Genomic DNA, 144179 nt, shown 5'->3' with positions numbered 1-144179 from the left:
TGAAAACCTTTATCAAGTTCACATGTTAAGTTCCTTCTGAGTGTGTCTCCTGTAGCATAGCTATTTGAACTCTACATTTTTAATGTAGTTCACTACTCTTTCTTGTTTGTATTGATCTGTGGGACCATTAATATTTAAAGACATTACAGAAAGCATCATTATATAAGAAATCAGTTCCACATTTTGTGTTTAACAGTTTTTTTGTTAAATGTCTAGTACTAACTTTTGTGTTACATGCATACACTGTTTGGCAGGTTGAACTTTTATACAGTTTCTTGTCATATCCATTTGAGCTTGTGTCACATCTTACAAAATGTTTTTGTTTTACTGAAAGACCTCAAACAAAAAAAAAAAACACACCCCCTAATACCCCCTAAAACATATTAACTTAATACTAACACACAAAACCGTGTACATCTTCAACCATTGAAGTTTTACCCTCTTAGTAGGAACAAATGTCCCAAACTGGCAGCCAAGCTCACATATTTGAGTTAACCTAAAAGAAAGGTTCAAAAGGTCTTCCAGTAAAACAAGGGTAAAAACTAATGTCTTTCAGCTTTTCCGGGTTAGGGGTCGCCACAGCGGAACTCTGGTCCACTAATGATTTGCAGTAGATTTTTACAGTTCCGGGCTGATGCCCAACCTTCAAGGAATGCACACCAATTCACGCAAGCACCTACCTGCATGTCTTTAAATGTCACTCGACAGCGGGGAGGACATGCAGACTTCACACAGAAGGCGCTCCAGCCGAGAATCGAACCGGAGAACCTTTTGCTGTGAGGCGACAACGCTAATCAGTGCACCACAGCAGCCTCCAGTAAAACAAGGATAATACAGATCTGTGTTATCCAGTAAAACAAGGGTAATACAGATAAATCCACCAGTGTGTAAAAATGGAGTTTATTCAAAAAAGAAGTAACATATAAAATAAGCGCTTTTGTCCCTGCTTATTCAGGGACTTCCATCAGACAAGCACAAATGCTCAATACAGCCATTAAAAAAACAATTCACAACCTACACCCCCCAACCCAGCTCAACCAGTCACATCAAAGAGACTAATTACATTCATGGAAAAAGATCACCCAGTTAAAAATATCACCTCATGTAAACACATTTGTAAGTAACATACAGCTTATTGTTAAAAAAAAAATATATATATATACATATATATATATATATATATATATATATATATATATATATATGCAATTTAAAATAGATCCATGAAATATATAGAATATATGTCCTCACAATTATTAACTAAAATCCATCCACACATTATGTCTACACCGTGTCTTTTTGGGATTTTTGGTTGCTTTGCTTTGGAACAGCCACGGACGTTGAGGCAGTTTTATCCTTGATTATTTCCACCTGATTTAAATGATCATTTGTGATTTGAATGCTGATAGGTTGGTTCTGGATTTTGTTTTTTAATTTGCCTGTAAATATGGTGATTTACTGCAGTTAATATACATTGATTAAGGCCATTTGGCCAAAACCGGTCTGTTGACTATGGTTTGACTTTATTAAAGTCTCTCTTCCTCTCATATGTAGTTCTGTCTGTTTTTTGAAAGTTTACAGTTTGTATATTGAGCCGCTGCACTTGCCATCCGTGCAGAAGTATTGTCATTTGGCTGGTTCTCCTCATTCCACAGGTGGCATTTGATGTGAGAGGTTTTTGTGTTCATCTCACCAACTGGGAGAGTATTTTGTCAGATCATTTCCAACTTGCAACTGTGTTTCAAGCTTATATTATTTCAACTTTTGTTTTATTTGACTTATTCTCCAGTCAGGGGAATTTCCATCCCTGCATCTTTTGGATTTGGACACTGGCATGTTTTAAATTGAACCATGGTGTTCTGAAATAATACTTGGTCCAGTTTTATGGTAGAAGACGGACTTTACACTTGCCGTTCATGTGGAAGCATTGTCTAGAGTCCCCCCCGCTGGGAGGATATGGTGTCAGAGATATTCTTGTACATTGCTCCACTCGGGAGAATATTTCCTACTTGTAGCCGTGTTTCATCTTTATTCATTCCAGTTCTTTGCTTTTTGTATTTATTCTCCAGTCAAGAGAATTTCTAGCCATATATTCTTTGAATTTGAGCATCGGTACGGACTGGATTTGTGTAAAGGAGCTTTTCATTTGAACTTGGCGGCTTAGTTCTATGGTGGTAAGACAGACTTTGTAGTCTCTAGTCATGAGATTACCTAGCAGTTTGGCCTAACAAATTTGTTTCTACTGACATATGGAGATGTTAACTGGTCAACAGTATTTGGGGCCATTACGACGGCAGGTTCCTGCAGGTTTTGTTCTTACTTTTGAATGAATATATAGGTTCATAGGTAGGTACTAGGTTATCTGCCCGAGGGCATTTATAAGCCTAGCCAGAATGTGTCGGCTTTCGCCGCCCCATTGATTAACTGAGCTTCTGTCAAGCAGAGCCAATGAAGTCATCCCAGGGGTGTATTTTCTGTTACCCATCCACTCGTCAAGGTTTCTCTTGGAGAGTTAGTGAGGGGCTCTGCAATGTAGTTCCAAAGCATGGGGAGTCTCTGTGACAGGAATCCATCCCTCCAGCATGTTCTCTTTATTGTTGTGGCGAGGTTTAGCTCACTAGAGCGCGTGGCTCGCAGTGACTTGGATTTCTTTAGGTGGAGCATGTCCATCAATTCTGAGTTGGACATGGCTTTGTAAGTCAGGCAGAGATCACCTCTGAGTAAGCGATATGCCACTGAGTACAGCTGGAGTTTTTTCAGTCGGTCTGCATAGGACATATATTTGAGGCCAGTAATCCTCTTGGTGAGGTACTTTTGTGGTCTTTCTAGCTGTTGGAAGTGTCTTGTGAGGTACTTTCTAGATGCGAACCCTTTAGTAATTAGATGGGCCACATAGAAGGATTTCCTAACTACTTTGGCAATATGATTGTCAAAGGAGAGATTACGATCTGCCTGTGTCCCCATATCTCTTATTACCTCTTCTGTATTAAGGGGGCTGCCACCTGTGTGGTAATTCGTGGGTGTTTTGTTTTTCCCAAATGGGATGACTATGCATTTTTTGGCATTTAGCTTGAGATCATGACTTTAACACCAGGTGTCCGTCTCAGTAAGGCCTTTTTGGAGGATGTCCGAGTCAGCTGGAGAGCAAATTATGGCTCCCAATTTGCAGTCATCAGCGAACTTGTTTAGCTGTAGTCCTCCTGTGTTTGCCTGTACTTCTGAGAAGGGTGTGCTGAACAGTAGGGGTCCCAGGACCGAGCCTTGTGGGACACCATTTGTGACTGGTTTAGAGTAGGACCTGGACTCAGCTATTCTTACCACGTCAGTTCTGTCTGTAAGCCAGTTGGCAGCCCATCTTGTGACGTAGGGGTTTATGTTCAGGCTGGTGAGTTTTTCTATAATACCTGAGTGAGGAATGGTGTAGAACGCCTTGGCGAGGTGAAGGTAGGCTGTGTGTACCACCTTTCCCTTGTCTCTGGCCTTGGTGACCATGTTTAGTAGGCATGATCTGCTCTTAACAAAGCCGAACTGTGTCGGGTCAAGTGTTTGGAGGTTCCTAATGTCTTTGTTAATAAGTTCCATGATGATGCATGCCATAGCCTTGCAGACCAGGCTAGTCAGGCTTATGCGGCGATAGTTACCAGGATCAGTTGTGGCCCCTCCTTTGTGGAGCGGAATAACCGTTGCTTTGTGCCATTCTATGGGCATGTAGCCTGTGGAGAGGCTGAGGTTGAACAGCATGTTTAGGTGGGGGGTTAGTTTGTTCTGTAGTTCGTGCAAGACGCATCCTGGGACACCATCTGGCCCCATTGACGCTGTGTTTATGGCTTTTGAAAGGGCTGTTTTCACCTGTGCATCTGTGATTTCTGGGCACTACACTTTTCCGGTATTATTGTGGGCCCTTTTGTAGGTGAGGGGGGGGGGTGAAGTTTGCACTGAATCTGTCTACCAGGATGTTGGCAATATCAGTAGGTTCAGTATATTTTGTGCTATTTTGCACTAGTTCAGAGCATATCTGCGAGTTGCCACTTAGATTCTTGACATAGCTAAAGAAAGCTTTGTGGTTATCTTTCGAATCCTTGGCTATTTTTCTTTCGAAGTTAGCCATGGATGATTTTATGAGGGACCTTAGTTTCTTACTGATACTGATCAGGGATGTCTTTCCTTCTTGAGATTTGCTTTTTTTCTGAACTAGTTTCCTCCTCCTATTGTATAGCCTGTTTATGGCAGGGGTCCGCCAGCCTGGTTTCCTTCTCTTAGGGGAGTGAATCTTGGTTTTGCTAGGGATGGCACGATCCATGCATGCTTGTAGGTGCTCATAGAGTGCATTTGTAAAGGATTTTGCATTTTGGGCAGCATTATCCTTTAGCGTGGGGGCTGAGAAACTTGCCACCTCTGTCTTAAGTAAGGTGAAGTTTGCTTTAAAAAAGTTTTTCACTGTGGTTTCCTTGGTTGGGGGTGGTGGTGGGGTGTGGACATCCAGAGTGATTAGTTTATGGTCTGATTTAACCAGTGACAGGTTGACCTCCGGTGCAGAATACCTGTCGCCCATGTTGGTGATGACCAGGTCCAATATGTTTTCACCTCTGGTAGGGGAGTTTACCAGCTGATCCAGGGCGTTTGAGCTGATAAATTCCAGGAAGCGCTGAGCCTGGGAGTTGTTACTCAAGTAGTTTTCCCAGTTAATGGTAGGGTAATTGAAATCACCCAATATCAGGGTGTTCGGTAGGACCTTCATGTTTTCCAGTGTCTCCAGAAAGGCAGCGTGGTGGTCCTGGGTCATGGAGAGTGATCTGTAGCAGGCCACAATTTGCTTTGCAGATTTGCCTGATGTTAGTTGCACATGGATGATCTCAGAGGTATCTTGCTGCGCCATTAACCTGGAGGGTAGGCATCCTTGATGAATATGGATACACCCCCTCCTTTTGTGTTTCGGTCCATGTTCTGTGGCCGAAATGTGTGGTATGAGTTGTAACCCGGTAGTGCTGGAGTGCTCTCTGGAGCCTTGACCCAGGTTTCAGTTACTGCACAGATGTTGACGTTCTCCATACTGAGGAGTGCTTCGAGCGCATGCATTTTAAGATTTAAACTCCTGGCGTTGAGTAGCATAACCCTCATTTTTTATTTGTGCTGTTTATGGAGGTGGGTTTGACTTTTGAGCCTTGCCTAAAAAAGGCACTATGGGGGCAGCAAGAGCCCTGGCCAGTATTCAAAAGCCTAGGGGTGACAGGTGCAAGCCATCTCTTGGGAAGCAACGCGGCATGTCGAGCATGTCGTCCCAGGCTGACAGACACTGGATCCCCTTTGAAAGACACCAGAAGCTTAGCCAATTGTTGAAATTGATCATTTTTTTCTTTATACTGAGGTATCATTCTTGGTGAAATCAGGATGCTACTCAGGGTCAGGGTCATACCCGCCTGGGCTACATGATCAGAGAGCTCTTCCATGTCTCTTTTCATGTAGTCCAGGCAGGTACGTCTCAGGTCATTCACACCAACATGAACAATGACAGAGTCATATTTGTACTTGTTCTGGAGTGACCTGAGTGCTTGTGTTATGTGGTGGATTCTGACTTCCGACAGTTAGCTAACAGTAACCTTCTTGTCCAGCCTAGTGAGTGGGACATCAGTGTGCCTGACTATAGAGTCACCTATTACTAGTGTGTTAGGTATGTTATTTTGCCATAAGGGCTGTGATTGTGCAGCACATTGATTTTGTGTTTTATGTGTTGTCTGATTTGTGACGGGAGGTGCAGGTTTTTTGGGTGCCTGCTTTGGAGGTCTCTGATGCTTTTGCAGGTTTTTATTTTGAGTTTCCGAGTATGATTTAGTGTATTTATGTGTATTTTTTGCCAATGCTGGTTTAGTAGGTCTATGTGAGGCTGGAGGTGTGGTGCAGGTGTTAACCTTCTCCTCATGACTGTCTGTTCCAATCTTGGGTGGATAGGCCTTAACCTCCAGTTTGGCTGTATAATTACATCTCTTGCATATGTTAGTGTTTTGTGGTAGGAGGAGAGGGTTGTCTGTGTACATGAGGCAGTTGTAACATTGCCTCAGGATCCCCAGGTTCACCAGGCTGGACTGGAGAGTACACCTTAAGTTGCCCTTTGGTCATGCCTGAATAGTAGGGTGAGCTGCTTAGTCGCTTGGTTGGTGAGGGGTGGATAAAGAGCCTTGCCCTGCTGGGCAATCAAGTGTCGGGGTATATTAGTGCTTGCTATTAGGTCTGAGAAAGTGCTGGACTGTAGGATGCTTTTTGTGTGCTTAGGTTGAGAGTTAGGCCAGTTTCAAGGGAAAAACTGAAGAGACTTAGTGGAGCCGGGAATAATTTAACTGTAGCTGACCGGTGCTGCCAGGCACAAAAAAATGTGCAAATGCGTTTTTTAAACTACTAACTTCTGGGCTGGAACCACTCCTCCAGGGACAGATGGCTGCTCAAATTTCCCCTCTCTCACAGGTGAACAGAGAAACTTCCCTCTATCTGAGTAAGGTTGGTCAACTCAGAAACTTGTAACACAGCCCTGAATTCAACACTAGCCTGAAAACTGGACTGTACTAGCTTAGAAGTATGGAAAACAAGGAATGTTTTTTTTTTTTTTTTTTTTTTTTTTTTTAAAGATAAGGCAAAAACAATAAAAAGAACACTTATAACAGCTATAAACGACTACAAGCGATCAGAAAAGGCTATCGTACTTTAGTGTGTAGCCTACAACAGTTAAACAAATTATTTAAACAAAGGCAGTCAAATAAGTACAACATGTGAAAAAAACAAGCTTTTAAATCACAATAAACACTGGAAAATCAGCGTTTAGGTGGAAAACAGTTAAGTACAGCAAGAAAATACAGAAAACTGATACTTAATCACTCCAAAGACTCTCTTTTAGGCTAGAAGGCTTGTATCGGTTTAAGGCTTTCTAGTGCTTTCCAGTAGGTTAGTTACAGGAATGATGGGAAACAAGTGCAGATGTGGTCTTTTAAACCAGAAGGTTGAAAGAGATGGACAGCTTCCCAAATGATCAATAAACTACAATTCCTGGACCAAGAACCACTCCTCTTGTGGTAGACAGGCTACCTAGTGCTTACCACTCCCACTGATAAGCTAGAAGGCTTCCCTCCAACACAGAAAGGCTTGGGGGACTCAGATGCTTACCAACAGTCCCAGATACAGCAAGTCTGTAGCTGGACTAGACTAGTTACAGGAAATCCGGGAAACAAGTGTAAATGCGGCTTTTAAACCAGAAAGTTGAAAGAGATGGAAAAAAAACTGCTCAAATGGCCAATAAGGTACAAATTCTGTGCCAGGAGCCACTCCTCTTGTGATAGATAGGCTACCTAGTGCTTACCACTCCCACTGATAAGCTAGAAGGCTTCTCTCCAATGCAGAAAAGCTTGGGGGGCTCAGAAGCTTACCAACAATCCTGGATACAGCAACTCTGTATCTGGACTAGGCTAGTTACAGAAAAGGTGGCAAACAAGCGCAAGTGCGGCTTTCAAACCAAAAAGTTGAAAGATATGGAAGAAAACTGCCCAAAACGGCCAATATCTACAATTTCTGCGCCAAGGACCACTCCTTTTGTGGTAGATAGCCTACCTAATGCTTACCACTCCCACTGATTAGCTGGAAGACTTCCCAACAGAGAAAGGCTTGGGGGCTCAGAAGCTTACAGAGTCCTGGATACAGCAAATCTCTACCTGGACTAGACAGGAAAGGCAGGAAACAAGTGCAAACACAGGCTATAAATAATAAGCAAATGTTTAAATACAGCACAGTGCAAATTAGGTTGCAAAAAGTGTACTTATCAGTTTGGAATAGATTCCAACTCTGCTAACAGCAAATCTATCAGCTTTCCACCAGTTCACAGAAATGCAGTCTGTATTGGAATTACAGCAATGAAAATACACCTCAGGCAATGACTAACAGCTTGGATGTGGGCTGGCTCAACAACCCCTTACTTGAAACTAGCTTCTGAGCTACCCTGAGAAAAAAACACAGTGGAGACAACAAGGGACAGAAACAATACAGCACCACTATAAATAATAAGCAAATGTATAAATACAGCACAGTGCAAATTAAGTTGCAAAAAGTGCACTTATCAGTTTGGAATGCATTCCAACTCTCCTCACAGCAAATTTATCAGCTTTCCACCAGTTCACAGAAATGACTGTTATCTTCAGTTGAGATAACATTATATTACATTTGACGTATTTTGGGGCCATATATTTGGTTAATTGTTGGCTCAGAAGTTTAAAAAGGATTTTTGTATTTAGTCTTTATGTTGATTTGCATATGTGATATAACAGATATCCAATGTCAATATATTCCCTTGTTTCTTGGGCTTAGTGTAATGTATTGCTTAGAATCAAGCATTATATTGTTTGGTAAATCAACCTTTTCTTGGATTTGTTCACATACAAACATTATCAGTGGATATTCAATGCCATATGCATGTTTCTACTATGGGGCCTAGTTATAAGCAATTTTTGCTTGAAATGCATGTCGATTGTTGGTAATTTTACATTTTTTGTATCCTGCCTGCTCTCAGCTGATCAATGGGACAATATTATAACACACATGATTCAGTGAGCTCTGTGCATAGGTTAATTGTTGTTGCCATCTTTTGCTGATTTGATTGTTCTATACTGTTTTCTGCTGTATTTTAACATGTTGTTACTATACATTTATTTATATAGATACATGTAGATGAGCAACAAACTTTAATATCTGGTGAATGTTTGGTTATTAATATTACAAGTATTTGTGATTTTAGTCCGTATTAACTACTGGGTTTCTCATGCCCTGGTTCCAGTACCCTATCCTGGTTTGGCTTCATTTATATCTACATCATCTTTAGATATTATAGTGTAAATTTAGATATTTAATATGGATCTTATGAACATTCTAGAGGGACTATCGGCTGATGAGGATATTCAGGTCTTTGGGTTTGAAGCCCATGGTGATAAGTTGAGCAGTAATGCATCTCGGTCAGATGGTTTATGTGCATCTATTTTTGACAAGCTTTTTAAGAGCATGAAAACTCTTAGATCTTGTGTTTGGCACTTAAAGCTGTTTAAGGCATGTTTGGAAAAGGGAATTTCATCCAGGGGTTTAAGAATTTGTATCAAACCTTTGGTGGGTCACCTGGATAATATGTTATCAGCGTGGGCGGCGATTCAACAAAACACTTCCATGCAATTTATAAGAACATTACATGTGTTCTATGAATGCAATATATATATATATATATATATATATATCTGAAGTAACTGAGATGTGTGAAGAAGCCAAACAGTTTGAAAGTCAATCTATATATAAAAGTTGTTTCCAAAAATTGAGTGTTGATTTATTGGAATTTGAAAAAGAATTGAAACAAAGGAAACTTTGTAAATTTAGTAAGGGATCTAGGGGATTATAATCAAGGGAGACCATTTGAGCATGTAAAAAGTGTTAAGTTTGCCAAAACAGATTTCTTACATTTAGGGGGAAAAAAAGAAAAGGAAGAAATCTGTTCTTAAGAAATTCAATAGTGATACTTCAGGGGAAGATTCGTCTTCCTGCACTGACACAGAAACTGAAACACAACAAACGTCACCAGTCCATAAGAAATGTTGTTCCTTTGAACAAGGGGGTTGTTACTGTGATGCTTACTATGATTGATCTGAAGTCTTCTTAAGACCCTAAGGTCTTACTACCTGGATTCTGCTGAAATCTAAGTCTAGTTATCACAGTCTGTTGCCCACAGAAACTTGCAGAATATACACTAATACAGCACCAAACTCTGAGCAGTAACCAATAAATAATTTTTATAACAAATCCCACGAACTACTGTTACAGCTTTAGTTACTGTTCTACTTTACTTCTCAAACAGCATGGATGATATGAGAGATGCAATACAAAAAATATCTCTAACAATGTTATCTGCTATAGTCTCTTTATACTGTTCTAGTCACACAGTTCATATTGTGTTTTTCTCATGGTATTCTATTTTGGTCTTAGTATGAGAACATCTGTTTGCTGGTGTTTGCAGAAAAATATGTTTTCATCCTGTACTGGTATTGTCTTTTCTTGTGCAAATGCTGACTTGATAAAAGTACCATTCAGACATCCTTGCTTAATGTCATATGATAGAAACATGCACAGATTGTTTTCCTGTTGTCCATTCTTTACAGAAGCAGGTTAACTTTCTTACTGACAATGTACATCCTGTTTTTTTTTTTTTTTTTTTTTTTTTTTTTACATTCTTGCCAAGTCTGTAAGAGGTCAGTCAGCTTTCTTGATGACAGTGCCAAATGCATACTGATTCTGTAGGAGAACATGTTCATTAAGCAAATTCCTTATTTTCCAGGCCACAGTCATTTAGTATGGATGCTGATCACATATTACTAAACTCTATTTCTACATTTAAGCAAGCTTTATTTTATACCTTATTTATGTTGCATATTTGTAACATAATTACTTTCAACCTTTTATTCACTGTTAAATACACTCTAACGATAGATATTTGGAGACATTTTTTGGATGACTGCTGGATGGTTTGGAAATAAGATGCCACATACTTACATGAGTTTGCCAGTACTTAAACGAAAATAAATGCAGCATTCAATTTACAACCAGTTTCCATATGGAAACTATTTCTTTTCTTGATGTAACTTTACATAGACAGTCAGATGGAACATTTGGCTATTTCAGTTTATTGAAAACTTTTTCATTCCAATACATTATTACATGCATCCAGTTGTCATCCAAAACATATCATTAGAAACATTCTCAAATCCCAATTTATGTGGATACGTCTACAAATGAAGATTTTTCTGCATTATGATCAGGACTTAATAACCCATTTTATTGAACGTGGTTTTTCTCCAGCACAATTGTTTCGAATCAGTAAAGAGGTCAAAAAATTATCTAGAAGTGATCTGTTAACATGCCATAGTCACAACAGAAATTTAGATCATAACATTAAATTAACAACTAGTTATGGCAGGAACACTCATTGTTTTATGGATTTGATGCAACAGCACTGGTATGTTTTATTAGTTGACAATCGGCTTAGTGTTTTGTTAAGCATTAGATGCCAGATGTTCTTCGTCTTCCATTGCTGCAGTCCTGACTATTGGGTATAGTCCGCGCCCCAGTCGGCCCGAATACCAGAGTATAAGGCTGACGTCGGTCAGGGCGCATTAGACTGACGTCAGTACGTCAGGGTACTAATGCGCATGACCGACGTCATATCCTCAGTCTTTTTTGCCGCATGGTCCGATGCAGAAGCAGTTTTGCGAGTGCAGGTTGGCGTACTGAAATATTTCCGAAACCGGAGTTTCAGACCGAAACAGAGTTGGCTAAGTACCCGTTGGGGAACATTTTGGTTTTTTCTTGCCTCAGTATTTTACCGGATGTCAGAAAAAGTGAATAACTGTATTTCTTGTGGGAAACAGATACCTCATAGGGATTATCATACCTTGTGTATACCTTGTTTAGGGCCTGAGCACGGCGTTGTTGGTTGCCGCTCTTGTGCTAGGTTTAACAAACGCACTATTAAGAGGAGGTTAGACTGTGCCAGGTTAGTGTTTGGGAAGCGTTGCAATTATAAAATGCCGCCGGATGCTCCGGCCCGCTTCCTCAAGAAGCGCAAGGATAAAACAGTGAAGCCTAGGGTTGAGGAACCGGCAGTCCTGGACGCCGGTTCTTTAGAAGGCTCAGTGGAGCCGGAGGTTTTGCCAGGAGTTTCCATGGAGTCCCAGGCAGAAACTATACTCTTACAGGATGTGCCTTCTCAGGAGGTAGGCCAGGCTGAGGGGCTTCTCAGGTGACTGTTCTTCCCTCTCTTCCCAAGGTAGTTAGGGCCTCTCCTTCTGTTGCCAAAACTTCTTTGAGAGGTAGGCCTACTTCAGCTTCAGTGGGGGCTTCTCCTAGCATTTCGGGTTCTGTACCTAAGAAACATATGCTTAAAATGGCAGAAGATTTGATTACTATGATTAGGGGTTCTATGCCCCGCCTGATAAGAGGCCTAGGGTGGAACCGGAGTTTGATAGTCTTGAACAGTGTTCAGAGGCTTCAGAATCTTCTGTGGAAGATTTGCAGGAGTACCCTGCTTATTCTGATTCTGATGTGGATGATTCCACTCCTACAGCGTCTCCACCTGAGGATTTCTCATTTTCAGAGACTTTGCATTCCATGAGGGAGCACTTTAAATGGGAAGGCCAGGATTACTCTGACTCCAGGAAAAGGCTTCGGGAGTTCTTGTTTTACCCCAGCATAGGCCTTTAGCTATTCCTCCTGTGTTGCATGTGGTGGAAGATGTTTTGCAGAGGCTTCCCTGAACCCTGACTCTTTGCCTCCTGCTCCTGTTAAGCCTGATAGGTATTATAGGGTGCCCAAAGCTCATAAATATTTATTTAAGAGTCCTAGGGCTGACCCAGAAACTATTTCTCAAGGGCCTAAGGGTGTAAAGGCTTCTGTGGTTAAAAATCCTGTTCCCACTGATAAAGAGGCAAGGGCTTTGGATAGGTGGGGAAAGAAAGTGTATACTTCTTCCACTCTAGCCATGAGAGCTTTGAATTGTCAGTTTCACATGCTAAAATATCAGAATTATCTCCTTTCACAATTGAAATCTAAGGTGGATGCTTTGGCGGAAGGTATTGAGTGTAAAGAGTTGCTGGATTTGGTTCATGTCTCTGAACAAGTGGGTAAGCATTCTTTGCAATGTGGTTTTGATGCTGTACAGGCCTCCTCGAGGGTGGCTGCTACCAGTTCTGTTCTTCGCAGGCATGCCTGGTTGAAGGATCAGAATTTAGCTGAGCATGTTAAGACAAGGATTTTGGATGCTCCTTTACAGTCTGATGTGTTGTTTGGTTCGCCTGTGGAAGCAGTTTTAAAGAAAATGGAGGACAAAGCTAAGTCTATGCAAACTGTTAAAGATTTTTTGCAGGTGCAGCCACCGAAGTTTAGTAGAAATTGGCCTGCTAAGGGGTGGACATATCCTGCTTATGATTCTCAGTCAAGGGTAGGTCTAGACGTGGTAGGGGCAGGGCTCAAGGTTCTTTTAGGCCTAGAACAGGGAGTTCACCTGCTCAGACTTCTGGTGAGGGCAGGGGTCAGTCCTTTCGTAAACAGACCCAATGACCTGTTTTTTCAGCTGCCAGCAGATTCTCGTTTGGCAGCTCCTTTGGGAGGAAGACTGTCTCTTTTCAAAGAAAATTGGGATTTAATTACTCAAGACAAATGGGTGTTGGATATCATTCACCACGGTTACAGATTTTATTTCCATACAATGCCCCCTTTCAAAGGCATGCCAGACGTTCCTCCTCTACAAAGAAAAGAGGCTCACAAGCAAGTTTTACAGTTACTTCACATAGGAGCCATTCAGCCTGTCCCTGTATCAGAAAGGGGCCTAGGATTTTATTCTCGCCTGTTCCTTGTACCAAAGAAGGGAAACACGTGGAGACCAATTTTGGATTTATCTCTCCTCAACACGTTTTTGGACATTCCCAAGTTCAAGAGGTTGACGTTACAACAGCTTTTACCTCTGCTGGGCAAAGATCACTGGATGGTAACTTTAGATCTCAAGGAAGCTTACCTTCATGTGCCTATAAGGCTAAGTTGCAGGAGGTATCTGCGGTTTCGAGCTGGAAATTCTCATTATCAGTTCTCTGCATTGCCCTTTGGCTTATCTACTGCGCCCAGAGTATTCACAAAGGTTCTGGCTCCAGTGATAGCTTACTTCAGGCTTCAAGGAATTCAAATCTATCCTTACTTGGACGACTGCCTGATTCTGGCTCAAGAAAAGGAAGACCTTCTACAGCATCTGGAATATGTTATAGCAGTGCTAAGATGCCTAGGGTATTCTGTGAACGAAATAAAGTCCAGTCTAGTACCCTCTCAAGACATGTGCTTTCTGGGTGTAAGACTGAATACAGCAGCCCAGATGGCCTTTTAACCCCGGACAAACAAAAGAGTCTGTCACTTTACTTCCATCAACTATCTCATCAGTCCGTGCTGACTGCAAGGACAGTCCTTCAAGCATTAGGGTTCATGGCATCTTGTATTCTGGTGCTTCCCAATGCCAAACTGCATATGAGGAAGCTACAATGGTATCTCAAAATGTATGGACACAGCACTGCCAGGATTTGGACACTGTCATTCAAATCATACCTTGCCTTCAAAAAGAATTCTTGTGGTGGGCTCAGGAATGTCACCTAAACAAGGGACTCTCTGTGACCCGCCCAGAGGCAAGTCAGATTCTAACGACAGATGCCTCGGACATTGCTTGGGGAGCTCATCTAAATGGAAAGTGGATACAAGACAAGTGGCCTGCCAGACTACAGCATCTACATATCAACATGAAGGAGATGTTAGCAGTCCAGTTTGCATTAATGGCTTTCAAGGAGTTACTTCTTCCAGGGCAGGTGTTGATTCTAACAGACAACACAACTGTCATGTGGTACATCAACAAGCAAGGGGGAACACATTCTTATCCTCTATGCAGGCAAGCAATGATTTTATGGGAGACTGCGCTAAGCTTGCAACTAACTCTTCAGGCAAGGTTTCTGCCAGGAGCACAGAACTCCTTAGCAGATGTGTTAAGCAGACAAATCATGGATCCCCACGAGTGGAAACTGGATCTTCATGTATTTCAGAAACTGACAGTGTCATGGGGAACTCCAGACATAGATCTGTTCGCTTCTCCACTAAACCACCAGCTGCCAAAGTATTGCACAAAGGGGTTTCATCACACAGCTTGGAAAGTGGATGCTCTGTCTTTCAGTTGGAAAAACCTTCATGTGTATGCCTTTCCACCTCTACCGCTTCTTCCAAAGGTACTATTAAAGGTCAGACAAGACAGGCCAAGGATGATTTTGATAGCTCCAGATTGGCCTCGGCAACACTGGTACCCACTACTACGGAGTCTGGTAAAGAAGCCTCCATGGCCTTTACCTCTGATTCCTCATCTGTTATCTCAGAAGGACGGTCATCTGCTCAATGTCAAGCTTCACTCTCTTCATCTAACAGCCTGGCATATTCTGTGTTGAAACACAGCAGGTCTCAACTTCCTCAACAAGTTTTAAATGTGATTATGGAAGCTAGAAGGCCTAGTACTAGGAGAGTGTACGCAGAAAAATGGAAGAGATTTTTATTCTGGAGTACAGCAAAGAATTTGGAGATTTCAGAGCCTAATTTGAGTGTGGCTCTTCAATATCTTACTGAATTATTGGACAAAGGTTTGTCCTTCTCTTCCATAAAGATTCATGCTGCAGCAATTTCAGCTCACTATGATTGTGACCCACCTTTGTTTTCGCATCCTTTGTTCAAGCAGTTTCTTAGAGGGGCAAAGAATATAAGACCCCCACGTAGAGCTCCTACTCCTGCTTGGGATCTCAATTTTGTGTTGGAAAAACTTACTCTACAACCTTTTGAGCCTGCAGCTACTGCTGAATTGAAATATTTGTCATGGAAGACTGCTTTTCTGTTGGCTATTACTTCTGCAAGAAGGGTGTCTGAGTTGCAGGCCCTTATGGCAGTAGAGCCCTTTTGATTTTCCATAAGGACAGGGTATCATTACGTACTAATCCTTCCTTTATGCCTAAGGTGGTTTCTAGTGTGGCTTTAAACCAAACTATTCATTTGCCTACGTTTTTGCAGATCCTCAAAATAAAGGGGAAAAGATTTTGCACACTTTAGATGTACACAGGCAATTGCGTTATTATCTGAGCAGGACTAAGAATTTTAGGCAGTCTCAGCAGTTACTTGTTTCTTTTGCTTTGAGTTCACAGGGCAAGCCTGTGTCAAAACAAACTATTTCTAGGTGGATTGGCTTTTGCATTGCATTTTGTTATTCCCATCATGGCAAGGAGATTCCAGCTGGGATCAGGCCTCATTCCACTAGGGCTACTGCCACTTCAACAGCATTTCTAAGGGGTGGCAACTAAGGATATTCTGGAAGCAGCTACTTGGAGTTCAGTGCATACTTTCTCTAGGCATTATCACCTTCCTATATACTCTAAGACTAGGGCTGGTTTTGCCACAGCTGTTTTACAAGGCATGTTGTCAGCTCCTACTACTTTATAATTTGCCAGCCTCCCTTACCTCTGCTTTGGGATTCTACCCAATAGTCAGGACTGCAGCAATGGAAGACGAAGAACATAGTACAGTTTTGTACCTACCATAAATGTAGATGTTCGAGGATTCCATTGCTGCAGTCCAATTTACCCTCCCTCCTTCCCCTCTGTGTTTAGGGGTGGTTGTGTAGGTGAGTTTACATGCTTATCTTTTTATATGTATATATATTGTTGTATATATTATACATGTTTTTGGTGCAGGTTGTTTTGGGACTTGTCTTTTGGGTCTTCTGACATCTGGGGCAAGAAAAGACTGAGGATATGACGTCGGTCATGCGCATTAGTACCCTGACGTACTGACGTCAGTCTAATGCGCCCTGACCGACGTCAGCCTTATACTCTGGTATTCGGGCCGACTGGGGCGCGGACTATACCCAATAGTCAGGACTGCAGCAATGGAATCCTCGAACATCTACATTTATGGTAGGTACAAAACTGTACTTTTTCTTTTCGTAGGGATAAAACTTTAGGTAGTCATTTCAGTCATTACAAACTTAATTTACCATCAACTAATATGACTCAGTGTACATCGGATGACACTAAATTGGTTGGTTGCTTTCCCTGTAGTCATTGCTCATTTTGCAAACACCTTTGTCAAACTAAGGAATTCACCAGTAAGAACATCCCTCATATTTTTAATACTAATACACTTACCAATTGTAGTGATGATTGGGTAGTCTATCTTGCTGTTTGCACATGTTCAGCATTTTATATAGGTCAAACCTCTAAACCTATGAGGCAACTGTGAACCAAATGCTGCTAATTCAACTTAACCCGTTGCTATCCTGTTTGGGGGAACCAAGAGAAGTCTTTGATAGAAATTGTATGAATTAAAATGCTTTTCCCAAAATTGTACTGTGTACACAGTGAAGGAAATGTGCAAGGCCAAACAGCAGTTTTCAAAATAATATGGCTTGCTTTGCAAGAACAGTTATTCCTTGTACATGTTCAGCTTGGATATTAATAACATATAGCTGTGGGCTTACTGTAAAGGCATCCTGTTATAAAAAAAGGAAGTTGACTTTCTTGGCTTTCAGATGCAGAAATAAATAAAATACAGACGGTTCAAGTGACACAAAGATGACGTGGAGAGACTTTTTGTGAAGTCTTCAGATACAGCAAGGACCAGAAAAGGACATAAAATAATAATTGTCATTTCAACAGAAACTGTCCAGGCTAAAAATAACCATGGAATTTTTCATGACACAGACAGAAACCAGAAGAACAAGTCACAAGGACGTTAAAAATAACATTGGTTGAAAAGAGTATATAAACTGAACAGTATGCTTCACTCTTTAGTGACGTTTTTGGACTGAGTGTGCATCAGTCTTTTCAAATGTGTAGCCATGTTATAATAGAACTGAAATAACTCTGAAAGAATTAACTGATTTGGCAAGAATTTGTTCTAATACAAATAAAGAATAACATACAGTAGTACAGTGTCTGGTCATCTTATAGACATTTCTTTCAGTCTTGACATCTGATCGGGATGAATGCTGTAAGGTGTGTCAAGCATTCTACATAGGGAAAATGCACAAGAAGGTTGAAGGACAGAGTTATTGAACATAAGTCTGAAATACGTAGAGAGGTAGCAACTAATGCTCTGGGTAAGCATATGAGGGAGAAAGGAAGTACACACACGTTTAATTTTAGAGTGATTGACATCAGACAAGAAAAAGGGGGAGGGGATCTTAATAAAGAGTTAGAAGTATGTGAATATTCATGGATCACACTTTTAGAAGCTGATTGTTTTCCATGTTTAAATACAGCAGTAAGCATTAAACCTATTTTAAAAAGTAGACCAGTTAACTCTACTGTGGATGGCTCTTAGTTAAATGTTTTATTCATTTTATAGCTATACTGACTTTCAGTAACATTTTACCTGTATATAGCTTCATAGGTTCATACTAGGCTATCTGCCCTAGGGCATTTATAAGCCTAGCCAGTGTGTGTTTGGCTTTCGCCACCCATATTAAATTAATTTTGCTATGCCCTTTTTCGAGGTTAGTATACTGTGCCTCTGTCTAACAGTGACACAGAAGTGATACCCGGGGTAAACCTACGATCTCCCATCCACTCATCAAGATTCCTCTTGAACAGAGTCAATGAGGGACTCTGCCTAACCTGGACTGGGATTTTATTCCAGAGTGAGGGGAGCCTCTGGGTTATGAATCTGTCCCTCCAGCATGTCCTATTTATTTCAGTGCTGAGGTTCAAGTCTCTCGAGCGCGTAGCTCAATGGGATTTGGATTTTCTGAGGTGCAGCATGTCCATTAATTCCGGGTTGGACATGGCTTTATACATCAGGCACAGATCGCCTCTGAGCAGGCGGTATGCCACTGAGTAGAGCTGGAGTTTCTTTAACCGGGCAGCATATGGCATCTGTTTGAGCCCTTTGATCCTCTTGGTGAGGTACATTTGGGGTCTTTCCAGTTGCTGCAGGTGCCTGGTAAGGTACATCCCAAAAGGGGCATTGTACTCAATTATGGGCCTGATGAGGGATGACTAAAGAGGCACGATGACCTCCCCTGATCTAGATGTGAATCCCTTCATGATTAGGTGGGCTATATAAAATGTTTTTCTAACCACTTTGGACACGTGGTTGTCAAATGAGAGATTGCTATCAACTTGGGTCCCCAGGTCCCTAATTACTTCTTCCGTACTTAATGGATTACCACCTATGTGGTCATTTGTGGGCACTTTGTTTTTGCCAAAGGGGATGACTATACACTTTTTGGCATTTAGCTTGAGACCATGGCTCTGGCACCAGTTGTCTGTTTCTATGAGGCCCTTTTGGAGGATGCTTGTGTTGGCTGGAGAGTCGATTATGGCACCCAGTTTGCAGTCATCTGCGAACTTGGTCAGCCACAGTCCTTCCGTGTTGGCCTGTACCTCCGAGAAATATATACCGAACAAGAGAGGTCCCAGGACTGAGCCTTGTGGGACGCCACTTGTAACTGGTCTGGAGTCTGACATGGCTCCAGCAATTCTAACCATGTGGGTTCTGTCCTTGAGCCAGTTTGCAACCCATCTAGTAACATAGGGGTTTATATTTAAGCTGGTGAGCTTATCTCTAATGCCCGAGTGGGTTATTGTATCGAAGGCTTTTGCGAGGTCCAGGTAGGCTGCGTGGACCACCTTCCCCTCGTCAATGGCCTTGGTGACTGTTTCAAAGAAATCGACCAGGTTTAAGAGGCAGGATCTGCCCTTAACAAAGCCGAACTGGGTAGGATCCATTGTCTGTAGGTCCCCAATATCTTTATTTATGAGGTCCATGACGATCCTTTCCATAGCTTTGTAGACCAAGCCAGTCAGGCTTATGGGGCGATAGTTTCCAGGAATATGTGTCTTTAAACTGAACTGCTTAATACAACTGTGTCATGTGATTAGTTGTATGGTTTCACTTTACTATTTAAATGAAGGCATTTGATCTCTTTTTTTTTTTTTTTTTTTTACACTTTGATGAAGGGTTGATCCCGAAAGCTTTGTGATTTTTTTTCCTGTTTGGAATAAGCACTGCATTTTACCTCAATGTTTCCAGACTTTGGATTTTTTTTTACTACTGTTTTGCATTTTGTATCCTACCTGGTTTACCTACATGCTGTTCTTGTTTGTTTTGGATTTTTAGTATCTCCTTTCATCACAGTGTAAATTCTGCCTGTTCCTACTACTGAAGTCACACCTTTCGTACCACATATTCTCTTATAATTCTTCAGAAATCTACCCCCTGTGGTTATGTCTTCCTTTGTAGGTCCATGTGATTCATCCTTAGTATTGCTAATCAATTTCCAGTGCACCCATGATTTCCACTGGAAGCTGATTATTTCTTGTAAGGTTTTCTTAAGCTCCGTAATAGTTTTTGGTGGAATATAAATACATGACAGCATAATCTTCCTCCCTTGTTGGTAGCCCCTTACTGCAGTGGCGGCTGGTGACTTCAAATCAAAGGCGGGCTGCAGGAGATAGACGAATGGGTGGGGTCAATGGGAAGGGGTGCGGACAACTAGAAAGGGGAGGAGCTATGCTCAAAACCACAAAAACTAAACTTTAATTAAATATGCTGCCCTGGGTGCCAAACCCTCATTATGAGAGTCCAATCAAGACAAATGTGTAAAAGAATAAAAATATTTCAATGCATTGGCTGCTTGACAGCTTACTTAATATCTAGATGGAAACAAAAAGGTTATGAGGCATGAAAAATTAAATTACTTTTTAAATACATTACTGGAATGCCAGTCAAAATCAAGTATAAGAAAAACAAGCAGCACTCAACTCAAACCACTTCTTCTTGCACTGCAGTTCTAATTATAATTTATATTCAGCTGTATTGAAGTACCAAGTAACATGTTGAAAATAGCAATCTCTGTGATGCCCCCACTTGTAAAAATGTTTCTTATCCAAAAAAGACCTGCTGCCTGACAACTATCTACTTGTTTCATGGGGAAAGCATGATCAAAGTAAAAAAATGAAAAGCAAACAAGCTCAAGATACATTGCTTAAAGGATTACTGTACAGGTTATGGACCAGACATGAATGGCATTCTGTTTAGTTCACAGGTAAAGCCCTCAGAGATCACTGGAAGTCTCCAACAAGTGTAATGAGCTTCTTAAAATAATGTAATCCTGTCCTTTATTACAAATACTGTCATATGCATTTCAATACCTAACGCTTATACGTTATCTAGTTAAGTATTCTCTGCATGGCAATAACAGAAAGGCTTCAATGTTGGCAATTCTTTAACAGTATGCTTATTAAAGCTTACTTGCATGTTATGATCTCAGACAAGCTTACCTGATGGTCATTAAAGCATTGCTACTTAAAACACAGAGCAACAGGCACTTTTTGAGTAATAAGCATAAATCAACAGTACAAAAATATGACAGAAACCAGACTATTCTGCAAAATCAAGAACAGATGAAAAGCCACTGTAGTACTTGTGTCTACCTTGGATGGGAGGATACCCTGCACATTTACACTGCATAACTGCTCCTTGCCTTGCTTGGACACATCCAGAGTCACTACATGGGGGAGTGGGGTGCAACAAGTATGTCACAATTTGAAATGTCTCTGGCTGACTGTGATGGCCCTACACATTTGTCATACCTCTCACCCTCAGAGTACAGCCATACATAGAAGTGGGATAAGGGCAATTTTTAAATATTGCTCTTATAAACTTAGAAAGATAATAGAATAGTAGGTGTTGCATTAGTATCAGTTTTCTGAAGTATATGAAATCTGAAACTCAAATGTCTGTCATTATTTTCTAACTTCAGTCTTTAATGATTTACCACTAATTTGCCAAAAAAAAAACATTTTTATGAAAAATGGACCAAAAATGTGATGCAAAAATATAAAATAGCCACACAATACAGCTGGGAACCTGTCAAAGAAGGGACACTTTTTTAATAATAGTACTGCTAACTTGAGCAGCTGACAAAATAAAATAATCTGCTTGCATTTCTGAAATAAAAGTAATCTATAACTGTGATTATTACAGTTATTTCTTAATTGTAAACCCTCCATGTTTTCTTCCAAAATTGCTATTTTGCGGAGGGATTATTAGGGGAAGAGCAACATTTTGAGCCAAATTCGGGGACAGTTGAGAGGTTTGGCTATGCCTAATTCTATAAAGCAATTTATTTGCATGTACCTCTCAACCTGTTAATGCAATAAATCTGGACAAGGCCAAATACATTGGGGGAACATATAAACAGTACTAAAAATGCTCTTGTATAAACTGAGACAGTTGATAGAATAACAGGTCTTACTTTAGCATGCATTTTTCTGAAGGTTATGAAGTCTGAAACTCAGTGTGTCATTATTTTGTGACTTAATTCCTAAATGATTTTCCAGAAAACCACAAATATTATGAGGAACAAACCAAAAATAAGAAGCAAAAATCTATTCATTCTGTGAAAATCTGGACAGTTGGGAGGTATAGTTCAGCTGGGGCTGTCTTTGAGTTTGCCGCCCTTCCCCCTCACAAAATCATGGTCGACTGGAGCCCTCCCCTATTCCAATGATCCATTACTTGGCTATTTCACTCCATTTACCATAAACACTAATGTGCATACTGCTTTACTTCTATGATGATTTGTATTTCATTTGAAAGTTTTATTTTGCATTTTACAGCACAAACACTAAGATATCTGCTAAACAAAGCAACGCAGTCTCACAATGAAAACAGGCTTAGCATTAAAAACTTCTCTGCCCTTGAAACTCACATTCAGTGAAACAGCAGTGAAACCTACATTCAAAGAAAATACATTTTGCCAGTGGCAGATAAAGATTAACTTTGGGCTGTTTTCAAATCATAGGCCCTTGCACATGAAACATACATGTGTATGTGCTCTTTGATACAATTTCCTGATTCTACTAAATTATATTCCTTGTACAATACAGTACAGTTGTTAGACGGCATTTGAAATTTATTGTTTTGAACATTTTTCCAGTAAACAATGAAACAAAATGCATGCACCAATGACAAAACTACCCAATCAGAACATTTCCATCATAAAAGTCTACTCAACCTTCTACAGTCCACCAGTATCAGTAAATATGCACAATCTCTGAAGTAGTAAAAGTCATCTAAATAATTCCACATTAAAAAAATCTGTAACAATGAAGAGGGTGCTGCTAGCAAACAACTTTATATGTCACTGTTTATTCATCTACAAATAAAGTGCCTGTTGCCCTTGAGGAATAAATTGCCTATGTTGCATGCATTAAAAAAAAATGATAAGCTAGTAATATCGCAATAGGGACTGTATGGCAAACTGATAAAAAGTTCATAGTTACTACTCTAGGTATCTTTGCCAAAAAGGACTGCAGCATCTGCCCACTTTACAACACAGTACAGTATCAGCAATGCATCTATCTACTGTGGGAGTAGAACCCACAGCCTTCTGCATCAAAAGCAAGTACGCTACCTGTTGTGCTATTAATGCAAGCAGACTCAGAATAAGCAGTACTAAAGTTTTGTTCCCCTGCAGCTCTTGGCTCCTTGTAATATTTACTCGACACGCAGTTGTATCTCAACTTTGCAGCACAAGAAATCTGGAAAAAGCCGAAATTTATTGGGGGGGAGGGGCAAAAACCAGGGACACATTTTAAACATTGCTTGTATAATGTTGGAAAGTTGCTAGAGTAAAATGCTGTGTTACCACCATACATTTCACTGTCACGTCTTTAACCCAGGGGATCCTGTGCAAAACAGTCAGAGAAACATACCACTATGTCAAATCAGCTGTTTTGTAAAAGAGAGGAAGACCAACTTAAATGGCTACCATTTAGTGAATTCAGTTCTCAGCATAGCTGTCAACCTCTTGGCACAAAACACCTGAACAGTGCCAATAATGGGGAGAATACAGCCCCCAAACATATTCAGTGAATTCAGTTCTCACTATAGCGCTCAACCTCTTAGCAAAAAACATGTGGACAAAGCCAGTAGTGGGGGGGAATACAGCCCCCAGACATTCAATGAATACAGTTCTCACCATAGATCACTCTCAACCTTAGCACAAAATACCTGGACAAAACCAATAATGGGGGAATACAATCCCAAAAATAGGGACAAATTTCAAATATCCATGTTATAAACTTAGACAACTGCTAGAACAATTTTGTGTTACCATGTACTTTCTGAAGAATATGAAGTCTAAAATTCAAATGCCTGTTATTTTTTAAACATTTAACCAGAAAACTAGTCTGACTTGGAACAAAAGACAATTTTCAGCAGAGCAGAGAGAAATGCCAGACACATCTTTGTAAGATGGGAGAACCTGCAGACACCACACAGAAGGCACCCAAGCCAAGAATCAAACCAGAAAACCTGTAGCTGTTAGGCAGCAATACTACCAGTGCACCACTACACTACAGACTTTGCAAGGAAAAATGTAGATACAGAAACCACAGATTTTATGAGGAACAGAACAAATATGAGGCAAAAATCTGCAACTAGTTTTAGAAATGGTGGTGGATAGGGAATTCAGGTCCTTGACACCTGCATCCAAAGTACAGGGTTCAAGCCTGAGTATCTGTATCCACCACCATTTGCTCTCTCTAGCCACCAGTATATAGTAACTGGGGCATTACACACACACACACACACACACACACACACACACACACACACACACACACACACACACACACACCCTTCACTTACTTGCTGTATGTCCCACCCATTCAACAGCCAGACGAACAAAGCAATCCAGCCAGCGACCTGCAGCAGTAATCCATGAACGGAGCAATCCAGCCAGCGACCAAAACCTCCTGAAGCAGCAATCCAGCGACCAAAACCACCCGTGAAATGGAGCAATCCAGCCAGCGACCAAAACACCTACCTTCTGAATGAAGCCAAGCCAGTGCAATGAATGTCCCGCGAGAGCAGCTGACCTCTCTCAGTCCTCATTGGGTCTGCCTGCAGCTGAAGCATTCCGGACCTCCTCTTCTGTGCGGTCGTGGCCGCACTGATTCCTGGGTGCATTTGCAGAAATGATTGCTGGGTACCTATCTCTCTCTATCCGGACTGCTGATAAAGGCAGTCTGAGGTCTTCAAATGCGGAGTCGGGACTCGTGCTTTTTTTTTTTTTTTTTTTTTTTTTTCTCTTATTTTTTAGTTTTAAAGATTTTTCTTTTGTGCTTTCTAGGTGGGAGGGCTGCAGTTCAGCAGTCCGATAGCATGAGCCGCCCCTGCCTTACTGCCACAAATCTACCATTATTGCCTTTTTTCCAACTTGTACCACTACTGGAGCCCACGTAGCAGTCCACATTATGACTGCCCTTTTCTTTTGTCCCTGATAAACTGATGAATGTCCATCCTGAAATCCTTTCTTTGTTAAATCCATATGCTTGTTTCTATCAAAATGTGTCTCCTGTAACTTTGCTGTTTTCACCCTACATTTCTTAATATAATTCAGTCTTCTGTCTTTCGGCTTTTTCCCGGTTAGGGGTCGCCACAGCGGAACTCCGGTCCGCTAATGATTGGCAGTACATTTTTACGTGCTGGCTTGCCGGGCCTAATGCACAACCTTCAATGAAGGAACGCCCATTCATGCATGTCGACACACAGAAGACGCTCTGAGAATCGAACGTGCAACGTCTAACTGTGAGGCGACAATGCTACCGTAGCACCACCACCGCAGTCCTCTTAAAATAATTCAGTACCCTTTGTTATCGTTTTTTGTATTCCTATGAGAATATTTACATTTCATTATAATATTTATACAGAATAAAACACAGTACCATGCACAGGGTCCTAAGGCAGTGTAAATTTGATCAAACAAGGTGTAACATCCAGGCAAAACAAGCCAGCAAAATATCAGCACAGGTCCACAAAAAGTCCACAACCAAGAAATATAAAACGAAGCTGTTTATTTGTACAAAACGTTAGCGCTTTCACCCGAAGGCTTCTTCAGACATATAACCGCCCCCTTAACAATTAATAACTTAAATAGTCATAGAACAAATCCTATTGGTTGAAGCACTGAACTCATCATAATCAATCAATTAAATATTTCATTCTAAATTCTATTAAAACTTTTTAAAAAATACATATGTAGAAACACAAATAAATTGTGTGCAAACATGCTATTAAATATATAGAAAATATACAATAATACATCCATACCACAGGCTCTTATGGGCATAACATATTATAAGTGCAAAAAGCATAAACTGTAAATGCTCAAAATATATAGTGCAGTGCATAAAACATGAAATACAAGTACATATTATTATAATTAAACAAGACATTGAACCTATATATAAGATAAGAATTATAATTCATTTTTTGGGTCTGAAACATCTCTTCTTCCTAAGAATAGGTCTGATGTTAACTCTCTCGTTAAGACCCGGTGGTTTATCAGCCCTACATCTTATAATCCACCTCATCTCACTCTCCAAAGTATGGTTCACCAAATCACCCCCTCTCTTACTCTCCAAGACCTCCTGTATCACACAGAACACAAAAGAATGTTGAGGTCCAAACATCTTATTATGTTTTGCCAGAGCATTAGTGTCAGTACCTAGTCTAACATGGTATAGATGTTCCCTAATTCTCTCTCTTTGGGTCCTATTAGTCTTCCCTATGTAGAAAGATGTTCATGCTAAGCACCTAGCTAAGTAGATCACATTCTTGCTCATACAATCTGTCCCTGTACTAAACTTATATTCAAAGTTATTATTGGGATTTAAGAAAGTAGTCCTAGTGTCCACAGCGGCACACTGGTTGCACTTCCCACAAGGTAGGGTATTGTAATCAAAATCACAGTGCTTAATGCCATCCTGAGAGATCTTCTTGTAACACAGCATACTCCTAAGATTAGGTTTATTCTTATACACAATCAATGGTTCTGGACCTATAAACTTGCTTATACCATGGTCCAGTTTAAGTACCGCCCAGTGTTTAGTCAAAATAACTTTTATAAACACAGCATCTTTGGTATAAAACAATGGGGCTCTGACTAACTGTGATGTATCCGTCATATTAAAACCTCCTCTCTCATGGTTATCCGCAAAATATGGTTTAGCTATGGTGGATCTAAGGCCACAAACCTCTGAAGTCATACAGTCAAAGGCATCCTAGATATGTATTAAATAATGTTATGAAAGGACAACTTATGAGAGCCTCAAGGCTTAATCCGAGTGATGATGGTAACCTAGAGGAGATAGCCAAGCTAAAATGTATGTTCCTTAAGAGAGGCTATAGTGAGGAAGTCTTTGACTGTATGACTTCAGAGGTTTGTGGCCTTAGATCCACCATAGCTAAACCATATTTTGCAGATAACCATGAGAGAGAGGAGGTTTTAATATGACAGATACATCACAGTTAGTCAGAGCCCCATTGTTTTATACCAAAGATGCTGTGTTTATAAAAGCTATTTTGACTAAACATTGGGAGGTACTTAAACTGGACCATGGTATAAGCAAGTTTATAGGTCCAGAACCATTGATTGTGTATAAGAATAAACCTAATCTTAGGAGTATGCTGTGTTACAAGAAGATCTCTCAGGATGGCATTAAGCACTGTGATTTTGATTACAATACCCTACCTTGTGGGAAGTGCAACCAGTGTGCCACTGTGGACACTAGGACTACTTTCGTAAATCCCAATAATAACTTTGACTATAAGTTTAGTACAGGGACAAATTGTATGAGCAAGAATGTGATCTACTTAGCTAGGTGCTTAGCATGTACATCTTTCTACATAGGGAAGACTAATAGGACCCTAAGAGAGAGAATTAGGGAACATCTATACCTTGTTAGACTAGGTACTGACACTAATGCTCTGGCAAAACATAATAAGATGTTTGGACCTCAACATTCCTTTGTGTTCTGTGTGAAACAGGAGGTCTTGGAGAGTAAGAGAGGGGGTGATTTGGTGAACCATACTTTTGGAGTGTGAGATGAGGTGGATTATAAGATGTAGGGCTGATAAACCACCGGGTCTTAACGAGAGGGTTAACATCAGACCTATTCTTAGGAAGAAGAGATGTTTCAGACCCAAAAAATGAATTATAATTCTTATCTTATATATAGGTTCAATGTCTTGTTTAATTATAATAATATGTATTTGTATTTCATGTTTTATGCACTGCACTATATATTTTGAGTATTTACAGTTTACGCTTTTTGCACTTATAATATGTTATGCCCATAAGAGCCTGTGGTATGGATGTATTATTGTATATTTACTATATGCCTATATTTAGTATATTTATATTTTATTAAATGCCTTAGGGCAGATAGCCTAGTATAAACCTATGAACCTATATATTTAATAGCATGTTTGCACACAATTTATTTGTGTTTCTACATATGTATTTTTTAAAAAGTTTTAATAGAATTTAGAATTAAATATTTAATTGATTGATTATGATGAGTTCAGTGCTTCAACCAATAGGATTTGTTCTATGACTATTTAAGTTATTAATTGTTAAGGGGGCGGTTATATGTCTGAAGAAGCCTTTGGGTGAAAGCGCTAACGTTTTGTATAAATAAACAGCTTCGTTTTATATTTCTTGGTTGTGGACTTTTTGTGGACCTGTGCTGATATTTTGTTAGCTTGTTTTGCCTGGATGTTACACCTTGTTTGATCGAATTTACACTGCCTTAGGACCCTGCGCATGGTACTGTGTTTTATTCTGCTTAAGTTTCTCCTTCTTGTAGCAGGGTCCGAGCTCCGTTGGCTTGGTGCTTTGTTGTGTTTGGTTTACGTTTAATAATATTTATACAGTTCTCATTATGCCAAAAAAGCTATTAATTTCATCTTTTATACATGCCAGTTCTATAGAATGTCTATTTCCAACTTTTGGCATACGTGTACACACTGGCAGACTGTTCTTTTATGCAGTTGTTTCTGATCTCCATTTCAGTCAGTGACATTTTCCAGACTTTTTGCTTCAGTGAAAACACACACGATTTTTTTTAGAATCACTCATCCCCCTTCTTACTTGGAAAAACACATAAAGCTAACATACATTTTCAAGAAATTAAGTTTACTCTTCCATATAAGAACAATTACTCCCAAATCAACAGATGCATCCATAAGCATTACCAAATCTGAAATTAAAGGACCACTACAGGCAGATGATGAAAAAAACATAAATTTATCTTGCCATGATTTTACTGCACTTCCCAAAGCTGCCTGCAGCAAATTAAGGACTCGTTCCTAACTTTTTTTTTTTTTTTTTACTCTTGTCTGCTCTCATGGGGGCAGACATTGTGATTCCTTTGGGAAGCTAAGTCTGTCCCATAATGCATAGATTGTGAGTATAAATAGCCCTACCATTTGTTGTCAGACTGGAATTCCATTCACTTAGAATGGAATACCTGAAAAAACTGCCAAGTTTGAGAGTCTGCAGCTCATGTGTCATTGACTGGTCTGCACTGAGTTTTACAAATGTTGTTCCTACTGATGTATTACACATTCTCTGAAAGAAGCTTGCAAAAGTGTCACCAAATTACTCAGATAATGACTTTTCACAAGGAGCAGTTTGCAAGTTTCAATTCCTGGCCAAGTTACTCCTCCCATCCCCCTCCTTTAGTGGGCTACAGTCTCACATTTCCAGCTTGGGTAGATTCAACTATTTAGTCAGTTTTGCATGACAATACACATAAAACAAATCACAGCCTGGTGTGCCACTAAAACTGTTCCCTCATATGTCTCTTCACTTCTGAGTAGCATTTCCCAGGAATAATAAAAAAAAAAAAAACAGCACACACATCAGTCCAGAGTTTAGGCCAGTCCGTCCATTTCTTAAAATGTGCACAGTAAAACATTCAAGTTGTAATGCATTCTGGCTGCTAGGGTTACCACCTGTCCCACTTTGTGAGGGACAGTCCCTCTTTGGGCAGTTGTGCCCTGACAAAAAATTCTAAAAATGGCAAATGTCCTGAGATTTTAGGACAAAATTATTTCCTATATGTTATGTAATAGTTGCATAAAACAGTTAATGTTAAGTTGTCTATCTCGCCTTCATTCTTGCTGGATGGGTTCGGAGCCGACCTCGGCTCCGACTCGGCCACTCTAAAAGCTCGAGAGTTGGTTCCACCGGCTCGAGGCTCCCCTTATATCCCACAATGCTAGGCGAGAGTTACCTCAGATCTCGTTTGCCGCTGCAGCTTCGAGGTTGGTTTTTCTACCGGTTCTTGGTGAGTAACTTTTCTGGTTCAGATTAGTTCTTAAAAACCCCTTTAATTTAATATTTTTTACTTAATTCCCTTAGTTTGAAGTAAATTTTATCCCTTTTCAAAAATTTTCCGTTTTTTCCCTTAAGGACCTTAGGTTCTTCCCTTGGGCCTACAGCCCTTTCCTTCCCTAGTGGAGTGTGTGTTTTTATTTTATTTAAAATACTAGTTACTAGTTTTTTCTTATTTTTAACTTGACAGGGTGTAACTAGTGTGTTTGTGTGTGTGTTTGTGTACACCTGTTCAAGACACAAAAAATGTCTAAAGAAGCAAAGGTCTCCGGATTCAAGAAGTGTGATGCGTGCTGTCAGAAAATGTCTCTGACAGACGCTCACACTTCTTGTGTCTACTGTCTGGGGCCTTTGCACCTGCAGGACTCCTGTGCTGTCTGCCATGCCTTCAGCCCCAGGGTCCTGCAGGAAAGAAAAAATAAATTAATACTAAGAGGCTTACTCAAGCCAGAGGATTCCCTATCTGTATCAACAGGGAAGCCCTCTAAGGCATCTAGGTCCTCGGCTCCGACTTCTGAGCCGAGACCTAAGGTTTCTCAACCTCTGCCTTTATCGGCTCCGGCTGGAGCCGATAAGTCTCAGTCCACAGTTTCTGTGGCTCCCTCGGCTCCGGCCGGAGCCGAGGTAATAGATCTTCCCGTGTCGGCTCCGACCAAACCTTCGGAGCCGACAACTAGAAAGAGGTCAAGGTCACCATCTCTTGGCTCCGTTCATTCGGCTCCAGGATCTCCCCTGCTGTCTGAACGGAGCCATAGATCTCACTCCTCTAGGTCATCGAGGCTGTCGGATCATGACCTTCAGAGGGTAGTGAGTCGACTTCTTAAGTCCGCGGCACTAGCCCAGATGCTTCAGAGCCCGACTCATCAGTCGCTGCCTGCCCGGTCCAGCAATATATTCCTCCTTGACTCCTTTGAGCTCGGGCCGGTCGCGTCGGAACCGAGACTGTGATAGCGTCGGAGCCGATACAATTGTCTTCGGCTCCGTCGTCAGCTCCGTTTTCTTCCTTGGAAGAATCTCGGCGCCGGACTTCCCTCGTCGGCTCCGAGGGGGTGGGTGGCATCGGAGCCTTGTCCGACCCCCCTCTCCCTCGGTGCTTCGGCGCTGGTGAGTTCGGCTCCGACATCGGCCTCGGAGCCATCACTGTCGGTGCCGAGAGAGGTTCTTAGCTTTTCGGAGCGGGGACCTCTGGCTCTGCCTGACAGGGGTGCATTCGAGGTCATGCGGAGTGTGTTAGAGCCTGGCTCTACTCCACAGTCGGCTCCGTCCGCCCCTCCCTCTATGGTGCCTCAGGCTAAGTCGACTCACTCCCTCATCCCGGACTGCAGAGAGCCGGCTCCTCAGGAACCCCCAGTGGGGATTTCATCCTCTTCCGAGGCCTCTCCTGATTTGGCAGAAGAGCCCCCTCGGAAGAGGAAGTGTAAGAGGAAACACATTGACTCACCTGAGTCTATCACGTCAGACACAGATTTGGATGATTCTGAGGGTTCCCCCCGTTCCCCTTCTGAAGATGTCTCATTTGCAGACATTCTGGAGATCCTGAAACAGAGGGGAAATTGGCCAGCCCTCAACCCTTCGGAGGACGAATCTGTGTATCTTGAGGCGTTTGGCTCTCGTCCTTCCACCTCCTGGGTGTCCCCCCCTTCGACCCCCTCATGCAGGTGGTTGCTAAGAAGGCATGGGCGGCTCCTGATTCAGTGGACCCCACTCCCAGGAGACCCTCCAAGTTCATAACAGCTCCAGCAGACAAACAGTTTTTAACAAAAGGAGTTTCTGTGGATGCTATGGTGGTAGCTGCTGCCACTAAGAAGGAGCTAGCTGATCCTTCAGTACCTGTCCATCCACCTAACAAGGAATCTAGGTCCATGGATAGGTACGGGAAGCGGATGTTCTCGTCAGCGTCATTTACCATGCGTTCGCTGAACTACCTGTGCCATTTTACTCGTCTTCAAAGGGACTTGATCAAGGAAGCGAGTGAAATGTTAAAGGACCCTACAGCTGCGGGGTTCCAAGATAAAATGAACACACAGCTGGCTACCCTTAATTCCATAACCAACTCCTCCATGCGCCTTCTTTCTTACGCGGCTGATGGAGCGAGCAGAGCCGCAGGGACAGGTGTGGCCTTACGTAGGCATGCCTGGATGCGGCTATGCAATTTTGCGGACCCCTTCAAGGCGTCTTTCACAAACTCCCGTTTGATGGATCTTCCGTCTTTGGTCCTCAAGTCAAAGAAACCTTGACTAGGTGCGAGACTGATGGCAAGACCCTTTCTGCCGTCGGAGGCCGTTTTCTACTCCTTCCAGGCCTTACCCCAAAGGCCAGAAGGGTGGAAAGATGTGGTTCCGTAAACAATCTCAAGGGACTTCGCCTGGCGACAGAGTCATTTTCCGCCAGAGGCAGAGGCGGGAATAACAATGGTAGGCGATCGCCCTAGGGGCAGGGGGGGTCCGCAGAACCAGGGCAATCGGGAAGCCTTCCCTGACAAGCCCTTTCAGCATCCCTGAGGTGTTGCCCGACTGCCCTTCTTCGGAGGCAGTCGGGGGAAGATTGTCACTGTACCCAGAAGCCTGGCTATCCCTGACTCAAGACAAATGGGTACAGTCCATCATTTCCGAAGGCTATTCTATCCCCTTTCTTCATTTTCCAAATCAGTCAAAAAAATCCCTTCCAGATGTTCCACCCGCTCAAAGGGATATAGCAGCTTTGGAGATTTCAAAACTGCTTGCAAAAAGAGCAATTCAGCCAGTTCCAGCAGACCAACAAGGATCCGGAATCTACTCAAGGTTCTTTTTAGTTCCAAAGAAAACAGGGGACTGGAGACCAATTTTGGATCTCAGTGTCTTGAACAAATCAGTCAAGAAAACAAGATTTCGGATGGTCACGCTGCAATCCATCCTTCCCCTTTTGGGCAAAGGAAACTGGATGTGCTCTATAGACCTTCGGGATGCGTACTATCACATAAAGATGAACAGACGCTCCAGAAGATTCCTCCGCTTCAGGCTGGGAACCAGTCATTTTCAGTTCAGAGCCCTGCCCTTTGGTCTCACCACTGCCCCGGTGTTTACCAAATGCATGGCAGTGGTAGCTTCTCACCTGAGACGACAAGGATTCCAGGTGTTTCCATACTTGGACGACTGGCTCCTCACAGCTCCCACCAAGCATCTCCTTCTGATGGCCAGAGATTACACTTTTCGCGTTTGTCAAAAGCTGGGTATTTCAATAAATTGCGAAAAGTCTGTTTTGTCGCCTTGTCGTACTATTACCTACATAGGCAAATCTAGATACAATAAACATGTCTGCAAGGCTAACACATCAGAGAATATCAGACATTCACAAATTGGTATCACTCCTTCTCAACAACAACAGAATCAAAGCCAGGTTAGTTCTAAAGGTGTTGGGAATTATGGCAGCGCCATACCTCTCCTTCCATTAGCCAGATACCACATGCGGATCCTTCAGTGGATGCTTTTTACTCAATGGTCATACCAGGAACTTCCAATGTCTCACACCATTGTGATCACGCAAGCGTGCAAAAGCATCTCATGTGGTGGATGTCTTCCCCCCCAGCTCCTGTTGGGAAGACCCTTTGTTCCACCTCCTCCGGTTGCTACTCTGACAACGGATGCCTCCCTGATCGGGTGGGGGGGGCATTATCAGGGCAGGACAGTCCAGGGCACATGGCAACCAAACGAATGCCACTTGCACATAAATGTTCTGGAGATGAGAGCAGTGCTTTTAGCGTTGCAAGCCCTTCAAGACTCTCTTCCCTTGGGAACAATTGCAATCCAGACAGACAATATGTCTGTAGTGTGGTACATCAACAAACAAGGCGGAACCAGATCATACCCCTGTGTCGAGAAGCACTCAGACTGTGGCAATGGGCGATTTCTTCTCAGCGGTTTCTGATAGCAACGCACATCCCGGGAAGTCCAATCATATTGCGGACAAGTTGAGCAGAGCTATACTCATGCCTCACGAGTGGTCTCTGAAAGACTCTGTAGTGAGAGAAATTTTTCTCAAGTGGGGTCAGCCTTGCTGCGATCTTTTTGCTACTCCCCAAAACAGCAAGTGCAGAGAATATTTCACTCTATTCCCTTTACCAGGCCAACCCACCAGAGGCGCTCTAGTCCAAGTTTGGCCCGGGGACTTCTGTATGCATTTCCTCCTTTCCCACTGATCTCTCAAGTAATACAGAAAGCTATCGCTCAGAAGGCCTCTTTGATCCTCATTGCTCCTTACTGGCCTCGACAAGTGTGGTTCCCCTTTCTACATCGTTTTCTCTTGGAGCGACCGTGGAATCTGGACCTAGTTCCGGATCTTTTGATCCATCAGTCGGGACAGTTTCAACGCTCCCGCCCTACTCTGAACCTCACTGCTTGGTTCCTCCAGTTCCAACCTTAGCCAGGCTTCCTCAATTATCTCACTCTGTTAGAGATATATTGATAGCTTCCCCTAAATCTTCCACTCGAAAGATTTATTTGAGTAAGTGGAAACGCTTCTCATATTGGGCTCAAGGAAAGGACATAGACCCTTTCACCGCTTCCATCCAACTAGTCCTTGATTTTCTAGCTGAACTCTTCCATGCAGGTTCATCTCCCTCTACACTTAAAGTTCAATTGGCAGCTATTTCTAATTTTCATGTGGGTATTTCTGAATCTGCCCTAATGTCCCACAAACTCTGCAAAGCCTTTTTGAAAGGAGTTTTTCTTCTCAGACCTCCTATAAGAAATCCTCCTTCTCCTTGGGACCTAAATTTAGTTCTTGCTTCTTTGATTCTTCCCCCTTTCGAACCTGCAGCTTCCTGTTCGTTAAAATTATTGTCATGGAAAACTCTTTTTCTGGTAGCTATTACATCAGCTAGAAGAGTTTCAGAGCTTCAAGCACTCAGCTGTCGTCCTCCTTATCTTTTGTTTCATAAGGACAGAGTATCCTTACGAACTAACCCTTCCTTTTTGCCTAAAGTGGTCTCGACATCAAATCTGAATCAATCCATTGATCTACCAGTCTTTTTTCCAGAATACTCTAATAGGTCTGAACAAAAATTACACTGCCTGGATGTTCACCGTCAATTGAGGTACTACTTGGATAGAACTAAACAGTTCAGAAAATCTGATCAGCTGTTTGTCTCCTATGCGGAGAGCAGAAAGGGACTTTCAGTTTCAAAGGTATCATTATCCAGATGGCTAACATCATTGATTTCCCTTGTATATGAGATTAGACATCAAAAGCTGCCTGATAAACCTAAGGCTCATTCCACCAGAGCTTTGGCTACTTCTTTAGCTTTCCAAGACAGACTGCCTATTGACACCATTTGTGCAGCAGCTACTTGGGCTACTCCTCACACTTTCATTTCTCATTATAAGTTGGATTTAGCTTCTAGGCATAGAGCTAACTTTGGTTCCACTGTTCTCAGGAGTCTGTTCCGTTAGGCCACCCGGGACAAGGTGCTAGGGACGCGGTCCCATCCAGCAAGAATGAAGGCGAGATAGACAACTTAACATGTAGAAGTTATGTTCTTACCATAACGTTCCATGTTAGTTGTCTTCTTCTCGCCTTCTTCTTGCGTCCCACCCTCCTTCCCCCTGGCCTGGACAGACCTAGAGGAGTTGTGATTGTGACCTCTCTTTCTACCACCTCTTTCTTAGACATATGCTGTTATGCATATTTTCCTGGCTCAGGATGTAGGTCACCCTTCTTTCTTCCTGTTGTTAGAGGTGGATTCCTTTTACAGTTATTCTGTTACTATTATAAGCTGGGGTTAGCTTACAAACGAGATCTGAGGTAACTCTCGCCTAGCATTGTGGGATATAAGGGGAGCCTCGAGCCGGTGGAACCAACTCTCGAGCTTTTAGAGTGGCCGAGTCGGAGCCGAGGTCGGCTCCGAACCCATCCAGCAAGAAGAAGGCGAGAAGAAGACAACTAACATGGAACGTTATGGTAAGAACATAACTTCTATTTCTGCATCTAAAATACCTAAATGTTATAAGAAACAGAATAAGCAACTAAAATGCTACAAGAATAAGCTTTCATTTAGGCAAAAAAGTTAAGTTCTATCCTTTGAACTGACCGTGGGTATGTGCCGGCCTGTAAAATCTGATGTTTGTACCAAAAATGCCCCACTTTGGCCATTTGAGAAGGTGGTAACCCTACTGGCTGCTGACATGGTTATGTTTACATAGTTATTCTCTTATAGTATAACCTGAACTTATGGTGTTTAACGCTAAGCTTTACAACAGTTCTCAGTTTCTTAACAATGACCTCTCAAGCCTCTGGTGTGACCCAGTACTTTCTGTTATCTATTGCTTTATGTAGTTTGTCTTAGTTGTATACTTGCATGTCTGTCATCCTCTCAGCAACAGACTCCTGAAGAAAACTTACAAATCAGATACTTGTACTGAAAGAGTAGCAGCAGCTGTAGCAGGGATACCATGCTCCAAACAGGGCATTCAAACATAGTACTGACAAGCACATGGGAATGTATATGTCTCAGTCAAGCAATGATGAAATTGCTAGGGTCTACACTGAGCACACCCCCCACCCATAAAATACAAATACTCAGGTGAAAATTGACATCGTGTTTCAATATACTGAAAATACATAGATAAATACAAGTATTAGTGCACATATATGTACAATAATACACATATGCCATCAATAAAACAAGATAAATACAATATCAATCATATATCAATGTACTACGAAAATCAATCCATACACTAAGAACAATCCAAAACCTAAGAAAAAAACACAGAAGGAAGAAACATGTTTCCTTGATGCTGTCATCAAAATCCCACCCACTTATTCAGATATTAGACTAAATACAATATTATGTAGCATTGAAATGTCCTGACGTTATAAGTTCGACAATTCACTATTCACTCATGAAGCAAATGTCAGAGTGGAAAAGTTCAAATAGTGGATAAGGAGGAGTAGAGGAAGAGTGACAAAAAGTGTTTGCTAGAAGAAATAATTAGGGTCGATATGGGAGGCAGAAGAAAAAATGAGTAAAGGCGTCATTACAAGTAAGAGAAACAAAATCAAGGAAAAGAGAAAGCCTAGACAGCAAAATTTGCAGCTGCAGACTGATAAGTGGGTTGGTAGCAGGTGTCAAACTGGGTTTGGTGAAAAGTTTGGTGACATTAAACAAACAGATTTGTCCACATGAACCATGTGTTGTCATTGTGTGTGTGTGTGTGTTGTAAAAGAACTAAAGCCAACTTTGGGGCTCCTAAAAACAAAGGTGGCTAACTTCATGGCACTCATGCAAATGGAAAATAGTGGCATGACCACCGAATCATACACCAATGCACTGTACAAACACGTACACAAGTGCATGGATCTCTCCATACCCAATAGAACCAAGATGCTCTCCTCCAAAAAAAAGGAAGACAGTCTGCTGGTGCCTTGCCATAAATAAACTATACAACAAAAGGAAGAAAAAGGTAAAGTCCCAAGACCGGAAAAGCTCCCTTATCAGCCTCAACAAAAAGTTGAAATCCCTCATCAAATCCTTTAAAGCTAGCTATGAAAACAGAATTGCAGCAGATAGTACAGAGAACCACAAGGCAGACAACAATATGAATCACACTTCTACACTTTACATCAAACTTCAAACACACTACCTATCCATCTTTCTCTTCTATAGCCCATGAGCTGTACTCTTCAAACACTACCCTCCTGCTTAATTTCAGAGCAATTCCCATCCTACCCCATCCTGTTCTCCCTCACCTCCCACACCCATCTAAATACACCATTCATCACCACCTATACTCACCGTCTTTAACAAACTATATTAGACTCATACTAGACAGGCTCTCACTTTCTCTCTTCGGGGACATCCACCACAACCCTGGCCCTACCAACGCCACACCCAACTCTCATCTCCATCTACCACATTCCCCCTCCCCCAATAATTTTTGTTTTATTACAATCAATGCTCAAAGCCTTAGAAATAAAATTCCCATCCTCCACGCTTGGATATCCCATAACCAACCTAACATTGTTGCCATCACAGAGACCTGGCTTAATTCTAATATAAAAAAATACTGAAATATTCCCACCAGGCTACCAAATGCTACGTTCTAACAGACCCAGCAAAAAAGGTGGCGGAGTAGCTATACTCTACTCCTCTTCCTACACTGTTACTCCCTACACCAATCCCATTCCTAAATTTGTCAATTCTGAACTCTGTATTGCACTCCTTAAACTCAACAAACACAAATCCATATGCATTGCCACCCTCTATATTCCTCCAGGCAACAACATCCCTATACTTGAAGACTTACTCTCCTGGTTTTCAACTAACATCAAAAACGAAACAGTTATTTTAGGTGATGTAAACATAAACTGGGCCATGATAAACTCTGAATCCCCCTCCCTAAATATCAACCTCTACAACTACACCCAGTTAATAAACTCTCATGTCAGGCCAAACAAAGGTGAAACCACTGGTACCATCATTGACTGGATCTTAGTTTGCCATCCTAACCTTATCTCAGGTACTGGCACTTTTCCTGACTTTCTCAGTGACCACCTCCTTGCATTTGCTGACGATCACTCCTCTCCCACTGAAAAGCTCACTCCTCTCCCACTGAAAAGCTACACCACTATGTACAATCTCTCCAATTTCAACCCACAAATATTCATAGACTGCCTAAAAGTAACATATTGGTCACCCTTAAAATCCTTGCCTCTCGACAATGCCATTGATTACTTTAATAAAACCTTCCTGAACCTTCTTAATAGTCTTGCTCCACTAAAAACTAAAAGAGTTAAAACTTTATCCTCCCCTTGGTTAACCAAAGAAACTAAACAAATCATGCACTTAAGACAAAAAGACAAAAAGTGGAAACGTTACCATAAAAATAAATTACCCCATGTCCTACCAGAAGTCAAACAACTCTGTAACACTGCAAAAAAGCTAATAATCGGGGATTGAAAATCATACTACAATAAACTTCAATCAGAAAACTTATCCAGCCTAAGAAAATTCTGGGACTCTATCTCCTCCCTTCTCCACCCAGGCAATAAGGATAATCCATCCCCTAACCTAAAACTTACTGATCTAGAAAATGCCTCTAACGTCAATACCTTCTTCATAGAATCCATAGCTAAACTCACTACCAGCTTCTCTCACCACTCTCACCCTCCATCCTCAACCAACCCCTCTACATCTCCACACAATCTGACTACCCCTTCTCTTACTTTTAGCTTTTCTCCTGTCTCTATAAGCAAAATAAAGAAGCCTCTCCTTCATCTCAATTCATCCTCTCCTGCCCCAGATAACCTACCCACAACTTTCCTCAAATTATCTGCAGACAACATTGCCCATACCATCTCTATCTTAATAGACCGATCCATACTAGAATCATATGCCCCCTCACTATGGAGACACGCCTTTATCATTCCACTCCGTAAAGGAGGCAAAAACAGTGACACTTCTAATTTCCATAGCCATCTTATCCTCACTGTCAAAAATCATGGAGAAATGTATTCAATCCCAAATGATGTCCTATATGGCCCACAACAACCTACTTAACCCCTACACAACATGGTTTCTGTCCCGGGCATAGTACCATCACGGCCCTCCTCTCCTTTCTACACTCCATAAACCTTGCTCGTGACTATGGCAAAATAGTTTCTACTCTGTTCCTTGACCTCTCCAAAGCTTTTGATACCATTTCTCACCCCTTACTATTATCCCAACCCCCCCCACCACCACCACCATCATCTGGTTCACCAGCTACCTCTCTAAAAGACAGCAAGCCATCAAATGGAAAAACTCGCTCTCTTCCTTTCTACACACACCTACCAGAGTTCCCCAGGGTAACCCCAGGGTTCCATCCTAGACCCCCTCCTCTTTAACATCTTTATTAATAACTTCCACCAGTCTCTGTCCGATGCCACACTAATTCAATATGCTGACAATTCGACCATTATTTGTATAGACACCGCCTCTGACCGACTTCTCAAAACTCAGTTAGCCCTCTCTAATATCAAATCATAGATGCGTAGTAATCACCTCCCCTTAAATGCCAATAAAACAAAGTTAATGATCTTCTCCCCATCCAAAAATACCAATATAGACAGAAACTCTTACAGTAACTGCTCAGAGTAACAGCTCCACAGAAATAGTATCACATACCAAACTGCTCAGTGTCATAATTGATGAAAAACTAAAATTTGACATCCATATCCAAACTAATTAAAAAAAAAAAAAAAACTCACCAAAAACTAGTTCTCCTATATAGACGCAGTTATTACCTTACCCCCTCCACCAGACACACCGTTACCTTTACTTACCTTCTTCCCTCTCTTATGTACAGTGCCCCCCCCCCCCCCTATTCACTAATCTTTAGCTTGGCTTACAGGCCAAGTTGGAAGCTTGTTACAGTAAAATCTCCAAATTTGCCACCAACTCCAGAAACTCATCGCATCATGGTCCCTCTCTCCATTCCCTGAAATGGCTTGAACCTCCTAACTACCTCAAACTCCTTATACTTACTGCTCACAAGGTCATATACAAACCTTCCAGTTGTCCTCCTCTGTCCACCTCTTTAACCCCACCTACATTCCCTACCACTCTCTAAGATCAGAAATCTACAATCTTCTAAACATATATAAGACTCGTTGACCCCCTGACCACCTACTATTATCCTGCTCCCTAGCTAAACTCTGGAATTCTCTCCCTACCACCCTTCAAAATACTCAGAGCCACTCAAACTTCAAAAATCTTCTCCAATCTCACCTTCTTTCAAAGTGGGAATGTTTCTGTATCTCTACCACATAAACTCTTAACACCATCTCCCATGCACTATATCCCTCAACTTTCTATCACTGTGCTCTCTTACCCTTTGCATCTACTTCCTCTCCTACTCTGTACCTCATAAACTTCCTCCAACCCACTCCCTTTCTCCATTATATACCACCTTTTACCTCTCCCACCTCACCTTCTCTCTGTCCCTCTCCTCATATTTCTAACTTCCAAAATAAATAAATAAATATGACCTTGTTTTTTTTTATCTGTACATAAATGTTTTACTTGCATGTTTTTTTCATCTGAAATGCCTGTACTTTTAATATGTTTAGACTACATGTATCTCACTTTTCTAAATCCATTACCTAAGATTTGAAATGTTATGTCTTTTTTTTAACAAATTGTATATTATTTTTCACTGTTCTACTACTTTATTTACTTTTGTATAACTATTGTAAAATTAACAGGCGTTTTCGTCACAAAATAATCACTTCCATCAGATAAAACCATACATAAAACCGCTGTGTTTTTAAATTGTACTTAAACACAGCGGTTTTATGTATGGTTTTATCTGATGAAGTCTATTATTATTTTGTGATGAAAATGGCTATTAACCATTTTGTTGGCGTTAATTTTCTTGGGATTAAAGCCTTTTTTCCTAGATGCATCTTTTTGGACTGGTGGTTTTTTTTTTTTTTGTTTTTTTGTTTTTTTTTTTACAGCTGGTCATTTATTGTTGATTTATTGTAAAATTGTCTATATCCTGTGGAGCTTTTTCTCCCTGGGCCTTCATTGAAAATGGGCTTAAGAGCCCAGTGGACTATCCCGATCATCAAATGGTAATAAATAAATAAGGCCTTCTATAGTTATGTGAAGAATTTCCATGGCAATACCCATATTTTCTCTAAACTGCTGCACAATGGTACCTCCTATACTGAGCCAACAGATATTGCCAGTATACCGGCTGACAGATTCAGTGCCAACTTTACCTCCACCCCCCCACCCCAAAAGGACCAATCACAATGCAAGTAGATTTGCCAGGCATCACTATTACTGCTGCACAGATTAAAACAGCACTGTCCAAGGCCAAGAATACAGCTTTTATGGGACCTGACAATATCCCTGGCTGTGTTCTACATGAACTACAGGGTAAATTAGCACCACACCTGTGTGCCCTGGTCAGTCACAGCCTCACCTCAGGCTTTGTCCCTACCGAATGGCACACTGCTACACTCTTCACAAGGTAGGAGCGACTACAGACCCTGGGAACTATCACCCAATTAGCCTGACGAGCCTGGTATGCAAAGCTATGGAATGCATCATCATGGTCCTAATAAACAAGGATATAGGGGATCTCCAAACTCTGGATCCCACACAGTTTGGTTTTGTGAAGGGTAGTTTGTGCCTGCTCAACCTGGTCGACTTCTTTGAGTCAGTCACCAGAGCTATGGATGAAGGCAAGATGGTTCATATAGCCTACCTTGATCTGGCCAAGGCCTTTGATACCGTTCCCCACTTGGAAGTCATAGAAATACTCACTAAGCTAGACATCAATCCCTATATCACTAAGTGGGTTGCAAACTGGCTCACAGATAGAACCCACAGTGTGAAAGTAGCTGACTTCGTCAGACTGCCTACCAGTCATGAGTGGAGTCCCACAGGGTTCGGTCCTGGGTCCTCTCATGTTTGGATCTACTTCTCTGAAGTCCAGGCCAACACGAAGGGTCTCTGGCTAACAAAGTTCGCAGATGACTGCAAGTTGGGAGCTATTATTAACTCCCCAAGTGATGCTGACGTTCTGCAGAAAAGCCTCACTGAGACCAGCGTCTGGTGTCAGAACCATGGCCTTAATCTTCATGCCAAAAAATGTCATCCCCTTTCAGAAAAACTTTGTTCTCATGAATTACAACAGTGATGCTAGTCCACTGAACACAGAAGGCATTATAAGAGATCTGGAAACACAGGTTGACAGCAACCTCTCTTTTGACCACCACACTGCCACTGTGGCCAGAAAAGCCTTCTATGTGGCACATCTCATTACACATCGCAGGAAGAAAGAGATCATTGTCTCACTCTGTACTTCCCTTGTTAGGCCAATCATCGAATACAATGCCCCATTTGGCATGTACCTCACAAGACACCTGCAGCAACTGGAGAGGCCGCAAAAGTACCTCACAAAGAGGATCCTAGACCTTAAACACTTGTTGTACATGGACAGACTCAAAAAACTCCAACTATTCTCTGTCTCATATTGCCTACTTAGAGACGGTCTCTGCTTGACTTACAAAGCCATGTCTGACCCAGCTCTGTTAGAAATGCTACATCTAAAGAAATCCCAATCTCTCTGTACCACACGCTCTAGAGTCCTCAACCTCATTACCACAATCAGAACATGTTGGAGGGACAGGTTGATAACCCAGAGACTGCCCATGCTATGGAATAGACTTCCCATACATGTCAAGCAGAGCATCTCACTGACCCTCTTCAAGAGAAGTCTTGATGAGTAGGTGGGAGACAGGAAATACACCCTGGGGATCACTCCAGTGGCTCTACTTGATAGAGGCACTGGGAACTAATGTCGGGTGGCATGATGCTAGGGTAATCCTATGGGCTAGGCTTGCAAAGGCTCCAGGGCCATTAGCCTAGTACACACCTATGAACCTGTAAAGCAAATCTGCAGTGATAACTGTTTGCTGCCATGCTGAGGGGGACACTTGTGTAAGTGCAGTGGACTAGCTCCAGTAGGAAGGGACGGTAGCATACCTCTCAACATCTTAGAACAAGAAATCTGAACAAGGCCATAAATAATGGAGGACATAAGCCCAAAAATAGGGACAATTTTTAAATATTGCTCTTACAAACTTAGAAAGTTGATAAACAGGTTTTGCATTAGCATGAATTTTCTTAATGATATTAAGTCTGAAAATCAAATGCCTGTCATTATTTTCTGTCTTCATTTTCAACGATTTGCCAGTGATTTGACAGAAAACTGGAATTTTATGAAAAACAGACAAAAACTGAGACAAAAAATCTGGACTTTCTATTGAGCGGTATGGCTGGAGTCCTGAACTGACATCCATCAATCGTTTTCATTTGCCAAAGCCATTACAGCAGTGTTTGCAGAGAGGTGGGAAAAGCCTTAAATTTGACTGGTATGTTGTGTGGGTGAGGGTAGATGTGTTTGTGGAAAGTGGAGGTGTGCTTTGTAAGTGTGGTGTGAATGTTATGCATTATGAAATGTAGAGATTGAGTAAAATTGTGCTCAGTATAGTCCCTAGCAATTTCATCATTGCTTGATTCAGACATAATGCATTCCCCTGTGTTTGTCAGTATTATGTTTGAATGCATTGTTTTGGAGTATGGTATCACTTCTACAGCTGCTGGCACTCTTTCAGTACAAGTATCTGCTTTGGAAGTTTTCTCCAGGAGTCTGTTGCTGACAGGATGAGAGACATGCTACAGGTGTACAGCTAAGACAAACTACATAAAGCAATAGTAAGAGAAAGTACCTGGTCACATCAGAGGCTTGGGTGGTCATTGTTAAGAAACTGAGAACTGTTGTAAACTTTATCATTAAATACCACAAGTTCAGGTTATGCTATAAGAGAAAAACTATGTAAAGATAACCATGTCAGTTTTTTTTTTTTTTATTCCTGGGAAATGCTGTTCAGAAGTGAAGAGACGTACAAGGGAACAGTTTTAGTGGCACGCCAGGCTGTGATTTCTTTGCTGTCTATTGTCATGAAAAGCTGACTAAGTAGTTCAATCTACCCAAGCTGGAAATGTGAGACTGTAGCCCACTGAAGGAGGGGAGATGGGAGGAGTAACTTGGCCAGGAACTGAAACTTGCAAAAGTGCTCCTTGTGAAAAGTCTTTATCTCCGTAATTTGGTGACACTTTTGCAAGCTTCTTTCAGAGAATGTGTAGTACATCAGTAGGAACAACATTTGTAAAACTCAGTGCAGACCAGTCAATGACAGATGAGCTGCAGACTCTCAAACATGGCAGTTTTTTTTTCAGGTCTTCCATTCTAAGTGAATGGAAGTCCTAATCTGACAACAAATGGTAGTGCTATTTATTCTCACAATCTATGCATTATGGGACAGATTTAGCTTTCCAAAGGAATCACGATGTCTGCCCCCATGAGGGCAGACGAGTGAAAACAAAATAAAATTAGGAATGAGTGCTTATTTTGCTGCGGGCAGCTTTGGGAGGTGCAGTAAATCATGGCAAGATAAGAAATGCATGTTTTTTTCATCATCTGCCCGTAGTGGTCCTTTAAAGTTACCCGTGCTAAATTGCATGTTACAGCCAGTGCTCCCACTGAGAATGATTTGCTGTCTGTTCTTTTTTATCTCTGTTCTCCTCCCCAAGATGTGAAATACTTTTTTTATGCTTTCACTAAGCGTTGCCTTTTAGCTTTAAGAAAAATAAAATGGAACAGTTACCTTTAAATGTTCTTTTTTGAGCTTTTCCTGACAAGGGGTCGCCACAGCAGAACTCCAGTTTGCTAATGATTGGCAGTAGATTTATTTTTTTTACGGGTGCCCAGCCTTCAAGGAAGGCACGCCCATTCTACGCATGTCTTTCGAACGCCACTTGACCATGGGGAGGACATGCAGACTCCACACAGAAGGTGCTTCAGCCAAGAATCGAATGGGAGAACCTCTTGCTCTGAGGCAACAATGCTACTGCTGCACCACCGCGGCTATGGAACAGTTACCTTTAAATAAATGAACTAAATTGTGCAGCATTCTGTTAAATGCATTAAAGTATTAAGGCAGCTATACACTTCCAGTTGTTTCAAAAAATTTTTTTTTTTTTTTACTGAACTGCTTGCCACTTTATCTTTTAAATGTTTTATTTCTCTATGCAGAGTGCTCAAAACTATCACAATTGCTTGCGGGGGGGGGGGGGGAGCCTAGATGGCAAGCTGAATGCAGCACTATTTTAGAGCTCCTTAAAACTACTTTAAATAACAGGAAAATAATATATATATATATTTTTTTTAGAAAAAATTTTTCAAATTTGTTCTTCAATGTTTTTACTATCATCGTACTGATTTTGGAATATATTCTTCAAAAATTTCCTGTCAGAAATATCTGGAGTTTAAAACTGATCTGGAAAGATGAGTGGCTCAAAGAATTCACATGCAGAATCTACTCTGAGGAAAGAAATTCAGTTGATGTCCTCAACTCAAGAACGATCTCTCAAAATGGACAGTTTCAAAGACAACTTAAAACATCTGAGAGAAAATTGTCATAATCAAACTGAAACCTTTAAAGAACCTCTCCAGCAGCATCAAACTAAAATATTAAACATTGAAGAGCCCTTATCTGATATAGATGGAAGGCTTAAAGAGGAGGAAACCCAGGGTGAATTTCTTCAGCAACAGAATAAATGGCTTATTAAGTTGGATGATCTAGAAAATAGAGAAAGGAGGACAAATGTGAGAATCTTTGGTTTACCAGAGAAGTCTGAAGGTGATTATATCATCTCTTTCCTTAATTCATGGTTACCTGACATCCTAGATCTGAAAGAAGGATTCTCATATGGCATAGAAAGAGCACACAGAGCCATTGGGAAACCTATTCCTTCACCATCAACGTCCACACCCAGGTCAGTTGTGGTTAAATTTCTTTCTTACCTAGACAAAGAGCTTGTTCTTAAATGTGCTTGGAGAAAATCCCCCCTGAAGTACAAGCAAAATCTAATCAGATTTGACAATGACCTTTCCTCCAGAGTTTTAGAAATGAGAAAGCATGGTCACTGGTGAAGTTACTCAAGCAGAAATAAAATAAAAGCACAACTAGCATATCCTACAAAAATAAGGATATTTACTTTAAATGAAATAAGGATATTTAATGACATTGAGGAAGCAGGGCGGCCATGGTGGTGCAGTGGTTAGCATTGCCGCCTCACAGCAAGAGGTTCTCCGGTTCGATCCTCGGCTGGGGTGCCTTCTGTGCGGAGTCTGCATGTCCTCCCTGTGGTCACGTGGGTTTCCTCCGGGTGCTCCGGTTTCCTCCCACATCCCAAAGACATGCTGCAGGTGGATTGGACACTCTAAATTGGCCCTAGGTGTGCATGTGTGTGTGCCTTCTGTGGAAGGTTGGGCGCCGGGCTGGCAACTCGACACTGTAAAACTTCACTGCCAATTAATGTGCGGACATGGTGATCCGCTGTGGCGACCCCTAACCGGGAAAAAGCCGAAAGAAGAAGAATGACATTGAGGAAGCAAGAACTTTCATTAAAAACAACAATATAATGACAGTTCCAGAGGAAATGGACTGGTCTTTAACTACATCACTGAAAAGATCCCCTGAGAAAAATAATTGGATAGATGTAAAGAAAAAAAAGCAAAGAACTAACTCTAAAAGTATTCCTTCTACTGCTTCTCTCAAAGAATCAACCAAAACTAAAAATCCATACTAAAGGTAACAAAATAAGTATTGTCTATTCATTCTTTCAAGCATTTTACAAAGTACCTCCTAATAATATGAATATTCCACTTACATACTTCAGATATAATGATTAACTCATATGCTGCAGCTTAATAACAACAGTTAAATTGTTTCAATTATTTTATCTTAGTTGTGATGGGCGGCCACGGTGGTGCAGTGGTTAGCATTGCTGCCTCACAGCAAGAGGTTCTCCGGTTCGATCCTCAGCTGGGGTACCTTCTGTGCGGAGTCTGCATGTCCTCCCTGTGGTCGCGTGGGTTTCCTCCGGGTGCTCCGGTTTCCTCCCACATCCCAAAGACATGCTGCAGGTGGATTGGACACTCTAAATTGGCCCTAGGTGTGCGTGTGAGTGTGCCTTCTGTGGAAGGTTGGGCGCCGGGCTGGCAACTCGACACTGTAAAACTCCACTGCCATTCAATGTGCGGACAAGGTGATCCGCTGTGGCGACCCCTAACCGGGAAAAAGCCGAAAGAAGAAGAAGATTTTATCTTAGTTGTGATAGAAGGGTATAAAAATTATGTTTGGGGAAGGAAATAGTCAATATACACTGTAATTTGCAGTACAATGCTGACTATACATTAATTTGAATCCAAAAAGCAAAAATCACTAAGTGACATGCAAGTTTTAAATGTGTTTTCGACTCATTTGGGTCATTTGTAATGAAACATGACTTAGTTTTAATTTAGACAATGCATAGACTCTGAAAAGTTATTCTAACAGACATTGTCATGACTTCCAGTTAAATGTCTTTTTTTTTTTTTTTTTTAAAAAGTGAAAGAGAAGTCTTTCTAATACGCGAGACATGCAAGAAAATCTTCACTGCACACTTTGCAAGATTGTTTAGTGTACTATGCGCACTAACATGAAGACAGAATGCCCTTTGATGAAATTAAACGTTAGAACATAAATGCAAATCAGTGTGTCCCACTTAAGCCATTATAGTTTCCTAATCAGTCTAAGTACATAAGAATACAATTTAAGGACATCACAATGTTTTCTTTAAACATTTATCTTCCGTTTTTATAAATACATTGAGAAACCCTTGTAACAACGCACTGTGTTGAATAGATTCTCCCTCTGTCTACTTGCTGAATAACATTACAATCAGCAAAGAAACACTATTAAAGTCCTGATTTATCTTACTGCATGGGTTGATGTAGACACAAGTATATGATGTTAATGTACAAGTATAACACACTTCCTTATGGCCTTAAAGAGACAGTGCTTCCCTTAAATAATTTTACTAATATATGTTATTTATGAAGGAAGGGATAGCAAGGAAATTTTACAAGTTATGAATGTGTTTTAGTCTACTAATGGACATCATATATAATACTGTTCATTATATACAAATATATTAGTTAGGACATTTAGATAAAAAGAAGTAAAATGAGCAAGTTATATGCATCTGGAAACATACATAGTAAAGCTGAAACACTCAACATTAGACCCATTTTTAGAAGTTTCTCATGAATGTACATAACTTAGTTAACAAATAAATAGAAGTAAGCCTTAGGACGCCTGTATGTTATCAAACGTGATAAAGTATCAAGGAAAGATATGTTAACAATTGAAAAATAACTACATGACTGGATAAGAAAATGTGTAAGGTACTAGCTGATGCTGGGTCTTTATAAAAGCAGATATTGTGAGAAACTTCATATTTGTTATAATAAACTGTTTCTTGATATAGTAAGATGTGGAGTGCAAAACAATGAGCAGTCTGTAACATGTTACTTAATTCAGACAAACATGCTATGCTTCAAGACTGCACTTTTAATGGAACATCTCTTGCTGGAAATAGACTAGGTTGTAAAGTCATCATTACCAGGAATCTAACCGAATTAATATCTTATCTACCTTTTAATAATTGTCATAATTTAATTTACATCTATTGTCAGTGCTCGGTTATTGTGATGTAACCTTAGATTGTATTGTTTTTTTTCTAATTGATATTGTATGACTCTGAACTAATAATGTAGGACTTTGTCTATGTTAAACAAGATTTTTTTTCTTTGTCTTAACACATGCAATAGTCTATTTAAGGTTCACATCAATTTAATAACAATCGAGCTCTCTATTGCAGTAAAGTAACAAACATAATATAGAACTCTTTCATATGCAACTTTGTTGTATAGCATGGCTCTGAGCAACATTTGTATATGCATTGAAGTTAATATATATGCAGAATGTTATAGTTCTTGTACTCAGCTAACCCTTCAGAGTGAAGGTAGATTATAGAAATTGGTAATAATTCACTGGGTTTATAATTGTTATTAGTGTGAGCAATTCTCACAACTCTGACCAAAGTATGTTCTGTAGGGCAGTTATGGAATGAATGGTCATTATATAGAAACTTATAAATGATGAAAGGAAACAGGATTATCAAATATATTACAGGATATTTTACTTATATTATTTGAATACTTGGATTAAAATGGAAGCATACCTGATTTATCACACAGTGTAATTTGTGACAAAAATGTAATGCCTGAATCCTATATCAAGTGTATTTATATAGCAAGCATATATCTAAATGTGCCATTGATCAAACTAGCTACATATGCTTGGGTTGATTTAATTGCAAACTCCAGAATAACATACAATGGAGCCTCTAACTTCTCATTAATGTTTGGTTCATTTTTAGTAATGAGGGTTAATCTGACTGAATCTTCTAGTTCACTCAGATTGGGAATCTTCTAGTTCACTCAGATTGGGAATGTTATTCATGCCATGTTTGTTAAAAGGTTATTCTAAGTATCTGTTTATACACATATATAAGATTAACTACTGTACATTTGTTTGTTTTCTCTTTCTAATTCAAAAGGAAGTAATAGTCATTTCATTAGATTTACTAAATGTATAGAAGTTACACAAGTAAATAACAAAATATTTTGTCATTATTTCAGTCAAATCTCTTCAGTAACAAATTAACTAGATGGATATAGTACTACTCTCATTAAATGTAAATGGTTTAAATAACCCAAGGAAAAGATCCAACTTACTTAAATATCTAAAAGTAAATAAAGCACAAGTGGTATTTTTGCAGGAAACTCACTTTAAAGCTAATGATAACCTCACTTGGAACCCAAATGATTTCCTAAAGCTATCTAACTCATCTTATAGTAAAAAAAAAAAAAAAAAAAAACAGAGGAGTATTAATATTGTGGAAGAAAAATGTTACCATTCCTCAAGTTTTATATAACTATAAATATAAGGTTGGTCTTTTATCAATAGTAATAATAAGATATATTAATAGAATTTGGACATTGGAGAGCTTATATTGGTTTCCGGGTATAGGAGTAGGAACTATTAGAAAGCACATAGAACTTAAGAAGACTTCAAAAGGTAACTTAATTTTGGGAGGGGATTTTAATTTTATCTTGGATAGTAAACCTTTCCATATTACATCTACAGGGAGAACTCTTAAAAATGGATAGATAATTTGCAGTTATTAGACTTTTTAGTCTTAAAAATGAAAATTCATTACTAGTTTCCTATAGTGACTATAGATTCAACACCCAAACAAGAATTGATCAAATATATGTATCCCAAGATTTAAAAATAAAAATATCACACTCTTCTACAATCTCCTGCCCCCTATATGACCATAACTCACTCATCCTTAAAATTCAAATGGATTTTAGGAGACTGACATTTACCAAAAGAATTTCAGCATACTTCACTAAATTAAGAGTTTAAGCCATGGCTATATTTGGTAATAAAATACTGTTTGGATACAAACTATACTAGTGACATAAATATAGCTATTTTATGGGATTCTCTAAAGGCATATCTTTATGGTAAAATTGTTTCTTGGTGTAACAATAAAGCAAAGGAATGGGAATCAGAACTAGCTAATATCCAAAAACAACTCATAGAAACTAACCTGAAGGTTGTGGAAGATCCTGCTGTAAAAAAAAGGAAATTGGAGAATTAAATAAAAATACAGTGATATATTAATGCATAAAACCAATTTGGCCTTAGAAAAATTAAAATTAAATTCTTACTCAGTCTCCACTAGGTATATGCATAATCTAGCAATGAGATTAAAAAGACTTTCCAATGGAAACAATATTACAAATATAATTCATGAAGGCGAAAACAAGAAAATTGTTTCAGATGTAAGTGACATATTGGAAGCTTTTAAATTTAATTTTACAAAACACTACAATAATAATTATTCTCTTCATAACAATATAAACATATGCCTAGATTACCCAAATTTAAATAAAATACCAGAGAGCTCAAGCATAAACATTCAAAAATAAATTACACTTAAAAAAATTAATGAAAAAATTAAAGAAGGTAAAAATAACAAAGCCCCGGGCATAGATGTAATTATTATAGAAATTTACAAATTATTTCCAACATCTGTCATAACAATACTACAAAAAGCACTAAATGAAACATATTCACAAGTTACAATTCCACTTTCATGGAGATATTCATTGATTACACCTATTTTAAAGGAAAACAAAAATCCCAACTCATGTAGTTCTTATAGACCTATTTCACTTCTTAATAACGACTATATAATCCTTATGTCTATTCTGGTCAGTAGGATCAAAAAATCTCTATCTCAAGTCATTAGTGATGATCAAACAGGTTTTATTCACAATAGTCACACCCATGATAACATACAAAGAATTCTAACCACTGTAGACATTTTCAACAGAGACAAAACTGAAGCTCTAATAGTCACATTAGATATTGAAAAAGCATTTGTTTCACTAAATTGGAATTACCTTTTCAAAATTCTACAAATTTATAATTTCCCCACACAATTCATCACTTTGATAAAGAATATTTATAGAGACAATTTGGCATATGTAAAATTAGGCCCATTCACATCAGAAGCAATTAAAATTACTAAGGGTACCAAACAAGGATGCCCCATATCCCCAATATTACTTGCACTAGCAATTGAACTTTTTTCCTCTGCAATTCGTTCAAACCCTAAAATTAAGGGCATTGACATTTATAATCACTTTAACTCCAAAATAATGCTTTTTGCCGATGATATTCTACTCACTTTATCAAACTCAGATGAGTCACTATGTGAATTAAATTCAATAGCTGAAAATTGCATCGGATTTCAGGTTTAAAAATTAATGCTTCTAAATCGAACCATTTATTGTTAAATAATAAAAATAACTCTAACACTAACATAAATCAAATAATTGGTAAGCAGGTTTCCTCTCTAAATTGTTTAGGGATTGTTTTATGTGAAAAGTTAGAATTAACTGTATCTACAAATTACAGTAATATCCTTAATACCCTCAAATCACTAATAGGAAAATGGAATAAATTGTATTTAACATTGGAAGATAGATTGCAGCCAGTAAAGATGGTCCTTTTCCCAAATGTAAATTACATTACACTAGCTATCACTATAATTCCTAGTAAAAAAAAATTAAAAGAATTAAATACAATTTTTATAAGTTTACTTTGGTACCCACAAAAAACAGGATAGCCTTTCTAAACCATATTAGGCCCTGGGAAATGGGATGTATCAACTTCCCTGATTTAGAATCTTATATCAAAGCATCCATTTTCAAAACAGTAATAAACTGGATAGAAACAAAATATTCTTCAGCATGGAAAATATTACATACGGCTATTTTTCAAGAAGAAAGTAAATTAGCAATAAATATACAACTCAAAGAACAGAATAATAAACTCTGGCATATTATTTGTATTAGCTTGCAATGCAATTCTACCAAACATGCTAGTCTAAATTACATAAATTACATTTACAACACCTTTTGCAGCTTTGTAAATAATAATATTGACATTAAATTATGGCTTCAGCTATTATTTCCCTTTAAAACTATAAAAACCTTTTTCAATAACATTCCCATAGATGCTCTTAACTCTTGGAAAGGAAACAATTTCACATGTTGGTACCAATGTATGGAAAATCTGATAGTCTTAGATGTAAATCAGTTAATCAACATATTTAATTTGTCAAACATTGACTGGTTAGCTCTTAATAGTCTAATACCTTATGCAAAAGGTCTATGTAGAACAATAGTAATTTAAATCCATACCTAAATTTATACTTTATATGAAGTAATATGTAGGGACTTTAACTGGACACATTTAACTTCAAAGTTATATAAAATCATCATTAATTATAAAACAAAATCTAACCAAAAACTCTGGAATTTTATCACTAAAGATTATTCATTATTGTTATCAAATGAGACCAAAATCAGTGTATTATATTCTATTAAGTTAACCTCAAATATACAAAGTTGGAAAATCGTTGCATGGAAGTTTCTACATAGAGCTTATTATACTCCTAGCAAAATAGCTAGATTTAAAAATTCTAATGAAATACTATGCTGGAGGTGTTCTTTGAAATGTAATGCTGATTGGTGTCATATTATTTATGAATGTTCTCATATAAAGAAATTCTGGGAAGATATTGGTGAATTTTTGCAAGCCATTTTTACTGATTCTTTTACTTTGTCAGTTATTAATTCCTTGAATGTAAATGAAACCACTGTTATGAAAAGGAAGGTCCGTTATCTACTTTGGATTACAAAAATGTATCACAAGGAAATGGAAACAAAATCTAACCAAAAACTCTGGAATTTTATCACTAAAGATTATTCATTATTGTTATCAAATGAGACCAAAATCAGTGTATTATATTCTATTAAGTTAACCTCAAATATACAAAGTTGGAAAATCGTTGCATGGAAGTTTCTACATAGAGCTTATTATACTCCTAGCAAAATAGCTAGATTTAAAAATTCTAATGAAATACTATGCTGGAGGTGTTCTTTGAAATGTAATGCTGATTGGTGTCATATTATTTATGAATGTTCTCATATAAAGAAATTCTGGGAAGATATTGGTGAATTTTTGCAAGCCATTTTTACTGATTCTTTTACTTTGTCAGTTATTAATTCCTTGAATGTAAATGAAACCACTGTTATGAAAAGGAAGGACCGTTATCTACTTTGGATTACAAAAATGTATCACAAGGAAATGGAACTCCCCTATCAGCCCAACAATTGAGGATTTTCTAACTCTATTGAAAGAGGTAGCATTATTGGAAATCAAAGTCAAGGAAATGAGAATCTTTCCTAGAAAATGGATCAACAGTCCTTGGGAGAAAGTTCACTCTCTAATTGAGACACTTAAAACAGTCACAACTTTACCTACATAAGAAGAGTGAAAGCAAAAAGTCAACCTTTTATTTTGTTTTAGTAATTGTTTAAAAATGTGTAATATCTGTCTGTGTAACAATGATTGTACTCCCTTTGTTTTCATTTGACTTGAGGCTATTGTACATTTTATAAATAATTCATTTAACTTATTCTTATTTGATCTGCAAAATTTATTAACTATTGATGTTAAGTTGTCAATCTCGCCTTCATTCTTGCTGGATGGGTTCGGAGCCAATCCTCGGCTCCGACTCGGCCAATACTAAAGCTCGAGACCTAATTCCACCGGCTCGAGGCTCCCCTATATCCCACAGTGCTAGGCAGTAACTACTCAGATCTCGTTTGCCGCTTAGCTGCGAGGTGCTTTCTTCTACCGGCTCTGGCAGGTTAGTGAGTTTTTCTAGTTAGAAAATTAAAATATCTACCCCTATCCTTTTTATTTAGTCAAGTTTATAGTACAGGGTATCCTTTTAGTTTAAATTGGGTCTTCCCTCGTTTTTATTCCCTTTTTAAGTTCTAGGCCTTTGGCCCACTTCCCTTTTTCCCTTTGTCATTCAATGTGATTGGGTTTTTCTTTTTTGGTTAAAGGGTGTGTCTGTGTTTTGTGTCTGTGTCTTTTTTGTATACAGTCACTTTTTCTGGGATGTCGAAAGACTCCAAGGTCTCAGGCTTCAAGAAGTGTGACTCGTGCTGTCAGAAAATGTCTCTGACAGACGGTCACACTTCTTGTGTATATTGCCTGGCACCTTTGCACCTGCAGGACTGCTGTGCTGTTTGCCATGCATTCAGCCCGAGAGTCCTGCAGGAACGCAAATATAAACTTATTCTTCGAGGCTTATTAAAGCCTGAAGGCTCCCTTGACTCAGTCTGCGTCGGGGAAGCCTTCAAAGACTTCCAGGATGTCGGCTCCAGCTTCAGAGCCGTCCGCTGGGAGCATTAAGACTGCTTCGACATCGGCTCCGACTGGAGTCGATGTTTCGAAGACTCAAACCGTTACCTCGGCTCCGGCCGGACCCGAGAGTGCTAAGACTCAGTCGGCTCCGATAGTTTTATCGGAGCCACCTTCTAAGAAGAGGTCGAGGTCCCCTTCCATCGGCTCCATCCACTTGGCCCTGGATCCCCTCTTCTGTCGGAGCGGAGCCATAGGTCCCATTCCTCTGGGTCCTCCAGGCTGTCTGACCATGACTTACAAAGGGTGGTGAGTAGACTTCTCAAGTCCGAGGCACTGGCCCAAATGCTGCATAGCCCTACTCAACAGTCAGCGGCTATTCCCATCCCTGCTTCTGTTCCTCCTCCAACTCCTTTGAGTTTGGAGCCCGGGCTCGTCGGAGCCGATACCCTCCCTTTTGGCTCCGTCGTCTGCTCCGATTTCCTCTGTGGAGGGATCTCTGCGCCGGGCTTCCCTCGGCTCCGAGGGGGCGAGTGGCATCGGACCCTTGTCTGACCCCGTTCTCCCTCTCGGACCATCGGCGCTGGTGAGTTCGGCTCTGACATCGGCCTCGGAGCCGTCCCTGTCGGTGACGGGGGGAGGTCCTTGTCTCCTCAGAGCGAGGACCTTCGGCCCTGGCTGATCGGGGCACCTTCGAGGTCATGTGGAGCGTGCTAGACCCCGTGTCTACCCCATGATCGGCTCCGTCAGCTCCTCCCTCTTCAGTGCCTGCAGTGGTTTCTACCCACCCCCTCGTACCAGACCATAGAGAGCCAGCCCCTCAGGTTTCCCCATTGGGAATATCCTCTTCTTCCGAGGCTTCTCCTGATCTGGCAGGGGAACTCCCTCGGAAGAGACAGTGCAAGAGGAAGCACATTGACTCCCCTGAGTCTGTCACCTCGGACACCGACTTGGAGGAATCTGAAGGTTCCCCTCAGTCCCCCTCTGAGGATGTCTCTTTTGCTGACATCCTTGAACAGAGGGGAAACTGGCCCACCCTTAACCCTTCAGAGGACGAGTCGGTCTACCTTGAGGCGTTTGGCTCTCGCCCTTCCACCTCCTGGGGGTGTCCTCCCTTTGACCCCCTCATGGAAGTGGTGGCAAGGAAGGCTTGGACGGCCCCTGATTCAGTGGAACCTACCCCAAGGAGGCCGTCAAAATTTATTACAGCCCCGAAAGAGAAACAGTTCTTATCTAAAGGTGTCTCTGTTGATGCCATGGTGGTGTCCGCAGCCACTAAGAAGGAATTAGCCGATCCTTCGGTACCTGTCCATCCTCCTAATAAGGAGTCTAGGACCATGGACAGGTACGGTAAGCTGATGTTTTCCTCAGCGACCTTTGCCATGCGGTTGCTGAACTACTTGTGTCACTTCATCCGTCTCCAGAGGGATTTACTCAGGGATATGGGTGATGCTATGCAGGATCCAACGGCTGAGGGGTTCCAAGACAAAATAAACTTCCAGTTGGCAACCCTGAATTCGATTGTCAACTCCTCCATGCGGCTTATCTCATATGCGGCCGATGGGGTGAGTAGGGCCGCAGGCACAGGTGTAGCTTTACGACACCACGCCTGGATGCGGCTTTGCAATTTTGCGGACCCTTTCAAGGCGTCTTTCACCAATTCCCCCTTTGATGGCTCAACGTTGTTTGGACCTCAGATGAAGGATACATTGACTAGGTGCGAGCAGGAAGGTACACTCTCTCTGCCGTGGGTGTCCGTTTTTCTACCCCTTCCAGACCTTATCCCAAAGGTCAGGGTGGGGGGGAATGTGGTTCCGCAAACCACAAGGAGTCTCATCTGATGCACAAAGTCGATTCCCCTCTAGAGGCAGAGGGGGGAACAACATTAGACACCGCCCTAGGGGCAGAGATGGTCCGCAAAACCAGGGTAGCAGAGAGACTTTCTCTGATAAACTCTTTCAGCATCCCTAAGGAGCTGCCCGGCTGTCCACCTTCGGAGGCAGTCGGGGGAAGATTATCACTGTACCCAGAAGCCTGGCTTTCCCTCACTCAAGACAAATGGGTACAGTTGATTATATCCGAGGGTTACAAAATCCCCTTTATTCACATCCCATCCCAACCCAAAGGATCCCTTCCAGACGTTCCACCCAGTCTAAGGGAACAAGCAGCATTAGAAATATCAAAGCTGCTGTCAAAAAGAGCTATCCAGCCAGTCCCAGCAGACCAGCAAGAATCCGGAATCTACTCCAAATTCTTTTTGGTACCAAAAAAGACAAGGGACTGGAGACCAATACTGGATCTCAGCAAGCTAAACAAGTATGTGAAGAAAACAAAATTCCGGATGGTCACGCTACAGTCCATTCTACCCTTCTTGAGGCAGGACAATTGGATGTGCTCAATAGACCTTCAGGATGCATACTACCATATCAAAATGCACAGACGCTCCAGGAGGTTTCTCCGCTACAGGCTGGGAGCCAGTTACTACCAGTTCAGAGCCCTGCCCTTTGGTCTCACTACAGCCCCCCCGAGTGTTCACCAAATGTATGGCAGTGGTCGCGGCTCACTTGAGACGTCAAGGATTCCAGGTGTTTCCATATTTGGATGACTGGCTCCTTACCGCCACCACCAGGCGTCAACTTCTTCTATCCAGAGACTTCACCATTCAAACTTGCCAAGCTCTAGGCATTTCAATAAATTTCGAAAAATCTGCCTTGTCAATCTATTACCTTTATAGGCGCCACCTTAGACACAGTTCATCTTTCTGCCAGACTGACAGAGCAAAGAGTATCAGATATCCACAAACACGTTTACCTTCTGCTTCAGTGCAACAAGATCAAAGCCAGGGTAGTCTTGAAGGTATTAGGACTCATGGCGGCTACCATTACACTTCTTCCCTTAGCTCGTTTTCACATGCGGATCCTCCAGTGGATGCTGTTTTCTCAATGGTCCTTCCAACAGCTCCCAGTGTCTCTCATCATTCTGCTAACCCAAGCATGCAAGAATCACCTGTCTTGGTGGATGACATCACCTCAAGTTCTTCAGGGCAGACCCTTCATCCCCCCCCCCCAATCGCCACGGTGACAACGGACGCCTCCCTGATCAGGTGGGGGGGGCATTATCAGGGCAGGACAGTCCAGGGCACGTGGCAATCTTTCGAATGCCACTTGCACATAAATGTCTTAGAGATGAGAGCAGTGCTTTTAGCGTTGCAAGCCCTTCAGGACTCTCTTCCCACAGGGACTATTGCAATTCAGATGGACAACATGTCCGTAGTGTGGTACATCAACAAACAGGGTGGAACCAAGTCCTATCCCTTATGTCGAGAGGCACTCAGACTTTGGCAGTGGGCGATTTCTTCTCAGCAGTTTCTGATAGCAATGCACATTCCCGGGAAGTCCAACGTGATTGCGGACAAGTTGAGCAGGGCTATTCTCATGCCTCACGAGTGGTCTCTAAAAAAATCAGTGCTGGAAGAAATCTTTCGAAGATGGGGCCGGCCTTGCTGCGATCTTTTTGCTACTCCCCAAAATAGCACGTGTCACGATTTCTTCACCCTCTTCCCTCTACCAGGCCAACCCACCAGAGACGCTCTAGTCCACGAATGGCCCCGGGGACTTCTGTATGCTTTCCCCCCTTTTCCACTGATCTCTCAATTAATTCAGAAAGCTATCGCCTTGAGAGTCACTATGATCCTCATTGCCCCTTACTGGCCTCGACAGATATGGTTTCCGTTCCTGCATCATTACCTCTTGGAGCAGCCTTGGCATCTGGACCCAGTGCCAGATCTTTTGACCCATCAGTCGGGCCAGCTGCAACACTCTCTCCAATCTCTCAACCTCACAGCGTGGTTTCTCTGATTCCTACCCTAGCCAGGCTTCCTTTAATTTCTCATTCGGTCCGTAACATCCTGATAGCCTCTCACAAGTCTTCTACCAGAAGGATTTACAATAGTAAGTGGAAACGTTTTTCCTTCTGGGCAGCATCAAAAAATATAGACCCCTTCACCGCACTTATCCAGTCTATCATAGACTTCCTGGCAGAGCTCTTTCGTTTAGGCTCTTCCTCATCTACCATTAGAGTACAACTAGCTGCTATATCTAACTTTCATGTAGGTGTCTCGGACTCCAGTATCATGTCCCATAAACTTTGCAAAGCCTTTCTAAGAGGTGTCTTTTTGCTCAAGCCCCCAATCAAAGATCCCCTCCTCAGTGGGACTTGAATTTGGTCCTAGCGTCCTTGATTCTCCCCTCCTTCGAACCTGCGGCTTCATGCCCTCTTAAGTTGCCCTCATGGAAAACGCTTTTTCTAGTAGCCATAACATCAGCTAGAAGGGTATCTGAACTTCATGCTCTTTGCAGTCGTCCTCCTTACTTAGTTTTCCATAAAGACAGGGTGTCCCTCCGGACTAATCCATCCTTCTTGCCTAAGGTTTCCTCAGAGGCAAATCTAAACCAGACTATCGATCTCCCTGTCTTCTTCCCTGATTATTCCAACAGGTCGGAACAAAAGTTACATTTTCTAGATGTTCATCGCCAACTTCGATATTATTTAGACAGGACTAAACAGTTCATTCAGGAAATATGACCAGCTCTTCCTGTCTTATGCGGAAGGGAAAATGGGCCTTCCAGTTTCTAAAGTGTCCCTTTCAAGATGGCTTACCTCTATAATTACCTTCATCTATGAAATCAGACATCAAAAACTGCCTTCAAGACCTAGAGCTCATTCAACTAGGGCATTAGCTACATCTCTAGCTTTTCAGGACAGGCTACCAATAGATTCCATTTGTGCAGCAGCCACATGGGCTTCACCTCATACCTTTATCTCGCATTACAAATTGGACATGGCCTCCAGAAACCGTGCCAACTTTGGTTCCACTGTTCTCAAGAGCCCGTTCCGATAAGCCACCTGGGGTAAGGTGCTAGGGACGCGGTCCCATCCAGCAAGAATGAAGGCGAGATTGACAACTTAACATTGAGAAGTTATGTACCTACCATAACGTTCCATGTTAGTTGTCTTCTTCTCGCCTTCTTTCTTGCGTCCCACCCTCCTTCCCCCCAGCCTGGACAGACCGATTTGAATTTTTGGGATCTTCCATTGGGGCTTCCTTCCCACATGTTCTACCACCTTTATTCTCATTTTATGTTTGTGGTAGCTTACATACAGGTTTATATAGAGGTGGGTTCTTTTTCTCTCTTCTCCATACTATGAAGACTAGAACTGCTTGGTTTTAGCTATCAAACGAGATCTGAGTAGTTACCGCCTAGCATTGTGGGATATAGGGGAGCCTCAAGCCAGTGGAATTAGCTCTCGAGCTTTAGTATTGGCCGAGTCGGAGCCAAGGATCAGCTCCGAACCCATCCAGCAAGAAAGAAGGCGAGAAGAAGACAACTAACATGGAACTTTATGGTAGGTACATAACTTCTCATTTTATAAAAAATTGAATAAAATTACTTGAACAATTAATTGCTTGCACCTGCAGACAACTTATTTCCAAGTAAAAGCAGTAAGAAGTAAAACGTAACAACGTTGTAGATGCTTGAAAGAATCTTTGTCAGTTTCATTCAGAACACAGTGTGCAGATTTCCTCTAGTCAACTGCCTGCACCTGTAAACTTGTCTCCCACTGGGAGCATTTACTAATGGAAAAAAAACTAATAACTTTGCAGATGCGATAAATCTACCATTTTCCATATATTTCATCATTTTGTCTTTTTTTTTCAAGCCTTTTTGTGCAAATCTGGACACCCCCTGTAAACTGGGAAAAATATTATTTTAAGTCCATATATAATATGATTAATATACTTTTACACCCCATCCTCACACTAACAGCTGAGGATCTCAACATTATATTAACATGCTTCTGTCCAGCCTTTCCTATTTCAGTGTAAAACCTACATGTCTTACAACTAAGAAAAAGTATATGCAAACTTTAATGTCTTTATGAACAGCAGTCACTGGCAAGACTCTCCTACTTCATATGTAAAATACCCCTGGCTGCACAATATAAAAAACTGTTTTACAATGTAATCTGCAGATTTTATCATGAAATGCGTATGCAGATATTGACAAGAACAAAAACAGTTTTACTTAATTTACTTATTCCCATTGTCCTTCTAAACATTAATGACATAAAGTGGGGTATAAGGTTTACCGTTCAAACCATTCACCCAGAAGTTTTAGTCACTTTTTTTGCAAAGCCATATTTTACATGCCTTTTCCAGTATCTAGTGGGTTTGCTGCTTTACAGTTTTGTATTTATTCATTCACCCCTTCCTTTGTTCTATACCCAAGTATAATCACCTCTTCCTGATATCAGATGCTTCTAAAAAAATAAATAAATTTTTGGTGACATCCTGACTGCTTTTAAGTAACTGCTGTAGATAACTCTAATCTCTGTTGGCTGTTTCCTGTATTTCCTGTTCTTTCCTTCGTCTTCATAACACTTCTTTCTAAATCTATTAAAATTATATATATAAATTTATGATATATTACCATGGTTGTTTTAATTGTTTTATGCATGTTATCTGAAACTGTTTATAACTACTGTGTAATGTATGGTACTAATTAATCTGTCCTATACAATGTTCTGCGAGAGTGTTTTATTTGATATTCTGTCTTTGTATGTTGGAGCTTTTCTGCCTGGGTGTCCGCTGAAAAAGGACCTGTGTCCAGTTGGACTTTCCTAGTAATGAAATGTAAAATAATAGTAATAAAATTTCAGTGTTTACAGGTGTTGTTCTTGATCATCTGCATCTCCCAGTATTAGTCTCAGGTTAAAGTACAAGATGCTTCTGATTCTTATAGTTACCTCTGTGCTTTTTTCCCATTTTTTTTAGCATTTTCCTTTGTATCAAAGGAAATGTTTTCACTGGCACAGTCTGTCTTGGCCTTTTTGTTAGAAGAATGAGAAGCAGTGTCCTCCTCCACTTTGTTGAATAAACTTTATTTCCTTCTTAGTCTGTTCTGCATCAAAAATGTCCTTGATACTCCAGGGAAAATTATTCTGAGGACAGCTGAATACAACAGCTTAAATCTCACACCAGCTTCTCAATCTTCCCTGAATGCTGGACTCGACTTACTTCTCTTCTGCCTGGTATACAGTAAGTAATCGTTTTCCATTAACACTGTATTTTCTCCCGTTTTTATTACTACTTTCTTCCACAATTTTGTCAGAAGCAGCTGTTTCTGTTTATTTATTTGGTATTTATTAACTGGGTTGGTCCAACTGAACTCAAGCCCATTTTCAGTGGAGACCCAAGGAAAAAAGCTCCAAATACAGAAAGAAGAAGACATATACAATATATAAAATAAGAAGAAGAAAATAAACAAACGAGACAAAAAGAGAGCAATAACAAGATATAACAGGTTACAAATTTGAGGAATCGAACAGAAAGAAAATTATAAAAATAACTGTTTTACATTCAGTAAATGAACAAATGAGAAATAACTTTATACATATTTATATTACATAAGATGTTGGGGGTTAGTTGTGTAAGCCTTAATGGGTGGGACGGTATGGTTGCATCTTTTTTTAATATAGGTCTTGGCTGTTTTCTCATAACTAGGTTTGGAATGTACAGACATTGTGCCCTTTCATTTAAAAATCCTACCATGGAAGTACTTTGGAATTGAACCACAGACTAATGTTGGAAGATGGAGATGATCAAAAGTAAGACCAGAAACACTGAGATAAGCAAATAAATGGGAGGTTATGGGAACACTGGGCCAGTTGCTTATTTGTAATTTCATAAAATTAATGTAGTCTGTTCCTTTCAGTTTTTCTGGTACAGTGGAAAATCTCACATTTTCTCCATGCACTGTAATTTCTAGCTCTGTTATTTTTAACCAAGTTTTCATGAGAAGCTTTATACTCACCAGCCTTTCCTTCATTTGAAACTCTGCTTTTTTGCCATTTTATTCATTCAGCTGAATGGCTAGTTCAAGCTTCTTTTCTTTCCCCAATTGTTTTATTTCAGTAGATGTAGTCTGTGTTTTCATTTACTTTAAGTACCTGTATTACTGGAAACCATCTCCTGTACCAAAACTGAAACTTGAACTGCTTTTTGCTGAACAGCTGCAGAATTCTTCTCAGGAATGATTTTCTTGTTTTTCCATTTCTTCTTTTTGTTGGGGTCCAGGCAGTGTAATTACTAGGCCAGTGACTGAATTTTACCCAAGCTGACAGTTTCACTGGCCATTTTTTGGCAGTTTCTCTTTTCACACTGGGAAAGCTGAAATTGGCACTTTGATCAGTGTGCAGCCAACTTTGGAGGTCTGTCTCTGCTGCTTTCTTAAGACAGATAGTGCCCTATCGGTATGTACTGCTGTGGGATACTGGCCCAGTTGCTGATATTGTCCTTCATAAAGCTTATATGGCCTGTTCCTTGCAGTTTCTCAGGGATAGTTGTAATCTGGAGATTTTCCCTCTTCACTCTGTTTGGAGCGGTTCCTCTTGAGATATGTTATTTTCTCTCAGTTTGGCCTTAATTTCCATTTCTAACTTTCACAGCTTGACTGGTATATCAGAGTAATTTTTGTTCAGTCTTCCTGTATTTTTACAGGGTACTCCTCTAGGGTTCCACTAATTTTAAAGACCTCTGTATGTGAAGAAGCAAGAGGGAGGCGGGAGGAGTACATTGACAGAAACGGAGTCCATAGCAGGTACAGGAGTGGGCAGTGAAAGATGATGTAGACAAAAAAAATGCAGTGAAATTCAAAGGTAACACTGTTGTGTGAAGTAGTTTACAAGACAAGAGGAAAAAGTGGCATATATGGAACGGCTGAGTAAGTAGAAAGTCACTTCAAGCTGGACAGAAGTAATGAGAACATTTGATATGATTGTCAAGCCTGGAATATGATACATTTGTATGTAATGAGAGACATTTAAACCACCATAAGGATGATACCACAGTAAGTTTGCGTGGGAGGAAATCTAAATGGTTGAGACAATAAAGCATGCATTACTAATGTTGGAAGCTGCATCTTGGAGATTAGTAAAAAAGTTATTTTTGTTTTTTTAGGTAATTCATGGAACCCATTGCAAAAGGCGGGACTTGTTGTGGCTGTGTGCCCACCTCTCTTATGTTTTCTGATTTCTGATGTCCTTTTCATATGTGGAAGTAAAGGTGAGTATCAAAAATATATGAAGTTGTTTTATCACTGGAATAAATCTTTTTTTAACATTGAAGGCTGTATTGTGCCATTAGAATTGCCTGAGCTGTGACTTTGCATTTTAAAACACAACTGCTGGAACATGCCATTTAGACTGATGCTTTGACGCAAATGGAATCTTTCTTTTGATTTACTAATAATATAATAGTATGTTAATACACATCAAAAGCATGCAGGTAGCTGGGGAGGGAGTAGAAAAAGTTAACGGATTGTTGATAAGCATGAAGTTTGATATGCTGCTCAGTAGAAGTATGCTAGAGCCTAGTGGCAGATTATAATGGGGGCATTTGGATGACCTCCCATGGCTTCAGAGAGGCTCGTGGGGCTGGTCAGCATACACATTGCAGTACAGATATTTTCAGTTTATAACTTTACCCACACTACATTGCTTCATTCCGTGTACAAGCACTTGTTCACTTATTAGAGCACAAGCACTTGTATCTGGTCGCCAGTTTGCTTGCCAGTGCTGTTCTGTGTTCAGTTCCTGTTGTATTTGTGAAAACACAGTACACAAGACTCCTTTAAAAGCTGCTAATGTGGTTGAGCAGCCACACTCAACTTAAGGTTTTAAGCGACAAGAGTGACTCACAAGACAATCTTGATAGACTTGAATTGCATATTTTAGTTTAATTCAAGTCCTGGTGTTAGTAAGCAAACATTCCATTCCCTCTTTTCGAGATTACCAGCCTGCCCAGGCAACCAGAGATAGAACAGAGTTGCAATGGGAAGAACAGGTATTTCTTCAGTGTCTGTGTAGTTTGTTTTCCATTATATTCATTATGCAGATGTAGTGGAAAACACAAATATTGAAAACAATATAGCGAAGAAAAGTAAGAAGTAAATGTTCATTCCACCTGGCCTGGTCTGCCCCTGCCTGTTGATGATATTGGGTGGGAAAGGCTTAGGTCATCTAATATGAAGTGGAATGGATAAACAGAAGAACAGAGTTGGCTGGGCATTTCATGTGTGTGGCAATATATCATATAGGTTGTATAGCTACTGTACTTAGTAGAACCTTACAGATGTCACTGTTTGGTGACTGCAATAATTTTGACACAAATAAATCATTCATCACACTGTGTGCATTAACTTCTCAAGTGTTTTTTTATTTTAATACTGGATTTGAAATCTTATATTTTTGAAATTCTTTACCACCATTCAAATGTATGGAAGTTTCCAGCACTTGTGGAAGACATAGCTGGAGTCTTGTCAGTTAAAAATTCCATTCTTTATGTGGAGGGATAGCCTATTTTACAGTCATATAATTTACATTGTTAAGAATTTGAGATGTCCCCCAACACACACTGCCATAGACTACAGTGTAAGTGGCATATTGAAATAAAGGCAGTATATGGGATGGGTGCTGATTTGCCTAGAAATGCTCAAGGAATTTGCATGTGGAGTGCCTCAAACAAAATATTATGGATTTGTTTCACTGCTATATTCAGGGGTGGTATCACGCACACTTTTTTTTTCAAAGTCCTCTCGACCATTCTGTTGAAGTATTTGCTGAGTTTTAGTATGTATACTTCTAAACTATGTATTGTGATTGTCACTTATTGGATGCCTTGGGTGATCTGTGATACAAGAGGGGTTTAATGTATCACACCTCCATTTTATTACTTGACCTGCATATAGAACAGAGCTGCATACACTGTTATCATTCGTGTGTGTTGTATGAGTGCTCTCCTTTGAGTAATAGGCCAGGTTGAATGCCAAGTATTGCATGCTGAACATCAGGTACAAAGAGATCCTGATACCTTATTTACATAGACAACTAAGGTCTTCAAGAGAAGAGCGTCTGATTATTTGTAGGACTTGGTTGTAATCCTTTGAGATCCTGCACAAGTACTGTGGAATCAGATTGTTGAGTTACTAGTATGATTCAGAACCTTCCTTGAAGACAGCCTAAAACTGTCATAATTTTAGATTAATTTATTTAATCCAAATTATGTGGCAACCTTAGCTTTAATTTTCTACAAAATAGTTGCTCTTTATCAAATCACCATTTTTAGACCATCTGGCCATAAAGGTTATCTTATAGCATTTTAATTGTTCTTTAATTATAGGGAAATGCTCATCACAGATTTACTGATTGATTGAATAACTGAGTTTGCAAGATTAACAGGTGACCGTAATTGATGGGTAAGGACACTGATGGAGTGTAATGATGGCAGCGCAAATGGTCTTAAATCAGGTAGTCAGATTCAAAAGAACATGAGCATTTCTGCTTTGAAAACCAGCAGGGACCAAGGTGCAATTAATCCACAACTGCTTGAGCTGGTATAGTGCAGGACCACTAAAGTTGTTGAAAGACTAAGTCAGATACCAGCCATAAAGGAATTTAATGTAGGAATAATGTGTTTGGGGTTAGAAGTTAGAGTGAGGTATAAGTGACTGGCCAAGTTTAATGATGCTTAGTACCAGAAGGGGTAAATCTTAGCCACAAGATCCATCCAACTAAAGTATTTTTCCTGTTATACAGTTCATAATGTAGCGGGTTTCCTCTTTTTTTTTTTTTTTTTTTTTTTTTTAAATGAGTCATACATTCCCTATGCATGTAAAGTTGTGTGCTGTATATCAGTCCTATGATTGAAATAATCATGTTAGGAATTACAAGAGTTTGGTGTGTAAGAAGATGGTTTAGTTTCAAGCCTTATCTTGAGGCTGCACTTTTCCACATTTTCTTTAGGTAGGTGTTGATTCTCTGCAATGTTTGTTTGTATACTTGTCTGAACTTTTTATATACATGCTCAAGATCTATTTTTCTTTTCTGTCTTAAAAATTACTTAGGGTCATGTCTGCATTTAATTCTGTTTGAGATGCACAAGTAATACATTATGGAAAACTAATGGAATACAACATGTAGTACAATCATGCAAGGTTATAATGTTATGTTAAAAGTGAAAGTGAAGTCATTGACTTTTTTTTTTAATTTTTAAAGTTGTATGTTTCCAGTTTTGATTTAGGAATTAGTGCTGTTTTCTGTGAATTTTTGACGCTGTGTAGAATGTGTTTATTGTGCTTGAAGCGCTCAGCGTTTTAGAGAGGATTTATAGTGAAATATTTCTAATGGAAAGCTGAATTTTCACCTTTGATTAGTTGTCTGATAGGTTTTTTACCCCTGCATTTTATAAGAGATTCATGTCTGCTTCACAGAGGTGAACAGATAGAGCAAGGTTATGACAGTGGAAGGAAAAGTTTAAGATAATTTTATAACCTTGGAAGTTCCAGTATGTAGGTAGTCAGCAGAGCCCTACAGCTTTTGAATCGCTGTCATTGTGCATTATGACATACATGAATCACTGGAGTACACCCTAATGAAATAATTCATTCAGAATTGAGGATATTAATGCCTACCCGAAAAGCGAGTCTCTTGTCCTTTTTCCCTCCATGTCTCTTACCATGCAGGCAGTACATCCCTTTTTCTGCATCATGAGAGCATTTCTTCTGGCCATAATCCCACACTGACTTGGGCGCTTACGTCACCGTAAGAGACTGTTAAATCCTCCCCATGTGTGGGCATCCTTCCACACACATGCTAATGAGGGCTACAGTCACCAGCTTGATAGTACAAAGCCCCTGTCTCCCAGTTTGTGTTTCATGGCCTGTAGTCGTGCACTAGGTGGAGATGTAGCAAACTGAATACACTGCCTTCTATCAGGATGGGTGAGTCAGTGTTGGCCGCTAACTCCTGTTCTCCCATATGCTACTCCTCCAGTGCCTGAGCTGCTTCTCGAACTCTGATTATTTGGGTTATAGTCAAGGCTTTATCTCCCTGTGCTATAGCCCCATGCAATGAATATAGTTAAAATGTCTGGCATTATTAAGTATTGGCAAACTTCCTGGGAGAATACTATAGACAGTCTTCTATGTCATAGCACCAGAAGGAAGAAAGTTAATGAAGGCATGATACCATCTGTAAGGATAACTACTGCCAGCCATGCCAGGGAGAAGTAGGACAGTGGATGTATGACTTGTGCCAACACAGCTAGATGGAATTTTATAAATAATTGTATGTTATTATGTCAAACTGATCTGCACAGATACTTGTGCTGAAAATTGTGAGCGCTGCTTGTGTTAATTGTGTTAAAATGTGTTAAAATGTGTCAACAGTGCACCCTGCTGAAATGAAGACAAATGTACATATATTATGGTATCTGAATTAAATGTATATAGGATACTGGCACAGCAATGGTTAACAAGCTGGCTTATTTCAAGAAAAATAAGGGAAATGTAAATTAGCTGTTAAATCACTGGACGTCACCCCGCATTGCTAAGTAGGACTGGAGACGCTAGGTCTGGGAGCAGCCATTATCTGTTAGCTTTTGTAAAGAAGGTGGGGACGTGTTGTAAATGTCTCTGGCTCCTAGGTGTTGCCATAAAAGTTCTAAATGCATATTGTAGCAGTATGTTAAAGTCCTGTCTCAAACTTCAGACGGAGATATGGTGGGAACCTGGAGTTAGGTGACCAGATGAGGTCCTTCTGCAAGTTGTTGTATCTTTCGGCTTTTCCCGGTTAGGGGTCGCCACAGCGGAACTCCGGTCCGCTAGTGATTGGCAGTAGATTTTTACGTACCGACTTGCCAGGCCTGATGCACAACCTTCAACGAAGGTACGCCCATTCATGCATGTACACACAGAAGACGCATCCTTCTGCAAGTCATCTTGGATATTCTATTTTACAGGGAGTGATCTCAGAATGTAGAGTATTCTGTTCGGTAGCCTGACTAGAAAGACTGCTCACGTATTTCATTTTACCTTGCCCAAGTAAGTTATTACAGAACAGTAAAATTCTCTTAGATTCAGTCAGGAATATGTTGAAGCTTAGTTTAGAGATTGTTTTCTCTTTATTTGTATGAGTCTGTCCATCAGTGTTGTTTTCAGTATTTTCTGTGATTTGAACTCTGTGGCTTACTGTGAATATGTATCCAATATTTTCATGTTCATTTATCGTTTATTATTAAATAATTAAAATTTTCATTGTGGCTGTTCCTTTTTAGAAAGTATTAACCTTTGAGAGTACTTATATTTATTTGGTGACGTGGGCCACTCCAGAAGGCCTAGCCGTCTTGGTGAACCACAGTTGCACAGTATAATTGGATACCCTTTGTTTAAGGGCCTTAGAGTAGCTGATTATAGAATGTCTGGTGGCAGTGAAACAACCTTACAATCTCGGCATAGTTGCTAGAGCAGATAATCTGTGCCAGCCTTTCCCGTGTGTGTGTGTGTGTGTGTGTGTGTGTGTGAAAAACTAATCTTAGTGTGTCTGCGTCATCTATTCAGGGCGTGGGCACAAAGCACTGGGTTTACAGAGTGGATGCTGGAGGACTTGGCTTGGACACTCAACTGAGGACATAACCATACAGCTTTACTAGTGAGGAGACAGATATAGAGAACAGAGACATCCAGACACCAGGCTGTGTGTGTTCCCTGTGTACTCTCAAGGGAAATTGTACTTGATGCAGAGAGGTCTGCATCTGGAAATACTGATTGTATCCATTTGTATTTCAAGTGCACGTCCCTCTCCAGTCTCAGTGATGAGGATTCAGGCTCCTTGACTATTGGCCCAGCATGGGGACGACACAGTGGTGCCCATCACATATTGGCAGCAGTGGTAGGTGTCACACCATCATCTTTAGCTTGAGTACAACCAGATTCATTCATAAATAAGTCAATCTTTAATGCTGTGCCTATGTAAACTATGATGTAGTAATTGATATAGTCATGAAAACGCTTTCTTCATTGACCAAAATAAGTTTGTTCAGGATACTGTCTTTGAGTTTTATGATGTCTGTAATTTCTTATTTAATAAAAAAAGCACACACTGGTATTTTACAAGTGTAAAGATAAATATAAAAAAATGGAATCATAAAATTCATAAGATGTTAGAAAAAAAGAGATGTTTCTTGGCTTTCAGATATTAGCCTAGCTGTAAAAACAAGTGCCGAAGGTACTTATTTACTTACCAGATTTACCGGATTTGTATACTCTGCAAGCATTCTTTTCTTGATTGAGAAAATTGAAATGGAAAATTGCAAATGTAACCTGTCACTGATAAACGCGCAGTAATCACTCAACCACAGAATGTAGAAAATGTGCATGCAGATTTCTTTTTTGTGCAGACTTCGCAGTAAACAAAGAATTATGTCTGAGTAGTATAAAGGCAAAAGGAGACATCCCTTATGTAATAGGTACAGCCATAACTGCTTCTACAGGCAAACAATTTTCTGTGGGGTTAGGCAGTATCCTTGTGGTTTACTGCACAAAATCAAGGAAAACCTGATTAAATGCTAGCATGTGAGCGCATCCCCAAAGCATGGAAAAAGACTGTACATTTTAGATGCATAAGCCTGACCTGTATTCTCAAGGATATCATGCAGTCATAATGGAGCTTCACTGTCGTGGTGCAGCGACCCACTTCTGCGTGGCTTGGAATAGTATGGTTTTAAGGTGAGATCTTGTATTTTAAGCGTTTTGACATTCTCAGAGGTAACATTCTGCTTAGAGTTGTTATTTTGCTTGACTTAACCTTGCTAAGGCATTTGAAAATATCCTATGTAAGGCAGTAATTGATAAATTGATAAATTAATAGCATTAAATGTCAGTTTGTACATAATTCAATGAGTAAAATATAACTTAATCAACAAGATATAAATGAAGGTGTGGGGGTTACCCATCTGTCAGATTTCCTCAGTTTTGTCAGGAGCAGCTAGTGTCCAAGAAAAAAACAAAGCTACATCTCCAGCAGGCAGTCCAAACACAGTGATAACAGTGTCATAAAAATGAACATGATGACTCTTTAGTGTACACACAAGCTCAGTTTTAAGTAAAAAAAGAAACTGATAAAAATAAACTGAAAAAAATATAATATTGTAGCGTGTAGGATATGTTTCAAGTATTTTAAAGCCACACACACACACACACACACACACACATTTTCTGATCATCTGTAAAGTAAGGTGCCCAAAGTAGCAGTTAATGAAGCAGTACAGTCAACCTCCACACTCAACTGTTTTAAAAACATCAAATTTATGACTTTGAAAGCAACATTGTGACAGAGGTATAGAATGAAGAAAATTATTGCTCTTCAAACCATGCCTGAAATAGGTATGTTCTATTCACTCAGGCTGAATTACAATTTAAGCTAAGGAGTTTAATGCAGTGACCTAATTTAAAATATATACACAAACAACCAAATTTGTTCTACAAGGGTGTAGATTATACTATTAGTTTTAAAGAGATAACTTAATTTGTTCCAGGTGAAAAACCTGCCTAGTACTGAACATATGTGTTTCTCTTGAATAACAAAAACAAATTAGTGCCTCAAAGATGTATAACAGTATCACCCTAGTTAGTTGTGAAACTAAGTCCAGAACACTAAATTTAAATCCGTATCACCCACTCTATATATCCAGAAAACACATTTTTTTTAATTTTCAAGTAATCTTGAAGTATGCTCAAGTATACATTCTTTGAGTCTTTGATTTTTTTTACCTATGCAAAAATACAGGACAGCATGTACATTTGGCTAAATAAGATTGTATCAAAGTGGGCATACTTCAGAAAAGTAAAAACATGTTGTGAAGTCAGGTGTGTAAAACTGTTATTAGAACTATATGCTGTACATTTTAAACATTGGTAGAATCTCTTTCTCAGATTACTACAAATACCTGTAGCTGCTGTTTTATACTTTATTTTCACCATGATAAGTAATCAGGTGACATGCCTTAGCTTTTTATAGGTTCATAGGTGTGTACTAGGCTAATGGCCCTGGAATCTTTACAAGCCTAGGATTACCCTGGCATCGTGCCACCCAACCTTAGTTCCCAGTACCTTTGTCGAGTAAAGCCACTGGAGTGATCCCTTGGGTGAATTTTCTATTTCCTACCCACTCATTAAGATTTCTCTTGAAGAAGGTCAGTGAGGTGCTCTGCTTGACATGTATGGGAAGTCTATACCATAGCATGGACAGTCTCTGGGTTATGAACTTGTCCTTCCAGCATGTTCTGTTGATTATGGTAATGAGTTTGAGGTATGTGGAGCGTGTGGTGTGAGGGATTGGGATTTCTTTAGATGATGTAGCATTTCTAACAGAGCTGGGTCACACATGGCTTTGTAAGTCAAGCAGAGATTGCCTCTAAGTAAGCGATATGAGACAGAGAATAGTTGGGAGTTTTTTGAGTCTATCCATCTAGGACAGGTGTTTAAGGCCTAGGATCCTCTTTGTGAGTTACGTTTGTGGCCTCTCCAGGTGTTGCAGGTGTCTAGTGAGGTACATGACAAATGGGGTATTGTACTCGATGATTGGCCTAATGAGGGAAATGTAGAGGGAGGCAATGACCTCTTTCTTCCTAGATGCATAAACCCTTAGTAATGACATGTGCCACATAGAAGAACTTTCTGACCACAGTAGCTATGTGGTGGTCAAAAGAGAGGTTGCTGTCAACCTGTGTTCCCAGATCTCTTATAACGTCTGCTATGTTCAGTGGACTGCCATCGATGTGGTAATTCATGGAAACTCGTTTTTTCCCAAAGGGGATGACGACACATTTTTTGGCATTGAGCTTAAGGCCATGGTTCTAACACCAGTCATTGTTCTTAGTAAGGCCTTTCTGTAGGATGTCAACATCACTTGGGAAGTTAATAATAGCTCCCAACTTGCAATCGTCTGCAAACTTTGTCAGCCAGAGGTCCTTCGTGTTTATTTAAATTAAGCCTGTGTGTGGTCTTTGAATACTTGAGAAAGTGTCTTGCAGATGAAAGTTTTTTTCACTTGATTTTTTTATTTCTTTTTACTGAATGAACTCCTGATGTTAGGTAGTCCGATCTCACCTTCAGATATTCATCGTGTTACCCTGCTGCAGTCATCACACTTGGGTTATCCTGCCGTCAGGCAGTCCCGCAGTCAGCCGGATTTCCAAAGTCTTGGTCCGACATCGGTTGCCATCGCTTCATCCCTGACGTCAGTGTGCCAGGGGTGTATATATTGCAACCGACGCCATTTTCTTCTGTCTTTCTTGCCGCGCGGTGCCCGAAGCAGAAGCAGTTCGCAAGTGCCGGTCGGCCGACTCCTGAGATTTTCGAATTCGAATTTCAGACCGAAGTCTTCTATAAAGCTAAGTACCCCATTGGGGAAACTTTTCTTGCCTCAGACCGATGTCAGAAAAAGTTAACAATTGTATCTCTTGTGGGAAGCAAATACCTCATAAGGATTTTCATTCTTACTGCATACCTTGCCTAGGCCCTGATCACGACGTCACTTGTCGTTTTTGTGCTAGATTTAATAAACGTACTATTAAAAGACATTTGATTTCGCACAACACTTTTTTGGTAGAAAATGTAACTATAACATGCCGTCGGAGCTACCGACTACCGGCGTGCACAAAAAGCGCAGGGACAAGGACCGACAGCCCAGGCCTAAGCCCGATTCTGAGGCCTCGGTTGTTCCAGTCTCCGGTTCTCCGGTTATCAGTGAGGCTCCGATGCAGCCTCTGACTACAGCAGTTCTGGAACCCGAGTCCACTACAGATATTTTGTCAGAATGTACTAGGCCGACGCAGCCTTTTACTTCAGGCCCTACCGACGATTTACCTTCCAAGGACGTCGGTACCTCTGAAATGCCATCGGTTTCTAAAGGCGTTTTCAGACCGACTCTTACAGTCAAAACGTTTCCCAAGTCGAAGACTCCTAAATCGAAAAAGGCTTCACTTCAGTCTCCTGTTCAAGGCCCTATGCCTAAGAAACAGATGCTCAAAATGGCAGAAGATTTGATTTCTCTTATCAGGGGTTCACAGCCTCCTCCTGACAAAAGGCCTAGACAATAGGAAGACTCTGCTTCCTCTGAACAACTGTCTATTTCTTCAAATTCCTCTGAGGACCAAGACTATTCCTTATCTCCTTATGAAGATTCTGATGCTGAGGAATCTATTCCCTCGGCTTCCCCTCCAGAAGATTACTCTTCTGGGGAAACTTTACACACTATGAGGGAACATTTTCACTGGGAAGGTCGGGATTTTTCTGACTCCCAAGAAAAGGCTGAGAGAGTTTCTTTTACTCCCCCAACACAGACCTCTAGCCATCCCTCCTGTTTTGGACATTGTGGATGATGTCTATTTAGAATCCAGTTTCAACCCTGATTCTCTACCTCCTGCCCCTGTCAAGCCTGACAGATACTACAGAGTACCTGATTCCCACAAATTCCTTTACAAAAGCCCAGTAGCCTGATTCCCACAAATTCCTTTACAAAAGCCCAGTAGCTGACCCAGAGACTATCTCCCAGGGTCCCAAGGGGGTTAAGGCTTCCATGGCTAAAAATCCAGTACCTTCTGAAAGGGATTCAAGAGCACTAGACAGATGGGGGGAAAAGGTTTACACCTCAGCCACTTTAGCTGTGAGAGCACTAAACTGTCAGTTTCATATGCTTAAGTATCAGCAATTCCTGATTTCTCAGTTAAAACAAAAGATAACCACCTTACCTCAACAATCTGAAATGAAAGAAGTACAGGATTTGTTGCACGCTACCGAGCAGGTGGGCAAACATACCTTGCAATGTGGGTTTGATTCTTTAGAGGCCTCCTGCAGAGCAGCTGTCACTGGATCAGTTATACGTAGGCATGCCTGGTTAAAAGAACAAAGTCTGCCTGATCATGTTAAAGCAAAACTATTAGATGCTCCCTTACAGCAGGGTGTTCTTTTTGGTGTTAAAGCAGAAGAAGTTTTAAAGAAAATGGAAGATAAGGCTAAGTCAATGCAGACAGTCAAAGATTTTCTACAAGTACAACCCCCTCGCTTCAGCAGAAACTTGCCAACAAAAAATTGGTCCTTTCCAGCCGCTGACAGGCCTCAGAGGGGTAAATACAGGCGCCCAAGGGGCAGAGGACAGCCACAAGCTCAGTATAAACCTCGCCAATGGAGCACTCCAACCCAGAAGGGAGGAGAAGACAGGTCTCAACCCACCAGAAGACAGACTCAATGACTTGCACCTCAGCTGGCCAAACAAAGCTCTTTTGTCAGCCCCCTTGGGGGGGAAACTATCACTATTTTCAGACAACTGGCACATGGTCACAAAGGACAAATGGGTCGTAGACATAATTTTACGAGGATACAGATTCCACTTTCACACCTTGCCAATAAAAAGAGGAATGCCCGGTAGAGGTTCAAAAACAAATTACAGCTCTCATGGCCATGAGAGCCATTCAAAGGGTACCAACTTAAGAGCAAAGCCAAAGATTTTACTCAAGACTCTTCCTAGTACCCAGGAAGGAAAATGCTTGGAGACCAATTCTGGACCTTTCAATTCTAAACACTTACAAGTGCCCAAATTCAAGATGCTAACACTACAGCAGCTACTTCCCATGTTGGGCAAGGAAGCATGGCTGGTAACGTTGGACCTCAAGGAGGCATACCTGCATGTCCCTATCAGACAAAGTTGCAGAAGATACCTCCATTTCATTGCAGGTTCGACCCATTATCAATTCTCTGCACTGCCCTTTGGCTTATCTACTGCGCCCAGAGTATTCACAAAATGCCTGGCACCAATAATTGCATACTGCAGACAAAGAGGAATTTAAATATATCCATATCTGGACGACTGCCTCATCCAAGCAGAAAGAAAAGACATTCTCTTACAACATCTGGTTTTTGTGAAGCATCTACTAAATTGTCTGGGGTACACAGTAAACGAAAAGAAATCAAAACTAGTACCCTCACAAAAAACGGCCCAGAAGGCTTACCTTACACCAGACAAGCAATTACAACTGACTCAATATTTCAAGACAATGGCAACAAAAACCCAATTAACTGCAAGAAAAATTCTGCAGGCTTTGGGCTTCATGGCATCTTGCATTCTGATAATACCATTTGCAAAACTGCATATGAGGAAATTACAATGGTACCTAAAAAGCGTATGGTCTCAACACAGCCACAGCTTGGACACAGTGATATCTCTCCTTCCCTGCCTTCAACAGGAATTTCTATGGTGGGCACAGGCATGTCACCTCAACAAGGGTCAGCCTTTCATTTTGCCCCCACCCAGGCAAACTATCACAACAGATGCTTCAGACTATGCCTGGGGGGCACACATGGCAGGGCAAGGCATTCAAGGCCTATGGACTGCAGAACAGAGAAAACTGCACATAAACCAAAAAGAGATGCTAGCTGTACAGAAAGCTCTGACAGCCTTCAAGGATCTACTACAGCCAGGACAACTTGCAATAAAGACGGACAACACCACAGTAATGTGGTACATAAACAAACAAGGGGGCACACATTCCTACCCTCTTTGCAGGCAAACAATAATCTTATGGAACACAGCTCTGGCCTACCAAATCCAGCTACAGGCTCAATTCCTGCCAGGACAGAAAAACACATTGGCAGACGACTTAAGCAGAAACATCAAAGATCCCCACGAGTGGAAGCTAGACCCACAAATATTTACAATGATAACTCAGAGATGGGGTCTACCAGATATAGACCTGTTTGCCAGTCCTCAAAACTACCAACTGACAAACTTTTGTACAAGGACATTCCACCATCAAGCTTGGAAAGTGGACGCTCTCTCCTTCAGTTGGAAAAACCTGACAGCATATGCCTTTCCTCCATTACCTCTTCTTACAAAGGTTCTTTTGAAGGTCAAAAAGGAGAAACCTCGAGTGGTTCTCATAGCCCCAGACTGGCCACGCCAGCACTGGTACCCGCTATTGAAGAATATGACTCACAGCCCACCATGGATATTGCCTCAAATTCCTCATTTACTCGTGCAGCAAGACAAGCAGATTCTACACAGCCAGATCAAAACCTTAAACCTGGCTGCATGGCAAATCTATTAAGCATCCCATCCGCCCCTCTTCCACTGGCGCCAGCAGTCTTCCCCCGAGAGCACCCACTTCAGTCTCAGTCCCTACTCTCTCTGGAGACAGCAGAGACCTGCAGCCTCAGGAGCCATCGGCTGGTGGCCCCCACTCTTCCCGAGGCTTCCCCGGAATATCCTTCCAAGGAGCCTCTCCGGAAGAGGGTTATGTAAGAGGAAAGATATTGACTCCCAGGATGAGTCTTTGACATCAGACACTGACCTCGAGGAGTTGGAAGGGTCCCCCAAGTCATCCTCTGATGATGTCTCCTTTGTGGCTATTTTAGAGATCCTTAGGCAGAAGTGCGACTGGCCCACTATTAACCCTTCTGATGAAGAGTCGGTGTACTTGAAGGCTTTCGGGTCTCAACCTTCTGTCTCTTGGGTGTCTCCACCTTTTGATGAACCAATGGATCTAGTCAGTCAAAAGGTGTGGGATACTCCTGACACTGTGGAACCAGTCCCCAGGAGACCAAATAAGTTCATGTTTGCTCCACCTGGTAAAGACTTCTTGTCCAAAGGTATTCCTGTAGATGCCATGATGGTGGCGGCAGCCACGAAGAAGTAGTTAGCGGAGACCTTTTCATCTGTTCATCTGCCAAACAAGGAGTCTCGGCAGATGGACAGATTTGGGAAGCATATTTTTAGTTCAGCGGCATTTACCCTTTGATCGTTGAACTATCTCCTGCACTTCACGAGGTTACAGAGGGATCTCCTCAAGGAGTTAGGAGATTCCATACAAGGTGAGTGTACTGAGGGAGTTCCTGACAAAATTTCTACTCAGTTGTCCACCTTAAATTCTGTGGTTAACTCCTCCATGCGACTTATATCTTATGCTGCGGATGGAGCGAGTAGAGCAGCAGGTTCCAGAGTTGCCTTGAGGCGCCAATCCTGGATGCGCTTATGTAATTTTGCGGAACCATTTAAGTCTACTTTCACCAATGCCCCGTTTGATGGTTCCTCATTGTTTGGTTCCATGGTAAAGGATACACTCATTCGGTGTGAGCAAGAAGGAAAGACACTCTCTGCCATGGGAGTGTGTTTTACGGTTCCTTCCAGACTTTACCCCAAGGGTCAAAGGGATGGTAAAATGTGGTTCAAGAAGTCCCAGAGGGTCTTTCCTGACACATATGGTGAATCCCTCCTTCAGAAGCAGAGGAGGAGGAGGAAACTGCAGACGTCGCCCTAGAGGCAGGGGTGGTCCGCAATACCAACAAGGCCGTGATTCCTTTCGAGGACGGCCTTATCAGTGCTCCTGATGTGGAGCCCGACTGCGCTTCTCTGGGGCTGGTCGGGGGTCGCATTTCTTTGTACCAAGAAGCCTGGCTAAATATCACCCAAGACAAGTGGGTACAAAGAGTTGTTACCAGAGGCTATATCATACCCTTTTCCCAATCACCGTTTGTTCCTAAAAGGATCCCAGATGTGTACCACCCAATCTCAGGGGTCAGGCAACTGTGGAGATCAACAAATTGCTCAAAAAAAAAAAAAAAAGAGACATCCAACCTGTCCCAGCAGACCAGATAGGATCCAGAACTTACTCCACGTTCTTTTTAGCTCCAAAACTAACTGGAGATTGGAGGCCAATATTGGACCTCAGCAGATTGAACGAATCAGTGAAGAAGGACAAGTTTCAGATGGTAACACTGCAGTCTATACTCCCGTTAGGGAAAGACTTTTAGATGTACTGTCTGGATCTTCAGGATGCCTATTACCACATAAAAATGGACAAGGTGTCCAGAAGTCATCTACACTTCCGTCTGGGAGCCGGTCACTATCAGTTTTGCGCTCTGGCCTTTGGTCTCACCACAGCCCCCCAGGGTGTTCACCAAATGCATGGCAGTAGTGACAGCTCATCTGAAATGTCAGGGATTCCAGGTGTTTCTTTATTTGGACAACTGGCTCCTGACCGTCCCCACCAGGCATCTACTCATCCAAAACAGGGACGCCACGGTTCAACTTTGTGCTCAGTTAGGGATCTCCATAAATTGGAAAAAATCTGCATTATTGCCCTCTCAATCTGTGATTTTTATAGGTGCAGAAGTTGTCACAGTGAACATGATAGTTTGTCTTCCCGCCGAAAGGGCACAGAACTTAATTTCCCAAGTTCAACATTTTCTTCCATTGCAAAAAGTCAAAGCGAAGTGGGTCCTTTAGCTCCTCGGGACTATGGCTTTCACAATTCTATTGGTACCATTAGCCAGGTTGCACATGAGGATTCTCCAGTAGCTTCTGTTTTCCCAGTGGACCTTCCAATTTTTTCCAGTCAGTCATCCTATCCTGCTGACGGAATCATGCAAGAAGGACCTTCGTTGGTGGATGGATCCCAATCAACTGATCACGGGTGCCCCCTTTGTTCTAGCCCAACCCATTGCCACTGTGATCACGGATGCCTCCCAAATCGGGTGGGGGCATTATCTAGGCAGGACTGTCCAAGGCACATGGCAAGAACACGAGGCTCATCTGCATCAGTGTTCTGGAGATGAGGGCGGTGCTTCTGGCGTTGCACTTCAAGACCTTCTTCCTCTGGGACAATTGCGATACAGTCAGACAACATGTCAGTGGTTTGGTATATCAACAAACAGGGCAGTACCAGATCTTACCCACTCTGTCGAGAGCCCACGCGAGTTTGGGAATGGGCGAGTTCTTCCCAGCGCTTTCTGGTTGCAACGCACATTCCAGAGACAACAAGTGATAGCCGACAAGCTCAGCCGGGCAGTCCTAATGCCTCACGAGTGGTCGATGAAATGGGAAACAGTAAATCAGATTTATTGGAAATGGGGGACAGCCTTGCTGTGACCTTTTTGCCAGCCCAGTCAGTACCAAATGCAGCAGCTATTTTTCCCTCATTCCCACTCCGCGAGAGTCTCCAAGAGACGCTGTGGCTCACGATTGGTCCATGGGACTTCTGTATGCCTTTCGTCCAATCCCTCTCATTTCCAAAGTGATTCAGAAAGCCAGTCTGCTAGGAAGCAAGTTGATCCTCATTGCTCCTTACTGGCCTCATCAGATCTGGTTCTTCTTCCTCGAGCCTCTCCTCCTGGATGATCCTTGGATTCTGGACCCAGTTCCAGATCTATTGACTCACATGTCTGGTTCGCTACACCCCTCAATCCACACCCTCAACTCGACAGCGTGGCTGCTCCAGTTCCATCCATAGTCAGTCTTCATGATGTATCATCTTCAGTGTCTTGTATTCTGGTGTCCTCCCATAAGCCTTCAGCTAGAATGCTGTATGGCAGTAAATGGAAAAGATTTTCTATTTGTGCACAGAGAAGGAATATAGATCCATACACTGCTCCCTATCCCTGTGATTCTGGTTTTTCTTTTTGAGCTCTTTCAACAAGGATCTGCCACTGCTACTATTAGAGCCCAATTGGCTGCGATTTCTCATTTAGGATTTCCAGATACCAGTTTAATGTCTCATAAGCTGTGCAAGACCTTTTTGAAAGGGGCTACTTTATTGAGACCACCTCTGCAAGAACCGGTGGCTTCTTGGGATTTAAATTTTGTGTTGTCCAAATTGACTTCTCCACCATTTGAACCTTCCCACTCATCATCTGTAAAAATTTTGCCTTGGAAGACCTTGTTTTTGGTAGCTATTACATCAGCTAAACAGGTATCGGAGCTACAGGCCTTGTCTATTAAGCCGCCGTATTTGATTTTTCACAAAGACAGGGTGTCATTACGTGCTAATCCCTCCTTTGTTCCCAAAGTTTGTTTTAATACTACTTTAAACCAATCAGTAGAACTTCCAGTTTTCTTCCCTAACCACAGTAATGCAGCTGAATACCGTTTTCATCAGCTAGATGTTCATAGACAACTATGTTTTTATCTACAGCAGACTAAGGCTTTCAGGAAATCAGATCAATTGTTCATTTCCTTTTCTGACTCTAGATTGGGCTTACCAGTTTCTAAAGTGACACTATCTAATTGGATTTCCAGTTGTATAGTTTTTATCTATAGCTCAGAAGGCAAACTTTACCCCTCAGGATCAGTGCTCATTCTACCAGGTCGCTGTCTACCTCTGCAGCCTTTCATGCCAGGGTCCCACTTGATAATATTTGTGCAGCAGCTACGTGGGCTACCCCTCACACTTTTATTACACATTACAAATTGGAATTGACATCTAGGGGTAGAGCATCCTTTGGCTCTACGATGCTCAAGAGTATTTTCCAGTGAGCCACCCAAGAATAAGGGCTAGGGACGCTGTCCCATATGTAAAAATGTAGGTGAGATCGGACTACCTAACATAAATAAGTTATATACTCACCACAACGTTCCATGTTGGTAGTCCATCTCACCCTTCATTTTTACCAACCCGTCCTCCTGCCCCCATCCTGGAAGATCTGGAAGTAATAATTTGGTTGCCCTTCGTTGGAGACCCTTTAGTATTGGTTGTTTAGTCTAGTGAGCAGCAAACAAGATCTGGGGATTGTACTGGTGCACCATGGGATACCTGCTTAGCCACGTGCCAACCAGAAGTCTTCCAGCTTGTAAATCGGCCAAGTCAACCCATATGTAAAAATGAAGGGTGAGATGGACTACCAACATGGAACGTTATGGTGAGTACATAACTTCTTTTTATATGGATCCCAACCTGGCTTTTTGTTCATTTACCAGTGGTGACTCACAGGACTCTGTACAGGGACCACTTCTTTATAAAATATTATTCTCAGTTATAAAAGCGTGAAATGGTTAGAGATACCCAGATAAGCTAAGGACTGCAAATTGATTAACTTAAGTAAATTATGCTGAAGATCCCTTTTTTATCCAGTCCATCTCATTCGACTTGTGGGTATCAAACTGGTTGTTTTCAAGCATGTGCATTGATGTCCTTTTAGCCTGCCAGTATACCAAAACTGTTGCTCTAAAAATAAGAGTCCAGGCTGCTGTTAAAAATATCTAAATTACTGCTTGCTTTAATGTAATGTTGTAGTCTTAGGTTCATAGGAGATTACTAGGCTAATAACTTAAGGGAACTTACAAGCCTAGCCAGTATAGCCCAATATATGGCCCCTAGGAGCAAAAGAATAGCATGGATTTGTGACTGTGCATGAATTTGCCCAGACACAGCTCCACGTGGTCCTGTTGAGTCTTCCTGGCTACAGAGAACCGAAAAAAAGCAACTGCTTTCCTGATTAAGTATCCTGCTGTTTTTTTATATTTGTTTTACCTTCTATTGCTTACCTAGAGCAAGCTTTAACTGTTTCCATAGTTATTTACTGCATTTTTTATTATCTGCACTTAAAAGTACATTTTAGTCGAAATTAGTCTAATTCAAATCGAAAAGTGTTTGTTTGCTGTTTAATTTAATTGTTTGGCTGCCCACTAGTGTGCTAGCCTGTACTTCTGACTTATTGCCTTTTCTGCATTTCTGTGTGTTTCTATTTAAAAACAAAAAACAAAAAAATATTCCTTGTTTTCCTGCCTCTCCTAAACTAGTTAGACCAGTTTACAGGCCTTGCTGTATCCTGGGCTGTGTTGTAGTTCCTGTGTTGTCCATTGCCTTACTTGGATAGAAGGAAGTTTCTTAGCTCACCAGTGGGAGTGGGGAGCCTTGAATAGCCTACCTGTCCTTGAGGGAAGTGACCTCAGCACAAGAAGCTGTAGTAATTGGTCATTTTGGACCATTTCTAGCTCTTTTGAAGTTCCCTGGTTAAAATCTGCCTCTGGCATTTTTTTGAAGCCATATTGCTCAGACACAGCTCCACGTGGTCCTGTTGAGTCTTCCTGGCTACAGAGAACTGAAAAAAGCGACTGCTTTCCTGATTAAGTATCCTGCTGTATTTTTATATTTGTTTTACCTTCTACTGCTTACCTAGAGCAAGCTTTAACTGTTTTCATAGTTATTTACTGCATTTTTTATTATCTGCACTTAGAAGTACATTTTAGTCAAAATTAGTCTAATTCAAGTCGAAAAGTGTTTGTTTGCCGTTTAATTTAATTGTTTGGTTGCCCACTAAAGTGTGCTAGCCTTACTACTGACTTATTGCCTTTTCTGCATTTAGCGCGGAGTTGCCACTAGAGCACCATCGGGCAGCGCCGGTTAAACAAGGTTAAACTATTTCTGGCTCCGTAAAGTCTGCTCTTTATTTTTTCCCTTAGAACTGCTCTACTTGTAATCTAAACAGTCTATTCTCTATCTGTAAAGCTCAGCACTTGTTCCTAAAGCATTTTTTAGTCAGGTAAAGCACTTCTATATTATGCAAAGTACTTCACTAGCTTAAAACCCCCTTGAGTACCCACTTCCCTATAGGTCCTTTCTGACTCAGTTACACAGCAAACTTTTTCATTTCTTCTAGCATGTCAAAGGGTCAGTTGCTAGCGTCCTCTCCTGCTCAGCTGGTGAATCTGGGAATATTGAGGCAATGTTACAATTGCCTCATGTACACAGACAACCCTCTCCTCCTCCCACAAAACACAAATACATGCCTTGCAACTATATAGCCAAACTGGAGGCTGAGCTCTCTCAACTCAGGACTGGCAAAACCAGACAGGAGGAGAAGGTAACCACACACACCATAAACCCAGTCTCACATAGAACTATCACAACTACAAATCAAACACATAAACACACAAAGACATACTCGGAGGCACTGATCAAAAATCTACCAAAACAGCAGAGGCCTCCAAAGCAGACACCCAAACAGCTGCCACCTCATGACATAACACAAGCAACACATAGATCACAAAGTCAGTGTGCAAATCAGTCACAGCCCTTAAGGCCAAACACAATGCCAGACACACTTGTCATAGGTGACTCCATAGTCAGACACACTGACGTCCCACTCACCAGACTGAGCAAGGAGAGGGTCACAGTAAGCTGCCTGTCGGGCGCTAGAATCCGCCACATAACACAAGCACTCAGGTCACTCCACAGCAAGTACAAGTATGACTCGGTCATTGTCCATGCCGGTGTGAATGACCTGAGACGTACCTCCCTGGACTACATGGAAAGAGACATAAAGGAGCTCTCAGATTATGTAGCCCAGGCTGGTATGACCCTGACCCTGAGCAGTATCCTACCTTCACCAAGAATGATACCACAATACAGAGACAAAATGATCAGTTTTAATAATTGGCTTAATTTCTGGTGTCATTCTAAGGGGATCCAATGTCTATCTGCCTGGAATGACATGCTTGACAAGCCACGCTGCTCGCATGAGGACGGCTTGCACCTGTCACCCCTGGGTTTCCAGATATTGGCAAAGGCTCTTGCCACCCCCATAATGCCTTTTTTAGACAAGGCTCAAATTCTAAACCCACCGCCCTAGAAAACAATAATGGAAAAAAAAACTAAGGGTAATGCTGCTCAATGCCAGAAGTCTAAATCTCAAGACGCATGCCCTCGAAGCCCTCCTCAGTATGGAGAACATCGATGTCTGTGCTGTGACTGACACCTGGTTCAAGGCTCCTGAGAGCACCCTGGCACTATCAGGTTTTACCGCATATCATGCGTTCCGGTCCCAAAACCCGGACCGTACCACAAAAGGAGGGGGTGTATCCATATTCATCAAGGATACCCACACCTCCAGGCTGGTGGCAACTCACGAAGCATCAGAGACCATTCAGGTGCAATTAACCATAGGCAAAAGTGCTCTACAGTTTGTAGCATGTTACAGGCCACCCTCTCAAACTCAGGAACCCCACACAGCCTTCCTGAAGACACTGGAGAGTATAAATGTCTCTCCAAACACCATCATATTGGGTGACTTCAACTACCCAAACATAGACTGGGAACATTACTCAAGCCCCAATACCCTAGCCCAAAGGTTCCTGGAGTTCATAAACTCAAATGCTATGGAACAACTTGTCACCATTCCCACAAGAGGTGAAAATATACTAGACCTGATCATCACAAACATGGGGACAAAATGCTCCACACCGGAAGTATATCCCTCATTGGTGAGATCAGACCATAAACTAATCTCACTGGAGATCCACATCCCACCCCCACCCCCAACAAAAAAACCCACAGTGAAGAACTTCTCAAAAGCCAACTTCACACTTCTTAAGACTGGTGTGGTATCCTTCAAGGCCCCTGAGCCATTGGAAACCACAGCCCACACTGCTGAATCCCTTACAAATGCTTTCTACAGCACCTCCAGGATTGCATGGATCAAGCAATCCCAAATAAAATCAAGACCCTTTCCACCAAAGGCAAGCACCCGATCTGGTGGACCCCAGCCATAAACAAACTTTACAACAAGAGGAGAAAGCTACTACAAGATAGAGCAAAATCCCTAAAAGGGAAGACATCAATGATCAATACTAGTAAAAAACTACGATCACTCATAAAATCATCCAAGGCCAACTTTGAGAGAAAAATCGCCAAGGACTCAAAAGACAATCATAAGGCCTTCTTTAGCTATGTTAGAAATCTGGGTGGAAACTCCCAGATATGCTCAGAATTAGTCCAAAATGGTACAAAAATCACTGAACCCACAGACATTGCAAACATACTGGCAGACAGGTCCAGTGAAAATTTCTCCCCTCCCCCCCCAAAGGAGAAATATCTATCCCAGCAGAGTGTAGCCTCCCAATCATCTCAAATGCCCAGGTGAGAGCTGCTCTCTCTAAAGCTAAAAACACAGCATCAATGGGACCGGATGGTGTCCCCGGATGTGTGCTACACGAACTCAATGAGGAACTAAACCCACACATAAGGCTGCTGTTTAATCTTAGCCTTACCACAGGATACGTACCCAAAGAGTGGCGTACAGCAACTGTGGTCCCACTCCACAAAGGCGGTGCTTCTACGGACCCTGGTAATTACCGCCCCATAAGCTTAACAAGCCTGGTCTGCAAGGCTATGGAGAGGATCATAATGGAACTCGTATATAAAGACATAGGGGACCTACAGACATTGGATCCTACCCAATTCGGCTTTGTCAAGGGCAGATCATGCCTCTTGAACTTGGTCGACTTTTTTGAAACAGTCACCAAGGCCATTGATGAGGGTAAGTCAGTTCACACAGCCTACCTTGACCTTGCAAAAGCTTTCGACACAATACCCCACTCGGGTATCATAGAAAAGCTCACCAGCTTAAATGTAAACCCATATGTCACAAGATGGGTTGCAAACTGGCTCAAGGACAGAACCCACAGGGTTAGAGTTGCTGGTGCCATGTCAGACTCCAAGCCGGTGACAAGCGGTGTCCCACAGGGCTCAGTCCTGGGCCCCCTGTTGTTCGGCATCTACTTTTCAGAAGTGCAGGCAAACATAGGAGGATTGTGGCTGACAAAGTTTGCAGATGACTGCAAACTGGGCGCCATAGCTGAAAATCCATCAGACACAGATATCCTTCAGAGAGGTCTCATAGAAATGGATAACTGGTGCCAGAGCCATGGCCTTAAGCTAAAAGCCAAAAAATGTATAGTCATACCCTTTGGTAAAAACAAGGTAACCCCAAGTTACCACATAGGTGGCAATCCATTAAGCACAGAAGAGGTTATCAGGGACCTGGGGACCCAAGTTGACAGTAACCTTTCTTTTGACACTCACATTGCCAAAGTGGTTAGGAGGACCTTCTACATTGCCCACCTGATTATGAAGGGATTCACATCCAGATCAAGGGAGGTCATTGTTCCCCTGTACTCTTCACTTATCAGACCAATGATTGAGTACAATGCCCCATTCGGAATGTATCTTACCCGACACCTGCAGCAATTGGAAAAACCCCAAAAGTTCCTCACCAAAAGGATAAAGGGGCTCAAATATGCCATATGCTGCCCAACTGAAGAAACTCCAGCTCTATTCAGTCGCATACCGTCTGCTCAGAGGTGACCTGTGCCTGACATACAAGGCCATGTCCAACCCGGAATTAATGGACGTGCTCCACCTCAAAAAATCCAAATCCACCAGAGCCACAAGAGCAAGAGACTTAAACCTCAACACGGATATAAATGGGACGTGCTGGAGGGACAGATTCATCACCCAGAGACTCCCTATGCTGTGGAACAGAATCCCGGTCCATGTGAGACAGAGCACCTCGCTGGCTCTGTTCAAGAGGAATCTTGACCAGTGGATGGGAGGTCGTAGGTTTACCCCAGGGATCATCTCTGTATCACTGCTGGACAGAGGCACGGCAAACTAATGAGTATAGTATTCTTCAACCTAAGGGGTGGTGAAAGCCACACAACTCTGGCTAGGCTTATAAATGCCCTAGGGCAGATAGCCTAGTATGAACCTATGAACCTATGTCTTACAGATTGTCCCTCTCCTTAAGGGGACATGGGTACTACCCTGAGTATGAATTTGCAGTTCCCCATCGATTGATCCAAACTGCATTTGAAGAGGGCCAGGAAAGGGCTCTGTTTAATATGAATAGGAAGTGTGTTTCAAAGAAGGGGGCAATGTCTTCGACACACATCTGTCTGTCCACCATGTTTTGTTTGAGTCTCTGACTAAGTTTAGATCCCTAAATCGGTTTATGCTTGTGCTGTCTGACTTGCAGATGTGTAGCAGCTCCGTCTGGGCTGGATTTGAGTGCCTTGTAAGGTCAGGCATAGGCCACCCCTTAATATTCAGTAGGAGACAGAGTAAAGGGATAGGGCTTTTAGTCTATCCACATAAGACATGTTTACACCCTGTATTTTCTTTGTGAGGAACATCTGAGGTCACTCCAGCTGTTGTAATTGCCTAGTCACGTACATGCCAAGTAGCGCATTTTACTCGTTTATTGCTCTGAGGGCTGTAATTTACTTGGATCTGGATGTGCCACAAAAAAGGATTTCCTCACCACTGTGGACACATGACAGTGGAAGTTCAGGCTACTATCTGTCTGTGTACCTAGATCTCTCACCTCTGAATCTACTGTAAGGGGTGTGCTGTTGATGATGCAATTTGCAGGGGTATTTGACTTCCCAATGGCTATGATGCATTTTTAGATCAAAGTTCTGGCACCAGTCATTTGTTTGATCTAGAATTTCCTGAAGGATATCTGCATTGTTGGGGTATTCAGTGATTGCCCCCAACTTGCAGTTGTCAGCAAACTTTGTCATCCAGAGGCCTTCCACATTAGCCTTGACTTAAGAGAAGTATATTCCTAATGGTAGTGGTCCTAGTACTGAGCCCTGTGGCACACCACTAGTAACTGGCCTCTTGTTAGATCTGGATTCACTCACTTTAACCACATATTCTATCCATGAGACAACTGGCTGTTCATCTGGTGTCACAGGGATTTATGCCCATTTTTGAGTCTATAATACCCAAGTTGGGAATTGTGTGAAATGCCTCGGCTAGATCGCAGTAGGCAGTACCTTTATCCCTGTTTTTAGTGACTTTCTCAAAGAAATCCACCAGGTTCAGTATGCATGACTTGCCGTTGACAAAGCCAATTTGGGTCGGGTCCTGTGTTTGGAGGTCTCTTATGTCATTATTTATCAGGTCCATAATTATTCTTTCCATGACCTTACATTGTAAGGCTAGTCAAACTTATTTATTTTATTTATTTATTTATTGACATTTGATTACTGGGAAAGTCCGACTGGGTAGAAGTCATTTTCAGCGGAGGCACAGGGAGAAAACTTCCAAATTATTACAAAATATTTTAAGAACAGTAATTTTACAATCTTCAAAAATAAAGCAAAAACATCTGCAGTTTAAATTGTTACAACAACAGACATAATATAAAAACATTTAAGAATCTGTTCTGTACAAAGTATATGAGAATTGCTTAATACTTAGAGAAATTTTAGTCTATAAAGAAATTAAAAGTAAGTTAGTCTAAACAGCAATTGCAATATGAAGTGAGGGGAAAAAACAGGCTTATGGTATATTTAGAGAAAAAGTCAGGGAAGAGAATGTGATAACTGTCAGGAAGTAAGTGAAGAAGGGAGAGTAAGGAGGTATAAGGAATGAAAAGGTACTTGTTCACATATAGGTTTATAGTTATCCTGGTTTTGAGCAAGAACAGAGACAGATTTTAGCTAGGAAGTCTTTCAGAGTGGTTTTGAAAGATGAGAGGGAGGGTATAGACCTGATGGATACAGGTAAGTAGTTTTAGGCCTTAGCAACCTTGTACAAGTACAGACAATGCCCAGCAGATTTGCAAGACGGGCAGGGATTTTTGGTCACTGGATTGCAATGACTGCCTGGGATTATAGCTGTGTAGAATGTTTTTTTAGTGCTGGAAGGGCACATGGATGCTGTCACTGGATAATTTTGTAGGTGGTAAGAAGCTATTTATATGTTAATGTGGCAGTTCTAACCACCTTAGGCTTTTCAGTGCTATACATTGTTAATGTGCTGTGAATTTAGCATCTTTGTTATAGCATTGTTCAAGTTTTAATTTTTGGGAAGCCTGGAAGTTAGCAAGGATAAGAGTGCCATAAAGACGTGTGGGAAGGAAAAAGAAGTGGCAAGTGTAGTTTTAATTGCATCTGTGAAAAGTTTTTGGCTCTATAAAGCATCCCTAGCTTTTGATGAGTTTTTTATGCAGTTTTTCCTCCCTCAGGTCAATTTATAACTATGTGCAATCCGTTTATAGCAGAACAAAGTAATTAACAAAGGGATGCAAGTAAAACAAGTTGTCTGTCATTTCCTGAGACTAAAAAACTGGCATATGCAGTATAGTATACTGGTCAAGCAAAAGGGGGACAGTCCTTAGAGTGCATGGAACAGACATTTATTTAACTAGTTAAAGTTAATATGCAGCAAGATCCTTCATGATAAATATGCTTACATTAATGACAAAATTCTCAGTAAACTTGTAGGCATAGGGCCTTGTGACAGAGCTCTTGCAGTAACGCAGTCAGATGTAATGACTGCAGGCTGTGAAATGAAAGAAGGAAAGAAACTCTACTAAAATGTAAAATTATATTTAGGCAACAAAATTAGAACTTGTACTAAAAACGATGGAGGAAGGACCATAGTAAGTCAGAGCAAGAAAATATGGGGAAATACAAGAGTAGAGCAATGGTAGAAAAAAAAAGCTCAAAGTAGTTTTATCAGGAAGTATACTGATAGAGAATAGCAATAATGTAGTGAAATATACAGCTGTATCAGACAAATTATCAAAAAGTGGCACGAGTGATCAACACAATATAAAACCATCACTGTGTGTGTGTGTGTGTGTGTGTGTGTGTGTCTATATATATATATATATATATATATAGTGTGTGTGTGTGTATAAAAAATATATATATATATATATATATATATATATATATATATATATATATATATATATATATAGGTTCATAGGTTTATACTAGGCTATCTGCCCTAAGGCATTTATAAGCCTAGCCCAAATTTTGTGGCTTACGCCACCCCTTATATGAAAAAATACTGTGCCCATTAGTTTGTTGTGCCTCTGTCCAGCAGTGACACAGAGATGATTCAGGGTAAACCTACGATCTCCCATCCACAGGTCTAGATTTCTCTTGAACAGAGTCAGCGAGGTGCTCTGCCTCACATGGACCGGGATTTTATTCCACAGCATAGGGAGTCTCTGAGTGATAAATCTATCCCTCCAGCACGCCCTATTTATATCCGTGCTAAGGTTTAAGTCGCTTGCTCTAGTGGTTTTGGTGGATTTGGATTTTTGAGGTGGAGCATGTCCATTAATTCCGGGTTGGACATGGCCTTGTATGTCAGGCACATGTCACCTCTGAGCAGACGGTATGCGACTGAATAAAGCTGGAGTTTCTTCAATCTGGCAGCATATGACAGATTTTGGAGTCCCTTTATCCTTTTGGTGAGGAACTTTTGGGGTCTCTCCAATTGCTGCAGATGTCTGGTGAGATGCATCCCGAATGGGGCATTGTACTCGATCATTGGTCTGATAAGTGAAGAGTACAGGGGAACAATGACCTCACTAGATCTGGATGTGAATTCCTTCATGATCAGGTGGGCAATGTAGAAGGTCTTTCTAACCACTTTAGCAATGTGAGTGTCAAAAGAAAGGCCACTGTCAACCTGGGTCCCCAGGTCCCTGATAACCTCTTCTGTGCTTAGTGGATTGCCACCTATATGGTAGCTTGGGGTTACCTTGTTTTTCCCGAAGGGTATGACTATACATTTTTGGCGTTTAACTTCAGGCCATGGCTCTGGCACCAGCTATCTGTTTCCGTGAGTCCCTTCTGAAGGATATCCGTGTCCGATGCACTTTCCACTATGGCGCCCAGTTTGCAGTCGTCTGCAAACTTTGTCAGCCAAAGTCCTCCCATGCTGGCCTGTACTTCTGAGAAGTAGATGCCAAACAATAGGGGGCCAAGGACCGAGCCCTGTGGGACACCACTTGTGACCGGCTTGGAGTCTGACACAGCGCCAGCAACTCTAACCCTGTGGGTTCTGTCCTTAAGCCAGTTTGCAACCCATCTTGTGACATATGGGTTTACATTTAAGCTGGTAAGTTTTTCTACAATACCCGAGTGGGGTATTGTGTCGAAAGCCTTTGCAAGGTCAAGGTAGGCTGTATGGACTGCCTTTCCCTCATCAATGGCCTTGGTGACTATTTCGAAGAAGTCGACCCAAGTTCAAAAGGCATGATCTTCCCTTGACAAAGCCAAACTGGGTCGGGTCCAATGTCTGCAAGTCCCCTATATCTTTGTTTATGAGCTCCATTATGATCCTCTCCATAGCTTTGCAGACTAGACTTGTTAAGCTTATGGGGCGGTAATTACCAGGGTCCGTGAGGCGCCGCCTTTGTGGAGTGGGACCACAGTTGCCGTACGCCACTCCTTGGGCACGTATCCTGTGGTAAGGCTGAGATTAAACAGCTGCCTTATGTGCGGGTTTAATTCCTCATTTAGCTCGTGTAGCACACAGCCGGGGACACCATCCGGTCCCATTGATGCTGTGTTTTTAGCTTTAGAGAGAGCAGCTTTCACCTGCGCATTTGAGATGTCCGGGAGGCTACACTCGGCTGGGATAGTTACCTCTCCTTTAGGGGGGACAGTCGGGTGAAGTTTGCACTGAACCTGTCTGCCAGTATGTTGGCAATGTCTGTGGGTTCAGTGATTTTTGTATCATTTTGGACTAATTCTGAGCATATCTGGGAGTTTCCACCCAGGTTCCTAACATAGCTGAAAAAGGCCTTATGATTGTCCTTTGAATCCATGGCAATTTTTCTCTCAAAATTGGCCTTAGTTGATTTTATGAGTGCTCGTATTTTTTTACTAATAATGATCAGGGGTGACTTCCCTTTTATGGATTTTGTTCTATCATGTAATAGCTTTCTCCTCTTATTGTAAAGTTTGTTAATGGCTGGGGTCCACCAGACTGGACGTTTGCCCTTTGTGGAAAGAGTCTTGGATTTATTTGGGATTGTCTGATCCATGCAGTCCTGGAGGTGTTCATAGAAGGCATTTGTAAGGGCTTCCGCAGCTTGGGTTGTGGTTTCCTCTGGCTCAGGGGCCTTGAAGGATACTACACCAGTCTTGAGTAGTGTGAAGTTTGCTTTAGAGAAGTTCTTCACTATGGTCTTTTGTTTGGGGTGGGGCGGATGTGGATTTCCAGTGAGATTAGTTTATGATCAGATCTCACCAATGAGGGATATACTTCGGTGTGGAGCATTTTGTCCCCATGTTTGTGACAATGAGATCTAGTATATTTTCTCCTCTCGTGGGAACAGTGACTAGCTGTTCCATGGCATTTGAATTTATGAACTCCAGGAACCGTTGGGCTAGAAAGTTAGGGCTTGAGTAATGTTCCCAGTCTATATTCGGGTAGTTGAAGTCACCCAATATGATGGTGTTTGGAGATACATTTATACCCTCCAGTGTCTTCAGGAAGGCTGTGTGGGGTTCTTGAGTTTGAGAGGGTGGCCTGTAGCATGCTACAATTTGTAGAGCAGTTTTGCCTATGGTTAGTTGCACCTGGATGGTTTCCGCAGCTTCGTGCGTTGCCACCAACCTGGAGGTGTGGGTATCCTTTATGAATATGGATACACCCTCGCCTTTTGTGGTGTGGCCCGGGTTTTGGGGGCGGAACGCATGGTATGAGGTAAAACCTAATAGTGCCGGGTGCTCTCAGGAGCCTTGAACCAGGTTTCAGTTACAGCACAGACATCGATGTTCTCCATACTGAGAAGGGCCTCGAGTGCGTGCATTTTGAGGTTTAGACTTCTGGCATTGAGCAGCATTACCCTCAGTTTCTTCCCATTTTTGTTTTCTAGGGTGGTAGGTTTAGAATTTGAGCCTTGCCTAAAAAAGGCACTATGGGGGTGGCAAGAGCCTTAGCCAATATCCGGAATCCCAGGGGTGACAGGTGCAAGCCGTCCCTTGCGAAGCAGTGTGGCTTGTCAAGCATGTCATCCCAGGCAGACAGACACTGGATCCCTTTGAATGACACCAGACATTAAGCCAATTGTTAAAGCTGATCATCTTGTCTCTATATTGTGGCATCATTCTTGGTGAAGGAAGGATACTGCTCAGGGTTAGGGTCATACCTGCCTGGGCTACATAATCAGAGAGCTCCTCTATGTCTCTTTTCATGTAGTCCAGGGAGGTACGTCTCAGGTCGTTCACACCAGCATGGACAATGACTGTGTCATATTTGTACTTGCCGTGGAGTGACCCGAGTGCTTGTGTTATGTGGCGGATTCTAGCGCCCGATAGGCAGCTTACTGTGACCCTCTCCTTGTTCAGCCTGGTGAGTGGGACGTCAGTGTGTCTGACTATGGAGTCACCTATGACAAGTATGTTTGGTGTTGTATTTGGCCTTAAGGGCTGTGACTGCTTTGTACACATTATACACCCCAAACAGAACTCTTAAGATCTATACACCAAAATCTAATCTCTGTTTATAAACCAAAACGTCCCGCTGATCAGCTTCTCCTATCCTTTTCCGTTGCCAAAAAATGGAATTCTCTCCCTCCATCTCTAATAATTTCTGAGAACTCTTAACACTTCAAAACCCAGCTGCATTCATACCGCTCCCAGAAATGGAAATGCAGTTGCACTCCACCTACCTAACCTGCTTAATACATAAATACTTTAATACACACGTTTGTTCTTCCTTACACACTATAGATTAACCCTGTGTACTGCCTTCATGCTAATGCTACCTCTATACCACCCTCAGAGGATTTAAACCTCTGTATTAATTTAACTCATGCTGATATTCTTGCATAAAGAACTCATCCATGCTATTGTTACTTCTATATCATTCTCAGATGATTTAAACCTCTGTATCAATTTAACCTTGTACTACTGTTCTCAACCACTAAACATGTAAATATGCTTTACATCCTTCTCCAAGCTGCTGTTTAACTTTTGTTTAGTGTTTGCTGTTTTGTATGCAAAATTTGCTTAGTTTATTACCACTATATATTGTACTTCATATTGTGGAGCTTGTACTATGTATTATTGGAGTTTTTCTCCCCGGGCCTCCACTGAAATTGGGCTCTTTGAGCCCAGTGAACCTCCCGGTCATCAAACTGGAAATAAATAAGTAAATAAAATAAATTTTATATATATATATATATATATATATATATATATATATATATATATATATAAAATCTCTCTCTCTCTCTCTCTATATATATATATGTATATGTATATATCTATATCTATATCTATATATATATATATATATATATATATATATATATATATAGATATATGTACATACTCCAGAACACCAGCAACTCATATTACATACAGTGGATATAAAAAGTGTACACACCCATGTTAAAATGTCAGTTTTTTTTCATAAAAAATTAGGCCAGAATAAATCATTTCAAAGCTTTTCCCACCTTCAGTGTGACCTGTAACCTGTACAATTCAATTGAAAAACAAACAAATCTGTTAGGGAAAAAAATGTAAAAAATAAAACACGTACAATAAGCTGGTTGCATAAGTGAGCACACCCTTAAACTAATACTTTGTTGAAGCACCTTTTGATCTAATTACAGCATTCAGTCTTTTTGGGTACACACCTGCCATCAATTAGATTAGACTCTGATTAACCCCAAATAAAGTTCAGCTCTGCTAGTAGGATTTTCCTGACATTTACTCAGTTGCCTACTACAGCAAAAGCCATGGTTTGCAGAGAGCTTACAAAGCACCAAAGAGATCTCATTGTTGAAAGGTATCAGTCAGGAGAAGGGTACAAACATATTTCCACAGCATTGGATATACCATGGAACACGGCGAAGACAGTCATCAAAAAGTGGAGAAAATGTGGGACAACAATGACGTTGCAAAGAATGGGACATCCCTCCAAAATCGATGAAAAGACAAGACGAAAACTGGTCGGGGATGCTGCTAAGAGATCTGTAGCAACACTGAAGGAGCTGCAGGAATTTCTGGCAAATACTGGTTGTGTACTACATGTGACAACAATCTCCCATATTCTCCATATGTCTGGACTATGGGGCAGGGTTGCAAGATGGAAGCCTTTTCTTACACAGAAAAACATCCATGCCCTGCTACAATTTGCAAAACAATGCATCAAGTCTCCCAAAAGCATGTGGGAAAATGTGTTATGGTCTGATGAGACCAATGCTGAACATTTGGCCACAATTCCAAAAGATATGTTTGGCGCAAAAAAACACACTTCACATCACCAAAAGAACACCATCCCTATGGTGAAACATGGTGGTGGCAATGTCATGCTTTGGGGTTGCTTTTCTTCAGCTAGAACTGGGGCTTTAGTCAGGTATTTTTCACATACGATCTTGGCTTCAAGCTCAAAAAAACATGCTCAAGTGAATATGTATAATGTTTACATATTCAGACGTTATTATTTTTCCTACCCAAAAACTTTGGAAGTCTGATTCGGATAATTGACGTTCGGATAATCAGCTTTCTGTTGTATTGTTTGACCAGCCTTGAGGTGCGCTTATCCCTTTTATAGATAGAAATACCTTCACCTTTTGCTCTTTTATGTTCAGTGGGTGGTCGGAATGTGTGAAATACATTATAGCCATTCACTGCTGTAGTGCTTTCCATGGCTTTGAACCATGTTTCAATAATTGCACAGATATCAGCATTCTGCGGGGTGAGGAGAGCTTAGTTTTTTTGTTGAGGATCCTAGCATTGAGCAGTTACACCTTTAGCTTGTCCTAAGTAGCTTTTGCTTTGTTGGAAGATTTGTCTGTTTGGCAGTACCTAAAAAAGTCAGTATAGGGGTGGATAATATTTTGGCCAGTATCTGAAAGCCTAGAGGTGACAGGTGATGACCATCTCTGGTAGAGCAGCATGGCCTATCAACTATTTTCTCAAAGGCTGACAAGAGTTGTCCCCTTGAGAAAGACACCAGTAGCTAAGCCAGTTGTTAAAGTCAATCATTTTCTGCTAGTATTGTGGCATCATCCTTGGATATGGGAAAATGCTGCTCAATGCTAGGATTATACTTGCCTATGACACATATTCATGCCCACATGGACTTTAACTGAGTCATACTGTTAAATAGGGCTAAGTGACCTGAATGCTTGCGTGATCTGGCAAATCCTGTCCCCTGACAGACAGCTAACTAACTTTCTGCTTATCCAGCCTGGTAAGAGGGACATCAGTTTTACAATGGAGTCTCCTATGACCAGAATATTGGATCGTAAGTGTTTAGCCTTATGGGCTTGGTAGTTCTGGCTTTGTGTTGTGATGAGAATTGTCTTGTTTGTGTATATGCGGAGTTTTTGAGGACTGTACGTGAAAGGCCTTTGAGGTTTGAGTAAGTTACGTGTGAGCACCTCCGCATATATGGGTCTATGTTTGTGTTCCTTTGCAAGTACGGTGAGTGATGTGTGCGAGTCACTGACAACCTCTTTGTTGCTTTTTGTGTTGGTATGTGAGAGTCTAGCCTCCAGTGTCCGTGTGTAACTACAGCTCTTACATACTGTGTTTGTCCATTCGACAATTAAATCATTTTCAGTGTACATAAGGCAATTATTACATTGCCTCAGGATACCCATGCCCGCCAAGCAGGACGTAGAGATAGCAGGAAAGTGGCCATCCACAGTTGCAGGCCGTAATGTGTACTTGAAAGAGTAGGAGTGGAGGGTGTTTATAACCGAATGAAGTAAGAGTACATAGGTTCATAGGTGTTTATTAGGCTAACGACCATTATTGCCTTTTTAAAGGTAGCCATGCATCCCAGATCTCTGACATGATCTAATACCCTTCAAAAGTATAAGCAGGGGCTTGGGAGGTGCCTGTGTGGTGTAATCTGCAGCTAACTTAACCAGCGATGTTTTAGTTGGTCAGGAATGGTTTGCTGGTATTTGATCATATGAAATTGACAGTGGAGGACCCCTCATGGTGAGGGTAGCCAAAGTGTATACTTTTTCTTTCCAAACCTATATAGAGCCTTACTTTCTTTGTTAGTGCCTTATTTTACGTATAATCTTTTGAGTAATTTGTCATATTTCTTTGGCTGCTTGCTGAACATCCCATTTCAACCAAATGTCCTAGTATTCTCATCTTGCATGACTCCATAAAAAGGGGAATTATGTGCTAGATTGTGTGTTGGAGCATAATTCATTACTGTAGCCTTTGTTCCATTTACTTTATATTCAGATATCCTAGTAAATTTATCAACTATAATTTTTTTTACCATGTTCGACATGTAAACAAAAAAATATGTAAGCTGTCTGGAATCTCACATATACTTACTTATACACAAATGCTTCGTAAATCAAACCAAGCTAGTGTCCAAGCCTACATTTCCCCTAGTCTGCAAGTAGAACCCTATGATCTGGCGACAAACTGTAATTTACCATTACTAAATCCCAAAGCTCTGAAGGGGATACTTTGTGTCTTTAAAAAATGGAAGACTCTCTCCCAGTGTGCATGAGACAAATTGCAAACCAAAAATCATTTAAAGCTGAACTGAAGAAATATTTTGTAAAATTTGGTTCTGCACTTGTGGTATTATCTCAGGCTATCATTGCTCACTGCACTTGTGGTATTATCTCAGGCTGTCTTTGTTCACTGCACTTGTGGTATTATCTCAGGCTATCATTGCTCACTGCACTTGTGGTATTATCTCAGGCTGTCTTTGTTCACTGCACTTGTGGTATTATCTCAGGCTATCATTGCTCACTGCACTTGTGGTATTATCTCAGGCTATCATTGCTCACTGCACTTGTGGTATTATCTCAGGCTAACATAGCTCACTGATTATCTTGCACTGCAAACCTATTTGCCCTATCTTTGTTATACTGCAGTGTATTCTGTGATTGCACTATAATGTTTTTTGGAGTTTTTTTTCCTTTGGCCCACGACCGGCCTTAGGCATAAGCGAACTAGACAACCGCCTAGGGCGCTGTACAGGCCGGCTTAGTAAAGAGCACAGTTTGTGTTTATTTATTTATTTTAATTAATTTACTTTTCTTATTATTCGAACACATAAGAAAAGTACATTAATTAAAATGAATAAATAAACCATACGGTGCCGGAATCATAGGGGGAGAGGCGAGTGCCCTCCCACTTTTATACCTGCAGTGTGATCACGAGGCTTCCACTACCTTTAAAGGACAACTACGGGATAATATCAATATTGTTTCTTATTAATCAAGTCTCTCCTCCTTAACATTTGATCTCACCCGTTCAAAATATAAATAAACTACAAAGCAGTGTGCATTTTGCCTTGTTTTGCAGTTTTCCTTATAAGGAAAGTGGTACTCTAAACCATGATGTTCTTCGTGTTTCACTGTTGCAGTCATATTTGGGTAATCTGCTGGCAGGTTGCCCTCAGTCGGCCTGAATTCCAAAGTCTTGGGTCCTGCATCGGTTGCTGTCTCCTCTTCCATGACGTCAGGTTGTCAGGGGTATAAAACATGCAGCCGACGCCATTTTCTTTAGTCTTTCTGGCCGCGCAGTGCCCGAAGCAGAAGCATTTCGCAAGTGCCGGTCGGCCGACTACGGAAATATTCGAGTTTGAGTTTCAGAACCAAAGTCTAAAGCTAAGTACCCCATTGGGGAAACTTTTTTTCATGCTTTTTACCGATGTCAGAAAAATTTAATAATTGTATTACTTGTGGGACGCAAATACCTCATAAGGATTTTAATTTATACTGTATTCCTTGCCTAGGTCCTGATCACAACGTGCCTGGCTGTCGGTTTCGTGCTAGATTTAACCAACACACTATTAAGCGTTGGTATATTTTTGCATCAAAGTATTTTGGAAACAGATTTAACTACCCAGAAATATTGTCGGATAGCAATCCGACTACCGGAGTACACAAAAAACGCAAAGAAAAGGGCAGAGAAAGGCAGTCGAGATCCAAAACCGATGACAATGCTTCTCCTAAGCCAGTTGCCGGTACTCAGTGATGTGCTTTCGCAGCCCTTGATGCCCGCCACCTTCGAGTCGCAGGCCTCTACCGAAACCCATGTGGAATCCGGCATGCCGCAAGATAATCAAGGTATTGGACCAATGGATATATCTCCTTCGGATGGGTCCGGAGCCTCTGAGCAGGCACCGGCTTCTGAGGGTGTATTCAGACCTAAACATTTGTATATCAAACTGACGACAGCTGCAAGACGAAAGCAACTTCTAAAACTATAAAAACAATGCATGAGCCACGTGCACAGGCCTCTATGCCTAAAAAGCAGATGATCAAAATGGCTGGACCTTATTACCTTGATCGGGGGTACCCATCCCCCTCCAGATAAGAGGCCTAGGCAAGACACTGATTATGAATCTACAGATCAGGTTTCTATTTCTTCTGATTCCTCTTTTGATCAGGAATTATCTATACCTCCGTATGAGGATTCTTATGCTGAGGAAGTCTATTCCATCTGCATCTTCTCCTGCGGATTATTCATTTGGAGAAACCTTGCATACTTTGACGGAGCATTTTCACTGGGAGAGTCAAGACTTCTCAGAATCAAAAAAGAGGCTCAGAGATTTCCTTCTTCCTCAACACAGGCCTTTAGCCATTCCCCCTGTTTTAGACATTGTGGATGATGTGTTTTCTGAGTCAAGCTTGACCCCTGACTACTTAGCTCCAGCTCCCAGTAAGCCTGACAGATACTACAGGGTCCCTGACTCACATAAATTTTTATTTAGAAACCCTGCTGCTGACCTTGAAACTATTTCACAGGGTCCAAAGGGAGTTAAGGCCTCAACAGCAAAAAATCCTAACCCCTCTGACAAAGATTCAAGGGCACTGGACAGATGTGGAAAAAAGGTTTATACATCTGCAACCTTGGCAATCGGGGCCTTAAACTGTCAAGTTCATATGCTTAAGTACCAACAACATGTTATGGGATTACTGAAACAGAAAATGATGTTGATTTCAGAATGTGCAGAAAATAAAGAATTGCAGGAATTATTGCATGCAGCTGAACAAGTTGGAAAGCATACTTTGCAATGTGGTTTTGATTCCTTAGAGGCCTCCTGCAGGGCCGCAGTTACTGGATCTGTGATTAGGAGGCATGCCTGGTTAAAGGAACAAAATTTGCCTGATCATGTTAAAGCTAAATTGCTAGATGCACCTTTACATCATGATTCTCTGTTTGGTATTAAGGCAGAAGAGGTTTTAAAGAAAATGGAAGACAAAGCTAAGTCTATGCAAACTGTTAAAGACTTCTTGCAAGTGCAGCCACCAAGATTCAGTAGACACTAGCCTACAAAAAAATTGGTCCTTTCCTGTGTCAGACAGAGCCCAAAGGGGCAAATCCAGATGCCCTAAGGGTTCCAGATACCAGGCGCAAGAGTCATACTGGTCAAAGCAATGGGGCGCTTCCACCTCCAAATCTGGAGGAGATGAAGCGCAGACCTACAGAAAGCAATCCCAATGACTTCCCTCTGCCTGCACCAAGCAGTTTTCTTTTGGCAGCACCCATAGGGGGAAAATTAGCACTTTTTGCTCAAAATTGGCAGTATATAACCCAGGACAAGTGGGTACTAAACATCGTATCACAGGGATACAGATTCAATTTACACACTCTGCCAATGGCAAATGGTTGGCCAGATCTGCCAAAAAATCAGTGGGCAGAGGCACAGAAACAGGTTACGTCCCTCATGGATATGGGCCCATTCAGAGACAGTACCAGAACAGGAAAAAGGACAAGGTTTTTACTCAAGACTGTTCTTGGTACCCAGAAAGGACCAGGCCTGGTGGCCATTACTGGATTTATCAATTTTGAACACATGGACATTCCAAAATTCAAAATACTGACTTTGCAGCAGCTTCTGCCCATGCTGGGCAAGAATGACTTGGCTGGTGACATTAGACCTAAAAGAGGCATACCTGCATGTCCCAATAAGACAGTCGTGCAGAAGATACCTCAAATTCAAGGCTGGCTTAATGCATTACCAATTCTCTGCACTGCCCTTTGGCTTATCTACTGCGCCAAGGGTCTTTACAAAATGCCTGGCACCAGTAATCGCATTTTGCAGACAAAGAAGTATACAAATATATCCTTAATTGGACAACTGTCTCATTCAAGCAGAGAACAAGGACACTGTTCTTCGACACCTGGCATTTGTGAAAAGACTTCTAACATGCCTAGGGTACACAATAAACGAAAAGAAATCTAAACTGGTACCCTCTCAAAAGATAACATTCCTGGGTGCAAGCTTGAATACAACTGCCCAGATGGCTTACATCACGCCAGACAAGCAAAGGCAACTGACTACTTACTTTAAACTGATGGCAACAAAAACCCAGTCTTCTGCAATACAAATTCTGCAGGCTCTGGGCTTCATGGCATCCTGCGTCCTACTGATTCCATATGCAAGACTGCATATGAGGAAACTTCAATGGTACCTAAAGAGTTTATGGAGTCAGCATTCTCACAGTCTGGAAACTGATTCCTCTCATTCCCTGCCTGCAACAGGAGTTTTTATGGTGGGCAAAGGCATGTCACCAAAACATGCGACGGCCATTCACTCTACCCCCTGCCAGCCAAACCTTAACAACAGACGCATCAGATTATGCCTGGGGGGCCCACATGGAGGAAGATGCATTCAGGGCATATGGACACCAAAACAAATGCATCTACATATCAACCAGAAAGAGATGCTAGCTGTTCAAAATGCCCTAACAGCCTTCAAGGACTTCATCCAGGAACTACTGATAAAGACGGACAACACCACAGTCATGTGGTATATAAACAAGCAAGGGGGCACCCACTCATACCCCCTTTGCAGATTAGCTATGGCACTGTGGGACACAGCCAAATACATCTTCAAGCTCAATTCCTGCCAGGAAAACAAAACACTCTGGCAGACGATTTAAGCAAAAACCTTATGGATCCTCACAAGTGGAAACTAAATCCACAAGTCTTCAGCATGGTAGCAGAGAAATGGGGGAGCCCAGACATAGATCTATTTGCCTCTCCTCAAAATTATCAGTTGAAAAGATTCTGCACAAGGACTTATCACAGACAAGAATGGAAAGTGGACGCCCTATCCTTCAGTTGGAAAAACCTATCAATTTATGCCTTTCCTCCTCTGCCTCTTCTCCCCAAGGTCCTCCTAAATGTCAGACAAGAGAAACCAAAGATTATACTAATTGCCCCGGACTGGTCCCACCAATACTGGTACCCAATCCTAAGGAACTTATCTCATTACCCAGCTTAGACCTTGCCTCTAAGACCACAGCTACTGTCCCAGCAAAACAATCAGATCCTGCACAGTCAACTGCAGACTCTGAATCTGGCAGCATGGCTGATCATGTAGTCATACAAACAACACCTCTCAGTAAGCCTGTGATGGATGTCATTTTGGAAGCCATTAGGACTAGTACTAGAAAATCTTATGCTGACAAATGGAAGAGATTATGTGCTTGGAATCAAGCACAAGGGACTGATACAGCAGAATGAAATATTCCTCAGATATTGCAATACTTAACTGAGATGCTTGACAAAGGCCTATCTTTCTCATCAATTAAAATCCATGCCTCTGCCATTTTGGCTCATTACAATACAGAGCCACCAATTTTTTTCTCATCTTTTACAAAAGCAGTATCTTAGAGGAGCCAAAAACTTAAGGCCTCCTAGAAGATCACCATTGCTTGCATGGGACCTCAATTATGTGTTGGAAAAGCTCACACTGCCTCATTTGAACCAGCTGCTACCGTTGATATAAAGTTCTTATCATGGAAAACAGCTCTGCTACTAGCAATTACTTCAGCAAGAAGAGTTTCAGAGCTACATGCCCTCGTGGCTGTAGAGCCTTTCATCATATTTTACCCAGACAGGGTATCTCTGAGGACAAATCCTTCTTTTATGCCTAAGGTGGTTTCCAGTGTGGCTCCTAACCAAACAGTTCATCTGCCAAACTTTTATCCAAATCTGCAGAGCAAGGGGGAGAGAATTCTACATTCCTTGGACTTGCACAGACAACCAAGATTCTGCTTGAGTAGGACTAAAGCTCTAAGAAAAACTGAGCAATTACTAGTGACATATACTTTAGGATCAGAAGGAAAGGCTATTTCAAAGCAGACAATTTCAAAGTGGATAAGCCACTGCATCCGTTTCTGCTACTTACACCATGGTAAACCTGTGCCCAAGGGCATTAGGTCTCATTCCACCAGAGCTGCAGCTACTTCAGCAGCCTTTCTCAGGGGAGTACCAACCAAAGACATTCTAGAGGCTGCTACTTGGAGTTCTGTTCACACCTTTACAAAGCATTATAATTTGCCTCTCTACTCTAAATCCAGGGCAGGCTTTGCCACTGCAGTTCTGCAGGGCCTTATAGCCACTCATAATGCTGTTTAGCTCCAGCCTCCCAACCATAGCTTTGGGATTCTACCCAAATGTAATGACTGCAACAGTGAAACACGAAAAACATAGTACAGTTGTGTACGCTTACCATAAATGTAGATGTTCGAGTGTATTCACTGTTGCAGTCCAGGTTACCCTCCCGTCATCCCCTTGTCATTCTGCAGTTTATCTTTCTTTCTCTATCTTCTACAACCTATGTAGTGTATTTGCTTGTAGATGAATGTAAAGTTTATATTGATGCATGTGTGTGTGTGTGTGTGTGTGTGTGTATGTATATATATATATATATATATATATATATATATATATATATATAAATAATTTTTTTTTACCCTTTTGGGGGGCACGTGACATCGGGGGCAAGAAAAACTAAAGAAAATCGCGTCGGCTGCATGTTTTATACCTGACCTGACGTCATGGAAGAGGAGACGGCAACCGACGCAGGACCTGAGACTTTGGAATTCAGGCCGACTGAGGGCAACCTGTCAGCAGATTACCCAAATGTAATGACTGCAACTGTGAATACACTCGAACGTCTAGATTTATGTTAAGTGTACACAACTGTACTTTTTCTCCTTCCTTATTTTCACGTTACTTTAGTGCTGGATCAGATGCCCATCTCAACTGCTCATAACTCCCATTGGTTTCTGTAGACTGATACCCCCTCCTGTGTTAATATTCAGACCAACCCATGATCCGCTCCTCTGTGTAAGTAACTATCCCCTTCAGCAGTTTAGGAACCACTTTTATATTTGCAGTTCCTAAACGCATTTATTTCTGTGAAGGACAGCATGACTTTGCATGGCCACAAATTTGTGTAATCTGTTTATTCATAGCTGCAAAGCGAAAGTTTCCAGAGACATTTAATTTAAATAACGTTTTGGCGTAAGTACCCAACTTTCTTCATTCAAAGGCAATGCTGCTTGCAATTCCATTGTCATAGATCGGACTTGGCAGTTTATTTTGTTTACAGTAACAGAAAACATAGCTATGTGTATTACTGCAAATACAGAGACTTAACAGCTCTGTCTTTGTGATATGAAAAGTATTTTTTTTTCCTTTGTTTCTAGTTACAAAACTCAAACGGAACTGCAGCAGAGTGCTGTAATATCTTCACTTTGAAATTATGCTTCTACTTAGAAGTCAGCACTTGAGGTGTACAAAATAGCTGGAGGGTTGCTCATTTCATGTACTTGTCATGTGTCCCTCATAACATTTAATCTCTGATTCACACACTGTGTTTGTCATTGTAGCAAGCTGATTGCTAAAACTATAGCTTGATACAATTACTACAAAATCACTCTACACAATAAGTGCTCCGGCGATCAGCACTACTGCAAATACAGTATCGGCATCGGCATTAATTTATGAACTGGTGATATTCATGCGCTTCATAAGTTAGTGCCAATACTGCTCTTTGTGAGAAAGTAGGTGTGTATTGCTATGTGAGAGTGTGCAGCATACCTTTCAACTGTCCTCAAATTTTGTATTTCTGTGATTTACCACTTAGTCACCTAAAATAATGATTTTCATATATGTATATTTATACCTCTCAACTGTACAGATTTTTGTGGTGGTGCAGCGGTAGCATTGTTGCCTCACAGCAAGAGGCTCTCCTGTTCGATTCTTGGCTGGAGTGCCTTCTGTGTGGAGTCTGCATGTCCTCCCAGCGGTTGAGTGGGCGCTCGAAAGACATGCGTCAATGGGCGTGCCTTCGCTGAAGGTTGAGGGTCAGGCTGGCAAATCGGCACCATAAAAAAATCTACTGCCAATCATTAGCGGACCGGAGTTTTGCTGTGGCGACCTCTAACCGGGAAAAGCCGAAAAGACAAGCAAACTACAGATTTTTACCTCATATTTTGGTCTATTACTCTTAAAATTGTGGTTTTCTGGCAAATTATTGAGGACTTAAGTCGGAAAACATTGACAGACATTTGAGTTTTAGGCTTCATACCATTCAGAAAATTTATGTTACTGCAAAACCTTTTATTCTATCAACTTTTTGTTTTTTTTTTTGGTGGGCCATTTTAATGTAAGAATGATCTTAAGCTAAGCAGTTTTATGTTAGTGTTTTTGTAGATCAAAAAAATCAACTTTCTAAGTTACAAAAGTGCAATGTTTAAAATCTATCCCTACATTTTCTACCATTACATCTACATCATGTTAGGCTTTGTGCAGATTTCTTGCACTAAGAGGTAAGCATACCTCTCAAATGTCCAGACTTTTGCCTCATATTTTTGACCTATACTTCATAAAATTTGTTTTTTTTTCCTGGCAAATCAGTGAGGATTTAAATAACTAAATTTCATACATTTGATTTTCAGCCTTTATTTCCTTCATAAAATGTATGCTAAGACAAATGCTGTTATTCTAGCAACTTTCTAAGTCTATAAGAGCAATATTTATAATCTGCGCCTGTTAGGAGGCCTTTGCGCCCGCCCTCCCATTATTTTAAGCTTTGTTCAGATTTCTTGCGCTAAGAGGTTGAGAGGTACGGAGGCATGGTATGTGATGGGTTCATAGGTAGGTACTAGGCTATCTGCCCGAAGGCATTTATAAGCCTAGCCAGAATGTGTTGGCTTGCCCTTAGATTAGTTCCCTGTGCCTCTGTCTAGCAGAGCCACTGAAGTGATCCCCAGGGTAAACTTTCTGTTTCCCATCCACTCGTCAAGGTTTCTCTTAGAGTGCTAGCGAGGAGCTCTGCCTAATGTCGATTGGAATCTTGTTCCAAAGCATGGGAAGTGTCTGGTACAGGAATCTATCCCTGCAGCACGTACTATTTATTGTTGTGGTGAGGTTTAGATCCCTAGAGCGTGTGGCTCAAGGGGATAAGGTTTTCTTTAGGTGGAGCATAGGTTCATACTAGGCTATCTGCCCTAGGGCATTTATAAGCCTAGCCAGAATGTGTTTGGCTTTCGCCACCCATTTTAAATTTATTTTGCTATGCCCTTTTTCGAGGTTAGTATACTGTGCCTCTGTCTAACAGTGACACAGAAGTGATACCTGGGGTAAACCTACGATCTCCCATCCACTCATCAAGATTCCTCTTGAATAGAGTCAATGAGGGATTCTGCCTAACCTGGACTGGGATTTTATTCCAGAGTGAAGGGAGCCTCTGGGTTATGAATCTGTCCCTCCAGCATGTCCTATTTATTTCAGTGCTGAGGTTCAAGTCTCTCGAGCGTAGCTCGATGGGATTTGGATTTTCTGAGGTGCAGCATGTCCATTAATTCCGGGTTGGACATGGCTTTATACGTCAGGCATAGATTGCCTCTGAACAGGCGGTATGCCACTGAGTAGAGCTGGAGTTTCTTTAACCGGGCAGCATATGGCATCTGTTTGAGCCCTTTGATCCTCTTGGTGAGGTACTTTTGGGGTCTTTCCAGTTGCTGCAGGTGTCTGGTAAGGTACATCCCAAAAGGGGCATTGTACTCAATTATGGGCCTGATGAGGGATGAGTAAAGAGGCACGATGACCTCCCCTGATCTAGATGTGAATCCCTTCATGATTAGGTGGGCTATATAAAATGTTTTTCTAACCACTTTGGCCACATGGTTGTCAAATGAGAAATTGCTATCAACTTGGGTCCCCATGTCCCTAATTACTACTTATGTACTTAATGGATTACCACCTATGTGGTAATTTGTGTGCACTTTGTTTTTGCCAAAGGGGATGACTATACACTTTTTGGCATTTAGCTTGAGGCCATGGCTCTGGCACCAGTTGTCTGTTTCTATGAGGCCCTTTTGGAGGATGCTTCTGTCGCCTGGAGAGTCGATTATGGCGCCCAGTTTGCAGTCATCTGCGAACTTGGTCAGCCACAGTCCTTCCATGTTGGCCTGTACCTCCGAGAAATATATACTGAACAAGAGAGGTCCCAGGACTGAGCCTTGTGGGACACCACTTGTAACTGGTTTGGAGTCTGACATGGCTCCAGCAATTCTAACCATGTGGGTTCTGTCCTTGAGCCAGTTTGCAGTCCATGGGGTTTATATTTAAGCTGGTGAGCTTATCTATCAATTCTGGGTTGGACATGGCCTTGTATGTCAGGCAGAGATTATCTGTGAGCAGGCGGTATGCAACCGAGTACAGCTGTAGTTTCTTCAGTCGAGCTGCATAGGGCATCTGTTTGAGGCCAGTGATCCTCTTGGTTAGGTACTTCTGTGGTCTTTCCAGCTGTTGCAGGTGTTTTGTAAGGTACATCCCAAATGGGGCGTTGTTCTCTATGATGGATCTGATGAGTGATGAGTAGAGGGGCACAATGACTTCTTTTGATCTGGATGCAAACCCTTTTGTGATTAGGTGAGCCACATAGAAGGATTTTCTAACCACTTTGGCAATGTGATTATCAAAGGAGAGATTACTATCTACTTGGGTCCCCAGATCCTTTATTACGTTTTCCGTATTTTGGGGGCTACCACCTATGTGGTAGTTTGTGGGTACTTTATTTCCAAAGGGAATAACTATGCACTTTTTGGCATTTAGCTTGAGGCTATGATTTTGACACCAGATATCCGTCTCAGTGAGACCCTTTTAGAGGAGGTCTATGTCAACCAGTGAGTCAGTTATAGCCCCTAATTTGCAGTCTTCTGCGAACTTGGTCAGCCATAGACCTCCTGTGCTTGTCTGTACCTCTGAGAAGTATATGCCAAACAGGACTGAGCCCTGGGGAATGCCACTTGTAACCGGTTTAGAGTCAGACCTAGCTTCTGCAAGGGTTTTGTCCATGAGCCAATTGGCAACCCATCTTGTGACGTAGGGGTTTATGTTCAGGCTGGTGAGCTTGTCTATAATACCAGAATGGGGAATGGTGTCGAAGGCCTTTGCGAGGTCTAGGTAGGCTGTGTGTACCACCTTTCCCTCGTCTATAGCCTTGGTAACTGTCTCAAAGAAGTCTACCAGGTTTAGGAGGCATGATCTACCCTTAACAAAGCCGAACTGGATAGGGTCCAGTGTTTGGAGGTTCCCAATGTCTCTGTTAATGAGTTCCATGATGATGCGCTCCATAGCCTTGCAGACCAAGCTAGTCAGGCATATAGGGCGATAGTTCCCGGGGTCTTTTGTGGCTCCACCTTTGTCGAGTGGAATAACCGTTGCTGTGCACCACTCTATGGGTACATAGCCTGTGGAGAGGCTGAGTTTGAACAGTGTGTTTAGGTGACGGGTTAGTTTATCTTTGAGCTCATGTGAAAAGTAGCCTGGGACACCGTCCGGTCCCATTGATGCTGTGTTTTTGGCTTTGGAGAGGGCTATTTTAATCTGAGTGTCTGTGATTTCATGGGCTCTACATTCTTCTGGTATGGGTATGGACCCTTTTGGGGGTGAGAGGGGGCTGAAGTTTGCACTGAACCTGTCTGCCAGGATGTTGGCAATATCAGTTGGTTCAGTGTATTTTGTGCCATTCTGCACTAACTCTGAGCAGATCTGAGCATTGCCACTTAGATTCTTGACATAGCTAAAGAATGCCTTGTGGTTATATTTGTAGTCCTTGGCAAGTTTTCTTTCAAAGCTTGCCTTGGACAATTTTATGAGGCATCATAGTTTCTTGCTGATACTGATCAGGGATGTCTTCCCTTGTTAGGATTTTACTCTTTTCTGTACTAGTTTCCTCCTTCTATTTTTATACCTTGTTTATGGCAGGGGTCCTCCAGACTGGTTTCCTTTTCTTGGAGGAGTGAGTCTTGGTTTTGCTTGGGATAGCACGATCCATGCATTCTTGTAGGTGCCCGTAGAATGCATTAGTATAGGATTTTGCAGCTTGGACAGCTTTATCCTTTAGCATGAGGGCTTTGAAACTTTCCACCTCTGTCTTAAGTAATGTGAAGTTTGCTTTTGAAACATTTTTCACGGTGGTTTCCTTGCCCATGGGTGGGGGCGGAATGTGGATATCCAAAGTGATTTGTTTATGGTCAGATCTAACCAGCGAGGGGTTGACCTCCGGTGTGGAACACCGGTCGCCCATGTTGGTGATGACCAGGTCCAATATGTTGTCACCTCTGGTGGGAGTGTTGACCAGCTGTTCCAGGGCGTTTGAGTTTATAAACTCTAGGAAATGTTGGGCAAAGGAGTTAGTACTTCAGAAGTTCTCCCAGTTAATGTTTGGGTAGTTGAAATCACCCAATATTAGGGTGTTTGGTAGGACCTTTATGTCCCACAGTGTTTCCAGAAATGCGGAATGGGGTTCCTGGGACATGGTGGGTGATCTGTAGCAAGCTACAATTTGAATTGCAGTTTTGCCTGTTGTTAGTTGCATATGGATAATCTCTGAAGCATCGTGCTGTGCCACTAACCTGGAGGTGTGTATTTCGGTCCGGGTTCTGTGGCCAAAATATATGGTATGAGTTGTAGCCTGGTAGTGCTGGGGTGCTCTCTGGAACCTTAAAAAAACAGGTTTCTGTTACTGCACATATATCGATTTTCTCCATACTGAGGAGTGCCTCGAGTGCATGCATTTTGAGGTTTAGACTTCTGGCATTGAGTAGTATTACCCTCAGATCTTTGTTACTTGTGCTATTTACAGCGGTGGGTTTGTCTTTTGAGCCTTGCCTAAAAAAGGCACTATGGGGGTGGCAAGAACCTTGGCCAGTATTCAAAAGCCTAAGCGTGACAGGTGCAAGCCGTCTCTAGCGAAGCAGCGTGGCTTGTCGAACATGTCATCCCAGGCAGACAGACACTGGATTCCCTTTGAATGACACCAGAAACTTAGCCAATTGTTGAAATTGATTATACCGTGGTATCATTCTTTGTGAGGGCAGGATGCTACTCGGTCCGGGTCATACCGACCTGGGCTATGTGATCGGAGAGCTCTTCCATGTCTCTTTTCATGTAGTCCAGGGAGATATGGCTCCGGTCATTCACACCAACATGGACAATGACAGAGTCGTATTTGTACTTGTTTTAAAGTGACCGGAGTGCTTGTGTTATGTGGCGGATCCTGGCACCCAACAGGCAGCTAACAGTAACCTTCTCCCTATTCAGCCTAGGGCGTGAGACGTCAGTGTGCCTGACTATAGAGTCACCTATTACTAGTACGTTGGGTATGTTATTTTGCCTTGAGGGCTGTGATTCCGTGACACACTGGTTTTGTGAAGTATGTGTTTCATAGTTTGTGTTGGGGGTGGAGGTTGCTTGGATGTCTGCTTTGGAGGGCTCTGTTGCTTTTGCAGATTTTTATTTGGAGCCTCCGAGTATGTTTTTGTGTATTTGTGTGTTTTTTGCCGGTGCTGGTTTAATGGGTCTTTGTGAGACTGGTGGTGTGATGCCAGTATTTCCCTTCTCCTCTTGACTGTCTGATCTAGTCTTGGGATGAGAGAGCTTAGCCTCCAGTTTGGCTGTATAATTGCATCTCTCGCATGTATTAGTGTTTGGTGGTAGGAGGAGAGGGTTGTCTATGTACATGAGGCAGTTGTAACATTGCCTCAAAATGCCCAGATTCACCAGTTGGACTGGAGAGTACACCTGAAACAGCCCTTTGGCCATACCTGGATAGGTACATTAAACTGTTTTACTGAATGGCTGCTAAGGTCAAATAGAGAGCCTTGTCCTTCTGTAGTGCTATGGTTTATGGGTGCTTGCTATGAGTTTTGAGCAAGTGTCAGGCTGAAAAATGAATGGCTTGAGTGTTTAAGTTGAAAGTTTGTCTAGTTCCAAGGGAAAAATTGAAGAGGAGACTTTGTGGAGCCAGGAATAGTTATACCCTAACTAACCGGCTCTGCCCGGTGCGCAAAACTGGGCAAATGCATTTTTTATAGCAGGGAAATGAAAGAGATGGAAATTAGCCCAAAATGGCCAATAAACTACTACTTTCTGGGGTGAAACCACTCCTCCAGGGTCAGATAGGCTGCTCAAAACTCCCGTCTCTCACAGGTGAACAGAGAAACTTCCTTCTATCCCAGTAAGGTATGGGCAAACACAGAGATTTGTAACATAGCCCTGAATTCAGCACTAACCTGAAAACTGGACCATATTAGCTTAGAAAGGCGGGAAACAAGTTTTTTTTTCCAGAAAATAAAGCAGATACAATCAAAAAACACATAAAATGCGCATAAAAGATGGTTATCGTTATATATATCTCAGTTCAGAGTTGTAGTCAATGCCCCTAGTAATAAAGTAGGAAGAAACACAAATACAGTAAAAGCAGATGAATAAAGTGCAATCATATATATATATATATATATATATATATATATATATATATATATATATATAAAACAATAGAAAATGTACAATCTGATTTAAACAAGTTACCCAATTAACCAGAAAAAAACTCAAAACTGAGCCCTGTTCCAGCAGTCTTCAATCAGACAAGTTCTAACTGCACACTCATGCAACTAGGGTGCAGGGGAACCGTCTCCAAAAAAGATGGCCTGGATCAGTGCTCAAGTTATACAAACAAAGCTAGATTCAGTAGACCTGAATCTGGTCTTAATGCTACAGCAACAAGGCGCACCAATTTCATAAAGAAACAGTTCGAATAAGCAGGCACAATAAACCTGTGACTAGAAATTCCCAGCATCAGAAGGGCAGAATCCAGCCTCTCCTCCCACAAGAGTGCAGACCAGAAACCTTCTTAATGTAGAATAACTGGCCTGAAGCCCAAGTGCTTAAACCAGAACTAATACACTTGTAGAATAGTAGACACTGAGCTTTCAATCAGCAATTCCTAGCTTACAAGGCTGTAAGCTACCTTTTCTGCCACAACAGTGCAGACCACAAACCTTCTTAATGTAAAACAACCGGTATGAAGCCCAAGTGCTTAAACCAAAAGACTTGGAATAACAGTACAATTTAATCAGGCTACTACCAAGCAGCAATAACTGTGCAGCAGAAAAATAAAATTGAGTACTTTTAAGAAGAGGCAAAAGCAAAATAAAGTAGGAGGAAACACAAATACTCTAAAAGCAGATGATTTTTTTTCTTTTATATAGTAAAGTGCAAGGAGAGAGGAAGGAAGAACCTGAGTGAGTTGGCCTTCTCAAATCTTCTCTCTGTATTATGTAGAGTGAACACTAGACCCAAAATATGATCTCACTGTATTCGGTTAAGTGAGCAAATGAGATTGTCTCAGGAGGAGTGTTCAAATACAAACTTATAGGAGGGGCGGGCAATTCCAGAGCCACCAACACTAACATTAAAACAAGAACAGTGAGGTTGGGTGGGGACAAATAAGAAGAATAATAAGTACAGTTGTACAGATTACAGAGATATTAAATCAAGATGCAGACAAAAATGAGAATAAACACTTATCTTTTCTCAATATCACAGCTGGCAGTAGGTCAATCTCTCTGCAGCAGCCTGAGCAACAGGTATATCTGATTTAAAATACAAGACAGAAACCAAACAATACAGAAGCAGGAATACATTGGCCAGATGAAACTAGTTCTGAAAACCTACTGCCACTAAGAAAACAGACAAGGCCTCCAGACAAAGGATTTTACTACAACTGTGGTCAACACTAAGAAATATACAGCTATAACAAACAAGAAGAAGAAGTAGTACAGTTGTACAGATTACAGAGATATTAAATCAAAATGCAGACAAAAAACGAGAGTAAACACTCATCTTTTCTCAATATCACAGCTGGCAGTAGGTCAATCTCTCTGCAGCAGCCTGAGCAACAGGTATATCTGTTTTAAAACACAGGAGAGAAACCAAACAATACAGATGCAGGAATACTTTGACTGGATGAAACTAGTTCTGAAAACTTGCTGCCACTAAGAAAACATACAGGGCCTCCAGACAAAGGATTTCACTACATCTGAGGTCAACACTAAGAGGTATACAGCTATAACACACAAGAAGAATATTAAGTATCCTCTGTCTGACAGAAACATGGTTAAAACCTGAGACCTCTGTCTGACAGAAACATGGTTAAAACCTGAGACCAACGATAATTAAATCATTCCCCAAGGGTATAATGTACTGAGACAAGACCGTATAAAAAGTAAGGGTGGAGGAGTAGCAGTCTTATTCAAAGACGGGCTTCAGATCTCCACTTTACCTTTCTACCCATCTCAAGATAGTAAGGCAGAAGTACTTATCACCAGATTTCAAATCAACCAAAACAAATCTCTATATATCATCTGCATCTACCTACCACCCGGCAATAATATCAGTACTATAGAGTATATTCTAAGCTGGGTGTCCTCAACTTACCCCCAAGAAACTATTATACTTGGTGATTTTAATACTGATTGGAAAACTGTCAATGCTGATAATCCTACCTCCCATATCAACCTTCATGGCTTCAGTTAAACTATCACCTCTACAACCAGAATCAATAAACCAAACAAAAAAGAACGCACCCTAGACTGGATACTTATAAATAGACAAAAACAAACTTACAATGTTGGAACTCTACCTGACGATGTTAGTGATCATACTTTAACCTACATCCTTAGGCATAAAAATTATATCTCAATTCCCCCCATATACAGAGTCATACTTACCAACAAACACTTCAACCCAGTATCATTCCAAAATGAACTAAGTGCCTGTGACTGGAACCCCTTAAAAACTCTACCACTTGAAGAGGCTGTCAATTATCTAAACTCTAAATTCCTATCTATCCTTGACAGGCATGCACCCAAAAGGTCCATCAGAATGAAGGCCAAACCAGCCCCCTGGCTTTCCAAAGAAACCAGACAAAAAAAATCTTACTTAGGAATAAATCCTGGGCTAAGTGGAGAGCTAACAAAAATATTTCTGATCAACAAATCTTTAAGCAACTAAGAAATAGTACAAAAAAGGCAATACTCATGGATAAAAAGAACTACTACTGTAAACTACAGCAAAATCACAAAAACAACCCCCAGAAGTTCTGGTCTGGTATCAATAAACTCCTTTCCCCAGGGCACTCACGTACACCTACCCCACTTCAGGCAGACCCAGATACCCCCCATCAAACTGCAAATATCTTCAACTCCGTCTTTACAGAAACCATACAAGCACTAGCTAGTCAACTTACTCCAGACAACTCAAGCCTTCCCACCTCCATACCCAGCACTCTACCAGCATTCTATATGCAACCTATCTCTACCACTCTCATCTACAAACTCATTGTAAAACTTAAGCCTTGTACTCCTTCTGCCGACCAGCTGCCTTCTGAATGCCTCCAAAAAGCAGCCAAAGTAATTTCATATCCCATATCCATCCTCATAAACAGAACCATTAAGGAAAGAATCATTCCAGACATCTGGAAAATCACCCATATTATCCCCCTTCACAAAGGTGGTAACTCAAATGATTTCTCTAACTATCGGCCAATAACTCTTTTATCACCCTTAGCAAAAATCATGGAAAAATGCATTCACCAACAACTTTTAAACCATTTAACTCAAAATAACACAATAGCTAAGTGCCAGCATGGTTTTAGGCCATCACATAGCACCACTACCGCCCTGTTATCCTTTACAGATGTTATAAATAGAAATCGCAATAACAGCAACCTCTCATCTGCACTCTTTATTGACCTCTCAAAAGCTTTTGATATGGTAAACCATACCCTTCTTATCAACATTCTTGAATCCTTTTCCCTTGACTCTCTGGCTATTAAATGGTTCATGTCCTACCGAACCAATAGACAACAAGCAGTTCTCTGGGAAAATAATATATCATCCCTTCTACCAGTCACCCTCAGAGTCCCTCAAGGTTCTATTCTAGGCCCACTTCTTTTTTCTCTTTTTATCAATGACCCTCCATGTAGCAATCCCACAAGCCACCTGCATTCAATATGCAGATGATTCAACATTAATATGCTCGGCAAGCTCCCCATCTGAACTACATTCTCCGACTCAGAATGTATTCAACACAGTTGAAACATGGTTCACAAAACGTTGCCTCCTTCTCAATGCTAAAACAAGCTCCTTCTCTTTACACCCACCAGTAAGTCCTCCCCTATAGATTTCTCTGTCATTTCCAATAATCGCACAACCATATACCCCGACTCTACCACCAAGTTGTTAGGAATTACTATTGACAATAACCTTACGTTCGATACCCTCATAAATAGTACCATAAAACTGTCAACAGAAAAATAGGCTCCTTATATCGAATCAAAACTTTCCTAACTCCGATAGCCAGAACCAAGATTGCACACTCCCATTTAATTTCAACTCTTCTATATGCCTGTCCCATATACACTAACCTCAAAAAATAACCTTGTCAAACTAGCTCATGCCTACAACAACATCGCCAGATTTGCCACTGGCAATCCTTTTAGAACTCACCGCTGTTTAAATCTAATGCAGCTAGGCTGGCTTGAACTTAAAAACCATCTGAATATCTCCCAACTGTCCATTGCCCACATGATATTTTATCAACCTAACAGCACTCCTATACTATCTAATCTCATAATCCCCTATAAAAATCTAAACTCCCTACGCTTTTCTAGCAAACTTCTAGCTAGCATAACCAAGACTAACAACACAGCTGGTGATTCCCTGTTTTCTAACACAGTGGGGAAAAAACTGGAACCTACTCCCCAACGAACTAATGTCACTTTCTTCCTTGCCTCTCTTTAAACAAAACCTCAAAAGACACCTTAAAAGACACTGGTTATGCCCCTGCAGTAACCCTGACTAACCTTCTGGTTTTGCTAATATTATTTCTGCCTCCTACTATATATTCCAAACTCTAATGCATACTTTTTGAAGCAGAACAGGAACTGGTGAACACAATAGAACATACTGGTGGAATCTATCCTGTTGATTATCACAAAACATTCTTATTTTCATAATTTTATCATACCCTTTTGTCGCTTTTATTTGTGTAAATAATTTAACACACACATTTGTCACTTTTATATTAGTGTAAATACCATCTTTTATCTCCATTTTTTATTGAACTACTTTCATGTACTATGTATCAACTATGATTTGCATCGTTTGTATTGTATTTCAAATTTATAATCAGATTGTTTACTACTGGAGCTTTTCTCCCCAGGCCTCTACTGAAAATGGAAATATATCTATTTAGACTAGCCCAGTTAACAAATGTAAAATAAATAAAAATAAATAAATAAAAAGTACAGTTGTACAGTTATAGAGATATTAAATCAAAATGCAGATATAAAATGAGAATAAACACTTATCTTTTCTCAATATCACAGCTGGCAGTAAGTCAGTCTCCCAGCAGCAGCCTGAACAGGTATATCTGATTTAAAACACAGGACAGAAACCAAACTTTACAGATGCAGGAATACTTTGGCAAGATGAAACCAGTAATGAAAACTTAGTGCCACTAAGAAAACGGACAAGGCCTCCATACAAAGGATTTCACTACAACTGAGGTCGACACTAAGAGGTATACAGCTACAACACACAAGAAGTAGTAGGAAAGTTGTACAGATTACAGAGATATTAAATCAAAATGCAGACAAAAAATGAGAATAAACACTTATCTTTTCTCAATATCACAGCTGGAAGTAGGTCAATCTCTTTGCAGCAGCCTGAGCAACAGGTATATCTGATTTAAAACACAGGAGAGAAACCAAACAATACAGATGCAGGAATACTTTGGCCAGATGAAACTAGTTCTGAAAACTTACTGCCACTAAGAAAACAGACAAGGCCTCCAGACAAAGGATTTCAGTACAGCTGAGGTCAACACTAACAGATATACAGCTATAACACACAAGCAGAAGAATAAGTACAGTTGTACAGATTACAGAGATATTAAATAACAATGCAGACAAGAAATGAGAATAAACACATATTTTCTCAATATCACAGCTGGCAGTAGGTCAATCTCGCTGCAGTAACCTGAGCAACAGGTATAACTGATTTAAACACAGGACAGAAACCAAACAATACAGATGCAAGAATACTCTGGCCAGATGAAACTAATTCTGAAAACTTACTGCCACTAAGAAAACAGACAAGGCCTCTAGACAAAGGATTTCACTACAACTGAGGTCAGCACTAAGAGATATACAGCTATAACACACAAGAAGAAGTACAGTTGTTTTTTGAAAAAAAAAGTACAGTTGTACAGATTATAGAGATATTAAATCAAAATCACTACTTTCCATGCTTGACTCTTTAAGTCACTTTTTAACGGTACTTTCTTGTAAATTTTGTATTTGTATTTGTAAATTTTTACAAATTACAATTTGTAAATTCTAAATTTTGTTAATCTGATGATGTAACATTCTATAGTAATGCCATTTTCTAATAGTTGTAATATAAGTTTATGTATGCTTTTTTAGTATGTTTTTTTACTGGAGCTCTTCTCCCCCGGGCCTCCACTGAAAATGGACATGTATCCAGTTGGATTAGCCCAGTCAACAAATGTAAAATAAAAATAAATAAAAAAATGCAGACATAAAATGAGAATAAATGCTTATATTTTGTCAATATCACAGCTGGCAGTAGGTCAATCTCTATTTAGCAGCATGAGCAACACGTATATCTGATTTAAAACACAGGACAGAAACCAAACAATACAGATGCAGGAATACTTTGTCCGGATGAAACTAGTTCTGAAAACTTACTGCCACTAAGAAAACAGATAATGTCCTAGTCGCCAATTATTTGTTGCATTTTAAGAGGGGATAGGGGTTCTGCATTCCTTAGTGTGCCGTCCTTTGTTTAAGATGCCTAGTAACTATGAACTTGTCTGTTTCTCAGTCATTCTCTATTGCAATATTACCAGTGTACCATTTTTTTCTTTAATGCAACATAGGCAATTAATTCCTCAAGGGCAGCAAGCAGTGAATTTGTAGATGCAACAGTGAAATATAAAGTTCTTTGCCAGTAACAGCCTCTTCATTGGTTACAAATCTCTTTAATTTAGAATTATTCAGATGAATTTTACTTCTGCAGAGATTGTGCTTACTCACTGATACTGTTTGAGGGGCCCTTTAGGTTTAAAATGTTCTGAAATGGGCAGTTTTGTCATTATTGGGTCATACATTTTGTTTCATTACTTACTGGAAAAAATGTTCAAAACTACAAATTTAACACTGTAACAAGTGTAAATGTTTTCAATGTGCAACTAGCTGTTTTTTGTTTGTCAGATGGCACACTGTTTGTAGAATCTGAAAGCAGTGTTAGTAGCTTAATTGTCTTTGGTGCAGAAGGCTGTGGATTCGACTCCCACACCATGTAGATGGGGTGCTGATATGCAGTGCCTATATGATTGTTGATTATTTGGTGCATTATAAGGGGGGATAGGTGTTCTACACTCCTTAGTATGTCCTTTTGTATGAGATGCCTAGTGACTGTGAACTTTAATCATGTCATACTGCAATATTACCAACTTACCAATTTTTTTAATGTAATATATACAATTATTTTTTTTAAGGCAGCAGGCACTGAATTTGTAGATAACATTGATGTGTAAAGTTGTTTGCCAGCAGCAACTTTTTCAGTAGTTACAGATTTCTTTAATGTGGAATTCAGATGATTTTACTTCTGCAGAGATTGTGCGTGTGGAATAATATTGGTAGATTGTAATGACAGAAGTCTTGAGTGGCCTTTTATTGTTGAAATTTTCTGGAATGGGTAGTTATTGGTTCATACATTTGGTTTCATTGTTTATTAAAAGAATGTTTAAAACTACAAATTTAAAACATATTCTAACAAGTGGTGCTGTATTATACAAGGAATATAATTCAGTATAATTCAATACAGTCAGGAAAGTGAATTAAAGAGTAAATACATGTATGCATGGCCCTAATAAATGTGTGTAAGGAGTCTGTTTTGAAAACAGTCCAAAGGTAAACTTAATTCTCCATCCAAAAGAAGATCCAGCACAAAGGAAGAAAAAATTAATTGTCTTTTATTGTGGCAACTCCATCAAGCAAACCAGTTTCGGGTAAAACATAAGCCTTCTACAGTGCAACAGAAAATTTTCTGTTGCACTGAAGAAGGCTTATGTTTTAGCCGAAACCAATTTGCTTGATGGAGTTGCCACAATAAAAGCCAATTAATGTTTTCTTCCTTTGTGCTGGATCTTCTTTTGGATGTACGATTGCTTATGGTTTGATCCGTGCATTTGGTCTACCCTGCGTGGACTTGGTTCGTTCCTGTTAAACTTAATTCTTCGCCAACCAGATGCATTTCTATGAATGTGGGTTTTCATACCGTTTTAATGAATGTGAGTTTTGCCATTTCAATGAATGTGAGTTTCAAGGCAGAAATGTTTACTGCTCATGCTAAGTCTGTTTTCATTGTGAGACATTATTGTTTGTTTAGTAAATGGCTATCTGTGTTTGTGCTATTTTATTTCAATATCTGTAATCATTGTAGAGACAAATAGAACAATATGCATGGTAACTAGTGAGATAACCAAATAATGGAACACTGGAATGGCCGAGGATGGGGCTGCTGCTGGATGGGCTGCTCTGGGGTGGCGGGCTATTACCCTTCCTAGGACCCTATTTGACCATGATCTGGCTCTGGTATTTCAAGTAGAAAATACATATGCAAAGGTAGCTGTAGTTTAACTAGATTACAAGGTATCTTTTTCTTCCTAAGCATTTAAATAATTTAAGGAAATGACTGGAGTGACTTTCTTGGGGCATGACCCAGTGGGTGTGACTCATGTAGGGGTGTTTCATGTGTGGTGTGGGTGGGGCTTACGGGGCGTCAGAGCACTACTTTGCCTAGGGCGCCATTTCGGCTAAGGCCGACCCTGCCTAGGCCTCCACTGCAAAGGGGGTAGTATGCACAGTTAGACTTTCCTGGTAAACAAATTCAGTAAATAATTAAACATAATGTTATGCTGTCTGCAAAAAGAGCTGTTTCCTCATTAGTATTTCTCAGTTTATATCAACTTACATTTGATTGTCCTGGGTCTCTCGGCTAATGGCTCTAAATACAAAGAAAAGAGTAATGGGGACAGTAGACACCATTGCCTAATTCCTCCAGTAAGACTAAACACGTAGACAACACCTCACCAGTACACTTCATCCTAGCATGAGCTCCTATATACATACAGTTTAATTATTTACTGAATTTGTTTACCAGGAAAGTCTAACTGTGCATACTACCCCCTTTGCAGTGGAGGCCTAGGCAGGGTCGGCCTTAGCCGAAATGGCGCCCTAGGCAAAGTAGTGCTCCGACGCCCCGTAAGCCCCACCCTGATAAAACCCTATAACAACCTAAAAACCCTACGCTCTTCCAATAAAATACTGATTCAAACCTCTCTATCAAAGAATACAGCAGGTGACTCGATATTTTCCAACTCAGTTGGTAAAATTTGGAATCAACTTCCTACAGACCTCTTAGCCCAAACTTCTATCACACTATTTAAAACTCAACTGAAACGTTTTCTAACCAGTCACTGGCTTTGCTCTTGCAATAACCCTAGCTGATCACGTACCTCCTACCTTCTCCTGCATCCTTTGCACTGTCTCCCAACTCTATTTCTCCATTTTATTTTTCATCTATACCTAAGAAATTGACTCTCTCAACTTCAAACTAAAATTTTCTAGTAACTCTGTCTTTTGCTTTTAAACTACTTAATTATTTCTGTCTCACATTTTATATACCTGTACTGAAGAAATTTGATAGTCTCTGTTTTCACCTTTTGAACTTACTGAAAAGATAGCCTAAATGCCTGTTTTAGTTGCGTCTTAAATTCCCTATGTAATTATGAATGCCTGTTTTAGTTGAATCTCAAATTACCTATGTACTTTGACCTGTACTGTAGAAATTTGATAGTCTCTGTGTTCACCTTTTTGAACTTACTGAAAGGAAAGCCTATATGCCTGTTTTACTTGTGTCTTAATTCCCTATGTAATTTTAAATGCCTGTTTTAGTTGTGTCTTAAATTACCTATGTACTTTGAATGTATTTTTGTTATTATGCATTAGATAGTGGAGCTTTTCTCCTCGGGCCTCCACTGAAAATGGACATGTATCCAGTTGGACTAGCCCGGTCAACAAATGTAAAATAAAAAATAAATAAATATTAAGTATTTCCTTTTTTAAGTATCTTGCAAAAGTGACATAGTTACACCTACAGTAGTAGAAAAGAAAACAAACCATGCAATATTTCTCATTGTTTTTAAGCAGTATGTTTTTAACAACCATTCATTCTGAAATGACATAAATCGTATAATTCTTGCCATCCCTTAAATCTTGTTCCTCCTCTTAAACATTGTTCTGCATGTATTGTTCCCAAAGCTTTAATTGATTTCTATGCTGTTTGCTCCTTCCCTTTCCGAAAGATGCCAAATCCAGTTCTTTTACCTCCTTTACATTATTCAGTACTTCAGTTGCAGTTGGTTTAGATTCTAATTTCCATTTATTTATTGGCATTTGTTGACCAGGAAGGTCCACTGGGCAAAAAAGAAACCCATTTTCAGTGGAGGCCTGGGAAGAAAAGCTACACATTTATACAAACATCAAAAGCAAATGTTGTACAGTATAAAGTACAGATCTGGGGAAAAGGCTCCACAGTTAAGACAAACTAATATTACAGAACAACATAATTGCAAAACATAAGATGTTAAGTTGTCTATCTCGCCTTCATTCTTGCTGGATGGGTTCGGAGCCGACCTCGGCTCCGACTCGGCCACTCTAAAAGCTCGAGAGTTGGTTCCACCGGCTCGAGGCTTCCCTTATATCCCACAATGCTAGGCGAGAGTTACCTCAGATCTCGTTTGCCGCTACAGCTTCGAGGTTGGTTGCTTCTACCGGTTCCTGGTGAGTGTTAGCTTTTTATACAAAAAGTTACTCTTTTTTCCCCTTTTAACTTTAATTCTTCCCAAATTAGTGTAGGATATAGTTCTTTATCCCCGACCCTATTTTTCCCCGTTTTCTTATTAAAAGAACCGTTGGTTCTTCCCTTGGGCCTTTGGCCTTCCCTTCCCTAGGGTGTGTTTGTGTAGTTACTTTAACTTTTTTGTGCTTAATTACTAGTATTTTTACTAAAGTTGTTAATTATTTTTAGTATTAATAATTTTTCTGACAGGGTATAACTGTGTGTTTGGTGTGTGTTAGTGTACACCTGTCAGTTAGGATAATGTCAAAGAAAGCAAAGGTCTCTGGATTCAAGAAGTGTGATGCGTACTGTCAGAAAATGTCTCTGACAGACGCTCACACTTCTTGTGTCTATTGTCTGGGGCCTTTGCACCTGCAGGACTCCTGTGCTGTGTGCCATGGCTTCAGCCCCAGGGTCCTGCAGGAGAGAAAAAACAAGTTAATTTTGAGAGGCTTGTTAAAACCAGAGGATTCCCTGTCAGTTTCAACAGGGAAGCCCTCTAAGGCATCGAGGTCTTCGGCTCCGGCTTCTGAGCCGAGACCTCAGGTTGTTCAACCTTTGCCTTTATCGGCTCGGCTGGAGCCGATAAGACTCAGTCCACAGTTTCTGTGGCTTCCTCGCTCGCCGGAGCCGAGGTTATCGAGGTATCCGTGTCGGCTCCGACAAGATCTTCGGAGCCGACAACCAGAAAGAGGTCTAGGTCACCTTCTCTTGGCTCCGTTCATTCAGCTCCAGGATCTCCCCTGCTGTCTGAACGGAGCCAAAGGTCTCATTCCTCTAGGTCATCGAGGCTTTCCGATCATGACCTTCAGAGGGTGGTGAGTCGACTACTTAAGTCCGAGGCACTAGTCCAGATGCTTCAGAGCCCGACTCATCAGTCGGTGCCTGCCCCGGTCCATCAACTCTTTCCTCCTTCGACTCTTTTGAGTTCGGAGCCGGGTCGTGTCGGAACCGAGACTGTGGTCACTTCGGAGCCGAGACAATTGTCTTCGGCTCCGTTTTCTTCCGTGGAGGAATCTCGGCGCCGGACCTCCCTCGTCGGCTCCGAGGGGGTGAGTGGCATCGGACCCTTGTCCGACCCCCCTCCCTCTTGGTGCTTCGGCGCTGGTGAGTTCGGCTCCGACATCGACCTCGGAGCCATCACTGTCGGTGCCGAGGGGGTCCTTAGCTCCTCGGAGCGGGGACCTCTGGCTCTGCCTGACAGGGGTGCTTTCGAGGTCATGCGGAGTGTGTTAGAGCCTGGCTCTACTCCACAGTCGGCTCCGTCAGCCCCTCCCTCTATGCTGCCTCAGGGTAAGTCGACTCACTCCCTCATCCCGGACCGCAGAGAGCCAGCTCCTCAGGAGCCCCTTTGGGATTTCATCCTCTTCCGAGGCCTCTCCTGATTTGGCAGAAGAGCCCCTCGGAAGAGGAAGTGCAAGAGGAAGCACATTGACACACCTGAGTCTATCACGCCGGACACAGATCTGGATGATTCTGAGGGTTCCCCCCGTTCCCCTTCTGAAGATGTCTCATTTGCAGACATTCTGGAGATCCTTAAACAGAGGGGAAATTGGCCAGCCCTCAACCCTTCGGAGGACGAATCTGTGTATCTTGAGGCGTTTGGCTCTCGTCCTTCCACCTCCTGGGTGTCCCCTTCGACCCCCTCATGCAGGTGGTTGCTAAGAAGGCATGGACGGCTCCTGATTCAGTGGACCCCACTCCCAGGAGACCCTCCAAATTCATCACAGCTCCATCAGACAAGCAATTTTTATCAAAAGGAGTTTCTGTGGATGCTATGGTGGTAGCTGCCGCCACAAAGAAGGAACTGGCTGATCCTTCAGTGCCTGTCCATCCACCTAACAAGGAATCTAGGTCCATGGATAGGTGCGGAAGCGGATGTTCTCCTCAGCGACATTTACCATGCGTCGCTGAATTACCTGTGCCATTTCACTCGCCTTCAAAGGGACTTGGTCAAGGAAGCGAGTGAAATGTTGAAGGACCCTACAGCTGCGGGTTTCAAGAGAAAATGAACACGCAGCTGGCTATCCTTAATTCCATTTCCAACTCCTCCATGCGCCTCCTCTCTTATGCGGCCGATGGAGCGAGCAGAGCCGCAGGAACAGGGGTAGCCTTACGTAGGCACGCCTGGATGCGGCTATGCAACTTTGCGGAACCTTTCAAGACGTCTTTCACGAACTCCCCTTTGATGGATCATCTCTTTTGGTCCTCAAGTGAAAGAAACCCTGACTAGGTGCGAGACTGATGGCAAGACCCTTTCTGCCGCCGGAGTCCGTTTTCGACTCCTTCTAGGCCTTACCCCAAAGGCCAGAAGGGTGGAAAGATGTGGTTCGTAAACAATCTCAAGGGGCTTCGCCTGACGACAGAGTCGTTTTCCTACCAGAGGCAGAGGTGGGAATAACAATGGTAGACGCCGCCCTAGGGGCAGGGGGTCCGCAGAACCAGGGCAATCGGGAAGCCTTTCCTGACAAGCCCTTTCAGCATCCCTGAGGTGTTGCCCGACTGCCCATCTTCGGAGGCAGTCGGGGAAGATTGTCACTGTACCCAGAAGCCTGGCTATCCCTGACTCAAGACAAATGGGTACAGTCCATCATTTCGAAGGTTATTCTATCCCCTTTCTTCGCTTTTCCAAATCAGTCAAAAATCCCTTCCAGATGTTCCACCGCTCAAAGGGATATAGCAGCTTTGGAAATTTCAAAACTGCTTGCAAAAGAGCAATTCAGCCAGTGTCAGCAGACCAACAAGGATCGGAATCTACTCAAGGTTCTTTTTAGTTCCAAAGAAAACAGGGGACTGGAGACCAATTTTGGATCTCAGTATCTTGAACAGATCAGTCAAGAAAACAAGATTTCGGATGGTCACGCTGCAATCCATTCTTCCCCTATTGGGAAAAGGAAACTGGATGTGCTCTATAGACCTTCAGGACGCGTACTATCACATAAACATGAACAGACGCTCCAGAAGATTCCTCCGCTTCAGGCTGGGAACCAGTCATTTTCAATTCAGGGCCCTGCCCTTTGGTCTCACCACTGCCCCCGGGTGTTTACCAAATGCATGGCAGTGGTAGCTTCTCACCTGAGACGACAAGGATTCCAGGTGTTTCCATATTTGGACGACTGGCTTCTCACAGCTCCCACCAAGCATCTCCTTCTAATGGCCAGAGATTATACTTTTCGCGTTTGTCAAAAACTGGGTATTTCAATAAATTGCGAAAAGTCTGTTTTGTCGCCTTGTCGTACTATTACCTACATAGGCGCAAATTTAGATACTATAAACATGTCTGCAACGCTACCGAACCAAAGGATTTCAGACATTCAAAGATTGGTGTCACTTCTTCTCAACAACAACAGAGCCAAAGCCAGGTTAGTTCTAAAGGTGTTGGGAATCATGGCAGCGGCCATACCTCTCCTCCCATTGGCCAGATACCACATGCGGATCCTTCAGTGGATGCTTTTTTCTCAATGGTCATACCAGGAACTTCCAATGTCTCACACCATTATGATCACGCAAGCGTGCAAAAGCATCTCATGTGGTGGATGACTTCCCCTCAGCTCCTGTTGGGAAGACCATTTGTTCCACCTCCACCGGTTGCTACTCTGACAACGGATGCCTCCCAGATCGGGTGGGGGCATTATCAGGGCAGGACAGTCCAGGGCACATGGCAACCAAACGAATGCCACTTGCACATAAATGTTCTGGAGATGAGAGCAGTGCTTTTAGCGTTGCAAGCCCTTCAAGACTCTCTTCCCTTGGGAACGATTGCAATCCAGACAGACAATATGTCTGTAGTGTGGTACATCAACAAACAAGGCGGAACCAGATCATACCCCTGTGTCGAGAAGCACTCAGACTGTGGCAATGGGCGATTTCTTCTCAGCGTTTTCTGATAGCAACGCACATCCCCGGAAGTCCAATCACATTGCGGACAAGTTGAGCAGAGCTATACTCATGCCTCACGAGTGGTCTCTGAAAGACTCTGTAGTGAGAGAGATATTTCTCAAGTGGGGTCAGCCTTGCTGCGATCTTTTTGCTACTCCCCAAAACAGCAAGTGCAGAGAATACTTCACTCTATTCCCTTTACCAGGCCAACCCAGCAGGGACGCTCTAGTCCAAGTTTGGCCCCGGGACTTCTGTATGCATTTCCTCCTTTCCCACTGATCTCTCAAGTAATACAGAAAGCTATCGCTCAGAAGGCCTCATTGATCCTCATTGCTCCTTACTGGCCTCGACAAGTGTGGTTCCCCTTTCTACATCGATTTCTTTTGAGCGACCGTGGAATCTGGACCTAGTTCCAGATCTTTTGATCCATCAGTCGGGTCAGTTTCATCGCTCCCTCCCTCTCTGAACCTCACTGCTTGGTTCCTCCAGTTCCAACCGTAGCCAGGCTTCCTCAATTATCTCACTCTGTTAGAGATATATTGATAGCTTCCCATAAATCTTCCACTCGAAAGATTTATTTGAGTAAGTGGAAACGCTTCTCATATTGGGCACAAGGAAAGGACATAGATCCTTTCACCGCTTCCATCCAACTAGTCCTTGATTTTCTAGCTGAACTCTTCCATGCAGGTTCATCTCCATCTACTCTTAAGGTTCAATTGGCAGCTATTTCTAATTTCCATGTGGGTATTTCTGAATCTGCCCTAATGTCCCACAAACTCTGCAAAGCCTTTTTGAAAGGAGTTTTTCTTCTCAGACCTCCTATAAGAAATCCTCCTTCTCCTTGGGACCTAAATTTAGTTCTTGCTTCTTTGATTCTTTCCCCTTTCGAACCTGCAGCTTCATGTTCCTTGAAGTTATTATCATGGAAAACTCTCTTTCTGGTGGCTATCACATCAGCTAGAAGAATTTCAGAACTTCAAGCACTCAGTTGTCGTTCTCCTTATCTTTTGTTCCATAAGGACAGAGTTTCCTTCTGAACTAACCCGTCCTTTTGCCTAAGGTGGTTTCAACATCAAATCTAAACCAAAGCATTGACCTCCCTGTCTTTTTCCCAGAGTATTCAAATAGGTCTGAACAAAAATTACATTGCCTGGGTGTTCATCGTCAATTAAGGTACTACTTGGACAGGACGAAACAATTCAGAAAATCTGATCAGCTGTTTGTCTCCTATGCGGAAAGCAGAAAAGGACTTCCAGTTTCAAAGGTATCATTATCCAGATGGCTAACATCTCTGATTACCCTTGTTTATGAGATTAGACACCAAAACTGCCTAATAAACCTAAAGCCCATTCCACCAGAGCTTTGGCTACTTCTCTAGCCTTCCAAGACAGACTGCCTATTGACACCATTTGTGCAGCGGCTACTTGGGCTACTCCTCACACTTTTATTTCCCATTATAAGTTGGATTTAGCTTCTAGGCATAGAGCTAATTTTGGTTCCACTGTTCTCAGGAGTCTGTTCCGTTAGGCCACCCGGGACAAGGTGCTAGGGACGGTCCCATCCAGCAAGAATGAAGGTGAGATAGACAACTTAACATATAGAAGTTATGTTCTTACCATAACGTTCCATGTTAGTTGTCTTCTTCTCGCCTTCTTCTTGCGTCCCACCCTCCTTCCCCCTGGCCTGGACAGACCTAGAGGAGTTGTGATCGTGACCTCTCTTTCTACCACCTCTTTCTTAGTCATATGCTATTATGCATATTTCTTGTTTCAGGATATAGGTCACCCCTTTTCTTCCTGCTGTTAGAGGTGGATTCTGTTTACAGTTATACTGTTATTGATATAAGCTGGGTTAGCTTACAGACGAGATCTGAGGTAACTCTCGCCTAGCATTGTGGGATATAAGGGGAGCCTCGAGCCGGTGGAACCAACTCTCGAGCTTTTAGAGTGGCAGTGGAGCCGAGGTCGGCTCCGAACCCATCCAGCAAGAAGAAGACGAGAAGAAGACAACTAACATGGAACGTTATGGTAAGAACATAACTTCTATTTATACAAATTACTATGTAAACACCATATCATAGGTAAACTATAGTGTAAGCCAACAGTGATGCTTCATGTACTGAGAGCTGGTCAGACATGCCACACTGCCTAAAAATGTTCATTATTTCTTCAGTTACCCAGTTAGCCTCATTGCAGAGGCATAGTAGATTTGGAGCTTATCCTGAACAGGATTTCAATGAACTGCCAGCCTCATGGACTCACAGTATAGTAAGAGCAAGTGAAGAAGTGTACTTTCACCACACATTATTGTGATTGGACGGGGGGTGGAAATTCTGTATTAAAATTCACAGGCAGATTGTACAGATTGAGATAAAGTGCCACCATTTATAACTGAACTGAGGACGTAAGTAATACAAGGCGGTAATGTTGATTACTTCATGGCTGTGCTTTTTTGGATGTAAATTAGCATGTAGCTAATATGAAGATTTTGGTCCTCCAGAATAAGCCAAGTAAAATAGTGTTTTCATTCATGATCCCATGACACAGGTATAGCATACTCAGAAAGTGATCTAAAGCAGGTTTTAGCACTTCATTGATGCCAAATGACACATTTCCTCCAGTGATCCATTTAGCAGTTTGTCCTTGTCTGCGCAAGAACTTCACTGAAACCAGATGAAACATTTCCCCCAATGATCACTTGAGTAGTTTGTCCATGTCTCCATAAGCAGTCAACTGTCATCAAATGGAACACAACCCCCAGTGATCCCAGGACAAGGACTTTTAAGAAGCTCAAATGAACTACTTCTTCCAAATACACACATTCAGTAGTTTGTCCATGTAGGCCCAAGGACTTCACAGACATCAAATGAAATATTTCCCGCAGCTAACCATTTCATAGTTTGTCCATGCCTGCACAAGAACTTCACTGACATTAAAAGGATCATTTCCCCAGAACAATCCCTTCAGTAAGTTGTCTGTGTCTGCACAAGCATATCGCTGACACCAAATGAAACATTTCCCACCAAAATGTCCGCACAAAGACTTCAGTGATGACAGAATGTAAAATTTCCTCAAATGAACCCTTCTTTAGTTGGTCTATTATTGCTGAAGTCATTCACTGGCACCAAATAAAACATTTGCCCCAGAGTTAATTTCAGTAGTATGTGTCCATGTCTGTACAAGCATTTTTACTGACACCAAAAGAAACATTTCCCCTATAACCCTTTCAGTAGTTTGTCCATATCTGCACAAGTATTTCACTAACACCAAATCAACCCCCCCCCCCCAGTGATCCTTTCAGTACTTTCTCCGTGTATGCCCAAGCAGTTCTCTGATACCAGATGGAACATTCCCACCAATGATGCATTCAGTAGTGTCTCCATGTATGCACATGTCGGCCAAAGCACTTCACTGACATCAAATTAAACATTTCCCCCAGCGAGCCCTTTAGCTAAGAGGTCGAGAGGTATGCAAACCTCTTAACTGCTGCTGCCAGTGCTGTATCAATCTTACCCCCACCACCCCACCCTGAAACACAGTTGTGAATCAGAACATGCATGCTAACACAAATCCTGTTCAAGCAACTTTCAATTTCTGTCTTGAGCTAAGAGGTCAAGAGGTATGCAAACCACTTAACTGTTGCTGCCACTGCTCAATTGCTTTCACTCTTCAAATTTGTATATATACATAGATGGTTTCACTTGAAACCGTTGAATTACCAGTTCGTCGAGCCTGACATCATCGAGACGAAAACATTGCAAACTATCATCAACAAAAAGTTAATTCATCAAGTTGCATACCGTCGAAAACAAGTGCTCAAACATGACAAACTGCAAATTATGCCACACACAACAATGCCAGTATCAAAACATCGAAATATGCGATGGCGGTAACACACAACACCCTGCCAACACCCCATGTAGTGACAAAACAGTAAACATGTGCACATATAACTATCTTCACAGGTAGTTGCACTCTTGCCACCATAACAATTCCATACTTCACGTGTATTCCACCAAATATAATTAAACGTAATGTAGAACATGATAATGAAGATAAAAGCAGCACATAAAATCAACATAATGACTCCAATACCACACCGATTCTTCAGTATAAACTATTTACAATTGTTTGAGATCAAAGCTTGAGTACCTATTATTCCAGGGCAAAATGTTGTGTTCTCCGCCATTTTGGTTAGCTAAGATCTGTGTTTTTAAAGTAACAACAGCCTTTAAATGTGTCACTATAGTGGGAATTTCAAAAGTACCGGGAAATACAACAATATAACCAGTTCTGTACACTACACTCGATGGTATGCAACTCAATGAATTAACTTTCCGTTGATTTCAGTTTGCGATGTTTTCCTCTTGATGATGTCAGGCTCGACGAACTGGTAATTCGACGGTTTCAAGTGAAACCACATAGATGCATGCAAGCACTTAAAAAAAAAAGTTTTAACTTTTATACTCACTAATAGAAGTTTGTCAGCTAGGTATGCTGGCGTCTGGAACATTTTAGCAGCATAAGGGAGATGCCATAGGCGTATCCCAGGCAGCTGCCATTCAGATTCTCTTGCATTTCCTGGCAGCAGTACGCACCAAGGTGGATGATCGCATCCGCCTCCCAGCAACAGTCTGGATTAAAGAACTGCCATGCAACAACTCTTTGCTATAGCCAATTTTCCCTGCATTCCCGGTGCAATAGACTGCAACCACTTTCCATTTAAAACACCTGTTGTACCTGATGCAGAACTGCACATCAAACGAAAGGGGTGTCAGGTGGTGTGCTCAGCAGTTCCCTCATTACTAATATGGTGACACACTCTGGTAGTGTCAGTGATGCTGCAATATGAAGGGAAATTGGTCTGAGGGCTACCTTCCAACATCGTGAATTACCCGAGGGATTACAGGACCACAGCTATGATATAATCAGAATCCACACCTGTCAACATTAAGCATGAGGGCAACATATGTCCTGGTGCTTTGATTTGAGGCCAGTAACACTGTTATCTCATCTGAGGAGATAAGGGTGACCCACCTCCAGTGGCATTCCTCACCCTCTCATAGCAACAGTCTGTAGGCTGCACTGAGGATCATGCCAGAGTAACATCACTGACAGGCCTCAGTGGATCTATTGTGACTGCCCAGAGCATTGATCATGTTTGGAAGGTCTGTTCATACTTCATTCCACCAGACAGTATTGCCCGTCCATCCAAGAAGACTTCAGTCATGCTGGGGAGAAAACTCTATTATAATTTCATTCTCTCTGTGTGAGAAATTGTCTTCCCTACTTCTGATTGACATCTGGAAGGCTGTGATATGCAAATGTTATACTTTATATGGAGCCTCGCATATTGATATGACGAAGTTATAAACATATGTCAATTGACTATCTCACCTCTCATTTACAATGCAAAGCTGTGCCCGTAATAATGCACCTCATTACCCCCCTTCCCCCCATTTTTATACATGGAGTCAGAGTGTCATGTGAACTATCTCAACCTCTTTTGATTCAATACCAGTGTCCTACCTTCTTTGAGAGTTATGCCCGAGTGTTGCAGGTCTTCTCTCATATAATCTATCCCTCTCTTTGCTGGATGTCCCCATTTCCTCTTCCCCGTTTCTCCCAAAACCTCATCATCAAATTGACTTCTGTTTTCTTGAACTTGTGTCTGAAATACTGTAGTCTGTTTGCTTTGACTTTCTTAGCAATTAAATCTAGTTTGGCTTTTGCAATGACATTGTCATTTTATTTGTGGCATCCACAGTGTACATCCAGCCATCATCTAAATCACTTCATCTCCATCACTTCCACCTTCCTCAACTGCATCACTGCCCAGGTTTCTGTACCATAAAGAAGCGTTGGTCATAATGTGGGTTTGGACACCTTACTTTTCAGCTTCTTTGACATTATTCTGTCTCACACTACCCCATCGCTCTCGGTGCCATTTGGCTGTAACTCCCTCTGATTCTAGCTTTGACCTCCCTATTCAGACTTGCCTTCACCTCACCCAACCCTCCTAGATACATGAAACTGTTATCCTGTTCTGGTATCTTCCCATTCAGTCTAAATGTTCTGCTGTTTCTGATTTCTTCATTTGCTGCTATGACCGCTATCTTGTCCATGCTCAGTTTCATTCTCGTTTGCTGAACTTCTTGTTCACTGTCTGCTTGTAATGCCACATCGTCTGGATACATCACTTTGTTGACGTTTCCCCTCCAAACAGTTTGCTAATGTAGTCCCTCACCAGTATAAACAGTGAGCTCAGAGTTGAGCTTTGATGCACATTCAACCCCATTGGGAGCTCCTCTGCAAGTCCGAATACTGTTAATACTTGTGCCATTGGGTTCTTGTGCATGGTCTGCACTAATTCTGTCAGTGTTTCTGGGACTTCAGTAGATTGCAGGACTGCCCAAATTAGCTTTGTCATACTCTTTCTCCAAGTCTGGGAATGCTCATTTGGACTCCTTCCTCATCTTTAGCTTCTCCACTGTCTCACTGACAACATTGAATTGACCATGCTACTTCCAGATCTGAATCCAAACTGCTCTTCTCCTGTCTTACTTTCTATTTATTTGTCTTTCAGTCATCCTTTCTCGCACTTTCTTGAAGTGTGACAGGAGTTTGCTACCTCTATACTGCCTGCAGTTGAGAATGTGTAAAGTAATGAAAAAAAAAAAAGCAAAAAAACATCACTGAACTTGATGTGAGATGATATAACAAAGGACAGGGTAGCAAAATGACAATCTCCTGCATCACCATACATGCTTAGGCTGCAGTTATATCCACAATAAGCTGTGAATAACAGCAAACTGGTTGAACTCCACATATAAATTGCACAAACACAAGAAAACAGTCATCTCTGTCTTTCACTGCATAGGCTGATTGTGACTGCAAGTTCTCTGTATCTTTCAAAATGGTGTTTAATAAACTTTGAGACCGCGGTGGTGCAGTGGTAGCGTTGTTGCCTCACAGCAAGAGGTTCTCCTGTTCGATTCTCGGTTTGGGTTGGGAGTGCCTTCTGTGTGGAGTCTGCATGTCCTCCCTGCGGTCGAGTGGGTGTTCGAAAGACATGTGTTGAATGGGTGTGCCTTCGTTGAAGGCTGGGCGTCGGGCTGGCAACTCGACACCATAAAAAACAACTGCCAATCATTAGCGGACCGGAGTTCTGCTGTGGCGACCCCTAACCGGGAAAAGCCGAAAGACAAATAATAACACTAAGTGTTCTCATCATGGACCACTGTGACAACTTTACTTAACTAGGCTGATGAGGACTAATGTCACTAAGAATCTGAATGTGTACAACTATAGAGCATATGTGCAGAAATCCTTATCAGGAAGTCACAGTTAAACACTCATGTTCCTGGACCTTTATCCTCAAACAAGACTGGACTAGTCTAAAAGTACACAAAGTCCAAATACATACTCTTGTACAAACAAATAGCTAAATCTATCCCATCAAGAAACAAACTGATCTACAATGTTGTATTCAGTTGAAACAAACACAATTTATTTTCTAAAACCACAAAACCGAAATGTACTGGAACCACAATGGCAAAAAGACCAATGATTTCTTTGTTCTTAAATAAACAATATGCTATTTATTCCACAATTGACAGAAAATAACAGCAAATATCACCATAAAATCTCTTAGCGTCTCGGCTGAAATCAGCCTTTACAGAGTAAAACATGTTCACCAAATCCTTCCTTTATATAAATAATGTAATCCAATTACTCAATTATATCATCCAATTAATTTCAAAATAATGAAAACATGTTTTCTTAAAGCTAAACATTCTTTAGATAAAACTTTGCCAGTTACACACCTTATTTAACCCACTAGGTTGTAATGTATTATATTTAATCATAAAAATCGATTATTTTTTCCTGAGTGAGTATTTAAGCATTTCTTCACTGGCAAAATGTTGTAAAACGTGCTCCAAAACTGTTACTCTTAAACTGCTTATATCTCCTAAGTGCACCTTGTTGAAATGTTCCACTACAGGACTTACAACTTTATTATTTTTAATGTCCCTGATGTGTTCTTTTATTCTTTCACTTAAACTTCTCTTGCTTTCCCCTATATAGAAGTTTTTACAGGAACATCCTATAGCATAAATAATTCCCCTACTTATACAAGAGAAATTACCTTGTGTTTCAAACTTCTTGCCATTTATTTTTCTCAAAAGTTGACACTATAAATTGACAAACCGAACATTCACCACATGGACTCGTCCTTAATCCTATTAAACTTCTAATAGGTTTTTTCTTTGGGTTTACTATATTTACTATGGACAAGAAAATTCTTCAAATTTCGCCTCCTTTGAAAGGAAAACCTTAATTCTCTCTGTGAGAGGGAGGAAACTTCTTTTTTTTTATAAATGTCCAATAACCTTTTAATAATTCATTTAACCTGTCTGAAAAAAAGAGTATACTTTTGTAACAAAAAATTATCTGTAGAAGATCTGTTTTTTACTGTCACCCAAGATTTTAGTCTAAACTTTTCCATTGGTAACCTTAGATTTCCCATAAATCTTAGCATAGCTATCCAGCACTGCCTGTTGTTTATAACCTCTATTCAAAAACATACTTATAACTTTTTCAGCCTCCTTCTATGATTCATTTTCGTCACTACATAATCTTTTAATCCTTAATAATTCTCCATAAGGAATGGATGTCAGGGTGTGTGATGGTTGAGAGCTGGTTGCATACAACATCAAATTAGACTGATTAAACTTTCTATGTATTCTTGTTTTAATTTCATCATTAATTATGCCTTCCAGGGTAATATCCAAAAAATTTACCACCGATCCCACTTGTACTCCATCATATTGGATTTCATATTCATTGTTATTTATGTACTGTAAAAATTCTGGTACCTCGTTTATTTTATGTTTGATTACCGGGTATGTTTTATTTGTGCCCCATTTTCAGCAGAGACCCGTGGAGAAAGGCTCCACATACATGATGATCATAAAAATACAAAAGCTCCACTTACATGATAAAAATACAAAAGTCAGACTTGAGTACAGATTAATAGAGCAAGCAAGAGTATATCATGAAATAGTATGATGAGAAGTTACAGAAGTGTACAGTAAGAAAGCAGAAAATCTAATGTATTTCAGTAAGAAAGTGCAGTAATACAGTATACAATTATATACATTCATTTAAAAGTTAAGTTAGTTATGGTAGTTTTGTGTGTGCGTGTGTGTGTCTGTGTGCGTGTGTGTGTGTGTCTGTGTGTGTGTGTGTCTGTGTGTGTGTGTGTGCGTGCGTGTGTGTGTGTGTGTGTGTGTGTGTGTGTGTCCTTTGAGTAGTGCCAGAGGAAGATGTATCTGAATGGTGTATGCTCAGTACAGGTACATTGCCAGATGAGATTGAGGTGGGCTTTTAATTGGGTTTTAAATTTGGTGGGACTGCTGTTTTGCAATCTGATATCTGGTGGAAGAGAATTCCAGATTTTAACAACTGTGTAGAAGTAGAGGGATTCTCTAGCACTCTGTCTACACTTAGCTACTTCAAGAAGGGCTTTGTTTGTGGATCTTAGTTGGTGAGCAGAATTGTGAACGTTGAGTAAGCCTGAGAGATCAGGAATCTTGCTTGGGTGGTACAGCAAGTAATGAGCCATGATGAGTTTTCTATAGTTTAGTAAGATGGGGAGTTCTAACCAAGTTAGTTGATTTAGTAGGTGAGTGGTAGGAGCAGAAATTAGAGTTGGTTGCAAATCTAGCTATTTTATTATAGCACATGGGCAATTTGTGTAGGTCTGTCTTGCTAATGTTTGTTAATACAGGGGATGCATAGAGGAATGTAGAGAGAATGTGAGTTGTGGATATAATAATTTTGGTGTCTATTGTTAGATAGTTTTTGCAGCAGTATAGGGTTCCAAGTTTTTTTATGGACTTTGGATATGGTTTGTGCTATATGGTTTGTCATACTTTAGGTTTTGGTCAAGTACTATACCAAGATGTTTAGGTCGTGATACTAGGGATATTTGGGTGTTATTGGCGGACTTGATAGAGAAAAGAGCAGAGGAGTCAATCAGTAGTTTTGGTAGGGTGGAAACGCATAAGTTGAGTCTTTTTGGGGTTAAATGTTAGTTCTTGTAAACTCAAGCGTAGGATTTCATGTCGTCTGTCAGAAATCCACTCTGGATGTAAAAATAATGCACTAACCTAACACCTTTCTCTTCATAAAAGACACACAGGTTTTTTTTAAGTTCCAGATCCTGGATTGCATAGACATGTGTGATCTTGAAGGAGACAGCCCGAATATTCTGGAGAAACATGAACTTGTGTGGCAATTAAAGCTGAACTCTTTTAGGAAGCCTGGACTAAACTACTACTGTTCAATTAAAAGTGCACTGGAACTTTAGAAAATTGTCACATTGTTTACATGACTAATTTTATTTTATTTTATTCTACCAGTTGGTATTAAATATCATTTTAAATCAGTTGTAATTTGTGTATATTTTGTTTCCATCATCATATATTTTTTCTTATTTTTTTTTCTTTTTCTGGTTCTCTTTTTTTCCACTGTATTCAAAATGATGTGTAATAACAATACTAACTAATAATATAATAATTTTATAGATAGTTTTTAGGATTCTTGTACACAGACCTGAAGTCTAGAAGGATGAAAGTGATCTGTTAACAATAGATTATGAAAATAGAATATGATTTTTACATGCAAAGTGTATATGTATATATTTATATATATTTTTTGATTGCCAAGTGGACTAAGGTTGATATATTTCCAGCCATGTAGTATATTGTCTTGGATAAAATCACAGACTTAATAATCTGCTTAATAATCTGGTTAAATAAGAGGTACCACATCATTATAAATTTTATTTAAATTTCATAAGGCTTGTATTATTATGACCGCTACTAAGTAGGGCAGGACCAGCTGGAATATCACACTGATGGGGGAAGGGATGTGAATTTAACACGTGAACCAATAACACTTTGTTTTACAGCACAATAAACCACCCCCTTACCCGATAAAAAGTATATATATATATATATATATATATATATATATATAATTTTTTTTTTTTTTTTTAGAAAGCTTGTGAGGAAACTATTACTCTATTTTTGTTTTACTGGGATCACTTGCCTGTGTACGTAAAGGATTTTTGAGTGGAAACAGACTGCCTGGCTTGCTTCGATTACTTTCGAATACTTAGTAATTCTGTACAATTATATATATATATATATATATATATATAATTTTTTTTTTTTTTGTTACTTAAGACGAGTTTAAGTTTGCTGCTTCTGCTACTTTTGTCTGATCTGATTAATATAACATGATTAACTAGAGATATATGGACTGAAAGTCTTCCACACAGAGAAGTTTCTTACACTGTTTTGTTGTTTTTACCTTTAGTAGTCCCATGTAAAGATAAAAGACTGGGGAGTTCTTCGTTAATAGTAAAGTCCTCTTGGATAGTTAGAACAGAAATTAACAGTTGATTTACATCTGCTTGATCAGTGCTTTCATCCAGACATAATGAAAAAGTACTTGCATGTTGCTATTAAATCAAACAATTGTTTTTGAAACATATTGATCCGTGTGTTGTATATGTCTTGCAATGGTCTGTTGAGATAATGCCAGTGTTTCAAACGTCTCAGCTAATTTCGGCTCATTAAATTGTTTTGCCATTTCAATTGCACATTTCTTCACTGTCACACCGTCACTAAAAGGCTTTTTTGCTTTCGCTAACTCCAGTGATACTTTGTAAGAAGCAGCAAGGCTAAAACTTTGTTCAGTGCTAAGTTTTGCAAAAAAACTAGTTTGCTGTATCAGTTTCCTCTTATATTCTGCAATAATAATGCGTCTTGATTCTCCACTATACATATCAAATGTTTTACTGTGTAATGTACTGTAGTGTCATTTCACATTATACTCTTTAGGCACTGACAAAACTTGCATGCAAACAAGACATTGAATTTTATTCCTGTTTGTAATCAGATAGTTTGATTCCCATCAGCTTTGATACACTCGCTTTTCATCTTCAGTTTTTCTTTTCTTGTTAGGCATTTTTCTTTGAGAATAAGTAGCAGTAAGTACAACCTCAATATGCTGAACAAATCACAGTACTAATTACTTAGAAATGTGACCACAAGATTCACCCTGGAGGCTTGGAACAAAACAGAGTACAAAACTTCTTAGCAAAAACTTTTCATGAACTTGGCATCTTTCTTCGGTCTAACTCTAATACAGTGAGTATGGAAAATAATGCTGTCTTAACTTCAGCAATGTTCAGATACTGACACTGACAAAATAATTAATAACTAATAAGGCAAACTCCAAGTACAAGTTCAGATGGTTCAACTTTAAGAAGAAGCAGAATCGGATCTTCCTGCCTTAATATGGCAGAGCTAGGTCAGATAAGTTGTTAACACACCAGTAAAGACTCCAAACTTTAGACTTTCCCGAAGAGGAAAGTAATAGAACATCAGTAAATGCCAAAAGTCATGGAGCTGCACTTTTCCACTTCAAGTAAATTTTGTACCTTTTAATTTAGTTTTTTATTTATCTTCCCTAATGTAACATCTGGGAGACATTATCTACCACAATAATTCTCTCTGCAGCCATTATTATTCCTTTGTTGGCATACATACATTGAACAGTCATTGACTGGCCTTGAAACTTTTTAATTGTCAAGTATCCAGTGCATTCTAACACAGCAAAATGTGTACGTATCAGGCAAGTACTCAAAAAAAGTTGGTGTACAAAATTACTGCTTCAATGTCAACTTTATTCTCGAACAGTCCTCCCAGTCTCAAATTGTCCTTGTTTGCCCAGTTGTAAAGAGTTTGTGCCCGATTTGAATGCCTTCTCCTTTCTTCATGTGCCCAGCAAGCTCAAACACAACCCATTGTATCATCATTCTATCACCTCATCACTGAATAACATCATATCTTTGCTGCTCCAGCCAAGGCTGTCCTACTTGCTGTCCTACTGTGCCACGTTTAGTTCACCTTCTCGTCAGTGCCAGTGCCTCGCTGTCCAGTTTATTCTTTTTCTTTTCAGCATTTTCTTAGTTATAGCAGACATCATTGGAACTTTTTTTTAAGTTTGCATGTGATTCTGGGCTTACCCCCCTTCCCAGTGCCATGACTCTGGGATCTAGCCTCACTGGAGGAAAGGTGATGAATTATACTTAATAAATAATGACAATAATTAGGACTTATAGACTTTGTTGTTGTTGTGTCTTTCGGCTTTTCCCGGTCAGGGGTCGCCACAGCGGAACTCCGGTCTGCTAATCATTGACAGTTGATTTTTACGCATCGAGTTGCCAGCCCTGACGCACAACCTTCAACGAAGGTACACCCATTCACGCATGTCTCCATGCAGAAGACGCTCTAACTGAGAGTCGAACCGTCAGCGGCTTACTGTGAGGCGATAACGCTACCTTCAGGAAATGTATATTAATTCACATTCTTTTCTGTTAATGTCTCATGTTAATACAACTAGTATTTAAAAGCATCCCTGATTGTCCCTGATTTTCTTTCTGGATTTATGCCCGATTCTGTTTAAATGTATACCTGACTGGTTGAGAGCTATGGTAATTACACTACAGCAGCAACAGAAACAGGTTTGCTGTAAAAATAACTAATCCAATAAGAAGTCCTTCTGGAAGTATTTCTGCCTCCAGGACCTTAAAAGCCACCAGTGGCTGCTCAAAGCTCGAAATGGATAAAGTGGAGCCCATCAGCAGTTAGCTCCTCACCCTGCCATGAAATTACTAATTAGTAAACCTGTGACAGTTATGGCTGCAGGAATGGGAGGCTCACTAAAAGACAAGAGGGATGAGCGGTTTGTCGTTCTGCACTCAGAGCATCTTGGAGCTGTATGCCCTCTTGTGTGGGGAACTATATCTGGCCTTTCACAATTGCTACTACTTCTTGCATGGATGGTGGTTCAAAAGCTGACGTAAACAATCGAGTGACCCTCTGCTTAGCCTTGGAGAGTAAATTCCTTGTGACAGACGATGCAGAGAAGATAGCTGATCACAGAGTTGCGAAATGGTGAATACCAGTCATAGTCAGTTCAGATCCTGTCCTCTGTGGCTTTATTCTCCTCTGTCTACTAGCCATCACAGCATTAACTACAGACCTGTACTGAATCCTACTTCCTGCATTAAACTGATTATGCTGGATTATGCATGACTGCCCATCAGCACCGCATTAGCTTTTTCACTTGCACCCAACATATTAGAGATGCATTCTGAAATCTCAGTTAATGCAGTGAATGTACAGTACAGTCTACCCATTTGGTTAAAAGAAATGTCTATCCCCAGTCTTCTTCTAACATCCGAGGGCTTCTCAATTCATCACAAATCATCACCATATCCAGAGTAGACACTAGATTTATATGAAAGATCTCTTGGACAGAAGACCCCACACAAGTCACATGGCTATCTTTATAAATGTGCTGTTTTACCCACATTTAAACTGCTCTGTGTATTGTTATGCTGTTGGCACTAACAGTTACTCCCAAACAAGCTTGTTAACCCACTGCTACATTTTGCAGTTCCCTGAAATTCTCTTTCCTAATGCACTGCAGCCATTACCATGTTATCGCAGTGCTAAATTCTGTATGCTTTTCAGCTAGCTAGCTGATTTATTGCTTGACAAGGGCTCAAGAGTCTGCGTTTCTTAGCTACATGCAAACAAACGTTATGGTTTAGTTAACTTTGTTTTGCATTTCTTTCAGCACTTAGAAGTTTCTGTCATAAGTCACATTTAGCGTTCAACTACTTAACTGTGACTTGGCACAGAACTTTGTAAATATGTACTTTTTTATGTTCAAGAGAAACTATCTTTTTAATCGTATTTAAAACTAAAAACAAATGGGTGCTGCAAAGTAATTGTAAGGCCACCAGACAACAATCATTAGCTTGCAGCTCAGATCTTCTGTGGACAAGGTCAAACCCACTCCTGTACAGGCACAAACCTTGAACTCATACAGAAATGACTGACATGCAAGCATTCCACAAGGCCTGCAAAGACACAGACATCACAGACTTAGGAAAGCAATGCAAGCTAGATGAGCAACAGGCTTACTTTTCTCTTTCTTAACTGCTCATCTGCTGTCCACTGTACGTTGGAGAAAATAACAGGACAGGTGACAATTTTACACTCATTCCAACATTAATATTGACAGTCACACACAGCTATCAGCAGGTCTGCCCATGCACCCGATGTTTGAGGTGCACATCTGATTCATGGTTATTATCAGAAAGCACTAAATGTGCAGCACGAATCGGATTCCTTACTTGGACAGCCACATAAACCTTCCAGCTTGAAGCATTATTCAGCTAACAAGCCAGACTTCTTAACACAGGAACAAAATGCACAATAGAAGTAAGTCCTGGGTAATTTTTAGTTCTGCCATTATTCACTTGTAAACTTACTAGTGATGGAACTTGCATCGCATGTTAGTTTACAAGATCCGATCCGTTTTTATTTAATGCACATTTTATGATAGGGTGAAATATGAAGGCAAACTGGAGATGACTGTTAAGGCAACACCTGCCGTAAAGCATCTAAAAGGAGAGTGTTTATAAGACATAAACCGAAAATACTTCACACAGTGTCATGTCAGTAAACCTTAACAGTCATTTCCAGTTTGCCTTCAGATTTCACCCTGACCTTCATAAAATGTGCATTAAATAAAAACGGATCCGATCGTGTACATACATAAACTCTAACTACATGCGATGCAAGTTCTATCACAATCGGTTTGAAAGTCCTCCAAACTGGCAAGGGTAGCGGGAACAAAATTATGGCATTTCATTAACAAAAATGTGATTAAATTGAAAGTCAGACAAGTTCCATACTTGGAATTGAATTCCATTATTTGGTAGCCTAGCATTTTTATTTTCATTTTCTGTTTTGGTCATCTCTTGTAAGTGCTTCAGACTGTCTCCGCATGTAAGTGCCATTGTGGCACACTTGTAGAATCCCTGGTGGCTGTGAAAAGGAATTAATTTAAAATGGGTGGCGAAAGCCAAACACACTCTGGCTAGGCTTATAAATGCCCTAGGGCAGATAGCCTAGTATGAACCTATGAAAGTAGAACTGAGTTTGATGAGCGTGTAAGTCAGAGTGTAAAGTTAAGGAACTTGAAAATTATATTAAGAATGAAGTTCATGATATGTTTTTTGTGCAACAACTGAAATCCATCCAAGATGTTATGTTTTAAGTATGAAAACAGTTTGTTGGGTCAGAAAAAAGAAGCTCATTTGCATTCAAAGTGATGAATCGTTCAGTTGGTAACATCACGCAAATATACTATCACGTGGTTAAAAGGTTAAGTAGTATGCCTAGGACAGCATCAGTGCATAATCTGATAAATTTCCAGTGCGGAAGCTGCAAATAGTAGCCATTCACTTTTGTTTGAATCCAGCTTACAAGATGAGGGAACATCAGATATTTTGGTTAATTAACAAAGGATGAAATGCATCATAAGATAGCCTGCACTCAACATTCCCATAAATTATTGTCATCACCAGCTAGTGAAAAAGCCAGATATTTCTAAGTATGCAATCTTCTGGGAGTAAATTGTATCTAGATCAGCATTCTAATTTGCAGGCCGGAGAGAATTGCACCTCGGGCCACATGCGGCCCACGGGCCATGTTTTGGACAGCCCCAGCATACAGTGTCAAGATAGGTTATAGCCTAGTAAAATAAGTTAAGTGATGCATAGGAGAGCTATAAAAATGAAAGTCGTGTGCAAGTGTGTCAGGAAGAATTAAGCTGTATAAGATTGGACTTGGTTTAATAATATTCAATAACAAAGGCATCAGGTAATGGTTGTTCCTGCTTCAGTAACATAAATCTTTTCTTGTGGCAACATACAAAAATAAAATGTGAATAATACATAAAGCAGTTTTCTATTAGATTAAACACAATACACGTTCAGCATGTTTTAAACACTAGTCAGTGTAGTTAGAGCAGTTAATTAAATACAATATGTGAAGTAACCCTTCTGGTTCTGTAACAATAAACAAGGAAAACAGAACATGTGTAGGTGCATATTTGACAGCAGTTCATTAAGTAGAAACATCTAAAGACAACCTGCAGTGTTAAAAAACAGAAACAAATAGTATAAGCTGTTGTAATAAAGAATTAGGTATTAAACAACAATGTACAGCATACCTTGAGTGCAAAAACGTACATGAGGACGATTACACACCAGGGGAGACAAACAGCTGCTGTGAGATTTGAAAAAAAAAATGGCACCCTGGGTTTAAATCACCTCAGGCTATCCAGTACAGGACAAGAGCGGGGAGGGGTAAAGACTACAGGGAAGGAGATGGATAGGCAATGGGTAATTGCACTCTGCAGACACTGTTTGTGAAGTGCAAGAGGATTAGAAACCACTCAATGAACCTAAGAAAAGGCATGTTACTTTGCACAGTCACTCTACTTTATACTGTTAAATTAAGGCAAGTGTAGACATTATCTAAGTTTACCCTGACTTTCTGAAAAGGATATAAAATTAAAGCTGGGGTTAGTTACAGATGAAACAGAAGAGGTAAAAAAAAATCAAAAATGGTGGATGATCCCATCCAAGAGTAAGTAATGACCCACACGCCGACATTAAAGTTTTTCAAATAAACAAAATGTTACAACACAGTACTGTTTAGTAAAAAATATAGCAGAAGTACACAAAATATGCAATTTGTACTCATTTGTTCATCACCATGCACCTACTGAACAGGAGCTGAAACCACTGACTTATTACAGCCTTACAATCTCTCAAACATAATAAGTTGCACTTGCCTGTAATACCCAGCACCTCTCTGGTGTATTTATGGTTCA

This window comes from Protopterus annectens, chromosome 5.part0, assembly GCF_019279795.1.
Source record: "Protopterus annectens isolate FY-2018-M chromosome 5.part0, PAN1.0, whole genome shotgun sequence".
NCBI classification, from domain to species: Eukaryota; Metazoa; Chordata; order Ceratodontiformes; family Protopteridae; genus Protopterus; species Protopterus annectens.
The sequence above is the reverse complement of the archived record's forward strand: the minus strand, read 5'-3'. Positions refer to the sequence as shown.